This window comes from Hylobates moloch, unplaced genomic scaffold (genome assembly GCF_009828535.3).
Source record: "Hylobates moloch isolate HMO894 unplaced genomic scaffold, HMol_V3 SCAFFOLD_5, whole genome shotgun sequence".
In the NCBI taxonomy this organism is placed as follows: domain Eukaryota; kingdom Metazoa; phylum Chordata; class Mammalia; order Primates; family Hylobatidae; genus Hylobates; species Hylobates moloch.
Window position 1 is genome coordinate 147906656 of NW_026652280.1, and position 144179 is coordinate 148050834.

The window sequence follows — 144179 nt, forward strand, 5'->3', positions numbered from 1 at the left end:
TCTCCACCAGCTTTTGAAAACTCAGTGTCTGCCCAGAGAGTATCAAAAGCAGTAATAAATAAATGTATTGAATATTTAGTATGTTCCAGATACTGTGCTAAGAGCTTTAGGTATATTACCTAATGTAATCTTTACAACAACCTCATAACAAGCAGGTGGTATTAGTCCCATTTAAGAGTTGAGGAAATGGAATATTGGAGGAGTTAAGTAATTTATTCAACCCATTTCCTTAACTGTGATGCAATGTTGTCTCCCATTATGAGCCATTTCCCTCTCTGCCATTCTTCACTGTATTATCTAATTGGATATGTTTACAAATGTTTCTCTCACCTGTAACAGATGGTGAAAGAGTCTGAATTGAAAAAGAAGAAAAAGGAATCTATAAGATCTACAGGATCTTACAGATCCTACAGAAAGAGGAATCTATGATACAAAAACCAGGTCAGGCACGGTGGCTCACACCTGTAATCCCAGCATTTTGGGAGGCCGAGGCGGGTGGATCACCTGAGGTCACGAGTTCAAGACCAGCCTGGCCAACATGGTAAAACCCCATCTCTGCTAAAAATAGAAAAATTAGCCAGGCATGGTGACACACACCTGTAATCCCAGCTACTTGGGAGGCTGAGGCAGGAAAATTGCTTGAACCCACGAGGCTGAGGTTGCAGTGAGCCAATAGCAACACTGCACTCCAGCCTGGGTGACAGTGAGACTCCATCTCAAAAAAAAAAAAAAAAAAAAAGATACCAAAACCTTCACCACAATGTGTCAAGAGGCATAGGCTTAGGAAATCCCAGACTTTTCCTAAAACTGAAAATGTTGTACATTTTCAGTTTTAAAATGTTATACAACATTTTCTTGCCAAAATGAAATTCTAAGTGCAGGGCTTGTTCTGTAGTACATTAAATGATATAGCAATGATATTTTCACTTACACTGCTCCTTTTATATCTTACAGCCAAGAGATTTACAGCAGTATGAATTTCTCAGTGTATAGGACATTTAAAACATTACATTATCTACGGATTTTAAAACAAAAGTGAAAATATCCATTATAAGAACGGCTGAACTAGTGCCTTGACAATCAAATAATCAGGGATAGAATTTCACTAATTAACAGTGTCTAGAATAACTGAAGAAAAAAAAGCATTCAACTGGATCAGTTCTTACAGTAAATAATGGAAAATATCACTAATATTTACCATTGCCTGTGAAATCCAATTTGTAAAGTAAATATGTAATTTATTGGGATTGGGAAGATGCTTGAGCATGGACAAGCAGGAAGCAAAAAAAGGCTTTTGTTCATTTAAATCAGTTAAAAGCCTATTAGTTCTTTAATATGATTTTTCTATATCCTTTGCATTGAGATACTCTAATAATGAAGTCAGCCTAATAAAATTCTTTCAAGTAAAAGACTTTGTATCAGAACAAAGGATTTTTTTAAAGAAAAGAAAACTGGAACACTTCAATCACCCTATAAGGCAACTAAAATACAACTGAAACAAAACAAAAACACAGCGGATGGTTTCCCACTGAGTCCCAAACTAAAAGTAGCCCTGATATGTGCCATATCACCAAAGAGAAATGCAGAGAAAGGTGTCTACCAACAAGATGCCACATGACACACAACTCAACAATCTGTGTGTGTGTGTGTGTGTGTGTGTGTGTGTGTGTGTGTGTTTTCCACAGGTTATTGGGGTACAGGTGGTATCTGGTTACGTAAGTTCTTTAGTGTTGATTTACAAGATTTTGGTGCACCCATCACCCAAGCAGTATACACTGTATCCTATTTGTAGTCTTTTATCCCTATCCCCCTCCCACTCTTCCCCTCACAGTCCCCAAGGTCCACTGTAGCATTCTTATGGCTTTGCGTCCTCATACCTTAGCTCCCACATATCAATGAGAACATACGATGTTTCGTTTTCCATTCCTGAGTTACTTCATTTAGAATAATAGTCTCCAATCTCATCCAGGTCACTGCAAATGCCATTAATTAATTCCTTTTTATGGCTGAGTAGTATTCCATTGTATGTATATACCACAGTTTCTTTATCCACTCATTGATTGATGGGCATTTGGGTTGGTTCCATGATTTTGCAATTATGAACTGTGCTGCTATAAACATACGTGTGCAAGTATCTTTTTCGTATAATGACTTCTTTGCCTCTGGGTAGATACCCAGTAGTGGGATTGCTGGATTGAATGGTAGTTCTACTTTAAGTTCTTTAAGGAATCTCCACACTGTTTTCCATAGTGGCTGTACTAGTTTATATTCCCACCAGCAGTGTAGAAGTGTTCCCTTATCACCGCATCCACACCAATATCTACTGTTTTTTTTTTCTTTTTTTTTTATTATGGCCATTCTTGCAGGAGTAAGGTGGTATTACACTGTGGTTTTGATTTGCATTTCCCTGATCATTAGTGATGTTGAGCATTTTTTTCATATGTTTGTTGGCCATTTGCATATCTTCTTTTGAGAATTGTCTATTCATGTCCTCAGCCCACTTTTTGATGGGATTGTTTTTTTCTAACTGATTTGAGTTTGTTGTAGATTCTGGATATTAGTCCTTTGTCAGATATATAGATTGTGAAGATTTTCTCCCACTCTGTGGGTTGTCTGTTTACTCTGCTGACTGTTCTTTTTGCCATGCAAAAGCTCTTTCTTTTAATTAAGTCCCGACTATTTATCTTTGTTTTTATTGCATTTGTTCTTGGGTTCTTGGGCATGAAATCCTTGTCTAAGCCAACGTCTAGAAGGGTTTTTCCAATGTTATCTTCTATAATTTTTATAGTTTTAGGTCTCAGATTTAAGTCCTTAATCCATCTTGAATTGATTAAGGTGAGAGATAAGGATCCAGTTTCCTTCTCCTACATGTGGCTAGCCAATTATCCCAGCACCATTTGTTGAAAAGAGTGTCCTTTCCCCACTTTTATGCTTTTGTTTGCTTTGTCAAAGATCAGTTGGCTGTAAGTATTTGGGTTTATTTCTAGGTTCTCTCTTCTGTTCCATTGGTCTATGTGCCTATTTTTATACCAGTACCATGCTTCTACACAACACCAGCAACCAAGCAGAGAATCAAATCAAGAACTCATCCCCTTTTACAAGAGCTGCAAAAAAAAATAAAAATAAAATACTTAGGAATATACCTAACCAAGGAGGTGAAAGACCTCTACAAGGAAAACAACAAAACACTGCTGAAAGAAATCATAGATGACACAAACAAATGGAAACACATCCCATGCTCATGGATGGGTAGAATCAATATTGTGAAAAATGACCATACTGCCAAAAGCAATCTATAAATTCAACACAACCCCCATCAAAATACCACCATCATTCTTCACGGAATTAGAAAAAACAATTCTAAAATTCATATGGAACCAAAAGTGAGCCCACATAGCCAAAGATAGACTAAGCAAAAAGAACAAATCTGGAGGCATCACACTACCTGATTTCAAACTATACTTAAGGCTATAGTCACCAAAACAATTAATCTTTGAAGTTCACGTTTACTTCATGTCTTCAAGAATAAAATCCTCTAATATAGATGATGTTGTCTTAAGGCAATGGTGTCTGCTTGGGTGGTACTGTTTTATCCTGTGTCCAATAGTTACCTTCACCAACTTTCACATATGCCTCAACAAGACATGTTAGCTATTTCTTATTCACTAAAGTACTGATTTTATTTAAAAGGAGAAGCATAACAGCATTTAAAGAACGAATAGTTCACCAACCTATATAAATATGTTCTGGCTATCCGGTTACTATCCATCACGCCAAAAAAGAAAGTCTGGATGAATAGATTTTTACCAATTTGGAAAGTAAGTTTGAGTTGGTCTGACTTAAATACAGACTACTGGTAATGGCAAAAAAAAAAAAAAAAAAAAAAAAAAATGTGGATTGGCATGCTCACCATCTAATCCAGTCTCCTCCTGTTATCCTTATACGATCATGGCCAAAAACCTATTCCTTTCTTTCCCTTACCTTTCCCAGATTTCCTTGCAGCTATGGGTTCTGGATATGATTAAAGTTCTGTCAGTCACATGCACTCAAGACTTGACTTCAGAAGTGAGTTAATCATGAGAAAGGTCAGGTATGAGGCATTGCCTGTGCTCGTGCAGACAGGACAGAACTGGTGTGGTCCCAGAGTTGGTACCACTTCAGCAGAAGCTTCCTGACCAGAGCAGCAGCTCCTTCAGTAGCCCACCCGGGGAGAAAGGCTTTGGGAATTCATCCTAGTGTCTGTCTTCTCAGCTTAGCATCTTCTCTTGAGTCCTACTAATAATTACGGGATTTGTTTAATATAAACTATACTAAATCCCTTCCTGCTTAAAACAGGGCAGATTCTGTTCTCTGTCATTGAATCCTGACTAACAGGATGGTTTTTATACAATTTCATATATTGGGCCCAGAAACAATAAGAGGTCCCAAGATCATCAAAAGAAGTATACCCTCTCAAGGGCAATGAGACTGATGCCCAAAGTGGAGATTTTTTGTGGCTTCAAAGAGATGAGTCATAATTCTCCAGATCCATAGAAAATGAGGCACATAGATAGCCCCCTGTGACTGTCCATTAGGAGAAGATGATTTCTCACAGGCTACTAAAATCCATTTCTGATGTTTGGTTGGGATATTTGGTTCCAATTAGGAGGAACATGCCATACCTAATAAAACACTGTGGACAGAGAAAACAAACAGTGGTGTAAAAATGAGCCACAAATCTGCTATGTTAATAAATCTAACAAAAATTTAATGTCTGACATTCACCACCTAATTGTCTGTGCTACTCCTGGAACCAATTACTAAGCTCCAGAAATTATGAAATCCTTATTATCAAAGCCATATGAAGAATTCAGACATTTAAAATAAGATCAATGGTTACAACAGGTATTTTCAGTAGGTGTAGTGAAGGGAAACTCTCTAGAAGCCACTGATTCCTTTCAACTTCCCCTTTGCTTTTATGTCTCTGCTATTCCCTGTAATCCTCTAATATGCCACATCCCGTTATAAAGCTCAGAGAAATCATTCTAACTTGAGGGTACTGATTACTGATTCAGTTTCTTCTCTTACAGGCAACTCTACCTCATACAGCAGCACGAAGTCATTCATACAGTCCCTAGATCAAGAACTGGTAAATATGGTCAATTAGGAAGAAGTTTTATATTTTTATAATTTTTAGAAACCATTATGGTTCTAACTTTAAAAACTCTTGTTTCTAACAAATGTCATTTAACTATAGCTAATGAGTCTCCCAAGTAAGAGCAGATGATAACAGAGCTAATATACAATAAGTAAAGGGATACACAGTGTTATAGCTCAAAAGTGTTAGTAATTTACTTGAATCTGAAAAAATCAGAAAGAAGAAAAAGTTAGTTCAACTGAGAGCTGCCAAAACAGTCATCTTATGAGTCGATGTCTGGCCATAATTTTATCTCAATAAAATAAAGGCTTTTGTGATATGATTTATCATCTAATATTGATTACTAAATGCAAAGAAGTTCAACTTTATCCAAGCAAAGGACAATTTAATTCACAATCAACTGTTTGCTTGAATCTCATTTAAAAGTTTTAAAGTCATGAATAAGGTTTTAAAGTTATTAATGTACCTATTTAATTTTATGCTTGGTATGAAGTCATCTGTAACTTTCACAGAATATTAACCATAACCACCTCTGAAGCACTGCAGCACTCAGTCATTTCTTCACCTCTCAGGTCTAGAGGAACCTTGGTTGGTTAGGCAGAATTAGTCATTCACTCTGAATACCATCTGGGACTACGTGATTATAATCCCCAAGATTTAGAAAAGAAGCTATCTGGGTATCAAAGACACTTTAGTTGTCAAGGGGCGATCCTTAGCAGGATCACAAATGAATTCAAATATCAGACTGGACAAATCAGAATGGATACAAGAATATAACAAATGCTTGACTGGCTATTCAGGTTCCCAAGCGGACAGAAGACTTGAAGTGGCAGCCAGGGCAGGCAATGCCACCTACTGGTCAGCCAAGGTAGAAAAAAGAAATAGCCTAGTGAATTAACTTCTGCCATACTAGACTATTTGGTGTTGTGACACAGTGGGAAATCTCCTTCTAATTAGTGAAATAAACATTAGGTCATCTGCAATAACCTTTCTGGAATATAGCCACTTAATTTTAAAAGGATGAACCAAAGTGATTATGTTTATCAAAAAAGTCGAAAAGGAGAACCACAGACACACTCCATCGGATTTCAGAATAAGCCCTCTTTAAAATGCCACTGTCTCTATTTCAGTCTATCTTCCTATTTCAGAATTTTCCTGGACCTCATTCAAACTGGAATTCAATAAACATGTCCCCATTACAAATGAATATTTGATTTTCTGGAAAGGAACATGATTGATTTCATTTTTTAAATCAACACAGTTACAGTCTGAGTTCAATATTGAGGGAAGCCTCATGAGTATTCCTTATTCATTAACTCACAAGTTAATATGTTGAAATTGACTGACTTTATGTATAGGAAAGCATTGAGTAGGAAATATATTAAGGGAATCTAGAATCATCTCTACAAACTCACCCCTTTGGCATACAAATTAGAGTTTTAGTCCAGAAGTGGGCTTCTGAAGCAATATAACTTCCCAATTCATTTCTCAGAACTTAAATATCTCAGAATTTTATAAATAGTTAATAACCTTCCATGGTCCATGAAACCTCAAATGCTAATGCCATTTTCAAATGGTAAATGGCACACAAAGTATTTGATAACAAGCTGCTACTTCTTAAAATTTTCTTTCATACCATCATAAAAAAGCCTAAAGAACACAGAAATCATCCTTTTCTGAAACATAAACAATAATGACTCCAGAAAGGAAAATATCCACTGTCCAAGTCAAATCAATTAAACCATGAAATCACCTTAACCAGAAGAAGCTTGAAGGATTCTAAGGCCAGCCTTCGTCCTCCTTCTCCAAGAAATGTTCAGGACCTTTCTTGTCTTAATCTTTTTCCTTAAGTCATACTAGTAAGAATTTACTACGCCAGTGATCACAGTATTTTTAAAAGTTCCAGACAATAATTACTAATATTAATATTTTCAAACCTAAAGAATCACTAAAGTCCTTGAGCATATGATTTCTAACCTAAAATCCACCACATAAGCATTTAAATCTACTTCGTGTTGGCCTGACCGCTGTGAAGCTATTCCCTTACTCAGGCTGTAGACAGCAGTTAATTGAATCTACAGCTTTGGTCTCCAGGCTTTAATCCCCTACTCAACCTTCTTAGTCAAGTGACTGGTACAATTTACACGGTTCTGGTAAAATATTAACAGAACCAACTTTGGAGAGAATTCAGGACTTAAAACCAGGTTCAAATCCTGTCTTTGCCACTAACCAAATACGTGCCCTAGAGCAAATAATTTAATTTCTCTGGGCCTGTTTTTTCATTTTTAAAGTGGGGGTAATCATTACCTACTCCAAGGGTTGCTAAAAATGAGGTGAGGTGATCCATTTCCTGTGCTGGGCACTCAGTAAGCATTCAACAAATATTTGAAGATCCTCATCAACAACTTTTTTTAGTGTTCAATATACACCAGGCTCCATGCTAGTTGCTGCAGCTACGACAGTGAGAAAGACAGAAATGATCCCATCCTGAGAATGGTATTCAAGTAGAGAATAGCATAGAAAGCCTACTAATAAAATAATTACAAACAGCGATGTGTTATGATGGAAACAAACAAGGGCTGAAATCGAGAACACAGAGAACAAGGGAAGGGAGAAGATCAAGAAAGCCTTCTCCAAAGAAGTGGCATTTAAGCTAATAGCCAAAGGAAGACAAGGACCTGGCCATGCAAAAAGAGGAAGGGTGTTCAAGGCAGACAAAACAGCAAGCAAAAAAGCTCTGAGAAAGGTAAGATTTTGAAAGTGAAAGGAAATTCAATGTATCCAGGGCATAGAGCTAGGGGGAGCATGGCAACAGGGTGGACAGGGCTGTAGAGGCCACTAAAGAAGCTTGAAGAGGAGGGATGTGATCCCATTAACAGGTAGCAGAAAGGATCATTCTCTCATGTCCCAGATAGGGTTCTCATGCTAGTTTAGGTCAGCCTCCCAAGCGCAGGCACAAAGGCTTCCCCACCATTCCACCAGGTGTCCAGGGAACCACCTCTCTTTTTCTAAGTCTTACGTGTGTTAGGTCATGTCATTGCAAATAAAGAGGCTGGGAATGGGGCATCCACAGATATAAGCCAAAAAAGTCTAGGCTGATGGGGTGACACTCCTGCTGGGCACAGGCAAGGCTGCTGACAAACAAAATCCTCACCTTTGTTCTCAGGCTTTAGGACTCACATTGAATTACACCACCGGCCTTCCTGGTTCTCGGGGCTGTAGACAACAGACTTTTGGGGACTTAGCCTCTATAACCATGTGAACCAATTCCTATAATGTTCATATTTATATATTTGTCTTTGTGTGGGGATATATGTGGAGATGTGTGTGTATATCTATATGTATATCTATATATATACACGTGTGTGTGTGTGTGTGTGTGTGTGTGTGTGTGTGTGTGTGTGTATCTCCATCCTACTGTTTCTGTTTGGAGCTGTATGTATATCTCCATCCTATTGTTTCTGTTTCCGAGAACCCTAACAGTGCTCAAATACCACCCCTCACTGTGGTCACTATCGGTCTTACTGCTTCTGTTCTGTGCCATGCTGAGAGATCAGGAATATTTTGAAGACTTTTGTTCTGTCTGTCTAAACACTCTATGTGGCCACAATATGCCTATGAAAAAACGAGAAACAGTCTTCCTCTATTTGAATGTCTAAAGGCGTCACTCTCTCTCCCCATCCTAAACACACACACACACACACACACACACACACACACGCTTCTTTATAGCCTTTAGTCTACACCTGTGAAAGTTCTTCCTTTTGCCTCCTCCATCCTTCCAGCTTTGTCACAGTAGACTCTGTGGGCCCTTACAGTGGCAGAAGATGAATCATCCAAAAACAAGTGTCCCTTCCCTCAGAGACAGAGGGGCTTAATATCAAGCCCTTCCAGAGAAGAAAGAAATGAGACATTTACATTCTCACTTAGGGAAAAAAAATGCTGCACCCTCATGTCCTGCCATAGCATTTTCACAGTCCAAAATGGAGGGCAGGAGCTGAAGAAGGAGCAGCAGCCCAGAGATGTGAAGATGTGACAGTGAAACCGAGAAGAAGGGCCATATTGGGGAAGTAGTTTGGAGATACAGTGAAAAGAACTTGCTGATGCATTTGGTGCAGCAGGTGAAGGAGCAGTGAGGGAAATTGTGATGCCATTTCCTGTCACAGAAAACTGAAGGAAACAAAATTTTTAAGAAAAATCTAAAGTTTTATCCTGGACATGCTAAAGTTTCAAGACACTAAGTGGAGATGTCAAGGAAGAAGTGGAATTGAGTTCCGAGCTCAGAGGAGAGGTCTGGACTGTGGATATATACTTTGGAGTCATAAAGATGTTAAAAGCCATGGGAATAAATGAGTCACCTAAGAAAAGAGGGTGGGGTGGGGGAAAGGAACCCAGGTCAGAGACCTGAGGAGCCTCCATGGAGGGAGGTTGAATAAAGAAGAAGAGAGCCAGCAAAGAAAAGAGTAAGAAAGGAGGGATGTTGCCGGAAGATGGCTACGAGGTGCCCATGGACCTTCTCTCAAATATCACAGTGTTCTTCCACCATTCCCTGAATTTGCAGGATTTTATTTCTGCATTTTTCTCCAGTGCTACTGCAGAAGAGGTCATGTTTTGCTTTACGGGAAAGAAAGTATTTGGTTGATTTCATTTTTATATTTCCGTTTACTTTTCACTGAATAGTTGTTAAGAATTAAAACTAAACAAATTATGTACATAATAACCTATCTGAACCACAAGGGGGTAGAAATTCTAACCTTTAGGGAAACCACTTTCCAAGGCTAAATTAATTCATTGAATCTATAATTTTTAAAAATCAGAAACATTATTTTTCAGATGACATATAAGATAAAGCATAAATCGTGTTCAGTACCCTACCTCATACGTGAAGGAATGCAGGCTAAGAGAAAATCTAGACAAGGAGAATTAGAGTAGCATTTTTATAAGTTTAGCTTTTGCATAATCAAAACCACAGCACTTATTGTCTTTGAGGGAGGCCAGTCTTCTTATCGTGCATACCAATTCCATTCCACGAAAAGCAAAAATGTTCTTTGAAAACCATTGTTTCAGAAGATCCTCGTCTGCAAAACTAGAAGAGGATAAAATATCTAACAAGGGTAAGTAAGTAGCTAATATTTATTTGTATCATTGGTAAGCATCAAACACTGCATGTAAACCGAGCCAAAACCATCATATGGATTAATCCATAGTGTGTCAATCAAGAAGTCTATTTCACTAAGGTAACCAATTATTCCAGCATACCAAGTTATATTTAGAAAATTGGCTACTTTGTAAAATTAAGAGCTATCCTACTGTCACAGGCAGCTTTTTGCCATACTACCTTATAGTCCATGTTAGCACTTACCTGATTGTATCAGAAATCTCTTCATGTCTCTGCTTACCTTGATAGGTCATAAGTTCTTGAAGTCATGTCTATCTTCTCACTGTAGTGCTAGGTCAGGGCCTTCAGAGACCTCAAAGTAAAGGTCCAGGATTCACCTCCATTAGGATCACCTGGAGGACGTCTCAAAATGCAGATTGCTGTGCCCCCCTTAACATATGGAATTAGCACAGTATTTGCAAGGATTTCCAACAGCTCTAATAGGGCTTTCAAACTGTATCAATGAAGATAATAAATCCCAAAGGCATACTGCCTAACAACTATAGGCTGACATTTCTTCTACTTATTGACTTACACTATTGTTTGGAAACTACTTCCACAATACTTGTTGAACGAAGGAACAAAGGATAAAGTGTCACTCTGGGTAAACCTCCATCTTATAATAGAAACAGCTTATGACTATTTTATATTAAGAGTATTATGGCAGTGCTTATCTATGCATTTTTACTGAATCAGACAAATAATTTGGGGATTTTAAATAGAACTTAGAGGTTCTACCTTGTATAAAATATGTTAAGAAAAAATATACCAAAGATATGTTAAAATCGTAAAGGCCTGAATAATCACATGTGTTATCCTTATCATTTATTTAAACAATATTAAAGAGTCTAAAATTACTAAAACCCTAACTCTCTTTATGATGAAAATAGTCATCAGTTTTTTCATGAAAAAGTTCTTATTTTTAGGAGTCATATTTTAAATATAATTAATTATCCAGGCATGGTGGGAGGTGCCTGTAATCCCAGCTACTAGGGAGGCTGAGGCAGGAGAATTGCTTGAACCCTGGAGGCGGAGGTTGCAGTGAGCCAAGAATGCACCACTGCACTCCAGCCTGGGCAACAAGAGTGAAACTCCATCTCAAAAAAAAAAAAAAAAAAAATATATATATATATATAAAATAGCTTTACAAATAATTCACTTTTTGATCAACATGACTAAATCGGTACATCTATCAATATAAATATAGTAAACAATACACTTTAGAATGGTACCAAAATATAATTTACAATTTCACATATTAAGAGATTCTCAAATTTCAATCTCAAAAAAGTTTTTAAAGTTTAAGTAATGATTTTCATAAAAAAAGAAAAATCTCTTTTTCCCACAAAAACAGAATGTTTTATCTGCATATAGTCAATACTATTGCATGGCACAAACAGTTCAAAACATTAAATATTGACTCAAAACCACTTTTAAGAAGTTTTTTCAAATTTCTCCTTTATGTTACTGCTTGAAAAATATCTATGGTTATACTTAAGTCTTATGAAGACCGTATCCAATTGAATTAAAGATGTCACATTCAATTTTCACACTCCTAGCAGATAATAACCATGAGTCATTTCTTAGAACTAGCTTTTCAGGTAATAGGGTAGGGACAGGCTGTACCATTTTGTACACTTCACAATTTTAGAAATATTTTATCACCATGACATGTGTAAGAACTTGTAATTACTTTATCTCCTTCAATCTGTGTCAAGAAGATAATAAATGTGCATTTTATACAGGGCACTAATACTTGGAACTGTGAGTTGAATAGCATCTCCTGTGTCTCTATTCACTAATACCTTGGGTAAAACACTTGACTGTCCTTCTAACCTAGTATCTCCACCAGAGTAATGTTATTGGTATCCATATATATTTAGATGTATCACAGAGCAAAAGGGCCATTATATGATCAATCTTTTACATCTTTGGTTGATAACTGTACTCTTTTTAGAAGAACCATTACGTTGAAAACCCCATTTTGCTACTATGCTAGACAGGCAATGATAATTGAAGGAGACCAGGGAGTCTCTAGAAGTAATGAAGGTCTAGCAATAAATAACACGAAACTGACCAGGCGCAGTGGCTCATGCTTGTAATCCCTTTGGGAGGCCAAGATGGGAAGACTGCTTGAGCCCAGGAGTTTGAAACCAGCCTGGGCAACATGGCAAAACCCCATCTCTACAAAAGTACAAAAATTAGCTGGACATGGTGGTGCACGTCTATAGTCCCAGCTCTTGAGAGGCTGAGGTGGGAGGATCACATGAGTCTGGGGAGGTCAAGGCTGCAGTGAGCCATGATCAAACCCCTGCACTCCCACCTGGGCAACACAGTGAGACCCTGTCAGTAATAAAGAAATAAATAACATGGGACTAAATAAAGTTTTACTTGGAATATGTGTATTTGCTAAAGTTACAAGGGAAAATATTGCAAATTATACATCACTTGAAAAATTATCCCTCTTTAGTTAATTTTCAGTCACAATGTTGGATATAGCAGCTCAAATAGAGGTTATCTGATTATTGCTTTTATAACTGAATTCTTAAAGAGTTTATACCATAATTATATAATTATATTTTTGAAACATCACAGAAACCCAACATGTACTGATTTGTGACCATCAGAGTATATACATCTGATTAGGACTCAGCTATGTTCAAGGCCTCATCGAGCCCAACATACAATTATCATTTGCATTTTCTGCCACAATCAAAGAAAACATATTGTGTGCTATTAGTGGCCACTGCAAGAAGGAAGATGCTGTTTTCAATAAAAGGAAATCAAGAACAAACAAAATAATCATCTTCCATTTAAAAAAAAAAAAGCCTACAGAAAAGAGAAAAGGACAGGGTCCTAAAAACATCTAGTGATGCCAATAAAATGGAATGTTTTTTAAAAAGTGATTTGTCTCACTGAAGCGGCAGAAGGGTATCCCACACTTATATATTATGTGACTGCACTAAAAACAGACCCTTTTTGTGCACTAAGCGTTACAAAAAGGCAGAAAGCTCACAGATAGATGCAATTTCAGGTATGGGAATAAAATGACATAAAGAAACTGACCTTGTTATCAGTTTCACTATAGAGGTGAAAGATAAGGATATTTCAAGGAAAAACCTATTACAGGTAGTATATAGAGTACTTGGGCCCAGGTGAAGCCCAGGTAATGTGATGACAGTAATGATAATTGTCCACTGAATGCTAACAGGCAAGTATATATAGTTACAGCTGTACATGGATATCACAACCTTACACACAAATTCTAGAAAGATAATTGTGAAAATGACATTCCATAAATCACAGGGAATCAGCACCAAGTGTGTCTTTATGCATGCCCAAAAAGGAAGGAGAAACTGACATCTATCAATAATGAACAATGACTTATTTCAAATCTAATATCTAGTGCCGATAAATTTATTTTGTTGTTGTTGTTTAAACTAGAACGTTTCTATGAGCCTCCTAAGTCATCTTATGCCTAAAAATAGCAGCTCTTTTTTTGTGTCTTTCCAAGAGAGGTAATATTAAGAATTAATAGGTATTTCAGAACCTCCAAAACGAACTCACTAAACAAGTACCAATAAGTTACAACCTGAGCTGGATTTTATTTTCATATGATAAGCAAAAGCAATAAGACAATCCATATTCTATAAGCTACTTTTGTTACACATTGACTAAAACAGCTTCTGTGCAGATTTCAAATTAATCGGACAAAGAATATCAGCTTTATGGAATTAAACTCATTTGAAAAAGGAGTGGATGGCAGTAAAACGAAAGTTTTACCAGAAAACAAGAGTAATCTAAGCAATAATCCAGCAAGAAAAGAGAACTACTTCTGATTTCCTAGAATACATCCCTAACAGGTTATTATTTCTGATTACCATGGTAGCACACAGCATTTTTCATCTAACACTTCACAAAGATGCTTGGTCACACCATGCTCTGCTGTATTAAACGATCTTTGTTGAAACCATTCATTTCCATTTCTCTTACACCTATAAAATGTCAAGTAAGAGCGATAAGACAGTCATTTACCCTCAATTTTCTCTATAATGTAAGGTTTAGAGGAGTGTATTAGAACTCTAAAATAATAGACTAATATATTTTCTCAATTCTCCCTTCCTCCTTTCTTTCCACTGGAAGGAAATCTATTTCTGATAGCATCTCTTCTAAAGTTTAGGGAACTAAAAAGTGCTGCTGTTTAACCGAAAAAAAAAAAAAAAGTTCTAAAGCACAGTTATTTTGAGTAAATATCTTTCCAAAAACTCTACAAAAAAATATAAAATCTTCCCTGGAGTGCTTATAAAAGGTAACATAAAAGTAGCTATGAGTGAAAAAAAGAAATAATGTTTTAAGGACTGAAAAAAAAAAAATCAAACGCAAGTAGTTCTACCCTACCCATCTCTTTTTTACCCTTCTTTTACACATGCAGAGACACACACACCAACCACAAGTTTTAAGAGCATGTATAAAGAAGCATACAAGAAAATCAATCTTTGTTTTACAAAGAGAGAAAGGTGGCCATAGAAATCAACACGCCACAGGAATCTTCCTTCCCTTACTCAGAGGATCAAAAAAAAAAAAAAAACAATGCTTCTAGACCAAACCAACAAGGGGCATAATTCACCTTTCATTTTCTGAACATATCGTGTTCAAACTAGGATAACACAGTGAAGATGCTATGAGGTAAATCATACTCTAATCCCAGTTTACGTTAAGATTTTGGAAAAAAAAAACTACAAAGCTATCGAAATCAACGATTTATATGTGAAAAACAAAGCATGGGTATTAATGGAGAAGAAAATCATCTATCTAGAAATACTCCTTAAAACTTACTTTTAAAAACCTTTTGAATGAATATTACAATTGATCCTTATTTAGGTCATTTCTCTTAAGCATACTACATCAGCAACGTTAAAAAGTGCCCAGAAATCAAAATTACCAAAATTATATTTCAAAGAATATACTCCAAACACATGAAATTAAACCAGAGTTAGTAAAGGTGTCCAAAAACAGATCTTATAGGACTTTTAAAAAAAAGAGAAAAAAAAGAACGACGGGTCGTTTCTTCAGAGATGGAGTGTACACATCATAATCCTCTTCGTTTGGCATCACCAATGACTCCCCAAACATCAAAGACAAATTCGTCTGGGAACGCAAAGTCTCCAAGAGTTTCGTCAAGAGCCACAGCAAATTCATCTGGATTAACTTTGTCCTTTCCAGCTTCAAACATTGTGGTGGCTATCAAAAATAATATTAAAAAATTAACAATAAATGAAATAGCATCAAAGGACTGAGAAAAATGGCAACAGGAAAATTACTTGCTAAAAGTAACATGCATAAATATATTTCAAGTGAAATGCAAAATTAAATGCAAATTAAAACAGTAAGATACCCTCTCTCACACACACACATCAAGGTGGCAAAGATACTTTTCAACAATGTGTCCACTGCACCCAGGTTTGCAGCTGCCACCCTTGCCCTCTACCCAACCTTGGAGCCCATCAGTTGGGAACCTCTAGCATTCCCACGGGTAGAACAAGATCCCCTGAAAGAAACCCTGTGGCTGTGACTAACCCTAGCAGGAAACTAAAGAACACCCCTTCCCCAACCTCCTGACAGTCACTACTCTTCCTCCCTCCTCCACCAGTCCCCCACTGCCAACTGAGATGGAGTCCAGTCCTCCCTACCCAAAGACAAAAAGACAAAGGATGACAGCTTGCACTGGAGCGTCAAGCTGGGGAGAAGCAGAGGAAGACATCTGTCCACCTGTGGAATCAAGGTACCTTTTCTGAGCCCCTCTCCAGTTTGGGATAGAATGTGAAAGTGGCGGCCGTGTTCAGTTTTTCTACTAAGTTGCCTAGGTTCCATATTCTATGTCTTGGAACCAGCATCTTCAGAAGTACTTAGGACTTGCCCCAGCTGCCTGGGAGCCCAGGAGGCTCAGTGGATTTCCACTCAGCACCCTAGAAGTGAGAGGTGACAGCGTGCTGGCAGCCCTCACAGCCCTCACTCACTCTCAGTGCCCCCTTGGCCGCAGCGCCCATTCTGGCCATGCTTGAGGAGCCCTTCAGCCCGCCGCTGCACCCTGGGAGCCCTTCTCTGGGCTGGCCGAGGCCAGAGCTGGCTCCTTCAGCTTGCCAGGAAGTGTGGAGGGAGAGGCGCGGGCGGGAACCAGGGCTGCACGCGGGCTTGCGGGCCAGCTAGAGCTCCAGATGGGCGTGGGCTTGGCGGGCCCCGCACTTGGAGCAGCCAGCCAGCCCCAGGCAGTGAGGGGCTTAGCACCCGGGCCAGCAGCTGCGGAGGATGCGCCGGGTCCCCCAGCAGTGACGGCCCACTGACACTGCGCTCAATTTCTCGCCAGGCCTTAGCTGCCTTCCCGCAGGGCAGGGCTTGGGACCCGCAGCCCGCCATGCCTGAGCCTCCCCCACTGCTGCCATGGACTCCTGCGTGGTCCAAGCCTCCCCTACGAGCACTGCCCCCTGCTCCACGGCGCCCAGTCCCAGCGACCGCCCAATGGCTGAGGAGTGTGGGCGCACGGCATGGGACTGGCAGGCAGCTCCACCTGCAGCCCCGGTGCGGGATCCACTGGGTGAAGCCAGCTGGGCTCCTGAGTCTAGTGGGGACTTGGAGAACCTTTATGTCTAGCTAAGGGATTGTAAACACACCAGTTAGCACCCTGTGTCTAGCTCGGGGTTTGTGGATGCACCAATCGGCACTCTGTATCTAGCTAATCTGGTGGGGACTTGGAGAATCTTTATGTCTAGCTAAGGGATTGTGAATACACCAGTCGGCACTCTGTGTCTAGCTCAAGGTTTGTAAATGCACCAATCAGCACCCTGTCAAAACAGACCAATCGGCTCTCTGTAAAATGGACCAATCAGCAGGATGTGGGTGGGGCCAGATAAGAGAATAAAAGCAGGCTGCCCGAGCCAGCAGTGGCAACCCGCTCTGGTCCCCTTCCACCCTGTAGAAGCTTTGTTCTTTTGCTCTTTGCAATAAATCTTGCTGCTGCTCACTCTTTGGGTCCGCACTGCCTTTATGAGCTATAACACTCACCGCGAAGGTCTGCAGCTTCACTCCTGAGCCAGTGAGACCACGAACCTACCAGAAGGAAGAAACTCAGAACACATCCGAACATCAGAAGGAACAAACTCCGGACATGCCACCTTTATGAGCTGTAACACTCACCGCAAGGGTCCATGGCTTCATTGTTGAAGTCAGTGAGACCAAGAACCCACCAATTCTGGACAGAGAAGCACCAGCAACCAGAAAGAGACCGTGTATATGTGATGTGGGACATGGGTGAAAAACCTCCATGTGAAAGGGAAACGCCAAAGGCCCAGGGAAAAGCTCCAGCATCTCCTTTCCTTCCAGGATAAGGATGAACTAATCCAAGTTTGTATGCCTTCTCTGAATGAGTCACAAGGTCTAGAGAGATAAAAGCTATGCCTCTTCCCATCAGTTCAGTCCTAACACAAGGCAAGCTAGGAAGAAAGGGAGAGATGTGGCCTATAGAAGGGCACCAGGATCAGAGCAGAAGTAGGGTGGGGGTGCAGTGAACTAGTAGAGGGATCAAACCTCTAGTAAGGTAAGGAGGGCTTCTATATGGCCAGGCAGCCTGGCGTGGGGTGGGAGAGTACAGATGTGGTGAGGAGGGCATGGGAATGGGGAGGGAGTACAGCAGCCATGGTGATGAGAGATTGGTTACACATGTGGAGATGGATCACATACATACACACACACACACACACACACACACACACACACACACACACACACACACACAGAACAATAAGAATCAGGTTTGTCACTGCCGGAGAAGGATAAATAGGGAAAGGGAGAAAATAAGAATGAACCCTATGGAATTAGAATTGTAGATATCACTGGAAATATATATCTCCAATTGAGGTGTTACAAAAATATAGACATAAACACATACATGCACATGTATACACATTCCTCAGTCCTGGAAGCATGACACCCCAACAACAATGAGTACACAAAGCACCCAAATCTTGATTCTTAAATACCATTCTCCATTAGAAAGACTAAGACTTCCTCAGAAAAATGACAGATTCCAGGGCTGGAGCAGGCAAAGTGCAATATGAACCAAGAATATCTTGTACTAGAAAGTAAGAAAGTGTCACAAAATGATGGGAACATGTGAAAAGGATATAGATGTCAGAGTGCAAGAGTTCACATTGACCAAATCAGGGATAATTTAAACATCCAAATAAGTAATGATGGTAATATATTATAACTCCAGTGAATAAAACAGGAAGCCATGAATCCATAATACACAACTGACTGAAGAGACAGATTAAAGAAAAAATAAAGAAGCTGATTGATTCAAAACGAACAGTATATTTACATAGTTTCAAAATGTCTCCCCACCAATACCTATCAATGAAACAGAATAATTTTACAGTGCAGAAGCCTAACAAACACCACCTTAAGTGATCAAAGTGAACATCCCTAAGAAAAAAATCAAAAACCTGTGCTTCCCCATAAGATGTAATGAAAAGAATACACAATCACATTTGTGACATTCCTGCCAAAGAGGTGTAACCTGAGTGTACTTATGAAAAAAATATTAGACAAACCAATGTTGCGGAACATTCTACAAAATAGCTGGCTTGTACCCTCCAAAACATCAAGGTCATGAAAACTTAGTAAAGAACAAAGAACTATTCCAAATTGGCACAACATGATAAGTAAATGCAACATGTGATTTTGAACACATTCTTTTGCAATAACAGATATTAAGGAACTTGGTGAAACATACATAGAATATGAATATTAAATGGCAGTAATGTATCAATGTTAATTTCATGGTTTGGAGGGTTATGGTTCAATAGGAGAATATCTTTGTTTTTAGGAAATACACACCAAAGTATTTGGGGGCAATGGGACATCATTAAGGTAACTTACTCTCAAATAGTTCAAGAGGAAAAAGTCTTTGTACTGTATTTGTATCTTTTCTGTATATTTAAGATTGTTTCTATATATATAAAAGAATGGCAGTGAAGAAGAGAAATTGAATCTCTTCTCTTTATTATCATCACCTCTCTCTCCATCTTGCCCCAGATCTCAGCCATTACTCAAAGCCTTCTTCATTTACCATCAATCTGGAAGCAAACACTTCACAAAGGAGCTGGAACCTCTGCTCCAGCCCAAGGGTCCTGCCAAGTTACCCAGACTCTTCCAAAGCTCCCGAGTGTATTAAAACTTTTTTGTAATGATATGTCAAGGATGGCCAGGATATACTGAAGCAAACACTCAGACACACTGGTTTGACTTTGTAAGTTTGGCTTTTGAAAAAAGTTTGGCAACAAGTATCAAAAGCCGTAAAAGTGTTTGTATCCTTTGATCTACCTAGAATTTTTACTTCTGGAAATCTAGACGTCAAAAATAAAATTTTAAAAACAGAAAAGAATTTAGCATAAAGATGTACCTAACAGAATCCAAAAAAAAATTCTAAAATGTAGGGTCATTAAGTTACCTCTGCTATGATGAAATATATTAGGTGAAATATTTTTAAATCATTTTAAATAATGTTTATAAATAATTCATAATAACTTAGGGAAATATTTTTATTCTAATATTTACTGAAAAAGCAGTACATATCTTTTTTATTATAATCACAACTACATTTTTATAAAAATATTTATATAGAATGACTAAATCAGGAGACAGGTGATAAAGTAATTATAGTAAAATATTAACGGTAGAGTCTAGGTGACAGGTATATACAGAGGTATTCACTAAAAAGTCTTTCAACTGTCTATCTGTTTGAAAATTACCTTAGTAAAACATTGGGAGAAACCTCTATGAAGCCAATGGAAGAAAACTTAGCAAAACCTAGTACATAAATTCAAAGTAGAGAGAAAAAAATTTTTCAGTTAGCGCTGTGTTTGATGCAGTAAAACTATACCTGACTTGTAATATTTATTGTGTGCCCATAGATATTAGCTGTATTTGGGAAATTATTTCCTAAGCCACTAAGGGATGCCTTAATGTCTGTAAGGAATGTTTCACTTCTTTCAACAGACAGTCATGGTACTATAGTTAAGAAAGGAAGAAAGCTGCCCTTACAGTGCATTTTCACACCATCAGATAAGAAGCCAACTGCTCAGGGAAGCAGTGCCCTACAGTATTCTATCAGTCTTTCAAGTAAGTCTGGAGGTTCTGTCTGTGTCTCTCTTCTCAGACTGTCTTGCCTTGGAGATCTTATCCACAACCCCTAAGCATGACCATGGTGCAGAGAAGTCCCAAATTTTGCTTCCACCTCCAACTTCTTTCATGAGTTCCACACACCCATTTCTGAGTAACTGGTGGGCAATTCTTCCTAGGTGCTCCATTAGCATCTCAAACAACATGTCCCGAAACCAAATATCACTTTCCCTTCTAAAGAAACTGCTACTCTTTCTCTCGTTTCCACCACTATTTTTTTCTTCTCCCAGGTCTTCACCCTGTACACCAAACACTTGTCTCCCTTCATTCTACCTTTGCAAACTCTCTAATCCAATTCTTTCCATTTCATTCCCACTACTGCCATGTTATTTCCTAATCTCCAAGTCCAGTCAGCAAACCATCCCACATAGGCACATTGGACTCCCTTTCCTAAAGTACAGCTTTGATCCCACTGGGTATTGAGACAAAAGGACCATGAAGCTCCTGTCCACCTCTGAGATTATCTGTCATTCCCATATACAAAAATATTCCATCTGGGCATGGTGGCTCACGCCCACAATCCCAAGCTACTAGGGAGGCTGAGACAGGAAGATCACATGAGGCCAGAGGTTTGAGACCAGCCTGAGCAACACAGCAACATCTTGTCTCTTAACATATTTAATTAAAAAAATAAAAAAATGACAGTGCACATCTGTAGTTCCAGATACTCAGGAGGCTGAGGCAAGAGGATCACTTGAGCCCAAGAATCTGAGGCTACGCTGAGCTATGATCATGCCACTTCACTCTAGGCTGCACAATAGAATGAGGGTCTGTCTCTTAAATTTTTTTCAATAAATTTAAAACATATATTTGTGTGTATATATATTTTTAATGTCTGTATGTATGTGTGTGTGTACATACACACACACACACACATCTTTTTTCCTTGTGTAACCAATGTTTATCTTTAAAACTAAATCCTAGTGGCAGTCTAATCTAAAGAACCCTTGGTTCTCACTACACTACACTACATCAATGCTGTACCCTCATACTACTCAAACTACTACTCAAACTACTACTACTCAAACTACTACTACTCAAACTACTACTCAAACTACTACTACTCAAACTACTATTCAAACTACTACTACTCAAACTACTACTCAAACTACTACTACTCAAACTACTACTCAAACTACTACTACTCAAACTACTACTACTCAAACTACTACTCAAACTACTACTACTCAAACTACTACTACTCAAACTACTACTCAAACTACTACTACTCAAATTACTACTACCCTCTAACTACTCAAAATGCTGTCTTCGCTGCTTTCTGCCTTTGCCCAGGATAACCTCCTCCTAGCCACCAGCACCACCATCAAAATCCTTTCTCTCCTTCAAGGCTCTCTCCTCCATGAAATCCTTTGTCCACAGCTGGAAGATACATCTCCATTCTCTAAACCCTTCTGCTAGTGTTTTTCATGCTTAAATGCACAAACAAATCGCCTAGGATCTTGGCAAAATGCAGATTTGGGTTCAGTAGTTCTGCAGCCCCGAGATTCTGCATTTTCTACTCCCAGGCGATGCTGGTCCTCAGGCAACACTTTGAATAAAAAGGTCTTAGACTGCAAATCCAACATTGCTCTGCACTGACATTTATTTTTCTGTGTATTTTTTCTCTCCTACTAAGAGAATAAACTCCCAACAGATTTTGAGTAGCTTATTCAGTCTTTTATGCCCATAGTAACTAATTCAGTGTCTCATGCATAATAAATGCTAGTGAATGGGTGGTGCAAGAGGAGGGTTTGTAATTACACTTACATACTTTTTGCACAGGCACAGTTAGCATGCATTGGGGAAAGTGAAGTCCAGAACCCTGGTCTCATAGCCAGAATGTAAAAGAAGAGTAGCCAGAACGTAAAGGTGAAGTATTGCTGAAGTAGAACTCCAGTTCAGAATTTTGCTTACTCTACCATTTTAACTCTTTCGCATAGGCTTTACAGGTGGCATTTATTAAGACAACGACCTAAAGATTATAATGACATATGGGTAACACATGTTAAGGAAGAAAGCTAGCTGAGGAAGAAATAAAATGCATACAGATAAAAGACATAAGAAAATGTACAGACCATTCAGAAACAGAAACTAACAGTATAGATGACACTCTTAAATGCTGGGGCAGACAATGACAAACACACACACACACACACACACACACACACACACACACACCCCCTTGGCTATAAGAGGGAAAAAGAAACAACTTGGTACATGGTTTTTTATACCTGAGGAAGCTCAGCAGCATTGTCTAGTGCACTAAGCCTGGGAACTCCATGTTGTAGATCTGACCTGCACTGACTTGCAATGTTTGCTTTGGGTTTCTAGTCACAAAAATGAAAGAAAATGCTGCTTCAAGATGCCCACAGTCTAACTTCACAGTCCAAAATGCATAATCTCGCTCATGCACTCATTCTGGCACAGCAGAAAAGTGAAGAAAAACCCCCACACTGGCTACTCTGGAGGCTGAGGCAGGAGAATGGCGTGAACCCGGGAGGCGGAGCTTGCAGTGAGCCGAGATTGCGCCACTGCACTCCAGCCTGGGCGACAGAGCGAGACTCCGTCTCAAATTAAAAAAAAAAAAAAAAAAGAAAAACCCCCATACTTAGTACTGCCCAGAGCTGCTGATACAGTCTAGTTATACAGCTCCACACGTTCTCCCTCTATTACCACTGCCGTTACAACTACTAATAATCATTAGTGATCATCACTAAGAATGATAATACCTACGCCCATTATTATTTATGATGTGATAGGAACTTTATGCAGATTATTTAATTTGATTCCTTGGCAACCCTATAAGATTATTTTTATTATGCCCCTTTTATAGATGTGAAAATTAGGATTCTAAGTTTAATAATTTGCCCAAGGGCCAAAGCTCCAAACTAATAAAATTAGGACTCATGCTCCCTGTGAATTCACTACTTTTGTGACTCTCAAAAGACATTTACCAAGTACTTACTCTTGGAGAGGTACTGTGGTAAGAGCTGGGATTAAAACGGAGTAAGATATGGTATCTGCCTTCAAGAAATAACTGATCTTGTAGAAGCAACAAAAAATGCCAATTAGACAGCTACATAATTGTGCTGGAAATACTGCATGTAATGTAGTGCTCTATACATCTTTTTTTTTTTTTTTTTTTTTTGAGACAGGGTCTCGCTCTGTCGCCCAGGCTGGAGTGCAGTGGTGCAATCTCGGCTCACTGCAAGCTCCGCCTCCCGGGTTCATGCCATTCTCTCTCCTGCCTCAGCCTCTCCAAGGAGCTGGGACTACAGGCGCCCGCCACCACGCCCGGCTAATTTTTTGTATTTTTAGTAGAGACGGGGTTTCACCGTGGTCTCGATCTCCTGACCTCGTGATCCGCCCGCCTCGGCCTCCCAAAGTGCTGGGATTACAAGCGTGAACCACCGCACCCGGCTCTATACATCTTTTAAAAGCCAGTAATTTGCTATATGAATTCAAAAATGGAGCATGCAACTAAATATGTTATATATTTTTCCTAATGCATAAACATTGCTTTTTTATTTCTCATCCTCAACTGGGTTTGGTAAACATAGCTTTTAAGACATCTTTACAGGATAAGTAAATGGTAAAATTCACCCTTTTTGATAAAATATTATAGCTCTGATTTAAGACAAAAGCAAAAGAAACTTTAGCAAAATAAAACACTTTTTATAAAGGTACAGCATATTAACATAAGATAGCTACTAAGATTATTTTCATCTGTTGATTATAATAAAATTGCAATATACTGCATAAATAAACCTGAATGCAATCTGGCAAAAAATATTCCATTAAAAGAGTAGAATTTTCTTATAATATAATGTTTAGAAACACATGAGAAAAAAGAAAAAAAATCGATTTTAAAAAATAGTAAAGTTTTTAACCTGTAATCCCTGCTATTTGGGAGGGTGATGCAGGGAGATTGCTTGAGTCCAGGATTTTGAGATCAGCCTGGGCAACATAGTGAGACCCCATCTCAAAAAGAATTTTTTTAATTGTGAAGAGAATTTTTTTACTACATATAGCAGCTAAGTGCTGACCTCTGGTGGCCGTTTTTATTACTGCCACTGAACCATATTTACATTATTATTAATGACAAACCTGTTTTGGTGATATAGATCAACATATAATTTCCATTAACTTTTTAAACACTTAAACAGAACTTTTAAATATAAAATATCACTTTATGGTTAAAAATCTTAGTATCAGTTTCAGAATTAAATCTTAGTTTTTAACTTATTAGGTGACTTTGGGCAAGTTATCAAACTGAATTTCAGTTTTCAAATCTATAAAATGGCAAATAGCAAGATTTAAAGATTAGTTATTATTATTGTTAGTTTAATCATAAAATATGCAACTATATCTCATTCGGTGGAAGGTCTTCAAGGCTTACTTTTCCTAAGACTATTTATAAATATCAGTGCTTTTCAAACAACTCACAAGTCAAACATCAAAAATGCAGTCAATGTAGAATGTTTTCTAACAAAAATTTCTAAAACTTCATTGGATTTATCTGAAAAGGATGACTTTCTACACTGTTCACTGTTTTGAATTCACTATAAAAAGAAAGTGATCTGGCCGGGCATGGTGGCTCATGCCTGTAATCCTAGCACTTTGGGAGGCCGAGGCAGGCAGATCACAAGGTCAGTAGTTCGAGACCAGCCTGGTCAACATAGTGAAACTTTTTGTACTAAAAGTACAAAAAATCAGCTGGGCATGGTGGCAGGCACCTATAATCCCAGCTACTCAGCAGGCTGAGGCAGGAGAATCGCTTGAACCCAGGAGGCGGAGGTTGCAGTGAGCGAGATTGCGCCACTGCACTCCAGCCTGGGTGACAAAGCAAGACTCCATCTCAAAAAAAAAAAAAAAAAAAGAGAAAGAAAAAACAAAAGTGATCCTAGGAAGAAAGGAAGAAATGTAATTCTCACTACTAAAACACCATTATTGCATACTTTTTCAAGAGCTATAACAGACCTCGTATCTTCTCCAAAAGCAAAGTAGTAAAATTTTTAAAAAGAAAAGATGTTATAGAATAAATGACTTAGAAACAATCAATCTTCTTTTCACACATCTCAGGATCTCAATAAATTTGAAATCCTAAAATTCTGAAGTTGCTTGGATGATCTCCAAACTCCTAAATTGGTATCATCAGAAAACATTATAATTCTATATACAATTTACACAGTTTCCTTAAACATTCAAGAAGAAACTTGTATGATACAACTTTCTACTGAGTTAGGTCAAGACTATATGAGGCCTTATAGGACTCAACGTCTTTTAGAACGTTTTTTGTTTTCATGGATAACATCTCAAGGTGACCTGTGTTGACACTGGTTGGTAGAAAAGTCATAGTTCACAACTTAACTTTACAATCAAATGAAGCACTTTCATCTTCAGGATTACGCTCTACAAAAATTCATTTAAATTGCTGGGTGCGGCGGCTCACGCGTGTAATCCCAGCACTTTGGGAGGCCAAGGCGGGCATATCACGAGGTCAGGAGATCGAGATCATCCTGACTAACATGGTGAAACCCCGTCTCTACTAAAAATACAAAAAATTAGCAGGGCGTGGTGGCAGGCGCCTGTAGTCCCAGCTACTCAGGAGGCGAAGGCAGGAGAATGGCGTGAACCCAGGAGGAGGAGCTTGCAGTGAGCCGAGATCGCACCACTCCACTCCAGCCTGGGCAACAGAGCAAGACTCCATCTCAAAAAAAAAAAAAATTCATTTAAATTCTTTTCCATTTTCAAATAATAAAACCTCTTAATCCTTTTTTGAGGATAGCGTTCTAAGTCACATTATTGCCATATTACTTTTTAAATTTTTAAAATATATACTTACATTAACAAATGCAGGAAAATGTGATGTCAATGTAATTTGCATTAAGAATTAATATTTCTGAAAGCTAAGAAATACTGAGAATATTTATACAAGTAAATATATTTGTCTGTTAAATCAGTATCACACTTGTGATTTACGTTTCATGCTAATCAGATCTGAATAATGAAAGAAATTCCTAATGTAACAATGGTTTACATTCTGCAAATAATTACTTTCTTACACTTTACCTCCCTTGGTAACTTATCACACTGCTAATCATGTGTAATGATAATGGCTTTTCATGTCAATTAGAGGAATTTCTTGCAGATGACTAATTCACTTTACAAAGAAATTCCTAGTGAATTTACAAAGAATTTGTAAGGAATGTTTAGTGCCCTGAATTTCCTTTTTTTAAGCTGCATTTTCTTTTTTTTTTATTTACTTATTTGTTTTTGTTTTTTTAGAAACAGGGTCTCACTCTGTTGCCCAGTCTAAAGTGCAGTGGCACCATCCTAGCTCACTGCAGCTTCAAACTCTTGGACTCAAGCAATCCTCCTGCCTCAGACTCTCAAGTGGCTAGGACTTCAGGTGCACGCCACCATGCCTGGCTAATTTTTTTTTTTACTAGAGACAGGGTCTCCTCTCACTATGTTGCCCAGGCTGGTCGATTTTAGGGTTAGGTTTAGGGCCTCGAGCCAAATACATATGCCTGTAAGCAATACTACATCATATCTCTGTTACTGTGTGTGAGCATAAATACACCTATGCATATGTGTGTATGTATATGTAAAAATTCATGTATGCATACATATATTTGCTTCCCTCCTATATGGCAAAATACCATTAAAGAATGGCCCATAGCCCAAGACTGTTGTATGAATAAACATTTCTATTCTAAATCTGATTTATGTACATGTTGATGCCTCTATTTATATGTTACATATTTCCTTATATGTCTAAAAGTATTCATGTTTATATGTATGTTTGTCTTTATTCCTAGTTAAATCTTTTCCTAGGCCCTGTGTCTGTGATTCACTCCAGACCATAGCATGGATTCTATTGTTCCTTGAGAGCTGCAGTTTCAAAACAGGAGACTGAGGCTGGGCTCAGTGGCTCAACGCCTGAAATTCCAACACTTTGGGAGACCAAGGCAAGAGGATGGCTTGAGCCCAGGAGTTCAAGACCAGCCTAGGTAACACAGGTAGACCCCATCTCTACAAAAATTAAAATTAAAAAAATTAGCCAGGCAAAAGGATTGGAAAGAGAAGTTTTGAGACATTGGTTTTCAGCTTTAACTTCTTGTCTGCACAGAGGATAAAAGTATCCACATGAAAATTTTATATTTTTCTCCAAGGAGCAAGGAACAAACTACCAATGCGTTTAAGTTGCAGACAGCATCTGTACATCCAGCACAGAAATTTTATTTTAAGAGTTCACTCAGGGCTGGCAATGATGGCTCACACCTGTAATCTCTCCCTGCACTTTGACAGACAAGACAGGGGGATCACTTGAGCCTGAGCAACATAGCAAGACCCCATCTCTACCAAAAAAAAATTTTTAAAGTAAAATAAAATAAACAGGTATGGAGGCACACACCTGCGGTCCTAGCTACATGTGAGGCTGAGGTAGGGGAAGTGCTTGGGCCCAGGAGACCAAGGCTGCAGTGAGCTATGATTGTGCCACTGCACTCCAGCCTGGGTGACAGAGTGAGATCCTGTCTCAAAAATTAAAGATAAATAAAAGTTCACATAGGCAAGAAAGAAAATAAGAATAGATTGTTAAATAAAATTTATCAGAGGTGATTGGTTTGGACTGAGCTCCTGTACTAGGCCTAACAGATCAAACCAAAATGGAGTTACTCATGCTGAAGTTCCACTCACTAAGCCAAACTAAGTTGTGTATCTGACCTTCCACGAAATCAGGAGAAAGAGAGGTAATAGCCAAATCCCCAAATGGGCCAGTTTTAGCTGGTGTGATAAGGAAATTCCCTCTGCTTTCACCTTTACAAAGAAAGTAACCTTGCAACGGGAACCCACTTTTTGTTATGTTTCTGATTTCTTCAGCCATTTTCTGACTCTAAAGTCAACTTCCTCTGCGCAGCTCATCAGAGCACTCATTTCAAGGTGTTGCCTGATACTAGAGTTGCAAATAAAAGCCAATTAAGATTTTTAAGCTAAATTTGTTTCTGCTCAGCTCATCAGAGCACTCATTTTGAGGTGTTGCCTGATACTAGAGTTGCAAATAAAAGCCAATTGAGATTTTTAAGCTAAATTTGTTTTGTCTTTTGGTAATTCTATAAGGAAAATGGAAAATGAGTGGAAGTAGAAAAGGATAAACGAGCTTCAAATACTCTACCTGGTAGCAGATAAACAAAATAGTCAAGTTCTTACCTTTAAAAAAATGTAGAAAGTACTTGATTCAAATGCATACCTGTGGATGCATGCAGACATAAACCCCCACACTGGAGTGCACATTTACTCTCTTTTCCCTACCCAGCATGCAACTGCCCTACTTAGTGGAACATTTATCTTGCCTCTGCGTGGGAAGGGTCAGGCCTTTTTCACACTCTTGACCCTTGTATTTCAGGGTCACTGTCAGTTCCAGAGCATTCAACCCAGGCCTAACCATCATCTTGGCCTCAGTGACTGGCTCACTTGAGCCAATCAGACCAACCAGAGACAATATTGGGCATTTTGTTTGAATGATTTGGAAGAGGTCCTCCCTCTTTCTCATTGTGCTTGATGCCACGAGGATGCAGAGGGTGGAGCAACAGCAGTCATTTTGGCCCCATAAGGGAGAGACTGAAGCTGCCAGGGGATACCACAGGGACCTGAAATGAAGCCAAGACTGAGAGAAGAGAAGAGAAATCATACCCTGATGACAGCATGAGAACTTGGGATCCAGCCATTCTTGAAGCCAAGGTCTAGCTCTAGACTTTTCTTTTCTTTTTTTTTTTTTTTTTTTTGAGACGGAGTCTTGCTCTGTCGCCCAGGTTGGAGTGCAGTGGCGCAATCTCCGCTCACTGCAAGCTCCGTCTCCCGGGTTCACGCCATTCTCCTGCCTCAGCCTCCTGAGTAGCTGGGACTACAAGCACCCGCCACCACGCCCGGCTAATTTTTTTGTATTTTTAGTAGAGACGGGGTTTCACCATGTTAGCCAGGACGATCTCGATCTCCTGACCTCGTGATCCGCCCGCCTCAGCCTCCCAAAGTGCTGGGATTACAGGCTTGAGCCACCGCACCCAGCCTAGACTTTTCAATTATAAGAACCAATAAGTTTCTCCTTTTTTTTTTTTTTTTTTTTTCCATAAGCCAGCTGGAATTAGGGTTTTTTTGTTGGGTTTTTGTTTTAGTCATTTGCAACTGGTAGAGTCTTAACTGATAAACAAGACCCTGACAAGCTAATGATGACATAATAGCAGAAAAGCAACTGCTCAACTGCCCTTCTCAGTCATATGCCAAGTGTGTCCTCTTTCTTCATATTTCTAATTCCTTGTTCATAGAGCTTCAGTAACCCTGTTAAAGGGCGCAATACAACCAGTGTACATCTGATATATCAAATAATAATGCCTTTTATATGTATCATCTACAAAATTCATTTTATGTATATTTTTTAAATCCAAAAAAAAAAAAACACTAAAGGAGATAGTAGTCACAGTTTAATGACTAAGAACTAACTAAAATGTTTTAAAGTTTACTTGGCACTAAGACCTCATAGCTAGAAGGCAGTAAGGGCCAGGTCTTCGTTATTCTTATCTTTATGTACGTTATTCTTTTCATCACACCACAAATATTTTTATCTTCAAAAGTATAATTGGCTGTATGTACAAACAAGACATAAACATTAAGCAGATTAAGAGATATAAGACTTTTTTAAATAGTATAATCTTACCTAAATCAGTATCTCGAATTCCCATGTACAACTCAAGAACATCATCAATCTTTTCAATTGCCTTTGCTTTGGTTTCAGAAGGCTTTATCAAAAAAAAAAGAGAGAAATAAGATATCATATAACAAAATCTCTTGATTGTCAGGGCATACACAAGAGAAAGCCTGATGTGGAGCCAGTTCATGACTGTGTATTTCAGCTAATTTTAATGGAAATATATCTAGAATGTGCTCTGTAACTAAATACAAATCAATACTGTAAATACCTATTTTTAGTGTCAGCACTAAGTGTTATGGATTCAAAAAAGAAAAGCCAAGAACATGATCCCCAAGTAGTTAACAATCTAGAAGAGGAAACAGATGTGAAAATAAATAACATGTAACAGTTTTTAAAGGATATAAAAGGCACAGAAGCATCACAGGGGAGGAAGCAAATTTATATCTCTAACAGTCATAGAAGACTTTAGAAAGAAGGTGACTTGGCTGAGCACAGTGGCTCATGCCTGTAATCCCAGCACTTTGGAAGGCCAAGGTGGGAGAGTTGCTTCAGCCTAGGAGTTCAAGACCAGCCCAGGCAACATGGTGAGACTCCATCTGTACAAAAAAAAATTAATTAAAATAATTAGCTGGGTGTGGTGGCACATGCTTGTAATCCCAGCCACTTGGGAGGCTGAAATGGGAGGATCACTTGACCCTGAGAGGTCTAGACAAGCCTGGGCAACATGGCAAGATTCTATCTCTACTAATTAATTAATTTAATTAAAAAGTAACCAGGTGTGGTGGTATGCACCTTTAGTCCCAGCCACTCAGGAGTCTAAAGTGGGAAGATCACTTGAGCCCAGGATGACGAGGCTGTAGTGAGCCATAATTCTGCCACTGCCCTCCAGCCTGGCAACAGGACAAGACCCTGTCTCAGAAAAAAAGAAGGATGTCTTAAGAACTGTGGCGGGGTTTGTCTTGTTTTGTTTTGTTTTGTTTTGTTTGAGACACAGTCTCATTCTGTTGCCCAGGCTGAAGTGCAGTGGTGTGATCTCAGCTCACTGTAACCTCTGCCTCCCAAGTAGCTGGGATTACAGGTGCGCGCCACCACGCCCAGCTAATTTTTTGTATTTTTTTAGTAGAGACGGGGTTTCACCATGTTGGCCAGGCTGGTCTCGAATTCCTGGACTCAAGTGATCCGCCCACCTCGGCCTCCTAAAGTGCTGGAATTACAGGCATGAGCCACCACACTCAGCCAAGAACTGTGTTTTCAATGACAAAAAGGAGATAAGCAGGAGAGGACACTTCAAATAGGATGCAATAGATAGGCAAAGTCTAAGTAAGGTCACAGAGTCATGTTAGAGGGATGCCAGAAGTCCCATGTAGCTGGAGAACACAGTGACAAATATGGCTAGATCTTGAGGGGTTCTGTGTACCATGAAAAGGACTTTGGTCTTTATTGTGCAGGCCAGGGTCTCCAAACTTTTGATGGCTCATCCCAATAGTAAAACATTTCTGAACAAATACCCTTATTGTGTATTTTTAACTTTATTGTATGTATTGCTTATAAATTACACATTTATTACCATATTAACATATTGTATACATTATAAAAATATACCAAAAAAGGAAATTTTATAAGAATGAGATGATAAAATAATATTTTTAAATCATTTTTGTGTTATGTATTAATGGTACCAAAACATTTTTGTTCTTCCCAAAACAATTACTAAACATTTCAGTAAAAATATTATTTTAACTTTTTGGTTTAATATTTGGTAAATTCTGCTCAGTTTATTTCAATACTTGGCTTTAAATAGCATCATAGCTGAAAATGGAATTGCCCAAAGATGTTAACTACTCAACTATATGTGCAAATGCAGAATTCATTATTTAGATTATAAGAATTTCATGTTACTTTCAATACTGTTATAAATATGTGTTGTTTTGTAGTCTCAAATTTTATTAAAATCATGCATTTTATAGCAAATAAAAATCTATTTCCTTGAAGATATTAGTACAACTTTCCCATATTTTTCTTTACAAGAACTAAACCTTAAAAACAATAAGAGACAATATATTGCTCTTGCCTTCATTACAATGTATCTTGAATTGTCTGTATAAAGCAACAGGCTATGCAAACTAACAGGCATTAACCTTTATATCTATCCAGGCACATTTTAAGTTACGGTGACAAGTGTCAGTACGCCTCATACACAAATGGCCACCAATATTTTACCATTCTAATATTTCCTATTTGCTATGGAACAGATCTGGATCTATCACCTCTTCTCCATCCACATTCTGTTTGCCCGTGTTTAGTCCTCATCTTTTTTGATTTGCAGAGGTTTCCTATTTTGTCTCCCTGCCTTTGGTCTTCACCCTCTCAAATCCAAGCTGCTCAACAACCCATTCCCTGGAACCAAGGGATTTTTCTAAAACACAAAACTGATTGTGTTACTCCCCTCATAATTCTTAAATGGCTCCCTCATTATCCACAAGGCCCTTCACATCCTAACCCCAGCCTATGCCTCGAGCTTCATCACCCCTACCTAACCAGTATTTCCAGCACCCCACACTCCAATCTCATTAACAGCTTACAGGTCCCCAAAACCCATTATTGTTCCATGCCTAGAACACTCTTCTTCCCCATTTTGAACTCACTCACTCATTTCTTCCAGAGAGAAACTCTTTCTGACCTCCTTTTTTTTTTTTTTTGAGATGGAGTCTCACTCTGTCGCCCAGGCTGGAGTGCAATGGCATAATCTCGGCTCACTGCAATCTCCGCCTCCTGGGCTCAAGTGATTCTCCTGCCTCAGCCTCCCAAGTAGCTGGGATTACAGGTGCCCGCCACCATGCCCAGCTAATTTTTATGTTTTTAGTAGAGATGGGGTTTCATCATGTTGGCCAGGCTAGTCTCGAACTCCTGACCTCAGGTAACCCACCCACATCAGTCTCCCAAAGTTCTGGGATTACAGGCGTGAGCCACTGCACCCAGCCTTCTGACCTCCTTTCTTTCTCCAATCCCTGTCAATGGTCGATCAGCCCCTTCTTTGTGATACTGTGTATCCTGCACCTGCTTCCATTAAACCTATCCCACTGGGTTGTAATAGCTTCTTTTCATGCTTCTTCTTTTAGAAGAGAAACAGGGTCTTTATTCTTCTTTGTATCACCAGCACTTAGACTGTGCCTGTCTCAGCAAGCACATATTGAATAAAGTGTGAGGTTATGCAAGTGGAGAATTGATATGGTTTGGCTCTGTGTGCCCACCCAAATCCCATCTTGAATTGTAATCCCCACATGTCAAGGGAGGGACCTGGTGGGAGGTGAATGCATCATGAGGTGGTTTCCCCCATGCTGTTCTCGTGATGGTGAGGGAGTTCTCTCACAAGATCTGATGGTTTCACAAGTGACAGTTTCTCCTGCACACTCACTCTCTCCTGCCACCATGTAAGATGTGCCTTGCTTCCCTTCACCTTCTGCCATGATTGTAAGTTTCTTGAGGCCTCCCAGCCATGAGGAAATGTGAGTTAATTGAATCTCTTTACTTTATAAATTACTCAGTCTCAGGTATTCTTTATAGCAGTGTGAAAACGGACTAATACAGAGAATCTTACACCATTTTCAGAATTTGTGCTAGGTGATTAAAGGAGTGATTTGTTTCAAATCCCATAAATCCTTTAAATCCTTAAAGTGTTTGAAATTAGATTTTAGGTCATTTGTATCAAATTTAATATTAGCACCAAACAGCTTTTTCCTTTCATTATGAGCTATTTTTAATTGCCCTATTTTACTAAACAGGCTATGAAAATAGGAATGGATTTTTAGATGTTTATCTTTGAATGAATCTTTCCTACCTCCCCAGGTAGATCTTAAGCTGCTCTTTTTCCATTCCGGCACCTTTGCCACAGCAGGTGCTTAACAAAGAGTGATGAATGATTTAACCCTTAGAAGATGCTCCTCCTCCTGAAGGGACATGGCGTTTTTCCTGCTGACCTGCTTCCTTTGTGAGCTGTTTAAAGGTCTGCTCATTTTTCCTCATAGCCTCCAGCAAAAGGCAGAGCTGACATTCTCCCAGCTCCCCACAGCCAGCTCCTTCCCTCTGTTCTTCCCTTCTCTGATAAATCCCTTTCTTCCACTGAGATTTGCTTATTCATTCAATAAACATTTACCGGCCTTCAGCAATATACCAGGCAGTGTGCTGGGCCACAGAGGGAAAATAACGGCTCCAAACGCCCAGAAGTCACTGCCCTGGGTTTCCTTCACATACCTTATCATATCTCCTTTTCAAAACACTTTTTGCTCTATCAGGTCTCTTATTGCCGTTTGCCTCTGATCGGTCCTTTCATTCTCCCAGAACCCAGGCATTTGACTAAGGATCTTCCTCTAGATCCCCCCAAAACTGAAAACACCCTGGGTGACTCGACACTCCTAAGGACAGCCTTGGCCTCAGGTGTTCCTTAAGTGTCTGCTTCAACAAACCACCCCCATGACCAACCCTGGACATTGTCACCCAACAAGTTCTGGGATCCCACTCTGTGAAACAGCCTCAAAACTGTTTACCTGTCTCTTTTTTCCTTCAAACGCATAGGAACCCGGACAGCATTCACATACAGAGAGACCCTAGAAGGGCCCAGTGCCTTGCCCGTGCCCTCCGGAGCTCGCAGGCATCAGTCACCTACTCGACATCCCGTCTGCCCACAGGAGGGCTTTGACCCCCAGGCCTTTGCTGCTGTTGTGGGCCTGCTGCTTGCCACTTGGAATCCTTACCATCACCACCCCAACCTTGCAGTTTTCTTCCTCCACCCTTCTTGCCTCTAGTTGTCACTTGTCCTTCTGGTGTTTTTCACTCAAACACTGACCTATATATAGACAAAGTCATTCAAAGGGAAAAACCCTTGCTTTTCTCAAACTAAAAGGAATCGTTTATTAATTCATTAATGCATCAAAGATTTCCGTTCCTTTGGTATATCAGGTCCTATTCTAGGTGCTGGGGATGCAGCAGTGAACAAGACATGTGAGCAAAGGAGCTAGACAGTAGACAAAATTAATCAAAGATATAGAGTCCTAGGGTGTTTAGTGCTGATATGGTTTGGCTGTGTCCCCACCCAAATCTCATCTTGAATTGTAGCTCCCATAATCCCCACATGTTGTAGGAGGGACCTGGTGGGAGGTAACTGAATCATGGGGGCAGGTTTTTCCCATGCCATTGTTCTCGTGACAGTGAATAAGTCTCATGAGATCTGACGGTTTTATAAAGGGCAGTTCCCCTGCACACACTCTCTTGCCTGCTGCCATGTAAGTCGTGCCTTTGCTCCTCCTTCACCTTCCACCATGATTGTGAGGCCTCCCCAGCCATGTGGAACTGTGAGTCCATTAAACCTCTTTTTCTTTATAAATTACCCAGTCTCAAGTATGTCTGTATTAGAATGTGGAAACAGACTAATACAATTGCTTTGACAAAAATTAAGGGCATGGAAGACTGGGCAGTGGGAGGGATGGAGGGAATTGCTGTTTATACAGGATGCTCGGGAAAGGCCTTTGAGATAGATAATGTGTGGGCAGAAACCTAATGATGGCAAGGGAGCAGGCTATTCAGATAAATGGGCAAAACATTCAGGCAGAGACAACAGCAGTACCGAGAGCCTGAGATGGGGATACACCTGGAGTGTTTGGGAACAGCAAGGAGACCAGCATGACTGAAGCAGAGGAAGCCAGGGCAGAGGGATAGGAAATGAGAACAGAGAAGAAAAATACGGAGTTCGGTCATGTTGGTCATTCTGAGGACTTTAGCTTTTATTCTTAGTGTCATGGGAAGCCACTGGAGGGCTGTGAACAGAAAAGTGACATAATTTCTCCTGCATATTTTAAGGATCATTCTGAGGGTTGTGCTGAGCACAAGTGGAAAGAAGGCAAGGGTGAACACACGTGGACTAAACAGAAGGTGATTGCAAAATCCAGGATAAGATGATGGTGCCTTGGGGCACAGTGGTGGGCAGGGGTGGTGAGAAGTCACTGGACTCCAGTATCTTATAGAGGTAGATCCACTAGGATCTGCTGATGGAAGTGACTTGGGACATGAACGAAAAGAGTCAAAGATGACTACAGGTGTTTTACGTGAGGAGTTTATGAATATAATCTTTCATTATCAATATCTTCTTTTGTTTACTCCTACAGGTGGCTCTGAAACTTTTTCTTGGTTCTCAGAGAGCTTTGGTTGACTTAGGTTTTTGAGATAGTCCAGCTGTCTATAGAATCTAGAAAAGTCACCTACAGGTAGCTGAGAATTTCTATAGATCACAAGCTCTTCTCATGTCCTTAATTTCTATATTTCCTTTTTAAATACCTTCAGTAATTTCCAGATTGTTTAAATAGACAATGAATTAAAAGTCCAAGTTTTGATTAGAATGAATAGAATTTTATCTAACTCAACATTTCCAAGCAGAACAGGAAGTAAATGAACATAACATACCATTTCTTCCACGGTGGCAGGACCTTTTGATCTCAGGCGAAGTGTTGCCCTTCCACAACCAATTTTTTCTCCTGATGACTTTCCAGCCTTTGACCTCGGCTCTATTTCTACAATACAAAGAACAGGGAAACATACATATACACAGAAAGCATCCCAACAGATTACTGTGAAGGCTAATGTAGTTTCTATCACAAAACTATATACAATTGTTACAGAAATTTGATAAAAGGTAGGCCTTCTTATAGAATTTCCTGAAGCAAAATAAATGTACTTGTCATCCATTATTCTTATAAAAAGAGTCTTTATGAGAGAGTTCTAACTCCAAGAAAAGGGAATATGTGAAATGTACAGATGGGAAAGACAAAGTTACAAGGAAGAAAAAACAGTAGGCTTTATAAAAAGAGTAAAGAGGAGCAAGTGGTTTCATCAAAATCACAAAAAAAGGGAAAGAATCATGTCTTGAAAGAAGAGAGGTTTCTTCTCCCAATGGACCAATAGAAAAAGAAGAAACAAAAAAAATTTAAAGAAAAAAAAGAGAGAAGAGAGGGACAAGAGCACTATTATTTGAGGATCTACCCTCTGCGTGATGCTTTACATTAAAAAATCCCATTTAATACTCATACCAACCTACGAGACAGGTGATTGCCCTCATTTTACTGATAAGGCAACTGAAGGCGGTAAGAAATGGGGCTGGGATTCAAAACCAGGTCTTGCAGATACAGACCAGATTTCAAAGTTCATATGCTTTCCTGAACAACGCTCCAGCCCACACTTCTTGGAAGCACAAGGGATAAAATCAGAGTTGACGTACTAACAGAAATAGGGTCCAAAAGAAAAAGAGCCTGAAAGCAGGTTCCAAGGAAGGAATTCCCTGCAGACAGCAAGGACAAGAGCAGGGAGCAAGAGTCCACAGGGAGCCACTACTTTCCTTATGCTTGTTTTTTCTGTTGTGTCTTATCCTGTATTTGCAACAAACTAAGCATCACCACCAAATATGTTACCAAGCAGTAACATAAATGAGTGAAAGGGAAGGGCGAAGAAAGAGGATAATTGGAAGAAATGTGCCCTACCTAGGCCCCACTCCAATAACTTATTGTGCTGTGGGAATATAAGCCCTGCATAGCCAGATCATTCACTTGTTTTTTTTTGTTTGTTTTGTTTTTGTTTTTTTTTTGCAAAGAAACTGGAGACTCAGGCCAGGGCGATTACATTAATCTCATGCCTGAATCTCAGCACTTTAAGAGACCAAAGCAGGCAGATCGCTTGAGCCCAGGAGTTCAAGACCAGCCTGGGCAACAGGGTGAAATTTCATCTCTGCTAAAAATACAAAAATTAACCAGGCATGGTGGCACACACCTGTAGTCTCAGCTACTCAGGAGGCTGAGGTGGGAGGATTGCTTGAGCTCAGGTGGTCAACGCTGCAGTGAGCCATGACTGCAACACAATGAGACCCTGTGAAAGAAAGAAAAGAAAAGAGAGAGAGGGAAAGAAGGAAAGAAAGAAAGAGGATGCTCAGAGTTTCGTGTGCATCTCCTGATTTTTAAATTTTTTAAGTTTGGACAATTAAATCAAACTTTTAAAAACAACATATTGGCAAAAACAAAAGAGATCTATGGGTCAGATTCCAACCACAGGATACTAATTAATAACCTCTGCAAATACCGTGCGCTTCCTTTCCCGAGCACTCCACATGGCAGCAGCTCAGGGGAAGAGGCAGGTGGGGAGGGGATGCTGCACTGAAGTAGGGGTCTCCAACCTCCAGGGCCGCAGACTGGTACCAGCCCGTGGCCTGTTAGAAACGGGGCCACACAGCATTACCTTATACCCTGAGCTCTGCCTCCCTTCAGTTCAGCAGTGGCATGAGATTCTCACAGAAAATGAACCCTACTGTGAGCTGTGCATGTGAGGGATCTAGGTTGTGCATTCCTTATGAATCTACCTAATGCCTGATGATCTGAGGTGGAACAGTTTTATCCCAAAACCATTCTCTCCTGCCTGCCCCATCTGTGAAAAAACTGTCTTCTATGAAACCAGTCCCTGGTGCCAAAAAGGGACTGCACTAAAAAAGGGTTCCCTAAAAAGAGGACCGGACCCCTGCACTAAAGAACCGGAGACAACTGAGCACTCCAGTGAGGCATCACAGGACAGGCTCATGAGTACGAGTAGGCAGTGAGGTCTGTGCAAAGCTCTCATGACACAGACATGAAGTGGCCTGCATTCTTACTTAGAACCCAGGCGATATGTCTTCTTTTGAGAAGTGTCTGTTGATATCCTTTGCCCACTTTTTGATGGGGTTGTTTTTTTCTTGTAAATTTGTTTGAGTTATTTGTAGATTCTGGATATTAGCCCTTTGTCAGATGAGTAGATTGCAAAAATTTTCTCACAATGAGATACCATCTCACACCAGTTAGAATGGCGATCACTAAAAAGTCAGGAAACAACAGGTGTGGAGAGGATGTGGTGAAATAGGAACACTTTTACACTGTTGGCGGGACTGTAAACTAGTTCAACCATTGTGGAAGACAGTGTGGCTATTCCTCAAGGATCTAGAACTAGAAATACCTTTGACCCAGCCATCCCATTACTAGGTATATACCCAAAGGACTATAAATCATGCTCCTATAAAGACACATGCACACTTACGTTTATTGCGGCACTATTCACAATAGCAAAGACTTGGAACCAACCCAAATGTCCAACAACAATAGACTGGATGAAGAAAATGTGGCACATATACACCATGGAATACTATTTAGCCATACAAAATGATGAGTTCATGTCCTTTATAGGGACATGGATGAAGCTGGAAACCATCATTCTCAGCAAACTATCACAAGGACAGAAAATCAAATACCACATGTTCTCATTCATAGGTGGGAATTGAACAATGAGAACACTTGGACACAGGAAGGGGAACATCACACATGGGGACCTGTCATGGGGTGGGGGGGTGGGGGAGGGATAGCATTAGGAGATATACCTAATGTAAATGACGAGTTAATGGGTGCAGCACACCAACATGGCACATGTATACATATGTAACAAAACTGCACGTTGTGCACACGTACCCTAGAACTTAAAGTATAAAAAAAAAAAAAGAACCTAGGCAATATGGTTTGGCTCTGTGTCCCTACCCAAATCTCATCTTGAATGGTAATCTCCATAATCCCCACACGTATAGGGAGGGACCAGGTGGGAGGTGATCGGATCAGAGGAGTGGTTTCTCCCATGCTGTTCTCACAATAGTGAATCAGTTCTCATGAAATCTGATGGTTTTGTAAAGCAGTTTTCTCTGCTCTTGCATGCTGTCTTTCATTTGTTGCCATATAAGACATGCCTGCTTCCCCTTCCGCCATGATTTTAAGTTTCCTGAGGCCTCCCTAGCCATGTGGAACTGTGAATCAATTAAACCTCTTTTCTTTATAAATTACCCAGTCTCAGGTATGTCTTTATAGCAGTGTGAGAACAGACTAATAAACCAGGATAATCCCCATCTTCAGCCAAGTACTGTTTTGCTATTAGGAATCTATGCCAAAGTGATTAAGGATTTTGCATATTAATTTTGCATATTAACTTTGACCTGTATTCAGGAACAGAATCACCAAAACATAAAACATAAGTCTTCCTCTGAGAATAAAATTATTAAAAATTAGCATGTAATCAGTACACTAGCCCCACCTAACCAAAAACCTATAAATGGTGGCTGATGATTTGGGGAACATCCAAATGCTAATCCGGGTGACACAACATTCACAGGACCAGAGCTGTAGCAGCACGCCTACAGTATTGGCCTTGCCAGTTATAGTATGTCCTGTGTGAGGGAAGAAAGAATTCTCATGCACTCAGCATAGAGTTTCAAAAAGAATACCCAAAGATTAAGTTGACCTATCATCAGCACTGTCCAGGATTCTGTACTGCCTAGCAATGTAAGTATCCCCAGCCCAGAGTCATGTATATCCCTCAAGTGGTGAAGATAGCTTCGTCTTAATGGTAGTAACCTTAAGACATGCAACCTCCTTCCCCAACCCTACTGCAATTTCACCAAGCAACCTACTTGGTATAGTTTGTCTGTCCATATAAATTTCCTGAAGGGTGAAAAATGAACTTCTCATCTACCACATGTGCTTTGGTTTACCATTGATTACACATTTCTAATTGTAAAATAATATATTGCCAATCTGACTGTTCAAAAAGTGTCTCTTGTAAGTTTGGTGAGCATGATATAGCCCTGAAAAACTGAACAATTCTACATACATTGAAAAAAAAAATAAAAATAAAAAGGTTTCTGGGACTTACAAAGCTAAGGACCCAGCCTCTGGAGTGTGGGGCTTCATAAAGATTGTCTCATCCCTGCCCAAGAAGTCAGCTGGCCCCTCTACATGATGTTTCTATCTTATCTTGCTCTTACCTGCAACACTGGTAGCCAGAAGGGAAAATGTATGTAGCATAGAAGACTTTTCATTAATTCTTCATTGCTACAACTGATGAACCTACATTGACACATCATAATCACCCAATGTCCGTAGTTTAGAGTTCACTCTTGGTGTTACACATTCTATGAATTTGAATAAATGTATAATATATATCCACCATTGTAGTATTACACAAAATGGTGTTACTGCCCTAAAAATCCTCTGAGCTCCTCCTATACATCCCAGATTTTTTTTTTATCATTATGTATTTGCCAAGCCATCGTCTCAAAAGTGGCATCTCAAAGCTAACCACTTGGTGGCACCAAAGCAAAAGTTAAATTTTAAATTCTGGCTTGGACCAGCCTCCAGAAAGGCGGTTTTCACCTCTAAGGAAACAGAAGCCGTGTTTGTCTATGAGCCTATGATCCAGGTACATAAATCAATCTGTTTATACACAAAAACAAGCAGGATGGTCCTGTTCATCCACAGGGGAAAAAACAGGTTTTGTGTTTTTGAAATGTTTTGGAGACCACAAATATTTATAGCCTGGCCTACTTTTGGGGTGCTGGCCTGTCTAAGCACATCTGGCCAACCAGGCCAAGCCCTAAATCAGTCACTTCACATAAACGGATCTGCACGAGGCTTCTCTTGGGGCTGAGCTATGAGAGGGATGCAGTGGATACAGGAGGCACTGGTAACCAGCCTGCACCTGCAGCTAGCTGACTCACTATATGCACCAGGGCTCCCCAGTTGAGGGTACTGGCCATCCGCCTGCCATACGTCACTTAGGGCACAAGAATGCATGGCTTGTGGGTGCCTAACCGCTACCCCAGTGGAGTTGCACATAGCCTAGAAGCAGCCAGGTTTGTTCCCAGACCTTTTTGTGGCAATTGTATCTGTTACTCTAATTATGTGCTTTAATTTAAAAGTACATGAGCTGATGAAATGAGTGTAAAACAAGGAGTTATTAATGCTATGAAAACTAGGTTGATGGTTGACTGCCTTGGATAGACTCCATAAGGGTGAGTTGCAAAAAAAAAAAAAATTAGGTGTGGGCAAGATGACTCTAGGAGATTAGAAAAAATATTTCTGGCTGGGTTCAGTGGCTCACGCCTGTAATCTCAACACATTAGCAGGCCAAGGCGGGAGGATCACTTGACCTCAGGAGTTCAGGACCAGCCTGGGCAACAGAGCAAGACCTTGTCTCTATTAGAAATTTTAGGCTAGGTGCCGTGGCTCACGCCTCTAATCCCAGTGTTTTGGGAGGCCAAGGGTTGCGGATCACTTGAGCCCAGGAATTCGAGACCAGCCTAGGCAATATGGTGAAACCCCATCTCTACAAAAAAATACAAAAATTAGCCAGACACGGTAGCGTGCACCTGCAGTCCCAGCTACTCAGGAGGCTGAAGCAGGAGGATTGCTTGAGCCCAGGACATCGAGGCTGCAGTGAGCTGTGATCATGCCACTGTGCTTCAGCCTGGGTGACAGAGCAAGAGCTTGTCTCAAAAAAAAAAAAAAAAGAAAAAGAAAGGAAAAACAAAATGTTTCATCAGCCAGGTATGATGGGACATGCCTGTAGTCCAAGCTACTCAGAAGACTATGGTGTGAAGATCATTTAAGCCTGGGAGTTTGAGACTGCAGTGAACCATGATTGAAAAGAAAAAAGAAAAAATATTTTTAAACAGCCATCATTTCACATATCTGTTTTTTTTAAATGAAATAGAACCCACACATATGCATTAAGGTTGTGATTACATAAGACAGACATCTTAGAATTCCAATTTGTGTCCTCTACTCAAAGAAAAGGCCTTTTACATTAAGAGTGATAAGAGAATGTACACTTCTATGTTTTAAAACATAGAAGTGGGATCTTTCTGTACTTTCTGCTCAGTTTTGCTATGAACCTAAACATTGATTTTTAGTTTTTATGTTGGGAGCACAAATGCAGGTTTCTTACATGCATATGCTGCTAGTGGTGAAGTCTGGGCTTTTCACGTACCCATCACCCAAATAATGAATGCTGTTCACTATTCACATCTATGTTTTAAATTAAAATAAAATGTTTATATACACATGTATCATTCTTTACAAGAGCTATTTTAACTGACATTTTCAATAAACAGGCAAACCCCTAGTTTTTGCTATTTGATGAAGCTCAGGTAGAGAGATAGGGAAATGGAAAAGGCAGAAAGGTATCTGTCTTCCTCCCAAAAGCCTGTGCCTGGGCCCTAGGGAAAGAAGTGCTGACAGAAGACAAAAGCACTGTTTTCAGGAGTAGCACATGCAACACGGCTTAGATCCTCAACTGTCGAAGGACCAGGCAGTGGGGAGGCTGGATATTCTCCCACTTCCGCACAGAACGAGGCCTTGTTCTGGTCCCATGAGAGCCCTGGCTGGCCTGGAGTACGGAGCAGCACCTATGGGGCCTGGGCAGAGACCATAATTTCAACATGAAGTGGGCACAGATGGGCACTGCTGTATCCAAGTTGCTCAGTGAACAAGAAATAGCCCAAAGATGCCCAGAGGGAAGAATGGGATGCTACGGACACAGAGAAGGTCAACAAGGTTGTCTAACAGGATCATACTTCCTTGGAGCACACGTGAAACCCTTTAGAACATCTGGAAATAGTCGTAAAGGGGGAACACTGTAGTGGGCTGAGGGCCTGTGTGAAAATGAGGTAGGAGAATAAAATAATGAGTGGCATTTTGCTGACAAAAAGGAAACAAACCAATTACTTTCAGTTCCAAACTGTGAAATAAAAGTTGTTCTAATATTTCTGATTAGATCTCTGCTGAAAGTGAGACCTTGATAAAATTTTCCTGACTTCTCAAAAGCCTATTATCTGGCTCTCTTAAAACATCTTACGAGGACTTTGGTACTGAGGTCTGATTATCTCTACCATCACTCTGTTTTCAAATGTGGTATCACGATGCTTGTAAGTAATGTTCTCAGTTGCATTCTGATCACTGATATCTACTGGTTTACTTACGAGAAAATTAGTATTTTGGTTCAATCTGTACTGTTATTCACAGTGTTGTGGTTAAGAACATGGACTTTGGAATCAGAGCACCTTAGTTAAAACCCCAGCTCCTCACCTTGCAAGTTGTGTGAACTTGAGGAATAGGTTCTTATCTACAAAATATTTACATCTATTTACAGCATAGTTTTAAGCACTCAAATGACCACTGTATGAAAGATGCTTTGCCCACTGGCCTGGCTCATGTTAATAGAACGCTGCTGCTAGAGTTTATAATTTGCTTCTGCTGGTGTGTTTCAACCTGTAGAGAGGGAAATGTGCCCTTCCACTCTCTCCTAACAAAACAACTTATGTAGGTTTTCCCTTAAAAATGAAACATGCAAAGGTTCCTCTTAAAATGTTCAGAAAGCTGTCACTTGAAATGCCAGGGGCAAAGGTCTCTTCTTTATTCTATTTTATTTCTTCTTTAAAACAGTATGATTTCTCCCTAAAATTTAGAGGAGGGTGGAAACAACAGATGGCCCCTCCCATTGCTCCATCTGAGGTCCTCTGAAGTGGATGAGTGTAAGCACAGCCCCTCACAGGGCACTTAGTAATGGGCTCCTTCTAGTGAGGATGGGGAAGAAGAGCCCTCTGAGGGGCCCAGAGAAAAGAGTAAAACCCTTGGACTCTGTGGTCTCTGTCCAGTACCTCCCGCTGCCCCGATATCCCCTATTATAGTTTTATCACACCATGTGAGCAAGTGACCATCCATATCACCACTCCATCCCAGAAAAGTAAACATGCCGCTCCTTCCCCTAACCACCCATGTAGGGTGAACTCAGCTATCTCATCAAATTCGACCAACAGTTTCTGTACTTTCCATCTCTGAAGTTACAGAGCACCAAGAGAAACATCAAAGGGTGGGCCAGGCGGCAACTCAGCAGCACTCTGCAGGATGTGTACACCAACAATCCTCAGCATTGCAGACCCAGGAATGCTTATTTTTTTCAGTGTTCCCAGAGCTGAACTGAATCTTAGGGATTGATTCACACTAACCAAATTCACAAAGAACAGATCTCACCAAATCAGTTTATTAATCCATAGGGAGAAATGTTATCAAAGGCCCAAGTGGGCTCCCATGCTTCATTCTCACACGCCTGAGACTTCCTGGAGAAAGTGATTTATAAGCAGAGACTCAACCATCACAGGTAAAGATAGCAAGGCTAGATGGGTAAAGGGGAGGAGTAGAGAGGGGAAAGTGTTCCAGGCTATATAGTTCAGCAAGTTCAAAGATTCCAAAAGTGATGAATGGAGAGTTTACATTTCCAAGTCCCTCCCATTTAGGCAACTCTCAGTTCATTCGTTCTCTATCCCTTCCAGAAATGATTCCTTTGAAGTTTTCTACTCACAGGGTACCTGAGAGGTTTATTGTGCATGTCACCAGAGCAAGGACTTTGGCATTAAGGACAATTCTCTCAGGACAAGACTACAAACAGGGAGTTCACAGTTACATATAGTATACAGATATATTTCTTGGATGTGCAGTGTTTTCAGATTTTTTAATTAGTCGCAACCTTTTAAATATTGGGTGATTTCTTATAAAAATTCAAATTTTAGGTTTCTCTTGGAGAATGACGCATTTCTACAAAGCAATAATAATTAGAGGCAACAGCTCTACCTGGGCTTTGCGGCTTTCTGCCTTCATTTTCAGATATCTCTCAAGGTGTAGAGGTTCCCTCTACAGATGGCTACCTATCAAGCATCATAGGCCCTTTTTTTTTCTTTTTTATTATACTTTAAGTTCTAGGGTACATGTGCACAACGTGCAGGTTAGTTACATATGTATACATGTGCCATGCTGGTGTGCTGCACCCATTAACTCATCATTTAACATCAGGTATATCTCCTAATGCTGTCCCTCCCACCTCCCCCCACCCCATAACAGGCCCCCGTGTGTGAAGTTCCCCTTCCTGTGTCCATGTGTTTTCACTGTTCAATGCCCACCTGTGAGTGAGAACATGCAGCGTTTGGTTTTTTGTCCTTGCGATAGTTTTCTGAGAATGATGGTTTCCAGCTTCATCCATGTCCCTATAAAGGACATGAACTCATCATTTTTTATGGCTGCATAGTATTCCATGGTGTATATGTGCCACATTTTCTTAATCCAGTCTATCATTGTTGGACATTTGGGTTGGTTCTAAACTAGCATTATTCTTAAAGACCAATTTTATTTCAAAAGAAAAAAAAATACACTATATTCATCTAGGTAAGGTAAATTATTTGTGGTAAGTCAAAGGTAACGCCTTTTTATTAACCGAGCATTGACTATATCCCAGGTAACAGCATATAAAATTATTTACATGTTTTTAATACTCACAAAACTATTATGAGATAGGTATGATTATTATCCTAATTTCATGATTCAGGAAACCAAGGCTTGGAAAAGTGAAATGATTTCACCAGGATCACAGACAACCAGGTAAGTGGGCAGAGCTGGAATAAAAGGCCAGGCAGGTCCACTCTAGAAACACTACCTCATTTTGCATTCTATTAAAACTTATGAGTTGTCATTGGTAAATAACTTTCATTGGTTGTTTTAGTACCCATTGGTCATTTAAGGATCACTGTGGTTCAGGGGAAGCTGACCGCTCCTAGCTTCAGATATGGGACACAAGAATGGGCCAAGCCAAACTGATCCCCTTCATCACAGTGATTGTTTCAGAGGCGAGCATGTGACTAAAGGCCGCAAGGTCAGAATAAATCTCAGGACTTTTGCTAGAAATTCTGAGCCAAAGTCTCTCCTTTCCTGCTCTGCAGGAATAAGAAAGCAGATGGTCCCAGCAGTTGCTGACCACCATCTTGGGCCACAGTGTGTAGCTAACCTTAATATGATGATACCTAAATGATGAAGCAGGTACATCAGACAGAACATCAGCACAGAGAGAAAAGGCAAGGAACTGGGTCCAGTCACATTGTATGGGCCCCACAAGCCTAAAGAAAAACAGTCAGCCGGGCATGGTAGGTCATGCCTGTAATCCTAACAGTTTGGGAGGCCAAGGCTGGCATACTGCTTGAGCCCAGGAGTTCAAGACCAGCCTGGGCAAAAAAGTGAGATACCATCTCTACAAAACACTGAAAAATTAGCTAGGTTGGTGGCCTGCACCTGTGGTCCCAGCTACTTGGGAGGCTGAAGTGGGAGGATCTCTTGAGCCCTGCAGTGAACTGTGACTGCACTACTGCACTCCACCCTCAGAGAGTGAGAGTGAGACTCTGGAAGGAGGGAGGGAGGGAGTGAGGGGGAGAGCGAGGGAGAGAGGGAAGGAGGGAAAGAAAAGGAAAAAGGTAGGGAAAGAAAGGGAGGGAAAGAGGGAGGGAGAAAGAGAGGGAGGGAGAGTAAGGAAGGAAAGAAGCGAAGGAAAGGAGGAAGGGAGGGAGGGAGGGAGGGAGAAGAAAGAAAAAGGAAAGAGAAAGAAAAGCCATCCATAAACTCACCACCTAGGCCGGACACAGTGGCTCACGCCTGTAATCCCAGCACCTTGGGAGGCCGAGGCAGGTGGATCACCTGAAGTCACGAGTTCGAGACCAGCCTGACCAACATGGAGAAACCCCGTCTCTACTAAAAATACAAAATTAGTCATGGTGGCACATGCCTGTAATCCTAGCTACTTGAGAGGCTGAAGCAGGAGAATCACCTGAACCTGGGCAACAGAGGTTGCGGAGAGCCAAGATAGCGCCATCGCACTCCACCCTGGGCAACAAGAACTAAACTCTGTCTCAAATACATAAATAAATAAAATAAAAAATACACTGTAAGGTATTTTTTTCTACACTTAAACATAGTTTTTGCAAAACTGGGATATTACAGCACGTTGTGTTGTAATCTGTCTTTTTTTTTTTTTTTTTTTGAGACAGAGTCTTGCTCTGTTGCCCAGGCTGGAGTGCAGTGGCGCGATCTCCGCTCACTGCAAGCCCCGCCCCCTGGGTTCATGCCATTCTCCTGCCTCATCCTTCCAAGTAGCTGGGACTACAGGCGCCTGTCACCATGCCCAGCTAATTTTTTTGTATTTTTAGTAGAGATGGGGTTTCACAGTGTTCGCCAGGATGGTCTCAATCTCCTGACCTGGTGATCCGCCCGCCTCGGCCTCCCAAAGTGCTGGGATTACAGGCGTGAGCCACCACGCCCTGCCGTAATCTGCCTTTTCACATTTTTCTTTCTCTTTTTTTTTTTTTTTTGAGACAGTCTTACTCTGTCACCCAGGCTGGAATGTAGTGGCGCGATCTCAGCTCATTGCAACCTCCGCCTCCCAGGTTCAAGCGATTCTCCTGCCTCAGCCTCCCAAGTAGCTGGAATTACAGGAGACTGCCACTATGCCCTGCTAATTTTTTGCATTTTTAGTGGAGACGGGATTTCACCATAATAGCCAGGCTGTCTCAAACTCAGGATCACCTGACCTCAGGTGATCCGCCCGCCTCAGCCTCCAAAGTGCTGGGATTACAAGCATAAGCCACTGCGCCCGGCCTCACAAACATTTTTCCACACATAAATCAACTTGCTTATCTGCCTAACTTATCTGAAAACATACTCTGACTACGATTTTTAACATAATTTATTAGATCCATTTTCCTATAATTAAATGACAATTCCCATTGTAAAAATACTCTTGGGTAGAATATGTATTATTTATATAATTGCTGTTTTCTAATAAATAACATTATAGTCATACTATTCAGTTAGATTAGAAAAGCCACTTACATTTAAGCATCATTTTTTATCTCACATTGCTATTTTAATTAATAAGCTTAAAAATAGTTGAAAACTATTATGTACCTCCTATTCATGGTTGTTATTAGCTCTAAATGGTCCTTAAAAAACATTACAGTTCTGGTCGGGCAAGGTGGCTTATGCCTGTAATCCCAGCACTTTGGGAGGCCGAGGTGGGCGGATCACAAGGTCAAAAGATTGAGACCATCTTGACCAACATGGTGAAACGCCGTCTCTACTAAAAATACAAAAAATTAGCTGGACGTGGTGGTGCGTGCCTGTAGTCCCAGCTACTCAGGAGGCTGAGGCAGGAGAATGGCTTGAATCCAGGAGGCGGAGGTTGTAGTGAGCCAAGATGGCGCCACTCCACTCCAGCCTGGTGACACAGCGAGACTCCATCTCAAAAAAAAAAAAAAAAAAATTACAGTTACAAGACATCAATCACTGTTTAGGGTAAATGTCTTGAAAAATATAGCTTATAAAGTTTTTAGTATTATAGATTATAATAGTTTCATTTTTCTCAGATTAAAAACTGAGCATTCGATAAAAAAATGTTTAATGCAAGTTTACAACCAGAGTAGAAAGGATCTATATTTAGGTATCCAGCTGGGTCTCTACCTTGAAAACCAATTTATCAATTACACTCAGCACTTGTCCAACACATCTGTGACGCTCCACAAAAGGGAACTTGGATTTTTTTATTCATCTTCTCCCATAGTATCTTTGTGACAAATGCTAAGCCAGAGTGTAGCTAGATACAAAGAGGCCAGGAAAAACTCTACTACATAATAAGATGATCGACAGTATGCTCTGCCCCTCAAAATCTGTCACTGTGTACACTTACTTTGCCAAAAAATACATGAGAGTACCACTGTCAGATAGAATGCAATACACCTGAAACTGAACTTTTATCCCTGACTGTCCCCCAAACCATTTCTACATCCCAACTGCCTCATTTCCAATTATAGCATCATTGTTATCACAGGCTCCTAGGATAGAAATCTTGGGAGTGACATTTGCTTCTGAACCTTCTCCCCTCTCCCCTTTAGCTAAGTGTCATCAGCCCACCTCCTACCCCATTTTTACCCTTACAATATTACTCACACTTTTTTATTTCCTTTGAATTCCCACTGCTGCCCCTAATCCCAGCCCTGATCATTTCCTCCTGAACTGTTCCAACAGCCTCTTACATGGTTTCTCCTCTAGTCATATGTAGCCACATTGGTCTCCTGGGCTTAATTCCCAAATATCTGTTTCATCATGTCATTCTTCAGTTTTAATATCATCTAAATGATTCCCTATTACTCTGTAAAACAAGCCTGGGTTCCCCACCTAGTTTTCAGAGCTTTTATTAATAGGGTCCTGAGCTGCTTTTGCAGCCTGATTTGCTACAGATTTCTGTAGTGGCTTTTAAATTTTACTCCACAATTCTGAATGTAAGAAATACCTAATTGGCCAGGCGCGGTGGCTCACGCTTGTAATCCCAGCACTTTGGGAGGCTGAGGCAGGCAGATCACGAGGTCAGGAGATCGAGACCACGGTGAAACCCCATCTCTACTAAAAATACAAAAAATTAGCCGGGCGTGGTGGCAGGCGCCTGTAGTCCCAGCTACTCGGAAAGGCTGAGGCAGGAGAATGGCGTGAACCCGGGAGGTGGAGCTTGCAGTGAGCCAAGATTGCACCACTGCACTCCAGCCTGGGGGACAGAGCAAGACTCCGTCTCAAAAAAAAAAAAAAAAGAAAAGAAATGCCTAACTGAATCTGACTTTGAGCACCATCCCCCGCCCCCCCTCCCCTACTACACACCACCGGCATGGCACAGGTTTGGTGAGAAATTTACTCTTGGTTTTGCTTTGAAGGCTTCAAAAGGCTGATGCTGCACTCTGTCTGTCATAGACCAGACCATGAAGCTCTACATCCAAGTCAGTGTGTGCACTCACAGGCCACCCCCACACCCACACCCAGTGTGTACAAGGGTCATTCACCTGAGATCGCAAAGCCACAGCACTTAAAAGCTCTAATAGCCTTATGCCATTCTATCAGATGTCCCGTCGCCTTTCATGAGAATAGGACATTGATCCCTGATACTGGTGAGACCTGCCATAAATCACCTGTCTCATAGCTTTCTTTGTTGAGGGAGTTTCCTTCCAATCTTACCACCTCTCAATCCCTATCACTCTCTAAGCCTTAGAACCCCTCCCAATCATGGACAAGTCAGCTCTCAGATAAACTTCACTGTTTAAATCTGCACTATAGCGTGTATCATGGTCTGCATTATGTTCTGAAGAGGCAGTAACACATAATGTTCAGAGCACAAGCCTCGAGAGCAAACAGGACTGGAGTGCTATGCCCACACTCACGCCTGCCACTGGGCAGTCTTAGTGAATTAACTGCCCAAGTCTCAGCTTACTTAGCTGAAAAACCCTCACAGGAATGGCATGAGGATTAAGTCAGGCCATAATAGCAGTAGGCCTAGTCGCAATGGGTTGCAATTACATAACACTTTTCTAAGCACATACATACATTAACTCATTTCATCCTCAAAATACTTTATGGGTAAGTAAATAGGCTTATAGAGGGGTTAAATAACACCCCAAATCACACAGTTTAAAAGCAGCAAAGATAGGAATCAAATCCAGGTAACTGGGCTCACAGTCTATGCTCTTCACCGTTATACTATATTTCATTCAACAAATGGTAGCTATTATTGTTAGTAGAATTACTTGATTCTTCATGTATCTGCCTCTTTATGTAAACTGTAAGTTCCCTGAGGACAGAAAGCACGCTGACTCACTGTAACAGCTGTTAGAGAGCTGGCTCTGGAGGCTGACTGCTTGGCTTAGAAGCGTGCCTCCCTCACTCACTAGCTGTAACCTTAGGCAAACTGCTTCACCTTTTAGATTGGTTGTGAGGACTAAATGATTTCCTTAGAAAGCCCTAGGAAAAGCGAATGGCAGCTACTATTATGATGTACTGACATATTTCATTAGTTGATATGAGATGTGATATTGCCATCTGTCTTTGCATAATCCAAATAGTGCCAGAGTTCTCAACAAATACTTGTTGATCACCAATTCATCCACATTGCTTTTCCTGTTTCACATGGGTTTATCTTGTTTCTAAAATTATTCCTTAAAAAAAAGGATACACCTTTATAATAATAGTAACAGATAACTCTTTTTGAAGACTTACTATATACCAGGGACTGCTCTATGATTCTTTCATGTTTAATCATTTAATCCTCACAACAGCCCAATGTGGTAGACACATCTTCACATTTTATATGAGGAGACCAAGGCAGAGAAAGGTTAAATAACTTACCCAATGTCACATATCACAAGCCAGTCCCTGGCAGAGCCTACACACTTAACTACTGCAATTTATCGTCTCTTTTGTAACTTTTTTCATATTCCCAAATATATTTTGTAGAATTCAGTATATATGACAAGGTACCAAAAGTATTGATTGATTGAAATTTTTCTCCTAGATACAGCATGAATAATAAAAAGTAATTTTTAAATGTTTGAAATGTCTATCTAAGAAGTCATATAAAACTTAAAAGCCACAGTTTATCTCTTAATATCAAATAGGCTTAGCCTCTGAAGTGAGTACATCAGTTAAGCTGAATCACGAAGATGAGGTCTGAGTTTTCCAGCTGTGAATGACTCAAAAGACTAAGATGCACTTCACATACTTAACATCCTATTCTGATGGATACACCGCACAGAAATGAACCTTCTAAAAGAAGATATAACCCAATGATATGTTACAAAATCTAACCCTAAAATAAAGACCATAAATGCTTTAGGAAGTAAGTTTCTTCTTCCAATTTTCTTCCTGCTTTTGAAAACTCTTACAGAAATATTTCAGGCCTCCTTCCTCAAACCTCTTTCCATAAAGGGCACGCAAGAATCACAAATTGGAAATTTGCTGGATAAATGAAGTCGAGACTCATTTAAGTAAAACTAAATCAAAGCTTCATGGATTTGTTATTTTTCTACATTTAAAAGACCTTATAGGAAAACAAATGAGTTGGTCTTGTCTGGTCTTAGAGTCATTTAAATGGAAGAGGGATTTTCATGGCCTTGGGAAAACCTAGGTTTACAGGGCAAACTCTGCAAGGTTGAGCTCATTGTAAAGACATGTTCCTTTTCATTGGCAAAAGGAGAAAGGAAGTGAGCCATGCCCTAAAAAATACCACTACAGACATTCCAGCCGATACTTGATAAGGACTGGGAATGCTGCCATCAACTCATGGCTAGAAGAAGGAAAATTTGGATCAGTAACCAGCTGACCAGGAGAAACCATGTTAAGTATGGGAAAGATTTCCCATTCAACTACAAACTTTCAACAAGGGAGTCATTTAAGCCAGTGGCTTTCAAATGTTTTTTTCTGTGACCCACAGTAAGAAATACATACGTTATATCATGACCCATAAACATACACAAAGATAATAAAACTGAAATACACATATTTGTAACTGAAACAATATTTGCAATGTACAAAGCACAATATTTTCAACTCTGTTCTACTCTGTGTTCTAAACGCACTGGTTGAAACCTACTGGTTGAAAAACAGTAATTTAAATTCTGACCAGCACAGAAGATTCTGAGGGTACATTTTCTAACGGCCTTTATGCCTCCCTCAGAGCCCCACAGCCAACTTGGGAAAGTGCAATGGAGCATCTGCTCGTGGGACAAGTGACTTTATCTTGAGAACTTGGATAAAGGCCACCCAGAAGGCCAGGTCCTCCATGTCTGGCCATTCCTCAGTGCTGGCTCCTCCTTCTCTTTCTGCCCCTTAAATGCTGGTGTTCCCCTCACTGTTCTGTTTTTGGTCCTTTTATCACTCTCAGTGATTGGATCTATTTCCATAGCTTCTGCTACCAATCAAAGAAAATTACTCATAAATCTCATTCTCTAGGCCCCAATTATCAATGCTCATCTACCTCGTGTGTGTGTGTGTGTGTGTGTGTGTGTGTGTGTGTGTGTGTGTGTGTGTTGTGTGTGTGTGTGTGTGTGTGTGTGTGTGTGTGTGTGTGTGTGTGTATTTTTTTGACAGGGTCTCACTCTGTTGCCCAGGCTAGAGTGCAGTGGCATGATCTCAGCTCACTGCAACCCCCACCTCCCAGATTCAAGTGATTCTCCTGCCTTAGCCTCCCGAGCAACTGGGACTAGAGGTGCTTGCCACCATTTCCAGCTAATTTTTGTATTTTTAGTAGAGACAGGGTTTCACCACATTGGCCAGGCTGGTCTCAAACTCCTGCCCTCAATGACCTCCCTCCTCAACCTCCCAAAGTGCTGGGATTATAGGTGTGAACCACCGCACCCAGCCCTTTTGTACAAGTCTAACTGAATCATCCCACAGATTTCAAACTTATTTAGTCCCAAATTGTATTTATAATTTCTTTCCTATCCTATCTACTCGCCCATATCTATTTCTTTGCCAGCTTTCCTCATCTCAAAGAATGGCAGCATACTCCCTCCCTGAAGCCACAAATTGGAGATCATCATTTGCAGTCTCTCCTTCCTTTACTTCTGTGTCCAACAGGTTACCAATTCAATCTTATTATTCAGTGGTGTGCAGATAAACATTTAACAATCAGCTCTCCACACTAAAAAAGTTAAAATAAAGAGCCCTGACTTACAGGACTTACCTATTTCTCTTTTATAAATATCCCATTATAGCTCATTTGAAACAATCAACCTGATGCCAATGAAGGAGGAGCTGGGAAGAGATGTGTACAAATGGCTCCAGCACACCACCATCTATTCCTCCAAACCATTTCTCTTCTCTTCATGCCTACAGGCACTGCCTTAATTCATGTCTCTCACACTGAACAAATTATAGTTATTATTGTTAATAGAACCTTTATGATCTCCTAAACTCTATCTTATATCCCTTTATCTAACAGTCTCCAAAATACCTTTGTAAAATTAAAGACTCACCATGTTACCCCTCTGCCTCTTCATTGCCCAGTCTTTGTCTTCATATATAAGGCCCTTGATATATTTGTTCTCTACTGACTCTTGAGCTTCATTTCCTGTGACACCACCACCTATAACCTCTAACCAAAAACACTGGCAAACAAGGTGTTCCCAAATACATAATGCTATTCTGTACCTCTGTAACTTTGCTCATTCTGTTCCCACTTCCTAGGACAACCTTCCCCAATTCATCCACTAAGTAAGCACTATTCATCCCTTCAGACTCAACTCAAATCTCTTTCCTTAGAAAGCTTTTCCTGGCTGGGCGCAGTGACTCACACCTGTAATCCTAGCACTTTGGGAGGCCGAGGTGGGCGGATCACGAGGTCAGGAGACTGAGACCATCCTGGCTAACATGATGAAACCTGACTCTACTAAAAATACAAAAAATTAGCTGCGCATGGTGGCACGCGCCTGTAGTCCCAGCTACTCAGAAGGCTGAGGCAGGAGAATCGCTTGAACCTGGGAGGCGGAAGTGGCAGTGAGCTGAGATCGTGCCACTGCACTCCATCCTGGGTGACAGAGCAAAACTTCGTCTCAAAAAAAAAAAAAAAAAATAGAAAGAAAGAGAAAAGAAATGAAAGCTTTTCCTGAACTTCTTAAGTACACTTGATGTCTCCCACCTTTATACATCCAGTATATTTTAGCACCTCTAATCACCTTTATTAAATTTATTTATTTTTTCATATCCATCTCTTCTCACTAGACATGAGTTCCTAGATCTGGATCTTATTCATGCATGTACCAAGCAGGTGGTATGGTGATGGTATACAGTAGGCTTTCAATAAATGGTGACTACTATTGTCTAGGGCAACTAATACCCTAAGACAAGCATATACTAATTGCTCAACAAATGTCTGAATGGAAACATATCAGTGTGCTCCTGCTATCTTCCCAAGGCCAGATGAATGCTAAAATACCTGTACCTTCTAGATTATTAGGAAGCCCAAGGTCTACTTCCATAGTCAAAGAACTGGTACTATAATTTTTTTCCTATTATCCTCTATAACTTCCTAGTGCTGCCATAACAAAGTACCATAGGCTAGGTGGCTTAAACAATAGAAATTTATTTTCTCAGAGTTCTAGAGGCCAGAAGTTCAGGATCAAGGTTTCTCTAGGGTTGGTTTCTTTTGAGGCCTCTCCTTGACTTCCAGATAGATAGTTATCTTCATGTTCAAATGGCATCCTTCCTGTGTCTGTGTCTAAATTTCCTCTTCTAATAAGTACACCAGTCATACTGGATTAGGGCCCACCCTAATGATGTCATTTTAACCTAGTTACATCTTTAAAGGCCCTATCTACAAATCCAGTTGCATTCTAAGGTACTGAAGATTAGGACTTCAACATGTGAATTTTGAAGGACACAATTCAGCCCATAACAGCCTCCTGCTAGATTATGAGCTCCTCAAAAGGCAGGAGCCATAACTTAGTCTTCCTCCTTAGTATTTTCTATGCCACACAGAGTACCTGAAACACAGAAGAGTCTCAATAATTTGTGAGATACATAAATTTAAAATCTTCCTAGAAGTATAGTCAAAATTGGTAATTATGGTCCCCTCCAAATCTGATGGCCAGCACCAAGGAAAATGTGACTTTACTCTTTCTCTGAAAGAAAGCTGGATGCTGTCATCATCTCTAGATAGTCCACTGCTAAACAGCTATGTATGGGCACTCCGCTCATAGCAGAAAAATAAAATCCTTAAGGCCAAACACCCACATCCATTGACAATACCCTTCTCCCTCCAAATCTATTCGAATACTCCCAGACTGACAGATATCATACATGGCTACAGTCAGATTCAAAATCAAGAGAAAATCAATACTGCTGTGCCTGCAGATCAAGATATAACAGCTTAGAAGAAATAGCAAAACGGGCATCTGCTACTTTTTTCCTACCTATAAGGAAACTTATCCCTTCCTGGTAGGTGTGATTTTGGTAGGTCTATCATATAGCCTGCCTTCCCCATTATCAAGATGGGCACAAGACCTACTTAGTTGCTCCACCTCTCCCAGGAATTTGAATCCTGAGTGAAGTGATATGAAAATAGAAAATAATTGCCAAGAGTCAATTCAGCCAGTGCCATGAAGGGTTCCTGGTACACACGTCCCTGAAACAGGCTTGGTTCCTGACCTTGTCAAGGCTCAATTGCCTGTTTCTGGGACCTACATGGTAGTCTTCAATAAATGCCTTTTCCTGAAATTAGATAGTGTTTATTACGTAGCTCTCCATCAAAGAATATTAACAGATGTAATGGCCCCTGGAAGTGGAGTGTAGCTAGCAGTGGACCTAAAATATGGAAATGAAGGCAGGCAGTAAGGATTTCCCTACCCACTACAAAGAAGTGGTGCTTGCAGTCCTAGTTACGCCATTGCAAAGCAGCCAACTATGCTCCTTCCTCTTGTGCTTTGGGATATAGTCCACATGCCTCTCCAGGCTAATTCTTTAGGGAAGTTGGTAGGAAAATGTCAAAATACTGGTGCATATAGCCATTTCTGACAGCTTTTGTTAAGATCCTATAAGTGACTTAGCTACAGCCAAGGTGGCCTATCTGAATGCAGAGAAAACTCTGCCTCACTAAGACTGGCCCTTCTCCTGGTAGAAATCCAAGAGGACAGAGAATTAGGCAATCATGAAGGACTATGAAATTTGAATTCTTGGCCCTGAGTCAATAATAATGCCAGAAAATACAGGAAAAAAAGGAAGGAAACATAGCAAAAGATAAGATTAGGACCAAGAGAATTGGGGGAAGCCTGATTCCCCAAGTACCCTCTGATGTATGTTCCCCTCTCTGGCAAAGAGCTAAGCACTGGGATGAAGCCAAACGATGAGGAACAAAGTAGCTTTGTCTTTATCCCAGAGGCAAAACAATAAGCAGAAAAATTCAGGGCTGGAGGACAGGCAGAGCAGCCAGGCTTACTTTTAAGAAAGAAACCCCTCACGCTAGGGCCCAGAGTCAAGAATCAATCCACAGCACAGAAAATGCATAAAGACCAGCAGCTTGAGTTAAACTTCCATAGAAACCTTGGAAAATAAAAACTTATTCCTCCAAAGTCAATCTCTGGATGTCCTAACCAACAGCACTACCAGAATTCAGGATGCTCAAATAATATACCTCTATCAGGAAAATCCTACTCAGGGTACTTCGCAAATGTGTCCATTGATTTCATGAGGCAACAGAAAGCCAGTTCAATAGTAGTTAGGTACACAAGGCAGTGAAGTATACTGACTCTACTCATGTCTACGACACTGAAGGGAAAATATAATCATGGAACAATAATAGCTAAATACAATGACCTTTGTAACATTTAAGACTATCACCAAACTAGCATCCAAGTTAAGGTATACCAACAACTTTCTTCAAAGACATAGGGTCCAAAAGATTTAGATGCAGACAATGGGGAAAAAAAAAAAACAGAGAGAAATTTACTCTGGAAACAGATTGTGTAGTGGAGATCAATACAGAAAAAAATAGATTTCTTGAGTTGTGCTAATAGAATGGCTTTGATTTACAAAGAGTCTAAATCAAATAAGAGTATTCATCTCAAACCATCTACACCCTGTCAATTTATTTCACCATGGTATCTGGGGAGTTAGGTTACCAAATGAAGCCATCTTGAAAGGAGTTACTGGATAGAAACCTGAGTGCTGCTTTCCTTCCTCTGTGAGAAGTGAGCTCAGATGCTGCAAGGCACCAGGCAGAATCACAGCATCTACAGAGGTAGTTCCTAGAGTGCTCCCTCCAGGAGGTACTGGTATAAGGCATCTTTTTCTTACACGTTCTGGAAAACTGTCTCCCACAGGTAATATAACCTACACTTGTATTTCTATTAAATGGTGCAGAAGCATGTAGAAGCAGAGAAAAAATTCTAATTCCATATGCCTAGGACCTGTCACTTACTTGCTAAGAGAGAGAAAACATAATTCCCCAGATCCACTGCGTTCTTCCATTATTTCCAATAACTGCCCTGAGAAAATGGCATTAGAGACAAACTAAATGGAATATTTATGTTCTGCGAACAAAGGAAAGAACATAGGGTGCGTGGGGTCATGATGAGTAAGAGCAAGCCTGAGATGATTCTGCTAAAGATATTTTAACACTGATGAATGCTAGGCCTTGGTTTGGCTTATTAAAATAGTTCTGGGTGGTAAGAGAGAAGCTGGCACATTTTTCTGTAGATGAGATAGCCCTGGGTGATTGAACAACAGTTGGAATACAGCTGCCATGGCTAAAACCAAGCAAGTACAGATGTCACCCCAAAGTGGAAATAATTTCATACCATCCCATGCTGCCAAATTTAAAATGCCAATGGAGGAAAGGTATTGGGGAAGGGGGTCTTTAAAATGAACTATTTTAAACACCATTCTGTATATAACTATAATTTTTGCTGCTGAGATCTGTAAGCAACAGTTATTATGGTTTAAAGAGCTCAGTCAAAAATCTTACTGCTCAGCAAAATGAAAACAATACAATGTGCTGTTCTCAGAGATAGGAACAGCCACATCAAATTCAGTCACTAGACATTAGACTTTGTAATTTCAAATGTTTGGAAAATGTCCTTTTACAAAGCAATAATTTTCTCTTTGTTCTTCCTTCAATAGTTGTCTTTCTTATAAGTAGTGCTAGGATTTTCTATGTTTTTAACTGATACGTTAGATAAGAAGGCACTAAAAGCACATAGTACCATATCACAGTACTCATTTCCCTTAGAAAGATAAACCAGGGAAAGGGAACATTTCACACACCCGCCCACCAACCCCTGACTTACCAAATGCCTTCTTAGGTTCTATTAACTTCATGGTGAAGAGTTCCTCCTTTTTTAATTCCTTTAACTTCTTAGCAACATCATAGTGACGCCATCCAACAATATTTTCTCCATTTATGGATTCAATATGATCCCCAACACAGATTGTTTTAACTGAGTCAATAACACCACCATCTTTAATTCTCTGAAAGAAAATTGATGATAACATAATATAAAATAGAACTGTGTAATGAATGCACCAATCTCATCTGATCTTGGAAGCTAAGCAGGTTTGGGCCTGGTTAGTACTTGGATGGGAGACTCCCTCGGAATAACAGGTGCCACAGGTTCAAAAAAAAAACTGTGTAACAGTACTTTTTATGCTTTTGAGACATTAAATGCAATGTATTGACATAACAATGCAGTCGGATGTTCAGTTAGAGACGGAAGACTGAGCAACCAAGAACCACTATCTTACCTCCAACCATTCTTCGTCTTCCTTATCATTCAGAATTCAGCTCACTCATACACCACCTCCTCTGGGAAGCTTTTCCTGACATTCCCAACCCACTCCCCCAAGAATGGGTAAGGTGCCACTCTCATGCTTCTACAGTACATTTTGCTGTATATGCTGAATTCTAAACTAAGCACTTTACATTTGTTATTTCATTTAATTCTAACAACCTTTATGAGATTCTCATGTCACAGGTCAGGAAGATTAAAGCTTCAGAAGATCAAGTAATTTGCCAGATTCAACATACCACAGTGCGATTGTTCATTTACTTCTCAGTCTCCATTACTAAACTAATATCCTTGAGAACAGAGATGGTCTTATTCACTACTGCATGCCTGTGCCTAGCACAATATCTGCAAAGTCCCTTCATTAGTGATTACTGAATCATTTCAATTGAGGCCCATCACATAAGAATAGAGCTTGAGATTTTTCAATTGGCTGCATTTAGTTACAAATGCAAAGACACAAGGAATAATACCATCTTAGCTAAGATGCCTGATACCCAATAAAAGATAAGTATGGTTATCATTTTGGGAGCCAGTAAGGGTGATTTGATGCTATTGTTTTTCATTTATGTATTTTAGATGAAGAGAATGTAAGACCCCAAGGACAAACTTCAAGTTGGTCTTTCTTAAATCTATCTTACTTCTCTACAATACAACTGTAGGGTAGAGTCTCAAAATGATATCTAGTATTCCCAAGATGTCACCAAGAATTTCTGAAAGGATTTTAGGGGCAGGAGCTCCAGAAAACTCTTCCAGAATTGCAGAAAACAGCCCTGCAGAGGATGTACAAGTTCTTCCACGGTGATGAGGAATGGGGCAAAATGAAGGCCATAATCTGTCTCGGAAGTCCCAAATCCTTCATAGGAATGACAGCAATATCAGGAGCGGCTGCTATTGTATAACAAAGGTTGTGTATTCTTTACCCTTGCTAGGTGGAAGTATAACATCTTCTGAATCAGCAGGGTGATTGATCATTGTGTCCAAGAGCTAGGAGAAAACTGATCTCAACTACCTCCAGCATCTCTGTCATATTGTCATCAGGAACAAGAATAACTTAGGAAGGTTAAGCATTTTTAATGTTTAAATTGCATTATTATAAATCAAAACTCAAAATAGATTTCTCTTTTATCCCAAATTTTAAGAATATTGCTACGTTCATTCATTCTAATAGTGACTGTTAACATGCCATATGCAAATGTCACAATAATGCCAATTTACACAGAGCTCACTGTCATTAGAAATAGTTAAGCAAAGAAACCAGAAGTTTCATAATCTACTGACATTGTTTTATTAGACATATTAAACTTATATCTCTAACAGAAACAATGGGAACCACTTAGTACAACTAGAGTTTCTAAACTGTCATAGAAAAATAAACAAGATTAAAGAAAAGACTAGAGTCTAAAGAAGAAAAAACTATTAAATATTTTACACAATTCATAATTCATCAAAGAATTCAACAATCTATATTTAACTTTGATTTTTTTTCTTAGTTCTTATTCTAATTTATCCCTTGATACATCTTGAATTTATTTTTTTCTTTGGTCAACTACACCATACAAATTTCAGAGTCTCATCACACAGTATTTTTAGCTTAAGATTTAGAGTTACAATTTTATTTAAAATAAGCATTATATAAAAGTTAAAGACTTTGAAGACACATCTGAATCTCACCAGTGAATTAAAGGTCAGAGTAACAGAAATCTAGGGTTGCAGAGGCCCATGAGTCGCCTCAGCAATCCTAGGGATGCCTCAGCAACCAGAAGAGTGCCCAGACAGAGGGAGGAAAGGCAGTTACCGGAAGTCAGAGCAGACAGCAGGGTGAGAATCCAGGTAGCAAGAGAAAAGTCACAGCACATTTCACTATCAGAGGCAGCAGATAAGAATCTGGAATGAAGACACAGGAAAATCAATATAGGAAACTTGGAGAAGACGAACCAGATAAAGAAGCAAAGTTGGAGACATGGATTATATATTTTATGGGTTACCTGAGCCTTAGCCTCCAAAGTGGGTAGAATAAACAATATGGGAGCAATGGAGACAAGTTTCTGAAACTTAATGTGCTTTGATAATCATACAATAACTTGACAGAGATTAATAATATTGCCAAAGGTACTAATCAGTTGCAAAGGAATAAGAAGGAAAAAAGAGAGGCATTAATGCTATACTTTATTTACTGAGTTACTTATACTATTCTCTATAACACTTAGGAAATTTCACCTGTCTTTGAAGCTTGATGGTGCAAAAGGTAGAGAAGATTTATTTATTTATTGGAAGATAGGATTTACATTATTAAACACAGAAGTTTCTAACCATTTCAGATCATTATTATAATATCTCCCATTATGTTCATACCATATATTTAGAGAATTCTGCCTTCTCATCACAGATGTCAGCAGAAGTCTAGGGCAGCATACACTGTAATGCCCACATTAAAAAAGTTAGAAAGATCTCAAATTAACTACCTAACATCACAACTAAGAGAACTAGAGAAGCAAAAACAAATTAAGCCCAAAGTTAGCAGAACACAAGAAATAACCAAAACCAGAGCTGAACTGAACAAGACAAAAAAGAAAGCATTCAAAAGATCAATGGATCCAGGAGTTGGCTTTATGAAAAAAATTAGTTACATAGGCCACCAGCTAGACTAATAAAGAAGAAAAGAGAGAAGATCTAAATAAACACAATTAGAAATAATGAAGAAAATGTAACCACTGACCCCACAGAAATAAAAATAACCATCAGAAATTACTATAAACACCTCTATGCACACAAACTAGAAAACTAGAAGAGATGAATAAATTCCTGGACACATACACTCTCCCAAGATTGAACCAGGAAGAAACTGATTTCCTGAACAGACCAATAATGAAATTGAATCAGTAATAAATAACCTACCAACCAAAAAAAAAAAGCCTAGAATCTGATGGATTCACAACTGAATTCTACCAAATATACAAAGAAAAGCTGGTGCCATTCCTATAGAAACTATTGAGGAGGAGGGACTCCTCCCCAACTCATTCTATGAGGCCACCATCATCCTGATACCAAAACCTGGCAGAGACACAACAAAAAAAGGAAACTTCAGGCCAATATCCTTGGTGAACATTGATGCAAAAATCCTCAACGAAATACTTGCAAATCAAATCCAGCAGCACATCAAAAACCTAATCCAGCATGATCAAGTAGGCTTCATCCCCAGGATGCAAGATTGGTTTGACATAAGCATATCAATAAATGTGCTTCATCACATAAACAGAACTAAAGACAAAAACAACATAAGTATCTCAATAGATGCAGAAAAGGCTTTTGATAAAATTCAACACCCCTTCATGTTAAAAACTCTCATCAAACTAGGTATTGAAGTAACATACATCAAAATAATAAGACCAATCTATGACAAACCCACAGCCAACATTATACTGAATGGAAAAAAGCCAGAAGCATTCCCCTTGAAAACCAGCACAAGACAAGGATGCTCTCTCTCACCACTCCTACTTAACATAGTACTGGAAGTCCTAGCCAGAGCAATCAGGCAGAAAAAGGCAATAAAGGGCATCCAAATAGGGAAAGAGGAAGTCAAACTATCTCTGTTTGCAGATGACGTGATTCTATATCTGGAAAACCCAATAGTCTTGACCCAAAAGCTCCTTCAGCTGATAAACAACTTCAGCAAAGTCTCAAGATACAAAATCAATGTACTAAAATGCTTAACTAGCATTCCTACACACCAACAGCCAAGCCAAGCACCAAATTAGAAAGACAATCTCATTCACAATTGTCACAAAAAGAATAAAATACCTAGGAATACAGCTAACCAGGAAGGTGAAAGATCTCTACAATGAATAAATATTTTAATGACTTTGAAAGTAAAAATTTTGATGGGAAAGCCAAGAAATAACCCTGTGGGGCAGGATGACAATTAGAGACATCGTTACGCATTCATAATTTTTTTTTTTTTTTTTTGAGACAGTCTCCCTCTGTCACCCAGGCTGGAGTGCAGTGACATGATCTCGGCTCACTGCAACCTCCACCTCCCAGGCTCAAGTGATTCTCCTGTCTCGGCCTCCCAAGTAGCTGGAATTACAGGTGTGCACCACACCCAGCTAATTTTTGCATTTTTAGTAGAGATGGAGTTTCACCATGTTGGCCAGGTTGGTCTCGAACTCCTGGCCTCAAGCTATCCACCTACCTCAGCCTCCCAAAGTGCTGGGATAACAGGCGTGAGCCACCATGCCTGGCCCAATTCATAACTTCTAATAAACACATTCTCTAATTCTACCACTGAAAGGATCTAGAAATAATGCACTCCAGTAGCAATGTATGAGCACAGCTAACACCAGAACTTGACTTCAATGTATGAGCACAGCTAACACCAGAACTTGACTATCAATCTCTAGTAAAAATCAGAGCTTCTAAGAGAAATAGTTGATTCTAGGCCAGGGGAAAAGGAGATACAAGATGGGTCTAGAACATCTTGTTATGTTCTAGAAAGTAAGAACCAACTCAATAAAATAACAGGAGCCATGTCAAAAGGACACGGGGGCCCACTTACAGGGGTTCCTGCAGGCCAAGTCTCAGGAAATTTGAGCATCAACATAATTGATAGTAATAGACTACAAACCACTGAGTAAAATACAAAGTCATGTACCCATGTTGACAACAAAGAAGGGCAGCTTTTTCCCTACCATAAAATGCTTTCAGATAAACATATAAGGAGTGATGGAATTAGAAAAATCATCATTTTTTCCAACCATTATAGGAAAAATTAATTCAGGCAACACTCATCAACAGATGCTAAATTTGTGCCATGCAAGTAAGAAAACAGGATATTTTCATGATATCAAAGCATCTCTCCACAATTACGTATCACAAAGGAAAATAATTTTGTAGTGAAAAAGACTGATGGACACTACCTCAGACAAGTGACAAAAATTAACGTCACAAACAATGAGACAAACCAGTTTCATGTACCTTCTGATGTGGTGCACTGAGAAGGACACAGCATCACTTATGTAATTTTCCTGCCAAAAATGTACAATCTATTTATCAACATGAGGAAACCTCAGAAAAACCCAAATTCAGGGACATCCTATAAAAGGCTGAGGAACTATTCTAGATTAAGGAAGACTAAAAAGACATGACAACTATTCTAGATCATAAAGAAGACTAAAAAGACATAAATGAAATACAGGATCCCAAACTGGACCTGTATGAGGGGAAAATAGTGAACACAATTAGGACAACTGATAAGACTACAGTGTGAACTATAGATTAGTTTGAAAGTATTATATCAATATTAGACCGTATGATTTCATAATTGTACCATAGTTATATATAAGAGAATATCCTTGTTCTTAGTAATTACACTCTGAAGTACTAAGGGGTAAAGAGTATATATGTGTGTGTGTATGAGATAGAACAAAGAACTCAAACATGGCAAATGGTAAAAATTGGAGATTTGGATAAATGATTTATGGTAGTTCTTTGTATTATTATTGCAATCTTTATGTAAGTTTGAAATTATCCTCTCCCAATTTTTAAATAATTTCATCAACCATGTGTACAGTATAATATGCATCTCTCTTCTAAGTTGAACTATATGTTGGCAGTTTAGATTATGCCTTGCTTTCTCCTTTGCTAACATGCCCTATATCTCCGCAAGGCTAGTGACTAGTACTCTGAGGCAGGCACATGTTTGACAAAGCATTTTTTAAAAAATAGAAAGACAAACTCTGAATGTCAGAGGCTAAGATTTTAAAAATCCACACGTTTGTGAAACTTCCAAGCCCTTCTCTGCTGCCTGTGCCTCATGTCCTGAGCTTCCCTTGGATAATCCCATATGACTTTCCCAGTCACAGATTTTCCATTTGGTCACTCACTCAACCTTCAGCACAGTCATATCTTTTGCAGAGCTAAAAATAGCCATTCTACCAAGTGGGAAGTGAAAGTCCCGTTTACAGTTAAGAAGATAACTTCCCTAAGATTATTTAATGGTGACAATGCATCAGCAAATCAAGATTTGGACAAAATAAAGGCACAAAATATTCTCTGTTGCATGAAGTCTATCAGTAATTCTTAATCGTGTAAATAGAAGTGCCAGCTCTGAAGTCAGACCTCATAGATCCAAATCCTGAATTTGTCCAGCTGTATAACTTTGGGCAAGCTACTTAACCTTCCTGATCCTGTTTCCACATCTGTAAAATAGTTGGAAATAGTACCTATCCATGGATCTCATAGGCATCTTTTTGAGCAAAAGAAGCCAAAAATAGTGGAGTATATAATATATGATTATATGAAGTTCATGGCAATAGATGCCAGAATAATGGCTACTTTGCACGGAAAGATTATTGACTGGGAAGGGGCACAAATGAGCCTTCTGGGTGGCAGAAATGCAATTTATCCTGATCTGGGTGATGGTTAAACAGGGATAAGTATGTAAACATTCATTAAGCTGTACATTAAAAATGTCTTACACTGCAACAAAAAAAAAATACAAAGAAAAAACATAATACCAACCAAATAGAATTGTGAGAATTAAGTGAGAAATTGTATGTAAAGTACCTAGTACATGCATTCAATATAAGTCCGTCATTATTATAACTATTACAATAACAGAATTGTTATTTTTAAGAGATGAGTCTACCTTTCTCCTCAGTTCTTATTTTCACACCATTTCAAACTTTTATCTTGCCTTTGAAGCTCTGTATCGATCTCTTTGTATTTGAATAAAGGAATTACAGTTGGCCCTGGCTATCCATGGGGGATTGGTTCCAGGACACGCCATCAATACTAAAATTCCACTGGTGTTCAAGTCCCTGGTATAAAATGGTGTAGTATTTGCATATAACCTATCCACATCCTGCTATATACTTTAAATCATCTCTAGATTATAATACCTAACACAATGGCAATGCTACGTAAACAGTTGTACTGTATTGTTTAGGAAATAATGACAAGTAAAAAGGCCGTACATGCTCGGTACAGATGCCATTTTTTCAACTATCGTCAGTCTGTGGTTGGTTGAATCCACTAATACAGAACCTACAGATATGGAGATCCAACTTTATATACTTCCTAAAATTTTGAAGAGCATTTTTAAAGAAGTAAATAAGGCAGTCAAAACTATGAACAGTTGGAAATAACACTAATTCAATGGAAATAAACCTGAAATTCATCAGATGTTAAAACCTACAGACATGGAAAAGCTTACGTGGATAATGAGTAGGCACCAGGGTTAGACTTTCCTTTCAGTTAGTTCCAAATTCTAGGGGAAGTTTAAACTAAAGGGAAGAAATTAATAAAATAGTAAACATAAACTGATGTCCGAACATTTTTCAAATGAAAGTGAAACGTTACCAATTCATGCATCCTTGCTGAGCTGGCTCTCACTCTGAAGATCATTTCTAACTTTCTTTGGCCTGGTAGATTCTCTTAAATGTTATCCTCAATTAGGTTACACTGTTATTTTTTAAAACTTACCTTTATAAAAGCATAGCCAACGCCGTTATCTGTAATGGTGAGACCAAGTGAATCTTCAGATTTATATACATTCACTTCTTTTTTGATTCCTTTCACATGGGCAAATATGAAATCTTCTAGTCCTACTTGTCCTCCTAAGAGTCTTTCCATGTCAATTTTAGGTGTGTTTAAAGTACAATATAAGATCTGCAAAGAAAAACAAAATGTCAGGTCCATTTCCACTTGGAATACATCTGACTGCTAATTTATTTATAAATATTTATTGACTGAAATACTCCTCAATTTATGATGTAAAGAGCTACATCATAAAATGTGTTTTTATGTTGGCTAGAGAGATTCTGGGACGTATTTTCAGACAGTAGCATTAGGTAACATGTATTGAGGGTTTCCTGTAGGCCAGGCTTCACACTAGACAATTTACATCCTATTATCTCACTTCATCTTTACAGTAACTTTATAAAGTACATTGGTATCACCATATTACAAATGAGGAAACTGAAGCTTGGTAAAAATAAGTAATTTGCCTAAGGTCACACAGCCAGTACTTGTCAGAGCCAAGGATTTGAGTTCAGGTCTCACCAATTTCAAAGTGGTTTATGCCAAGGGACCTGACATTTTATAATGCTGAAATCAAAGGTTATAGTCCCAAAGGTCTGCATCACACATACATTACAATTAAAATATAGGCAAGCCTATATTTGAAAGTTGGTAAATACATTTTTTAAATATAAACAATTTTATTTATCTTGCATTATAGTGCCTGAAAAAAAGCAATTTATTTAGTGAATGAGGTGTTAAAATCAATATGTTTTAGAACTAAAATGGACTTTAAAGACTATTAACCCAATTTAAAAAAAGGGTGAGGGGGGGCCATGGAATTGGGGTCTGGGGATTTTAAGACAACTTGTACCAATTCATGTGACAGTAAAAAAAGAGCAAAAAAGAAACCAAATGGTGAAAAGTGTGGAGATTTCAAAGGGGCTCTTTATGTTTACCAAGTCTTTATTTGACCTCATTTTCCTTCAAAAATATGGCTCATTTGACTAAAATGTGCAGTGCTACTCAAGTTTGTCAACCACAATCTGGGTAACTTGTGGGGCCCAAATTATAGAAGAAGAGAAGCACGGTTGAAAAGGTATCATCGGTTAAGAAGCTAAGTTCAACAAACATGTATTAAGTAGCTTCTATTTAATAAGCCAAAAAGGGCATTTTAATATGGCTGTTTCATGCCAAAATAACTAAATGAAATTTATCAGGTAATGCCCACCACAGACATTGCAAGCCTCTTCCTCCATCCCGGATTCTTACCTCAGGCCTCACTCTCAACCCTCTCCCAGTATCCTGGAGTTTCACACCAGTCCTAATTCCTACCAGAACCTTGATTGAGCCTTAACACATCCATAACCTGCATCCCGCTCAGAAATAGGGTGCACTTACTACTTACTGAATGGCTTTTTAGGCCATGTCAAAATGTGTCTGAATCAGAAGAGCTTCATAAAATAAAGCTGTCCCTGCTATACAATCAAAGGTCAAGAGTGTTCCGCCAAGCTCAGAGCAAATCCCAGAGGTGTGTTAAAGGAGCTAGTGATGAGGACAAAACAAAGGCCACTGGCTACAAAATAGTGAATGCCTACAGGGAACAACTATGGCCCCCACCTTGTCCTCTTTTCATCCCAGTCTTTGTTGAGCCTTCAATTTAACCCTTTATGTTCCTGGCAAGGGCAAAATACATTCAGCTTTGTAGATAATAAGTTTTTGCACATATTCTCTAGTGTAAAAATGATATTGTTCTCAGGCGGAAAAAATCGGTTAAGTCAAGAATGGTGCATATTTCTGATCCTAACTGTAAAATCAATGGCATATTAGTTTGCTAACAAAAATCACTGTGAATGGGTAGAGGGGGAAGGGAGTATGTGTAGAAAACAGCTTTTCTGACTCTCCTTCACAAAATGATCGGAAGTAAGTAGAAGAAACAACATTTTTCTCCTCCTTATTTTGTTTTGTTTTGTTTTGTTTCCAGTGAATCTGTCCATGGTATTCATAGTGGGTCCCAAACACCAATATAAAAGCAATTTACCCATTAGCTAGGAAAAAAAAAATTAAAATACCATGATGGTATAACAGGATAGAGAAAAACAAAAGAAAAAAAAGGAAATCTCACACAAACTGAACTTCTAATGACCAAGCCTCTTCCTTTGCTTCCTTTCTTTCAACTTTTCACATGCTTCAGTACAGAGCAAACATTAGATTTCCTGCAGGTAGAAGAACCCTTTTCCATCGTGCTTCCTCCCGTGCAGAGTAACATTCCATTCTAGACAGCCAAAAGTTGGCAAGCAGGGCATTAGTTTCTTTTTTCTGGAAGGAATGGAGCCAGCTATATCTTTCAGTGAATGGAACTCCATGGGAAGCTGTGTTGGAAACCTGTAGGAATGTGATAGCCACTGCAAGGTGGAATAAGAGCAGCAGGTAACTAAAGCTCCATGACTTCAGATCAGTTCTTCATGGGAGAATAAGAAGCTATCACAGTATCAATGCACAACTATCAGGAAATATACCTCTAAGTATGTGATAAAGGTCTAGAAATTCAAGCAACCTCAAAGATTTTATATTTTGAACTGCAAAATAAGAAAGTGATAGTTTCTAAAGAATGCAAAGTTCCTGCTCATTCACTCATCAAAACATAATGAACATTTAAGTCAAAAGGAACCTTAAGAAGCTACTGTGAGCTTTCATACCCTCACTCATACTCATATGAGAACAATAAAATTAACAGTGAAGTGGTCATATTATCAATGCTCCTCTAAGAAATATTTGCTTCCAGAATCTAAGTATGCTACACAACAGGCACTGAAAGGCAGCATTTAATTTTTTTTAATATACAACACCCTCTGATGGACAAACTAAACTAAATCAAAAAAGATTTGGAAAGTAAACTCATAACGAGGTATCACACAACATAAGGAAAATGACTGATTCAGTAGACATAATCTTAATGATGTTTTTCATTGTAAAATGAAACCCTTAACACCTTCTGGGGTAATCTGTATTTGTTGCTTTACTGTCATCATTGCCTATTTCCATAACTGATGGAGTACCCATGACTATTTCATTTTCTAGAGCATCACTGCCCAATAGAAATACGATGTAAGCTAAATAATTTTAAATTTTCTAATAGTCATAGTAACAAAAGTAAGAAGAAATAGCTGAATTAATCTAATTTAAAATTATATAACCCAGTATATCCAAAATATTGTCATTTCAGCCTATAATCAATGTAAAAATTATTAAGATGGTTTTCATTTTTTAAATTAAGTTTTTAAGATCCAGCATGTATTTACCCTTACATCTTGTCTCAATTTGGAAGAACCAGCTACATTTAAAGTGCTCAGTATCCAAACTCGGCTAGTGGTTACAACATTGGGCAGTTCAGCTTTAGAATTTCATGTCTTTAGGCTGGGCGCAGTGACTCATGCCTGTAATCCCAGGCTTTGGGATTACTTTGGGAGGCTGAGGTGGGCAGATCACCTAAGGTCAGGAGTTCGAGACTAGCCTGGCCAACACAGTGAAAACCTATCTCTAAAAATTTAAAAAAAAAAAAAAATTAGCCAGGCATGGTGGCAGGTGCCTGTAATCCCAGCTACTCAGGAGGCTGAGGCAGGAGAATCGCTTGAACCCAGGAGACAGAGGTTGCAGTGAGCCGAGATTGCACCACTGCACCTCAGCCTGGGTGACAGAGCGAGACTCTATCTCAAAAAAAATAAAAATAAAAATAAAAATAAAACGTTTTAGTAAGTAGGGATTTTATCTTATTAGCCTTATTTGTCTTATTGCAGGGGTCCCCAACCCCTAGGCTGCAGACTGGTACCAGCCCTTGGCCTGTTAGGAACCAGGCCACACAGCAGGAGGTGAGTGGCAGGCAGGCAGGCATTAGTGATTGAGTTCAGCCTTCTGTCAGATCAGCAGCGGCATTACACTCTCATAGGAGCATGAACCCTAATGTGAGCTGCACATGCGAGGGATCTAGATTGCCTGCCCCTTATGATAATCTAACGCCTGATGATCTGAGGTGGAATAGTTTCATCCCCAGACCATCCCACCTGTCCCAATACATGGAAAAATTGTCTTTCATGAAACCAGTCCCTGGTGCCATAAAGATTGGGGATTGCATGCTTATGACTCTGCCTTATCTATATGGAAGACAGACTAATTGAAGGAGAAAGCTATTGCCCTTTGGGGCCAGAAGATGGAGGGCCTTGAATTGTTATTATTGTGCTAGACATCAACATCTTCGATATCTATTCCCTTTCCCCCTAATTTTCCTTTGGAAATTTCTCTTCCCCATTTTAAGCCATATGGTAGCTTGGGTGGGAGTGACCACATCCTCAGGTTTAAATTGCTTAATGACTACCAATTTAGGCTAAGAAAATCCAAGAATGAACTTATTGGGGGTTTGGGGAAAGAATCGTCTTCTCTTTTCCATAGAAGCTACCAAATGGTGGTTCTCTCTCCCTCACTTCTTCTAAATTATATGAAGTCTAAAATGACTGCAGTTATCACTGCAAACATTAGAAGAGGGCTGGCAACAATGCTGACATGAGGAAAGCAGAGCCTCTGGCTCCAGTCTTACTTCAAGACAGTCAGGAGTGGGCACTGGAGATTGTCCACTCTTTTCCCTCCTAACACAATTCCCAGATGTGTACAGATTGCAAGCACTTTGGAGGAAAATGACTCACATCCCCTGTTCCAGGCATAAAAGTGAACTAGCCTAAGTGGTGGTTTAGGTGTAAGCATGTGGCCCAATGCCAGCTTATAAGACATAGGAGGAAGATGTCCAGGAAGCTCTGAAAAAGATTTTTTCACGCCTAACAAAGAAACACGGAAAGAGACAGTCCCTTTCTTCCTCTGTATTTTGCCCTATCTGTGGGTGGTCTAGGAATTTCTACCACCATCTTCCTGCCAGCTGAGAAAGACACCAATGCCAAGAATGGCAAAGCAAAAAGAAGAAATAAACCTAAGTCCTTGGTGACATCGGTGAGTTGCTCAGTTAACCAATTTGGAGCCCACTCTACCTCTTTTATTTATTTTGAGACAGGGTCTCACTCTATCATCAAGGTTGGAACACAGTCGTGTGATCATGGCTTACTGCAGCCTCAACCCCCCCAGACTCAAGTGATCCTCCTGCCTCAGCCTCCCTAGTAGCTGGGACCACAGGCACATACTACCAAACACAGCTAATTTTTTTATTTTTCATAGAGACATGGTCTCACCATGTTGCCTAGGCTGGTCTCAAACTCGTGGGCCTAAGCAATCCTCCTGCTTGGCCTCCAAAAGCGCTGGGATTACAGGCACAAGCCACCACACACAGCTCTCTTTTATGTAAAACAATAAGTTATCTTGCTTTAGCCAGTTTGAGTAAGTAGTTTTCTGTTACTTGCAGCTGAAAACATGCTGTCTGATACACAGTCCTATCCCAGAACGTTTAGTTACATGAGTCAATAAATTTCACCAAGCCATCCTGGGTTGGATTTTCTGTTACTTTCAACTAAAAGGTTCCTAACTGATAGAATCATTATGCCTTGTATCTTTATAATTCTTCATAGTTTAAAAGTTCTTTCTGCCTACCATCTCATTTTACCCTTTAAAAAATATCTAGCCGGGTGCGGTGGCTCATGCTTGTAATCCCAGCACTTTGGGAGGCCGAGGCGGGCGGATCACGAGGTCAGGAGATCGAGACCACAGTGAAACCCCGTCTCTACTAAAAATACAAAAAAAAAAAAAAAATTAGCCGGGCGTGGTGGCGGGCGCCTGTAGTCCCAGCTACTCGGAGAGGCTGAGGCAGGAGAACGGCGTGAACCCGGGAGGCAGAGCTTGCAGTGAGCCGAGATCGCGCCACTGCACTCCAGCCTGGGTGACAGAGCGAAACTCCGTCTCAAAAAATAAATAAATAAATAAATAAATAAATAAATAATATCTAAAGTACATGGTGAATTGTGTTTCTTTTAATACACTGAGGTATTATGGCATCCTAATTTCATATTCTATCACCCCTAGCAAAAATTTCAGACAATCTCACCTCCTTACTTCCAATATCAGTAAAATAAATAAATCGATAGACTGGAACAGTCTCATTCTTGTAATGTGTTAAATAGAAAGAAGAGAAAAAGAAACGTAAGAGATGAAAATAATGGATTAAGAGTTAAGAGTTCTGGATCTAGTTCCAATTATGTACCCTTCAATCTCAGGGGGTTTAGTTGAGTCATTTGGCCTCCTTGATCCTCACGTAAATTGTGGCATTATTAAAGTTTGGTCTACATCAAATGGTCATTACAAAAATTCAGTAAGTGTATAAATATACTTTTTAAACTAAAAAGCTCTCGGGAGGCTGAAGTGGGAGGATCGCTTAAGGTCAGGAGTTCAAGACCAGCCTAGTCGCCTCAGCGAGCCTACATCTCTTAAAATAAAATAAAAAAATAATTATCTGACACATGCCTGTAGTCTCAACTACTTAGGACTGCGGCAGGAATATTGCTTGAACCCAAGAGTTCAAGACTGCAGTGAGCTATGTGCTGTGTGCTATTACACTCTAGCCTGGGTGACAAAGCAAGAGCCTATCTCTAAAAAATAAGTAAATAAATAAAAAGACTCAATTTAAAGGTTTTTATTATTATTCTTGGAATATAGGGCTTCTTGAATAATATTATTTATACTTATGCTTGAAAGCTTCTTAAAGTGCATGAATTTTCCTGAAGTATCAGATTTTGCTCCTTTTTAATATCATAACCAGGATAAATTGCATTTTTCCTCATAAAAAATTATCCTTCAACTTTTGTTGTTGAAGGATAACTTGCAGACAGTTTTCTTGCTGTGCATTTATATTAAATTGCTACTTTCCTCAGTATTTTCAAATTCTTAACACATGGTTATGATTATTCATCACTGAAACTCAATATGGCTAGGAAGATAAAAGTTTGAACTATCGCACAGAGCCATTAATATCAATTAATATTGCTTTTTCTCTGGTGGCACCATTATATACTCCACAATGTGCTTTGTGAATAGCATTAAATAAATCATTTGTCATTAGTGTTTCAAAAGATATTCTGGTCCAGAAACAGGTTAACAAATCTCTCCCAAAACACATCAAATTCATGTTTAAAACTCCAGGAAGTCCACTTCCAACTTTCTTTTGTTGAATGCCTTCCTTAAACAAGAACTGAGCTGGCCAAAGATTCTACATGTTCCAAAGATCTCTGGAACAAATTATGGGCTTATGCAGCTAGAGTTACATTATTTGTATATGTGATTTTAAACATAAGCAGTATTATTATTTTTATATGACTACCCTCCTACATCTCAATCTACCCCCAAAATTTTGCTTACTTTTTTATACTGTATCCAAATAAACATTACAGAAATATCAGCCAATGTCATTATAGAAAATAAAGAGAAAGTCTGGGTGTGATGGCTCACACCTGAAATCCCAGCACTTTGGGAGGCCGAGACCGGTGGATCATTTGAGGTCAGGAGCTCGAGACCAGCCTGGCCAACATGGTGAAACCCCATCTCTACTAAAAATTAAAAAATTAGCCAGGTGTGGTGGCGTGCACCTGTAGTCCCAGCTACTCAGGAGGCTGAAGCAGGAGAACTGCTTGAACCCAGGAGGTGGAGGTTGTAGTGAGCTGAGATTGGGCCACTTTACTCCAGCCTGGGCAACAGAGTGATACTCTGTCTCAAAAAAAAAAAAAAAAAAAAAAACTCAAAAAAAAAAAAAAAAAAAAAAAGGCCGGGTATGGTGGCTCACGCCTGTAATCCTAACACTTTGGGAGGCCGAGGCAGGCGGATCACGAGGTCAGGAGATCGAGACCATCCTGGCTAATACGGTGAATCCCCGTCTCTACCAAAAATGCAAAAAAAAATTAGCTGGGCGTGGTGGCGGGCGCCTGTAGTCCCAGCTACGCAGGAGGCTGAGACAGGAGAATGGCGTGAACCTGGGAGGTGGAGCTTACAGTGAGCCAAGATCATGCCACTGCATTCCAGCCTGGGCGACAGAGCAAGGCTCCGTCTCAAAAAAAAAAAAAAAGAAAGAGAAAAGAAACCATACTTTCCTCAGGAGTTAGTACCACATATTTATACATAAGAAAACCACCTGGATTATGGTTCCTTTGTTAGTGACTAAGGTTTTATCTGGGTTGTTCTTATTATCTAAGTCTCAAAGACTTTTCCTCAAAGAGAAAAAATAATAATTATTTGACCTCCATCTAAATTACTGTCCTTAAAGTTACAGGAATTAAAAACAACCTGAAACTAAGAATAAAATAATTATGGGGGAGAAAAAAATAGTCATGTACCCTAAGTGCTTGAAAAGAAAGGATCAGCTCTACCTAAGCCACAGGGACAGAATCACATTGCTCAAAACTCTTCCAAAAAGCTCTGAGTGTCTTATGCTACATAATCGCCCCAAAATATTTGGTAAATGTGTCATATCAAGGAACTTCTAGAACTCAAACTAGTCTTCAATTATACGCATAGACTGGGCAACTGCTCGTCTCTCTTATTTGTACACAGTTTGGATACTGGCTCCCACTTCCAGTGAAGTGCTGTATCGTGAAAGTAAATGAGCTGGGGAGAGGAAGGTCAGCAAGGACTTTTTTCAAAATCAACATTAAGGTCCAAGAAACACTGATTAATGTACCAGCTACTTTCATATGTTACCTCATTTAATTCTCAACAACAATTTTATGTGAGATGTATCATAATACCATTTTTTTATAGATTAGAAAACAAAGGTTTAGAGGAGAAAATGGCTTGTGTAGGGTCACATATGTAGTAATTGGTGCAACTGGGATTCCAACCCTGGTTGTCCAACTCCAAGGTGTTTTCCCAGCAATGCCTCTCTGACAATGATTATCTGTGTGGGGACATCTAAGTTACTGGTCACTTCCTAATGCATTAGCTGAACTAAATCCTTGTGAGTCAGGTCATGAAGACAAGTATCAATATGCCCTGTGCAGAGAAGAAAACCAGCTCAGACATGTCAAGTGATTTGTGTAGGGTCACACAGCTAGCGAATGACAAAGTCAGAACTAGAATTCAGGCTTTTTCTAACCCAGGATACTGTAGCTGTGATGTAAATATAAACACAGCTTTGAATTTAAAACTTTTAGAAGACAGGCATGACGGCACACACCTATAGTTCCAGCCAAGGTAGGAGGATCACTTGCACTGAGGAGTTCGAGACAGCCTGGGCAACTCAGTGGGACCTCTTCTTTTCTTAAAAAAAAAAAAAAGAAGAAGAAGAAGAAAGAAGAAGAAGAAAAAAGAAGAAGAAGGAGAAAGGAGGAGGAGGAGGAGAAAGAAGGAGAGGAAGAGCAGAAGAGGAGGAGGAGCAAAAAAAAAAACCTTCTAGAAGAGACTATACAGTTTTATACTCTACATGGAGCCAAATATACTGTGTTCATTTAATAAACCCCTCACTTTCTAAAAGGAGTAAGACCATTTGCATAATATAACTATTTATAATTAGACTTTAAAAGCCAAACATAAATATCAAAATAGCAATAACATTAATTAAAATTATTATAAATGATTTTAAAATTTATTCCCACTAGTTTTAAAAATGACTAGTTACATTTGTTTCTTTGTATTGTAAACACAGTAATGTAAAATCTCAGCCTATTATTTTCCCAGTATAATGCGTGTACTAAACTTCTAGGATTAGTTCTAAAATACGCATTATTTTATATATACAGTGCCTATGACTTCATCTTGTCAATAGCTACAGTCATCTAGAAACAAGTTTCACAGGCTGGAAAAGATATAAAATTGGCGACAAGACAGATATTTAGAAACATGATACCGTATGCTCTATTTAGACCTTCATGAGTATATTGTATAAAGCCCTGTCCTGAACTGTGTAGAACTTTCTATAAATGATTCACTTCTAAATTAGCTGCCCTGGGTCAGCAGTGGCAAGCCTTAAATAAAAGGTGAATCATCACTCTTTGTGCTCTTCTCCAGTAGAACTGCTTTTTTCAGTATTACTAATGAGTAAAATAATATGACAAATAAGAATTCTATCCAAAAAAAGAAAAACAGTCAAATTCATATTTTGAATCTACCAAATGACTTCCCAGCACAACCAAAAGAACTTTTTTTTACTAATGAAATATAACAAAGGGAACTGTGTATCTAAGAAAATCAAAATCCCAAAGGAATCCTTGAGACACAAGAAAAGAATAACCAAAAAAGAGAATTTCAGACCAATATCCTTGATGAACATTGATGCAAAAATCCTCAATAAAATACTGGCAAACTGAATCCAGCAGCACATCAAAAAGCTTATACACCATGATCAAGTGGGCTTCATCCCTGGGATGCAAGGCTGGTTCAACATACGCAAATCAATAAATGTAATCCAGCATATAAACAGAACCAAAGACAAAAACCACATGATTATCTCAATAGATGCAGAAAAGGCCTCTGACAAAATTCAACAACGCTTCATGCTAAAAACGCTCAATAAATTAGGTATTGATGGGACGTATCTCAAAATAATAAGAGCTATCTATGACAAACCCACAGCCAATATCATACTGAATGGGCAAAAACTGGAAGCATTCCCTTTGAAAACTGGCACAAGACAGGGATGCCCTCTCTCACCACTCCTATTTAACATAGTGCTGGAAGTTCTGGCCAGGGCAATCAGGCAGGAGAAGGAAATAAAGGGTATTCAATTAGGAAAAGAGGAAGTCAAATTGTCCCTGTTTGCAGATGACATGATTGTATATCTAGAAAACCCCATTGTCTCAACCCAAAATCTCCTTAAGCTGATTAGCAACTTCAGCAAAGTCTCAGGATACAAAATTAATGTACAAAAATCACAAGCATTCTTGTACACCAATCACAAACAGAGAGCCAAATCATGAGTGAACTCCCATTCACAATTGCTTCAAAGAGAATAAAATACCTAGGAATCCAACTTACAAGGGATGTGAAGGACCTCTTCAAGGAGAACTACAAACCACTGCTCAATGAAATCAAAGAGGATACAAACAAATGGAAGAACATTCCATGCTCATGGGTTGGAAGAATCAATATCGTGAAAATGGCCATACTGCCCAAGGTCATTTATAGATTCAATGCCATCCCCATCAAGCTACCAATGACTTTCTTCACAGAATTGGAAAAAACTACTTTAAAGTTCATATGGAACCAAAAAAGAGCTCACATCACCAAGTCAATCCTAAGCCAAAAGAACAAAGCCGGAGGCATCACGCTACCTGACTTCAAACTATACTACAAGGCTACAGTAACCAAAACAGCATGGTACTGGTACCACAACAGAGACATAGATCAATGGAACAGAACAGAGCCCTCAGAAATGATGCCGCATAGCTACAACTATCTGATCTTTGACAAACCTGACAAAAACAAGAAATGGGGAAAGGATTCCCTATTTAATAAATGGTGCTGGGAAAACTGGCTAGCCATATGTAGAAAGCTGAAACTGGATCCCTTCCTTACACTTTATACAAAAATTAATTCAAGATGGATTAAAGACTTAAATGTTAGACCTAAAACCATTAAAATCCTACAAGAAAACCTAGGCAATACCATTCAGGACATAGGCGTGGGCAAGGACTGCATGTCTAAAACACCAAAAGCAATGGCAACAGAAGCCAAAATTGACAAATGGGATCTAATTAAACTAAAGAGCTTCTGCACAGCAAAAGAAACTACCATCACAGTGAACAGGCAACCTACAGAATGGGAGAAAATTTTTGCAACCTACTCATCTGACAAAGGGCTAATATCCAGAATCTACAATGAACTCAAACAAATTTACAAGAAAAAAACAAACAACCCCATCAAAAGGTGGGCGAAGGACATGAACAGACACTTCTCAAAAGAAAACATCTATGCAGCCAAAAAACACATGAAAAAATGCTCATCATCACTGGCCATCAGAGAAATGCAAATCAAAACCACAGTGAGATACCATCTCACACCAGTTAGAATGGCCATCATTAAAAAGTCAGGAAACAACAGGTGCTGGAGAGGATGTGGAGAAATAGGAACACTTTTACACTGTTGGTGGGACTGTAAACTAGTTCAACCATTGTGGAAGTCAGTGTGGCGATTCCTCAGGGATCTAGAACTAGAAATACCATTTGACCCAGCCATCCCATTACTGGGTATATACCCAAAGGACTATAAATCATGCTGCTATAAAGACACATGCACACGTATGTTTATTGCGGCACTATTCACAATAGCAAAGACTTGGAACCAACCCAAATGTCAAACAATGATAGACTGGATTAAGAAAATGTGGCACATATACAGCATGGAATACTATGCAGCCATAAAAAATGATGAGTTCATGTCCTTTGCAGGGACATGGATGAAACTGGAAATCATCATTCTCAGTAAACTATAGCAAGGACAAAAAACCAAACACCGCATGTTCTCACTCATAGGTGGGAATTGAACAATGAGAACTCATGGACACAGGAAGGGGAACATCACACTCCGGGGACTGTTGTGGGGTGGGGGGAGGGGGGAGGGACAGCATTAGGAGATATACCTAATGCTAAATGACAAGTTAATGGGTGCAGCACACCAACATGGCACATGGATACATATGTAACAAACCTGCACATTGTGCACATGTACCCTAAAACCTAAAGTACAATAATAATAAAAAAAAAAAAAAGAAAAGGATAAAGAATTGGAATAGGTGTAAGTCTTGCCTTTGTGGACGTTACACAAATACTAAACCAATGAATAAAATAAATCAAATGCATATAGCCATATATACATCATCCTCTCCCACAATCTTTCTACACTCAGAGGAGATACCTGAGCTTATCCTAGTCTAATAATGCTGCAACACTGCATGCCAATTTGAAAGACATAATAAATCACTGCTATTTCCCCGTCAGGTGCTATTAAATTTTGCATGCTTTCTGAACCACTTATCTTCTTAAAAGCCTCCTCTTGTTTAACATTAAAGATGGAAGAGATTCTAAACAGGCAAGGAGAGACTGTAACAGGGGATTTTATATGCTGGAATAGGATGGTTTATAAAACTTCATAATTATACATTATAATTATTAGTAAAGAGATTTGTAGATTAAATGTTCCAAATTATCAAACAAATATACAAATATAACTTGTAAAAGATTGCCATTAGACCTCAAAAGGATCCTTAAACAAAACTTTAAAATTTGTTTGGCAGAAGTTCGTAGAGCACTGCGTTCATTTTGGCCCACGAGGCTGAATTCTAACCCCTACAATGAAATGTCTGAAGAGAGTGTGATATTTAAAAACCAGCCAAATGAATCACGGAAAATTGGAAAGTAAGCACGGTGAGCCATTCAGGTGTGAAGAGGAAGTGATGGGGGAAGACAGTCTATTCCTTACTACATCCTACAACAGGAATTCTGACAGAAAGAGACGAGCACTCTATGGGGAAAATATGGGCCACCTGAGAAAATATCAAACATCTTGAGAGAAAAAGATGTTTCTTCTAAACTAAAACACCTAAAAGGCATAATAAAAATGTACTACAGGGGCCGGGTGCGGGGGCCCATGCCTGTAATCCCAGCGCTTTGGGAGGCTGAGGCATGCAGATGACCTGAGGTCAGGAGTTCAAGACCAGCCTGGCCAACGTGGTGAAAGCCCGTCTCTACTAAAAATACAAAAATTAGCCAGGTGTGGTGGCAGGTGCCTGTAATCCCAGCTACTCAGGAGGCTGAGGTATGAGAATCACTTGAAACTGGGAGGCAGAGGTTGCAGTGAGCCAAGATTGTACCACTGCACTCCAGCCTGGGAGATAGTGAGAGACTCTGTCGCAAAAAAAAAAAAAAAAAAATATGAGGAAGCCAAATGATCTGGGAGAAAACGGTGAAGGCAAATTCACTGACCACCTTATACACTTAAATTTTTCATTAGGAAGTTCGAGAGCATAAGAAAATTCACCTATGGGTAGGCCTGATAGGACTGAATCCACAAGTGAGGTTAGCCCTCAATCTGGAGTGTGTGTGAGGATTCTTCTAGGTTCAGACTTTTCAAGTTTGAACCACCTCCTGCCCCAGGGATAGAGTAAGCCCAGGAAACTGAGAATGGGAAAGGGTGAAGAGCAGCCAAGAACAGAATTCTGTCACAGACTTGGAGGTACCCAGGCACTGCCCTGGCTGACTGACCTTTGCTCGGAGTTGTTGATTATCAGCAACCTGTTCCCTACTCTCACCAAGCAGTTTCTTCCAGCTCTCTGCTTGCCAACATTATCGCCATTCTTGCCTGCAAGACTCCCGGTGCTAGGGGAGGCAGAGCACTTAGAAAAGAGAGGTAGAAGACCAAGCAGGGGCAGGAGCTGAAGAAGCTGACAGGCTACCATGGGACTCCATCCTCAACTCCCAGGAATGTGTCACCAAGCCAGAGCCAGGACGAGGAGTACCAGTCTCCTGGCTCCAGTCTGGGTGCTGACACTGAGCCCTTGCTACCTGCTTCCATTTTTAGGAGCACACATACTCCCTCTCCCTAGCCTCCCAAAAATGCCTATAATGCAAAACCTTCCTTATTCCCCAGGAAAATGGCTTATATATTGTTGGCAATTAATAATTATATGATAAACTTTCTCACATCATATTTTTCTTCTTTCTCCTTTTCTAGCAAGCAGTTTGGTTATAACTGGGATAACTCTAGGTCCCAGTTTATCCCTGTTGTTCCAGAGTAATTATAAATACTATCCTTTCACTCTCCGAAGCATCTGGGTTGGTTTGAAATATCAATTTTACACTAAGCTGTTTGTATTAAGCTGATCAAATAAGAACGCTCCCACTTCAAGATGCTGAGACTGAGACAGCACGGGATAAAAGGAAAATCATGTGATTCGGATGTTAAGGAAAGGCAGTGGTAGAGTTCTTCTATCCCTTGGTATTGAAGTAATCTTCCCCACATGCCCCAATCCTGGGCTTCTCGGGAGAAAATACAAGTCCCCATAACTTGAGCATAATGACCAAGATTCTAGGAGACTTAATGAGTATGGAGAGAGTTGGATATTAACTCTACATGTTCAGTGGGCGAAAGAAGTGGAATAACAGAATTATATGCTGAAACAAATTCTGTCACAGGTACTCTCTATGCCTAGAAATACGACATGAAGAACTATGTGTATTACTAAAAGGTTTTTTTTGGCTTAGAAGAATAAGCATTGACAAATGCAATACAAAACAATTCTGAATAAATTGTATTATTGCCCAAGTTTAACTGAAATGTTCAACTTAGTTGACTGAAATTGCTTATTAGGTTTATACTAAATTTGACTGAAAGAGCCCTCATCAGAAGAGTCCAGGCTAGTTACTATAAAAGAATCCATGCAGGTAGTTTAGACTAAGGACCATCCACAGAGAGTCCGGGTTAGTTACTATAACAGAATCCACACAGGTAGTTAAGACTGAGGACCATCTACAGAGATAGACATTAAATTTGTTCTTATTTTCTGGATGTAGGCAAAGGGTGGGAGAATGAAAACTGTACCTGGTCTAGAATAGAAAAATTATAAGAAAAATTTGAGGCGAGGTGCGGTGGCTCACGCCTATAATCCCAGCACTTTGGGAGGCCGAGGCAGATGGATCACAAGGTCAGGAGATCGAGACCATCCTGGCCAACATGGTGAAACCCTGTCTCTACTCATAATACAAAAATTGGCTGGGCATGGTGGTGGGCACCTGTAATCCCAGCTACTTGGGGGGCTGAGGTGGGAGAATCGCTTGAACTAGGGAGGCGGAGGTTGCATTGAGCTGAGACCACACCACTACACTTCAGCCTGGGCAACAGAGCAAGATTCTGTCTCAAAAAAAAAAAAAAGAAAAGAAAAAAGAAAGAAAGAAAAGAAAAATGTGCAAAAATAAGTGTCATCCAGTATCTTTTTTGAGGAAAAGAGGAGTAACATTTATTGAACCATTGTACCATTGTTCTGGACACCTAACATGCTATTTCATTTAATTCTCACAACAGTCCTATAAGGTAATTCATTGTACATTCTATTAGTGAGAAAATGGCTAGAAGCTGTCATCTCCAGGAATCAAACCCAGGACAGGCCACCGTACCCTGAAACCCCCCTCCCCATCTGATCTCAAACCCTACGCTTCCCTGTCATTCCACCCTAACTTTTGCACCTGCTATAGGACTCTATAACCTGTCAAATAGCCACAGCAACAGGTGACACGTCAAGATATTACAAAAGATTGAGACATCATAAATTTTTCTAAAGTCGCTACGCAATTTTACATATTTTTTTAAATTTAAAGTTCGGGGTACATGTGCAGGTTGTACAGATAAACTTGTGTCATGGGAGTTCGTTGCACAGATTGTTTCATCACCCAGGTATTAAGCCTAGTACCCATTAGTTATTCTCCCTGATCTTCTCCCTCCTCCCATCCTCCACCTTCCACTAGGCCCCAGGGTCTGTTGTTTCTCTCTATGTGTCCATGCATTCTCATCATTTCACTTCTACTTATAAGTGAGAATAGGCAGTATGTGGTTTTCTGTTTCTGCATTAGTTTACTAAGGATAATAACCTCCAGCTCCGTCCACATTCCTGCAAAGGGCATGATCTTGTTCATGATCTTGGGCAACAGAGTGAGACTCCATCTCAAAGAAAAAAAAAAAAAAAGTTGCAGTGAGTTTTGATTGTACCACTGCACTCCAACCTGGGTGACAGAACAAGACCCTCTCTCTAAAAAACATTTTTAAAAAGATGGATCCTAAAACTAAAAGTACAAAACCAACAGGAGGTCTTTCTCCTTGTTCGCCCTCTTATTGTTTCCCATCCCCACTCACTCCCACACCTCCCTTTTTATCATCTTCTAACTTCACAGTGTAGGACAATTACTTAACCTCTAGCAACCAGGTATAAAGCAGTATTGCTGGAGGTGACAGCCAATACTGGCCTCTAAGGAAACAGGTGGAAATATCAAGGGGTCTCTTTGGTTGTTAAAATGATTGTATGGCACCACTGGCATTTGAGGGAAGCAGGGCATGGGTCAAAGGTTCTGTATGAATTGCAATGCTTGAGAAGCCCAGCTTGATGAAGAACTGCTTTGTATTCCACATGATGCTCAAATGTCCTATTAGACATTCATGCTGGAAGGGTGGGGGAAAACTATTACTATTTAAGCCTAGCCCCGAATTCTGTGTTACACACAGAGTATTTTTTATTCTGAATTTCTATGGGCTGCAATTACCATGTAAATCAAGGGAAGACTGTACTTTTTTATGCAGTGTCTTACCAAGAGTTGTTTATCATTTCAGAAAATCAAGTCATTGACAGCAATGCTGCCCATGTTATTTGGGTTTGTAACATAAAATATTTATATCAGTCTGCTCCTGTTGTTGCACTATGGCAATTCTATGAGCATTTACAAATATTAATATCTCTTATTTTAAAATGTAGAATATGAGGAAAAAGAGACAAAAACAATCAATTGAATCCCATCTTTTTTTTTTTTTTTTTTTTTTTTTTGAGACAGAGTCTTGCTCTGTCACCCAGGCTGAAGTGCAGTGGCACAATCTCAGCTCACTGCAGCCTCCACCTCCCAGGTTCAAGCGATTCTCCTGTCTCAGCCTTCTGAGTAGCTGAGTAGCTGGAATTACAGGCATGCACCACCATACCTGGCAAATTTTTGTATTTTTAGTAGAGATGGGTTTCACTGTGTTGACCAGGCTGGTTTCGAACCGCTGACCTCAAGTGATCTGCCCGCCTCAGCCTCCCAAAGTGCTGGGATTACAGGCATGAGCCACTGCACCCAACCTGAATCTCATCTTATTCTTACTCTTTTCAAATCCAAATGTATTCACTACAAGTAGATACAAGCATCTGCTTCATGTTTTTTGTTTTGGTTTTTTTTATTTGTTTGTTTGTTTGAGATGGAGTTTAGCTCTTGTGGCCCAGGCTGGAGTGCGATGGCGCAATCTAGGCTCACTGCAACTTCCATCTCCCAGGTTCAAGCAATTCTCCTGCCTCAGCCTCCTGAGTAGCTAGGATTACAGGTGCATGCCACTATACCCAGCTAATTTTTGTATTTTTAGTAGAGACGGGGTTTTACCATGTTGACCAGGCTGGTCTGGAAGTCCTGACCTCAGGTGATCTGCCTGTCTCGGCCTCCCAAAGTGCTGGGATTACAGACATGAGCCACGGCACCCAGCCGCTTGATGCCTTTTAAGATAACTTTTCCAAATACTTGGATATTAAAATCCATATTTGTTTCTAATATTAGAGTTAAGAAATCAATTATGTGTATAGGTAGAAAACATTGTTTAAAATCCTATTTCAGGACAGTAAAGATGGTATCACAAAATATTTGTTATTAGAGGAAGCCTTTGGGTCTGCTAAGGTTAAGAATCACTTATGTAAAGGAAAGAATACAGACTTTGACGTCAGATAGACCTCAAGTCAAAGATATCCCTCTGGGCTGTGCAACTTGAGTAATTTACTTTTACTCTAAGCTCTAGTTGCCTCTTCTATAGATTGTAATAATTTCTGGGGATTCTGGCAAGAATTACCATTTCCGTTAAGATAGCATAGGTTAAGTGGTAATAGGTGTTCAACAATAATTCCTGGGCCAGGCACGATGGCTCATGCATGTAATCCCAGCACTTTGGGTGGGTGGATCACCTGAGCTCAGGAGTTCAAGACCAGCCTGGGCAACATGGTAAAACCCCATCTCTACCAAAAACACACACAAAAAAAATTAGCCGGGCACTGTGGCATGTGCCTGTGGTCCCGGCTACTTAGGAGGCTGAGGTGACAGGATCACTTAAGCCTAGGAGGTGGAGGTTACAGTGGGCCGAGATCGTGCCACTGCACTCCAGTCTGGGTTACAGACTGAGACCCCCTCTCAAATAAAAAAAAGAAAAGAAAAGAAAAAAAACACAGTAATTCCCTTCTCCTCAATTCTTAAGATATGCTTCCCTTCCTCCACCCACTTTTACATACAGGCAGGAAAATGGAGAAAGGAAGGGGAAAGCACAGAGGACACAGAAGAAGGAAGGAAATAACAGGAATCATGACCAGCACCTAATACCCGAACACACTACTAGTGTCAAATGTGAGAAGCTTCAGGTGGTTAAATTAAGGTTCTGGCCCTGGATCATGAGGGACATAGTGTTAACGCCAATTATACAACCACTACTACATTAGTGAAATATATGGACATGTAAACCGTTTTAAGAATAGATACACAATTATCATTTCCTCAACTTTGTTACTGTGTATCCCTTTAAGGCTACTTTAACACTGTAACTTAAGAACCTGTGACTTTTATAGACTGAGATGTAGAGCCTGGATTTTAGTCATCCCTCTCCATGTGCTTTGATTTATCTCCAGGGAGATTTTTATACACAGAGCAAATACACATTCTGAATGCTTGAGTTCTTAAGCCTCTTAGCCACACCACTTACAGAGGGTCAAATATGTTTCTAAAAAGCAAACATTCAGGCTGGGTGCAGCAGCTCATGCCTGTAATCTCAGCCCTTTGGGTGGCCAAGGCAGGCGGATAACCTGAGGTCAGGAGTTGAAGACCAGCCTGGCCAACATGGCGAAACCCTATCTCTACTAAAAATACAAAAACTAGCCGGGCATGGTGGTGTGCACCTATGATCCCAGCTCCTCAGGAGGCTGAGGCAGGAAAATCGCTTGAAACTGTGGCCTAACTCAGTGTTTAAAATTAGTGTAAAGAACACTTTTTTATAAATTAGCTGGGCTTGGTGGCTCACACTGTAGTCCCAGCTACTCGGAAGGCTGAAACAGGAGAATCACTTGAACCCTGGAAGCAGAGGTTGCAGTGAGCTCAGATTGCACCACTGCACCCCAGACTGGGCGACAGAGGGAAACTCCGTCTCAAAAAAAAAAAAAAAAAAACACCATTCTACCACTGACAAAGCTCTAAGTTCCTTCAACTTCCCACTCCACATTTTAATCACCCAAACCTCAGAATACTCCGCACACCCCAAACAGCAGGGCTAGAGTTTCTGAGATGAGTAATGAAGGCCAGTTTCTTGGATCCCAGTTCAGACAAACAGTGACAGAGCCATCCACCTTCAGTTGGCTTCTTCTTTTCTTTGTCTGAGTGAGCAACTAGCCCAAAGGTGTTTGTTAGTTACTTCTCTCTGAATAAGCAGTGTCAAGGAGCATGTTTGGTTACGTCAAGTGAAGGGGGTTTACACTAAGGAGACACAGGGAAACAAAGGCAGCACAGGAAACCCTTTCAGGAAACAGGCGGACTTCTTAGAAATTATTAAAATTTGGCTAATTACCATTAAAGACACAGTGGCAGCACTCCTTGCACAAGGACTCCCTGGTGGCCCTATGAGACACTGCAAGGATACAGTGACTGCCATTCCCAGGCCTCAGCATTTCTTTCTTAGGGCTACTCCTCTTCTTCTCCCACTACCAACCATACAGAACAGAACACAACATGCTCCTAATTGAGTTAAAAAAAAAAAAAAGAAGATAAAGTGGGGGGATATACCCACACAAATATGAATGTTTTATACACACACACACACACACACACACACACAAATTCATAGAGTATTTTTCTGGAAGGACAGTAAAGAAAGTGGTTACAATAGATGGTTCTGTGTGGCCCACATGTTTTGGATGTTTACCATGTAAAAATTAAATTTATATACCTTACTTTTTCAATTAAAATAATCATTTACTGTGTAGCTCCACCGTGGACTTCAGCTTTATAGAGAGTAATTTCTGCTAGTAACTTCAGTAAATGAATGCAACACAAAAGCAAGAGATCACTTTCCTTTGGCTGCCTCTGGTCAAACATTATGGATGCCCTCATTAACTGAGAGCCAACAGGTTAATGGGAAGAGGAGGACTTGAGAGGTAGGTTGCAGTTAACACTGAGATAAAATCAAGAGATGAAAGAGGGTTGGTCGGCTGCAGTGGTACACACCTATAATTCCAGTACTTTGGGAGGCTGAGGCGGGAGAATTGCTTGAGCTCAGGAGTTTGAGACCAGCCTGGGCAACATGGCAAAACCCCATCTCTACTAAAAATACAAAAACTAGCCACACATGGTGGTGCGCACCTATAATCCTAGTTACTTGGGAGGCTGAGGTGGGAGGATCGCTTGAGCCTAGGAGGTTGAGGCTTCAGTAAGTGATGATCACTGTGGGTCCCAAAAAAAAAAAAGGAGATGAGACAGGTTAGATTAGGAATAGATCTTATGAATTGATTACAGCCCACCTATATCCTTTACCTATAAAGCTTTGAAGCAACTATAAAAGAATTTGTGTGATATCACCATCCCAAATTTCCAAACATTACATTTGATGTCAGAAAAGCAGAAAATATGCTTCAGCTCCTAAAAAAATTCTTATTTCAAGTTTATACTACTATGCCTTACTGAATTATATTCATAAAATTCTATTTTCCAAAAGTCCCCATTAAGTTCAAAAATACTACATCTTCATTTTTTAATCTCTAATTCACAGAGTGCTATTGGCATTTCAGTTTTAAACTCTCTGTCTAGCACATCTCTAACAAGAAGTGATCTCTAAATGACTTTATTTATTTATTTTTTTTTTTATTTTTGTTATTGTTTTTTGTTTTTTCTCACTCTTGTTACCCAGGCTGGAGGGCAGTGGCACAATCATGGCTCACTGCAGCCTCAACCTCCATGGGCTCAAGCAATCCTCTTGCCTCAGCCTCCCGAGTCCTATCCAAGCTTCAACTTGGGACTACAGCTGGAACTACAGGCACACATCACCATGCCTTACTAATTTTTGTATTTTTTGTAGAGAGGGGGTTTCACCATGTTGCCCAGGCTGGTCTTGAATCCCTGAACTCAAGTGATCCACTGACCTTGGCCTCCCAAAGTACTTGGATTACAGGCATGTATGTGCCACTGCACCCAGCCTAAATGACTTTAGATACACCAGGGTCTCTACCATTTCAAGGATTTCTATAGTCAATCCACTTGCAAAACACTGTCATAGTCATCATTGTATGTCCCTCAATATTTTGTACATAAAGAAGACACTGGAATATTTTTAATTGAATGCACAAGCTCTGGAGGAACATTCAAGCTAGAAAAGACCTTGGATCTCTTCATTTAATTCAGTGGCTCCCAAACACACAATCTACCAACGGATGACAGGCCAGCCGCCTAAGTATATCAGGGAAGCTTTTTTAAAATGACAACATTCTCAGGCCCTAGTCAAAATCTGTAGGGGTGAGGCCCAGAAGCCTGTGTTCTTTAAAAAGGTCACCAAGGTGATTCTAAGAGGCAACTGGCTTTGGGAACCACTGGTCTAGTTCACCCACCCCAACAAGAGGGAAGATTTGCCCAAAGTTGGATAGTGAGGAGGACAGGGCAGCAAAAGGATCAGTAAAGGACAAGGACAAAATGGAAGCTATTTGGCAGAGTTCTTTGGTGCTAAATGGGCATTCACTATAATAGTTAGAATGTTATGAGTTATCATAGAGTCCTTTTTTATCACAGAATAACTGATGAATCATTTTTGAAAAAAACGTATCAGCATGTTTTTGAAGTATATATCTTGGAATATTGGTCCACAGAGTGTTTGTTACGCAGGAAAAAAGGGAGCGCACCATACTCAAATAAGTGAGGGGAATAATAAACACCAAGATTCTTGGATTTTTAAATTTTTAGTGGACTTCTCAAAGCCATTAATATGGATTATGAATTTACAAAATACAGTTCCCAAAGTTATTTGACAACTGGAGGCATTTTTTCTATAATACGTCAAGGGATTCATGTCGCTTGGAACACATTTTAGGAAACCTGCGCTAGCTTGTCAAATTGTTTGTCATTGAACCGCACTCGACTGGAGGATGGGGCTATGTCATCTTCACCTTTAAGTTCCCAGCATCAAGCACAATGCTGAACTCCTAATAAGTGCTCTGAGTGACTCCTTCAATTAAAAAAAAATCAGTTAAAAGTAACTAAAGATGAGTTGTCTATTTGGTAAACAAGTTCAAAAGTTAGAATATAATAAAGACTCTTCCAACTCTAGAATTATAACTACCATTTAAAAAATACCTACTATGTGCCAGGCACACACCTTACATATATGATTTTTCATGTACCCCTCACAACAACCTTTTGTGATGACAAGTATCATTAACCCCACTTTACAGATGAGGAACAGAAACAAAGAGCAGCCAATAACTTGCCCAAGGTCTCAGAGATAGTAAGCGGCACTCCTAACCACTAAGCTATACTATAATTCAATGCTTCCAAACAGAAGGGAGGTTTAAGAGTATATGGCACAGAGGGGGTATTAAGAGTGGCCATATAAATGATGGAATATTTTCCAGCAAAAAGTATAAACATACTTATGTTTTCCTCTTGCTTAGCAAAAGCTTCTAGGTCCTTTTTTCTAGGTCCTTAAGGAAAGAAATGTGGGTATAAAAAGAAAACCTATATTTATAAGAGTTCAGAGAATAACCCAACAATGTCTGTTGCATTCAGTCTCATTGACTCAAGAAGTACCCATCTCATAGGACGGAGGACTAGAATGTAAGCTCCATGTAGCCAAGGATTATTGTCTGTTTTATTCATTGATGTAGACCAACATTTGGGGCAGTGAGTGGCACAAAGCCAATAACCAATAAGTTTTCTAATGAAGAATAAGACTGAACATGCCTAAATTATCTACCTTCCGTTTTAAAACTGTATTATAATCACTCTTTCCAGTTATAAATTCATAACATGTACAAATGATCAAAGTAAACTTTTTTGACATGATACACACCTTTTATTAGAGGGTTTTTAGTTCTTTCTTCCCTGTATTTGGTTCTTTATACACATAACAGGAAGAAATATCTCCACAGTGATTTATTTTGAAAAATTAAAATTCCCCATCCTGGCTAACACGGAGAAACCCCGTTTCTACTAAAAATACAAAAAATTAGCCGGGCGTGGTGGTGGGCGCCTGTAGTCCCAGCTACTCGGAGAGGCTGAGGCAGGAGAATGGCATGAACCCAGGAGTCGGAGCTTGCAGTGAGCTGAGATCACGCCACTGTACTCCAGCCTGGGATACAGAGTGAGACTCCATCTCAAAAAAAAAAAAAAGAAAAGAAAAAGAAAGAAAGAAAAATTAATTAAAATTCCACCAGTAATTCTAAATTCCCTGACTTGATCATTACATATTGCATGCCTGTATCAAAATCTCACACATATCCCATAAATATGTACAATTATAATGCATCAAAAAAATTCTGCCAGCATTCAGATGTAGGAAAAGCACATCTGGCTCTGCTGAGGGTATAGCTGAGAGGGTTTCTTAGGGATGAAGGGCTCACAGATAGTCCCAGCCATACATTCAGAGGGTTATAGAAAAACACAGTTGCTTCACTGTACAGACAACTGAAACAACAAACATAGGAGAGACTTTTCAAAATCAGATGGAGTCTATTCCAGTAGAAAAGAACTGATGACATTTTAAAAGGTAAGACCCCTATTTTATCTGTTGATTTTATTCATCCAATATAAAATTTTAACTACACTTTTGATATTGTCTCATCAGGGAAAAAAATCAAACCCCATCTGATTAAACCTAGACTACAACTGTTAATTTATAGGAAATACAGTGACAGGGCATGCCAAACTAGACTACAGGAATGCAATCAGCAAAAAACAAACTGTGAAACACACAGGGTAAAAGATCTGGCTTCTTCAAACAAATACACTGGAAAGAGAACAAGACAAAGGGGAATCTGTAGATTAAGAAAGACTCAAAAACATATTTAAAAGAAGTCCAAATTATGGTGTTTAGGAAAGCACACAAATGAAAAAACTATATAATGGAATTCATTACCATGAAAGTCAGGATAGTGGTTACTCTTGGGTGCAAGTGGGAAGGGGCACATGGAAGGTTCTCAGGTGGCTGATAAAGTCTATCTCCTGACATAGGTGTGGTTACAAGGGTGTTCAATTTATCCATTAATTTACACATTTGTTTTATGTGCTTTTCTCTACTTGTGTTACATTTAATAAAAATTTTGTTAATGAGGGAAGAAAAGAAATGTTGGCAAATGTTGACAATTGCCAAAGCTGGGCACATGGAGTTAATTACACTATTTCCTTGATTTTGCATGTATTTAAAATTTCTGTTTGTTTGTTTTTTTTTTTTTTTTTTTTGAGACAGGGCTTTTGTCACCCAGGCTAGAGTACACTGGTGCAATCTCAGCTCACTGCAACCTCCACCTCCCAGACTCAAGCCATACTCACACCTCAGCCTCCCGAGTGGCTGGGACTACAGGCTCACACCACCATTCCCAGCTAATTTGTTTGTATTTTTTGTGGAGATGGGGTTTCACCATGTTGCCCAGGTGGTCAAGAACTCCTGAGCTCAAGTGATCCTCCTGCCTCAGCCTCCCAAACTTCTGGGATTACAGGCGTGAGCCACTATGCCCAGCCATAAGTTTTACTGCATACTAACTGCCAGTCTTTGCCCAGAGTGGCTGTCAATCTTATGGAAGAGACAGACATTAAAGCAACAATGACCATTAAGTCTGATAAGAGTTATGGAACTTTAGAGGATAGGCACAGAACCCAGTCCTGAGGTAGTGGGGAGGCTTTAGGTAATGACCTACAAGTCCTGCAGCACAAGTAGGAGTTAACAGGGAAGGAGTAGGGGAGAGATTTCCAGATAAAGAGAACACATAAAGGTCACAGAGAACGGAAAATGGTTTCATTTTCTAAACAGGCCATGGACGGTGTCTGCCATTTACATTCCCCTAAATCAAGATGTCTCAGAATATCTGCCATGTGCACAGCTCTCTCCTGCAGGACTCCTTATCCACTGCTCACCTACCTCTGTACCACATGACCCTGTAGGCTGGACCAGAGATGAACCCGACCCACAGGCCCAAGGGTCCTGTCCCACCTGTGCTGTACCCTGACACAACAAAGACTCTTTCTTAGGAAGTTTAATTAAGACACACAGGCAGGGCACAGAAATTAGAGAGGTAAAGACACAGTGGGGTGAGGTAATAATGGGACGAGCAAAGTCAAGAGGATGAGAAGAAAGAATCAGTCAAAAGTAGAATAAGCAGGGAGAGAGAGAGGCTGAGATAGCAGGTTAAGGACAACTAGACTTGCTCTCAGTTCTCCACAGTATAGAGCTACTGCTTTAACCTGAACAGAATGAGCAACGTTCCAACTGTCCATGGAACCTGACCGTGCAGCTGCAGAAGCTGTCCTAAGCTTCCTTACCTCCCTATACATTTTAATAATATAAATACTTATATGGACTGAACGTGTGTGTCCCCAAGCCTAATCCCCCACCTCCTACCAGGTGATGGTATTTGGAGGCGGGGTCTTTGGGAGGTGACTGGGTCATGAGGGTCAAGCCTTCAGGAATAGGATTAGTGCCTGTATAGAAGAGGTCCTAGAGAGAGCTCCCTTTCCCCTTCTGTTACATGAGGATGCAACAAGATGGCTGTCTATGAACCAGGAAGTGGGCTCCCACAAGATACCACATTGCCGGCACATCAATCTAGGACTTCCCAGTCAATAAATTTTTGTTGTTTATAGGCAACTCAGTTTATGATAGTTTGTTACAGCAGCCAGACAGACATACACATACATACGAATTGCTCAAGATAACCTGCAAGAGCCTTCCACTCCACTCACGGTAGCTGGGTTGGTGATTGCAGGCGAGAGAATGTGAAGGGGCTGGCTATTAACCTACAGGTAGCCAGGGTTTGAAGAGAAGTCTACCCCTGCCCAAGGGTGTAAACTTTATTTTAGGGTTGTTGAGATATCTTCTTCGGGGTACTTCTAGCACAACAGCAGTCTTATCCATTTCATACCCTCCTGACAGCAATGAGGTCTATAAGGCAGCTGGTTGGATCCTCCTCCCACTTCTCAAAATGAGTCATGTTTTTCTTGCCTGAATTTTTCATATAAAAGTGAGGCTGGTGCTCAGGAGGGGATATCAAGCCTACATGATGATTGTGATATATTTATAACTTCTCAGATGGTATGATGTAAATCCAGAAAATGCCACTATATTCCATTTAAACTGAATATTATTTAGAAAGAAAATAGAAAGAATAAATGGTCGAGTGTGCTTCTACTTTGTAAAACATGTGTCAGGGATCCTTGCTTCTTCTGAAAAAGATCTGAATTATTCTCATTGCCTACAGAATAAAATCCATACAACTTCAAGGACATTTGTAGTCTTACTACTATCTATATCCTCAGCTTCCTCTCCTACTGTATCCATTATCTACTTTTATTTAGTAAACTTTTAAGGAGCAGCTAAACCATCTAGCTAACCATCTAAGAATAAGATTTAAAAAGGAAAAAAGTCCCAGCCCTCAGGAAGAAATAGAGGAGTAACTAAATTCAATCTTATGTGCAAATGCTATGTTAAAAATCATGCAATAGCAGGTATCCAGATTTGTGGATTCACAGGGTAGGCTTCTTGGAGGAAATTACAGGACTAGAAAAGTGAGTAGGACTTACTGGAACAAAGAACAGCATGAGAAAAAGCACAATGGAATGAAACAGTTAAATATTGTTGAATGTAAAGGGGATTATTAAGAAGTAAGATTGGAACAGTGGGCATAGGAGAGGACTCAAGAGGCAGACAGGAATATGAGACATTGTTTGGCTGGTAGTAATTGGTTTGTAAGTAATGGGGAACTCTTGCAGGTTTTTGTTTGTTTAGACAGTCTTGCTCTGCTGCCCAGGCTGGAGTGTAGCAGCACAATCATAGCTCACTGCAGCCTCAAACTCCGGCTTGAGTGATCTTCCCACCTCAGCCTCCTGAATAGCTGGGACTACAGGTGCGTACCACCACCTCTAGCTAATTTTTATTTTTTTTTTGGCTTTTTTTTTTTTTTTTTAGAGGCAGGGTATCGCTACGTTGCCCAGGCTGTTCTCAATCAAACTCCTGGCTTCAAGGATTCTCCCTTCTCAGCCTTCCAAAGTGCTAAGATTAGATTGGTATGATCACAGCATTAAAATACTAAAAGAGGATGAGTGGAGTCAGGGAAACCAAATTTAGGCTGCCTCTTTCGAATCTGCATTGTAATAACCCAACAGTGACAAGTGACAACTGTCAATACCTTCCAGGCAAAGACCACCAGGAATTCTCACCTGCAGTTCATTGCTCCTTGTGAGGAGGGTGACAGCACTCTATGGGAAATCCGGGGGGTTTCAGAAAGAGACATCAGAAAGGATTTGGGCTGTGTTAGGTGATTTGGGAGAGGGTCCAAAGCATGGGTTTGTTCCGGATAGGGTGCTGTAAGGAAGTGGGTGCAATTCTATGACCAGGAATCTTAGTAAACCTATCTGTAAGGTAGGAGAAATTACCACAGTCAGAGCGGTCTTATCTGCTGTTGACATTCTGTGCAATTGTTTATGTGCAACAGAATGCCAAGGCCTTCCTGCAAGTGCCAAGGCCCCTACCAGATGTCAGGGACTGCTTCTCACACTTTTTCTACTCAATTTTGATGGGCTTACTTCATATTCCTCAGACCTCAGTAGTAATATTCACGCCCAATTCCCAATTCTTTCATTTTTTGTAGATTTTCGTAAGTTGTTTTTCCAGGGCAGGGGGTGCTATATGCAAATCAGTAAAACCCTATTTTGCTCTATTCGTCCCAGTTTCCCATATGTGAACCAGAAAGATAACAGTTCCACTTGCCAGTTGTTTGCACTGCTGGGAAACGATAAAGTCTGCAGAACATTTCATGTCTTCTAGAAGTACCACATAAATACAGAATATTGACTTTCAAAAGAGATCAGTGCTAGTGTCAGCAAGTTGAGAAAAGGAAGCAGCTTCTGGGAAGCCTCAGGAAGCAGCTCCTCATATGCTGTAACTCATTTAGGAAGTGACTTTGCTTGCAAACAGAGCCTCAAATTTCAGTTTCTTAGATGGATATATTTATCAGCTTGACTGTAATACTTATGTCACTATTTATATCAAAACATCATGTTGTATACCTTAAATATATACATTTATTTTCAAAAAAATTTAAAGATATGAGTGATGGTCCTCAATACCCCCACCTAAAGGCTAGTCTCTTTCCTCATAGCAGAACATAAAAAAAAATTAACACCTACATAAGATATTAGTATTGTAACCAGTACTTTATGCTAAAGACACTAGGTTTTAACTACTGAATTGGTGAGGATCCTTTTATTCAACAAATATTTTTTAAACTCCAACTATAATATGTTTCAGGCACAGTCTAGGCCCTTGAGGGCCACATCAGTAAACAAAGACAAAAATCCTTGCCTTTGTGGAGCTTCTATTGGGGCAAGGGGGCAGACCATAAACAAAATAAGTTAAATATACGTAGGATAGTATGCTATGGAGAAAAGTTAAGCAAAGAAGGGAACAGGGAGTGTTGTACCTTGAGATGATCAGTGCTAGCCTCACCAAGAAGATGACATTTGAACAGACTTAAGGAAAGGCATTCTGTAGGAAGAGGTTCTGGTGGAGGCAAAAACCAATGCAAAAGTCTTAAGGCTGCAGCATTCAAGGAGACCAGTCTGGCTGGAGCAGAAGGAGCAACGATTCTGAAGAGGTAACAGAGCCCGTGGCCCATTGTAGTATTTTGGTTTGTTCCAAGTGAGAGGGGAAGCCATGAAAGGTTTAGAGCAGAAAATGAGACAGAAATTGTATCTCAGAGACAGCAACTTTTGAAGAGTTTTGCTATAAAGGAGAAATGAGGTAGTAATATAGGGGATGGGAACAGGTGTCAAAAGAAGGTTGGTCTGTTTAAGAGAAATAACAGCATGCTTATGAAGATAAAATCTCACCTTAAAAATCATAATTCTAGGCCAGGTGTGGTGGCTCATGCCTGTAATCCTAGCACTTTGGGAGGCCGAGGCAGGCAGATCACCTGAGGTCAGGAGTTTGAGACAGGCCTGGCCAACATGGCAAAACCCCGTCTCCACTAAAAATACAAAAATTAGCTGGGCATGGTGGCATGCACCTGTAGTCCCAGCTACTCAGGAGGCTGAGGCAGGAGAATCACTTGAACCCGGGAGGCAGAGGTTGCAGTGAGCCAAGATCACACCACTGCACTCCAGCCTGGTGACAGATTGAGACTCCATTTCAAAAAAAAAAAAAAAAAGATCACAATTCTTGCCTTTTCTGCTTCTCAAGTACTCTGCTTTCTTTGACTGCTTTATGTATGGGGAGAGAATAAGTCACTGAATTACTCATTTATTATTCAGTGAACTATTTGGTATCTAATATCACACACAAACTAATCTAAACAAGTAAAAGGAAACAATTTCTGAATTCTGCAGAGAAACTGCATCTGAATTTCCAGTTTCTGGACATGTAAAATTTCTAACTACAAAACTTATCTGTTTTTTGTTAATAATATTTCTTTGTTATTCTTTTAATGTCCAAGGATCAATAATGATGACATCATTTCTTTTTTTTTTTTACATTTTACAAAATGAATTTATTGAGCAAAGTGGGGTTAACTTATTTTTTTTATTATACATCTTTTCTTAAGAAGTTTTCACATTCATTATTTTTTCCTACAATCTTTCCACATAATCGAGAATTAGGAAAATATATCATGGTAAAAACTACTTGCCAAACAATTACAGTAGTCAAATATTCAAAATGCCCCTTCAACAAAATTTATGACCATAGCTCAAGAGTTTCATGTAGGGCCGGGCGCGGTGGCTCACGCTTGTAATCCCAGCACTTTGGGAGGCCGAGGTGGGTGGATCACGAGGTCAGGAGATCGAGACCATCCTGGCTAACACAGTGAAACCCCGTCTCTACTAAAAATACAAAAAATTAGCCGGGCGAGGTGGCGGGATTTTAAAAGATGGTATGCATTGGCCGGGCGCGGTGGCTCACACCTGTAATCCCAGCACTTTGGGAGGCCAAGGCAGGCGGATCACGAGGTCAGGAGATTGAGACAATCCTGGCTAACACGGTGAAACTGCCTCTACTAAAAATACAAAAACATTAACTGGGCATGGTGGCAGGCACCTGTAGTCCCAGCTACTCGGGAGGTTGAGGCAGGAGAATGGTGTGAACCCAGGAGGTGGAGCTTGTAGTGAGCTGAGATAGTACCACTGCACTCCAGCCTGGGTGACAGAGAGAGACTCTGTCTCAAAAAAAAAAAAAAAAAAGATGGTATGTATTAAACTTTCTCAAGAAGAGTCTTTGCATTTATGTAGTAGTTCACTGTTCTTTAGATGAGATTAATTTACAGGGTTTTTTTCTTTTTACTGAATTGTTCATTTAATTGTTTTGAAAAAAGGCATCAGATATGAGGGATTTTTGCATAACTGGCCATCTGTCTCAACTTAATAACAAATCTTAACTGATTCATAGGCTTCATTAGCTTATTCCTTCAGGGACCACAAAACACTAGCTGAAGTCCACAACTGTCAGTCTCACATCAGCATCTTTTTGAGGCATTAAATATTTTTGTGGTTAAGTCTGAGGCTTTTATTGAAAAAAAAAAAAATTGTTTACAAAAGAGGTTTTTCCAGATTTGTGTTTAGAATTTGAATGCAGCTACCAAGAATCTCACAGCTGCTATGTAATAGAGAATTTGAATGCAGCTACCAAGAATCTCACAGCTGCTATGTAATAGAACCAGGAAACCAGAATTCAAATCCTGGCTTAGCCACATACCAGCCTATTTAACTTCTCAGAGTCTCACTTCGCTCAACTGTAAAATGAGAAGATTCTGGTGAGGATGGAGTGAACACACTGTAGGCTTACAGGCCTAGCACAGCTGTGGGCACATTATGGGCCCTGATTATCTGCTCCACTTGACATCAAGTCTTTTCCCTTTCTCCTCAATAAAGAGTGGCTAGCTCTTCATATGCTGCTATTTATATCCTTACAGCCACCACTCTAGAAAAAAGGCAGGACTTCTGAGTTAACTATCTACTCAATCCTATTAAGGGGGGCAAATGTTTTTGTCCCCATTGACAGACATCTCAAAAGTTATTTACATCACAGGGCTGGGCGTGGTGGTTCACGCACTTTGGGAGGCTGAGGCAGGCAGATCACCTGAGGTCAGGAATTCAATTCAAGACCAGCCTGGCCAACATGGTGAAACCCCGTCTCTACTAAAAATACAAAAATTAGCCAGGCATGGTGGTGTGTAATCCCAGCTATTAGGCAGGCTGAGGCAGGAGAATCACTTGAACCCAGGAGGTGGAGGTTGCAGTCAGCCAAGATCGTGCCACTGCACTCCAGCCTGGGCGACAGAACAAGACTCCATCTCAAAAAACAAAAACCAACAACAAAAAAAAAGCTGGGCCAGGCGCGGTGGCTCATGCTTGTAATCCCAGCACTTTGGGAGGCCAAGGCGGGCGGATGACAAGATCAGGAGATCGAGACCACGGTGAAACCCTGTCTCTACTAAAAATACAAAAAAAAATTAGCCGGGCGTGGTGGCGGGCGCCTGTAGTCCCAGCTACTCGGAGAGGCTGAGGCAGGAGAATGGCGTGAACCCAGGAGGCGGAGCTTGCAGTGAGCCGAGATCGCGCCACTGCACTCCAGCCTGGGCGATAGAGTGAGACTCCGTCTCAAAAAAAAAAAAAAAAAAAAGCTGTTTACATCATTATTGCTGAGGTAATTGCTTGCTGGGGAAATGGGCTATGAAAATGTAATCTCCTTAGTGTGCATTTCATTTTAATAAGTTACTTCTAGGCTGGGCGTGGTGGCTCACGCTCGTAATCCCAGCACTTTGGGAAGCCGAGGCGGGCGGATCAAGAGGTCAGGAGATCGAGACCACAGTGAAACCCCGTCTCTACTAAAAAAATACAAAAAATTAGCCGGGCGTGGTGGCGGGCACCTGTAGTCCCAGCTACTCGGAGAGGCTGAGGCAGGAGAATGGAGTGAACCCGGGAGGCGGAGCTTGCAGTGAGCCGAGATTGCGCCACTGCACTGCAGCCTGGGCGACAGAGCAAGACTCCGTCTCGAAAAAAAAAAAAATCAGTTACTTCTGTTTCAGAGTGAACCACTGAAACATTATGCTATGATGACCGATACTTTATTCTGCATATAATTAACTTTTTCTAATCCAGATGGAAAACTTGCATTAATGTTGGTTATATGCATAACCATGGTAAAACTGGGGTTTTACCCATATACCCCATATCCTGGGGTTATAAAATGTTATAAACTTTGATATAACACATGAAAACAACTCGTGTATATTATCTTGGAAACTGACCTTGCAAGTCAGTGCACTGAAAATGTTGAACGTGGCTACCAAGCTATTGCTGAGACTCTGGAAAACTTGGGAAACAATATAGCTTCATGGGAGGAAATAAAAAAGATGGGCACAATGGCTCCATGTCTGTGCTATTCAAGAGACTGAGGTATGAGGATCACTTGAGAGTAGGAGTTTTCAAACCACCCGAGCAACACAGAAAAACCACATCTCTAAAAAAAAAGTTTTTTTAATTAGCCAGATGTGGTGGCACATGCCTGTAGTCCCAGCTACTTGGGAGGTTGAAGCAGGAGGATTGCTTGAGCCTAGGAGTTTGAAGCTGTAGTGAGCTATAATCGCACCACTGCACTCCAGCCTGGGCAACAGAGTGAGACCCCATCTCATTAAAAAAAAGAAAAACAGAAAACAAAAAAAAAGAATACACTGAATTCAAATCCAGGCTCTGCCACTTGCTATGTGTAATTCTGAAAAAATTCTGAACCTCAAAGTCTGTTTCCTCTCTGTGAAGAGGGGATATTAATAATAATACTTACTTCTTAGGGATTAAGTAGATTGAATAAAACCATGTACCTTGAGCTCAGAATAATGTCATATATAATGATGAGGAGAAGTGTTAATGCAAAATACATATGCTCCTCTACTTACCAAGGTGTTATGTCTCAATAAATCCATTGTAAGTCAAAAATATCATAAGTCAAAAATGCATTCCATATCCCAATAAACCCATAAAGTGGAAAAATCTTAAGTCCAGGAAGTTACATCCTAATAAATCCATGCCAAAGTCAAAAATCTTAAGTCTAACTATCATAAACCCAGGACCATCTATAACTAAAACTGAAGTCCCTGGTTACAGCAAAGACATTTCAAGTTGTCCGTTAAGTATGCTAACAAGCTCACTAGCTTAGGAATCAGAAGATCCAAGTTTAAATTACAGCCAAGATTTTTTCTTGCTAGGTATGTGACCTTGGCTAAGGGCCAATCACTTTGTACTTCAGTCCTTCAGTTAACTGTTAGGTATTAATAATATTAGTTACCACGTATTAAGCCCTGACCATAAACTATGCAATCTGATACGTTTATATATGGACTCCACTCTTCACAATACTCTTCAAGACAAATATTCTAATCTCTATTTTATAGATGGCTAAAACTGAGAGAAGTTAAACTCATTCAAGTCCACACAGCTAGTAAAGGGTAGAACCTGGCTCCGTGTCCAAGTTATCGTATTTAACCTGCCACCTGCCTCCCCTAGAGATCAAAGGAAAGTGTCCTGTGAAAGTGTTTTTTGAAAAAAAAAAAAAATCCTATATAAATGTAAAGTATTATTATTAGTATCCTATATCAATACAAATAATTCACAGATGGGTTTGCGATTTGCCCCTTAGTGCCTGGGAACTTCGAAAGAACAAAGGGTTACACTTTAAGCTCTCTTTCGTCTCCTCTTGGAATTTTGCCTTGACCTCAATTTCCCTTGAACAGACCTGATAAACAACTAATTAAAGAACTCCAGGTGCCGCTGTATGCCTCAAAGACAGCTCTCTGCACTCCTCGGAGTCCAGGGCAACAAAATTATATGCTTTTCCTAGAAATGTGGACAAAACATTTTGTTGAGCTAAATTCTCACACCTACCTTTGCAGTTCACCTGGGTTAGCACAAATAAATTGGTCACATAAACGTTCACATAAACTAGTGCTTTAGGTCATGCCTGTGTCAAACTTAGTTCCAGGCCCCCATGCAATCTAATTAAAGCAAATTTCAGTCCCTTTTTAAGGATATGATGTAAAAGAGCTGATCTTCCTCATGAAAATTTTGTTAACTAGTCCCATGTGATTAAGTATGAATCTCTAGGTTATCCACTCTTGGAATAACAGCCCAGCTTTTTAAACTTCTTGGAAATATCACCAAAGGGTTTCTGGTGTTGATGTTAGAAATGACAGACTGGGGGAAAGTGGGCCTCCGTTTAGTATTACCTGGAAGGCTCTTCAATTTTTTCCCCCCACTTAATCTAGGTATCACCTGGAAGGCACTTCAATTTTTTTTTTTTTTTCCCGTTAATCTAGGGAGATGACCTGAGTGACTCTCATGCCTGCGGAGGAAACAGGAGAGTCAAGTCTAGATGAAGTGGAGGGTGTTAATCTGCCCCGCCAGATCTCGGGTCTGGGAAGGTGCTCACGCCTTGAACGGCCGGCGGAATCCGGGACACCTGGAGCAAACACATTTGCAAGCGGAAGAAAGGTTGCCTCCCCCAACCCGCTTCCCAAAGGCCAGATCTCGGAGCAAGGGGGAATGTGACTTTCTCCGGTCCTGCCAAGTTAAATTTTCCCTTCCAGGGAAGGCACACTCACTTCCCCCAGGGCGCCCCCGGCGAACTCGACACGGCCTCGGATTTCGCGCTCTGGGAAACGCCGCTCAACCCTCCAGGGCCCACCGAAGTGCGTGCGGCGCGGCGGAGAGCCGGGAGAGCCGGGAGAGCCGGGAGAGCCTGAGCACCTGGCGCCTTACCTCCGACGGCGAGATTTCAAACGCGCGCGCGATCTGGGCGTAGAGCTCCTGGATGCTGGAGAAGCCCTCCACTCGACCTGTGGCGCTACCGTGCGCCAGCTGCGCGTGGAAGACCAGCCTGCGTGCGGGAGCCCGGGACGCTGAGAGGCTCCCGCCGCCCGCGCCCGTCGGCTCGCCCTCCACCAGCCCGGCGGTCTCCTTGGACTTGGCCTTCTTCTTCCCCCGCAGCCTCAGGGGCATCTTGCAGGGCCGAGGGCGCGGGCCCACCTGCGCTACCGTCCGCCGCCTCCTCCCCCCGGCGCCTCGGACTTTGCGCCTCGGGCCCAGCGCAGGTAAAAGCAGCCTCCAATGGCAGCCGCGCTTCCGCCTGACTGCGTCGGGTCAGGGCTCCGACCTCCACCCCTGGAACGGAGCAGCCGCCCTCCCGCCCAGCCTCCCGCGGGATGGATCTGGAAAGAAAGTTACGTAGTCCCTCATCCTATCACCAGGTTTATCCCTACTCCTTGTAAAAAATGGCTTTATTTGCGTGAAGGCCTGAGGATGGCGACGCTACAGAACAGTACGCCTTAGAAGGCAAACACGCTGGCCCTTCTGTGCTTTTCATAAATCTGTAGTAGGCACCCACGCACGATTTGGCCACAGGCCTTCGAGTCCGTACGTCTGGGCTTTGGGGGATAGGGATTTAAGTACAAGTCAACCTTCGTCTGCATTTTCTGCGTCTTACACTCTGCAGGGCAGAATCGGAAGAGGAAGTCACATAACCTTGAGCTTGGTGCTACGTTGAATTCATAAACACCCTCAGCCGGGTCCTCGGCACCTCTGAGTTTCCCTTTTGCCTATTTCCTGGGCCGCTTCCTTTCCCAACATCCAGCACGCCTCCAAAGTCATTTGCCCCAGCTCTGCCCTTCTTAGTCTCTACAGAGGACCTTGCCTCATATGTACAAAGAAAATTGAGGCCATTCGCTGTGAAGTGTGAGTTCCCCCAATTCCCCACCTCGCGTTTATTGCATTGTTTTCAAGTCCAGTCCCTTCCAACTACGTTTTTTACAACAAAGCAAAACAGTCTTGAATTATTAGCTACGAAATTTCCTCACTTCTTCTCTGCTCTTAGAAACACTGTGATCAGACTTTGCCCCCGCACTCTACTGAAATTTCACTTACTGTGCAATTTCAGTGGAGTGAAATCACTATCATATCTTAATTACCAAATACAAGTAATTCTTTTAGGTCTTCATCTTACTTGATCTGCGTTGTCCATTTCATTCTTAAATTCTGTCCTCTTTTGGCTTCCTTACCTCTCCTCTCCCCGTCCCCCACCCTGCTCCTTGCTAACTGCTACTCTCCAGGAGTTGCATTCACCGACAGTTTTTCCTCGACAAACTTCCCCTCTTACTTAGCTTTGCATGTTCTTCCTGTGTGGTCACATCAACATTCTCGGTTTCACAGACGTTGTTGTCTACCAAATGTCTCCAACTCCAGCTTATTCTACCAGAAAGGAAATGTACTGTAGGAAACTCAAATTGAGACTGAACAAAACTGACCTCATCATTTCTCCTGCATCTCTTTTCTTTTCTTTACTCCTGATTTCAGTTAATAGGATCACCAAGCACTCCCAGACCAGACATTGTGGAGTCCTCGTGTCAGGATTTTTCCTCTTCCCTCACCTTTCACATCAATTCAGTCCTGAAAATCCATGTTTCTCAACTTAAGGTTAGCAGATGTACTGGGGGAGGAGAGTCTTAAGAATTCTTTAGGAGGCCGGCGCGGTGGCTCACGCCTGTAATCCCAGCACTTTGGGAGGTGGAGGCAGGTGGATCACCTGAGGTCAGGAGTTCGAGATTAGCCTGGCCAACATGGTGAAACCCCATCTCTACTGAAAATACAAAAATTACCCGGGCTTGGTGGCGCATGCCGGTAGTCCCAGCTACTCGGGAGGCTGAGGCAGGAGAATTGCTTGAACCCGGGAGGCGGAGGTTGCAGTGAGCCGAGATTGTACCACTGCACTCCAACCTGGGCAACAGAGCGAGACTCAAAAAAAAACTTTAGGATAACTTTAACATTTTTGTTTTATGTTTCTGTGACTTAGAAAAGTAATACAGGGACACCTGCACTCAGCCAGTGCTGCTGCTGTTGCTTCCCAGGAGAGCCAGGGCAACTTTCCACTTGGCCCTCATCCAGCTTCAAGTTTCTTCATCAAATCAGATAACAACACTTGAGCTTGTAGCCTTGTCCGGGAGACAGCAACACAAGGAGCAAAATAGTTTGTTTGTTGGAATGCTTTAATTCTCCCTATGGCACAAAATATTTTCCTGAATATGCAGCGAAAATTCCTGGTAAATCCACACAGAAGCTTTCTGAAGTAGCAAAGGAATACAGCCTCACTAGAGGTTCCATCCCTGAAAAGGATGCTGGGAAATTAGATAACACCTGTGCTGTGTTTGCACCTCATGGAACTTTACTAGTAAAGCACAGAAAGGTCCATCTGCTTGACACTGGTGTTCCTAGAAAAATGACGTTTCAAGAATCCACAATGTTGAATCCGGGCAATAGTTTCTCCACATTTGATACTCCGTACTGCAGAATGAGTCGGGGCATCTGCTATGACATTGGTTTGCAGAGCTTGCACAAATCTACACACGGAGAGGCTGCCAGCTGTTGGTTTATCCAGGGGATTTCAGTTTGACCACTGGACCAGCCCACTGGGAATTGCTTCAGGCTCTTGATAATCAGGTGTATGTGGCCACACTCTCCTGCCCAAGATGACAAAGCCTCCTATGTTGCCTGGGAACACGGCACTGTAGTGAACCTTTGCTGCTAGGGCTCTCAAGGAAGAAACAATCATGTATTCAGACATAGACCTGAAGAAGCTGGCTGAAATCCGTCAGCAGATCCCCATTTTTAAACAGAAGCAATCAGACCTCTGTGCAGTGGAGACGAAAAAGCTCTGAAGTTTATGTTTCCAATGTGTCACAAAACAAGAAGATATGATTCTGCAACATAATCAACTCCCTATTCTTTAATGAAGATCCTTTTTTTAAATTTCAGCCTTTGCCTTCCCAAGGAGCTCTCTATTAAGATGATAAATCCTCAGCAAGCTGATGTTTTCCACACCACATTAAGTAGTTAAAAAGGAGCCTAGAGTCGAAGAGCTGGCTCTGAATTTCCTTCCATATTTAAGTTGCCTCAGAGCAGTTTGTGAAAATAACAGATCTTGGTATCCTGGTGATTGATTCACCTAATACAAATATATTTGTGTCATGAACCTCTTATCCCACTTGCTGGAGTTGGAATCCATTATCTGGAAAACTTGATCTGGTGCCATTCTTTTCCTAGCAGTACCTTAAAGTTCCATTTTTGGTCCACAAGTAGCTATAGGACGTAAGGTGATAGACCTTTGGTATTTACTAGAGGAGGTTGCAGCCCCTTCCTTCCTAGCAGCCTTTGGGCTCTTCAAATTTAAGAAGAAGCTCATCATTCAACCCCAGACCCTGCTGGTCTTTGGGGGAAAGACTGGGTCAACACTGACCCCCATGGGAGAATGGCAGTGGTGGCATTTGGTGAAGGCAACAGTATGAATCTCTGCAAAAGATTTGATAGGGTGGAATGTCTGGAAGTCCAAAGTCCCTTTTTTTTTTTTTTTCACCTAGTAAGACTTTCTCTCTCCATAGATAAGCAATCACTGTACCAAGTGATTCTTAGACTTTTTAGTCTCAGAATTCTTTTACACAGTTAAAAATTAAGGACTGAAGCCTGGCGTGGTGGCTTACACCTGTAATCCCAGCACTTTGAGAGGCAGAAGCAGGCCAGGACGTGGCCAACATAGTGAAACCCTGTCTCTACTAAAAATACAAAAATTAGCCTTGCATGGTGGCACACGCCTGTAGTCCCAGCTACTCTGGAGGATGAGGCATGAGAATCGCTTGAACACGGGAGGTGGAGGTTGCAGTGAGCCGAGATCTCACCACTGTATTCCAGCCTAGGCAACGGAGCAAGACTGCCTCAAAAAAATAAAAAATAAAATAAAAATTTTAAAAATGAATTAAGGACTGAGGCCCAGCACAGTGGCTCACGCCTGTAATCCCAGCACTTTGGGAGACCGAGGCGGGAGGATAGCTTGAGTCTAGGAGTTCGAGACCAGCCTGGGCAAGGTGGTGAAACCCTGTCTCTACAAAAGAATACAAAAAAAAAATCAGCTAGGTGTGGTGGTGCATGCCTACGATCCCAGCTATTCAGGAGGCTGAGATGGGAGGATTGCCTGAGCTTGGGAGGCAGAGGTTGCAGTGAGCTGAGATCGTGCCACTGCACTCCAGCCTGGGTGACAGAGTGAGACACACACACACACACACATACACAAAATTAAGGATTGTCAGGCACAGTAGCAGGCATCTGTAGTCCTAGCTACCTGAGAGGCTGAGGCCAGAGGAACCTTTGAGTCCAGAACCTTGAGTTCAACCTGAGACCCCATGTCAAAAATATATATGTATTATAGGACTGCAATGAGTCTTTGTTTGTTTATGTTAACAGCTAGTGATGGGCTGGTAATTGTTTAACCAGCTATTCATGAAAAAGCCCCAATTTTGCTAATTTTCATTGTATAAATACTTCACCATGGCTGAGTTCAAGCTATCTACATGACACCTCTAAACAGAGTTGGGAATATATGTACACAATCAGCTCTCAGGAGCTGGCGTAATAAAGACATTGTGTCATTTAACCATTGGAAAACAGCACTGGGTACTCCAAACAAGAATGAAAAAGACAAATGACTTTTAAATATTTTTAAAATTGTAATCGATGCATAATTGTATGGACTTTTCTTTTTCTTTTGATTTTTTGTAGAGATGGGATTTCCCTATGTTGCCCAGGCTGGTCTCAAACTCCTGGGCTCAAGCAATTCTCCCACTTCAGCCTCCCAAAGTACTGGGATTACAGGTGTGAGCCACTGCTCCTGGCCTGTACTGACTTTTTTTTTTTTAAATTAGGTGTACAATTTGGTAAAATCTGACATATATATATATATAGAGAGAGAGAGAGAGTGATAAACCACTTCAATGAAGATAATGTACATATTTTACCACCTCCTCCCCAAAAAGTAATGTAATATATTCTGGTTCATCTGAATAACTCTTTGAAAACAGGACACTACCACAGAGTTTCAGGGCTCAAATTTGCCTTCATGGTTATGATTGCTATAGCACTAAATAGTATTACTTTGTCTTGGACTAATGAGAAAAGAGTAGAGAAAACCTGTAATAATAAGCAAAGGATGCATTCCCATCAAGTGAAAGCACAATGACTTCACAGTACGTTGTATGAATAAAGAGCTCACAGAAATTTGACTAAAGTAGGAAGAGAAGTGAATCATCATAAGGTACATAGCAGGTTCATTATCAATATCTGCGAGCATATGACAGAACACCAGAAGGTGTGAAACTAAGAAAAACTTCAAAGAGAAGAATATCTGTCAGCCATGTCAAAATATCAAAGGAAGAGGCCAATGTATTGACAGAGGGTGGAAAGGTTGGATTCTATAATCTTTTGTGTCCTTTCTAAATTCTATTTTTTCTTACTTAGAAAGTGAAAGTTCCCCTCAAGCCTACGTTGAATTCACCTTTGCTGTAAAATCTCAATTAAGGAACCAGCTGTATTGGGCATGCTCACACAGGAAACAAATGGTACATTCAAGTTAAGGTATTTGGTGATGGTTTAATAAAGAGACTGGGCAGGTCGTGGTCAGAGAGTAAGCATAATATTAGTACCCCAGGGCTGTTTCTTTTTTTTTTTTTTTTTCTTATTTTGAGACAGAGTTTTACTCTTGCTGCCCAGGCTGGAGTGCAGTGGCGTGATAGCTCACTGCAACCTCCGCCTCCCAGGTTCAAGTAATTCTCCTGCCTCGACCTCCCAAGTAGCTGGGATTACAGACATGTGCCACCACGCCCAGCTAATTTTTGTATTTTTAGTAGAGACAGGGCTTCACCATGTTGGTCAGGCTGGTCTCGAGCTCCTGACCTCGTGATCAACCCTCCTTGCACTCCCAAAGTGCTGGGATTACAGGCATGAGCCACCACGCCCGGCCGCCAGGGCTGTTTTTATCCCCAAATCCAAAGAGATGAGGAATTAAAAAGTTCTGTAGAGAAGAGTTCATTTCAAGAGGAGCTATGACATTTGCTTGAAGGAAACATGTAGGCCAAGGCAATCTAGAAGGAAAGCACTTGGGGAAATTAATACCTTGACCCAATATTACCCTTAGAGCTGGGCAGAAGTTCTGCTCTGGCATGCCTTTAGCTGCATACCACCCAAGATAGGGAGCCCACAAGGGCAAGGGGGAATGGCCACCCGGAATTCATGCCCTCCTTTCTAGACCACGTTCTACACACCCAGGATCCCTGATTTCCCTGCCCAAGTGGCCCCCAGCCTGCCTCCAAAATGTGCATTGGCTTCACCAGGGTCCAGGCAGCCAGCATCCCTATGTCTGAGAGATGGCTAAGGAGCAGCTTTGGGCCAGGGTAAAGTGGGGATTAGGGAAGGACAGAACAGAGCTGGATAGAAAAAGAATGGGGTAGGCTTCAGGCAGAGACCTGTTTCTCCCACATCCCTATATTCCAGTGTGGAACTATTGAATTGGAGAACTCTAAATTTGGACTTATCCATTCAGATCACTATGAAGATATATTGGCCAAAATAGAAGTATAAAACATATTTTATTTGACAGTTGATTATCAAGCAGTTTTAAATAGTTAGCTTATGGTATCTGGGTCTCTATTTGTACTCTGGTCCCAGGTTCCACAAATGTGCCTACCGACCTCATTCCAGTCCCACCCTCAGATTACCTACCTAGACTCAACATTGAATTAAGCCCAAGGCTAGAGGGAATGGAGTCTCTGCTGATATGGCCCAGGCTGCACATGCCTCCAGGAGAGAGGAGAGGGTCGGAGGCTGATCTAGAGATGTAAATAGAAACGGTGGCATACCAGCCCACCTAGTCTCTCATTTTTCTGAGTTCCTAATACACATCTATTGTAAAAAAACTTTATTTACAACAAAGTTTTGTTTGTATATATGCTGACTTTTTCCCATATGGTAAATTATGAAATCCAGCAAGATAAGTCCTTGATGATAGAAACCGTGTTTCATATTCCTCTTTGGTTTTCTGTCCAGATTCTCCCATAGTATTATATATATATAACAGATATCAGTAAATATAACTGGATAACATTGATTAACCCTTGTTACTACTTAAGATAAATTAAAAACAATTAATTAAAAGTATTAGGTCTTCAATTTATATCTAGGCTTAGAGTTCAACCCACATTCTCAATCTACAATATTTCCACTCGGCATCCGGTGTTCCTAACAACCTTAAAGTCAACTATAAAGCATGAGTCATTAAAAATTATATGATTAATGTCTGCCAAAAGCAATATTATTTATAAGACATTGTCTTATTTATAAGAAATTGTCTTGTTTATAAGAAGCTATAAATGAATCATAAGATAAATTTACTAACTTGTTTTTCCCAGCAAATATAGCCTCTAATTACAACATGTAACATTAGGAGTTCTGAAGAAACACACACTGATCACCTCCCTCTATGCCCCACTCTCCATTATGTATGTATCCAGTAAGCAAATACTTGGGAGAAAATAAACACAGGATTTGTTAAACCATATGCAGTTTTCCCACGGACTAAAGACAGCATGTTTTATAGTTGCATGGCAACAATGAACAACTGAAGGTGGCAAATGGGGGAGGAAATAATTCTTAGCTGAAATTCCAATAAATTTTATTATGAGTAATTGGAAATACAGAAATGGAAAATGGAAAGAGGAAAAGGAGGTGGGGTGATAGAGGGGGAAGAATAAATTTAATAATAAAAATACGTAGGTGCCCCTTGAGCACCTACCGTGTGTCTGGCTTAGTCCTCAATATTTTACATGCATTATCTCATCTGTGTATAATTAGAGGAAACCCTCTGGCATGGACTCCAGATTACTCCACATCTCCAAGGTTATGGTGAATAAACATTGAAGAGACAAGAACAAGTGTGAACAGTAAGCTAATTTAACACTAGTTCTACAATAACATAAATATGGAAAAACTGCATGAGGTTTAAAGCACAGCCACATTCAAAGGTCACACATTTTAATCATTTAAGCACTGTATGCAAAACTGAAAAATAGTAATAGTAATTGGTTGACATACAAGCCTTTGATGACTCAGAGTTGAACAAATAATTTCTTTTATACAGACCCAAAATACTGGATAGAATTAAACAATTTTTTTTTTTATGAGATGGAGTCTCACTCTATCACCCAGGCTGGAGTGCAGTGGCACGATCTTGGCTTACTGCAACCTCTGCCACCCAGGTTCAACAGATACTCCTGCCTCAGCCTCTCAAGTAGCTGAGATAACAAGCGCCTGCCACCACGCCCGGCTAATTTTTGTATTTTTAGTAGAGACGGGATTTCACCATCTTGGCCAGGCTGGTCTTGAACTCCTGACCTCGTGATCCACCTGCCTTGGCCTCCCAAAGTGCTGGGATTACAGGCATGAGCCACTGCACCCAGCCAAATATTTTCAATGAAAAGAATAACTTAAAGCTATTGAAGATAATCATTACAGTCATTTTAAAGCCAAGATATAGCAATGACAAAAATAAATATAATGTCTTTAAGAAAAAAACGTTTCATATAAGAGTAGAAATTTTTGAGTAATTCAATTATAGACCAAAAACATGAAACCTGGAGTCAATCTTCCTTCCATTTGCTGGGGTGGTAAAAGATTGTCAACCCCTGAAAGTCATTAGCTGGTAATGAGATAATTTTCTCCATTTTAAACTTGAAATAAATGCAAATTGTAAGTTCCCAAACACCGCCAAATATTTTTCATTTTGTTCCTCAGTTATACTGGAAAAAGTATGCTAGTAAATGTTATCCAAAAATATTTTGTCACGTTTGGTAATTAATTTTAGAACACTGAACTTTAAATTAAGAATTTGACCTGAAAACCAGCATTAAAATATAACCCTAATAGTTCAATATAACATAATTAAGGTTTTGTTGTAATTTTAGCAGAAGCAGGGCTGAAGTTTATATCTGGCAACCAAAAATGCAGAGAATGTTGATTTATATGGATTAGAGATAATGTGAAAATCCAAGTAAAATTCTTTGGTGGGCCTTCTGCGTTCTACTTTTCCTTCCAAATTCAAGTTAACAAATTGAAATGATGAGATGTGTCACTTTTCAATGGTTTCCACAGCTATTACAATTGAAGGAAGCTGTTCCGTATGCCAATTAAGAGCACGAGTTTTAGATTGAACCAACAGACCTGGTTCAAGTCATTGTGCTGTTTGTACAATGGTAATTGATTACAATCTTGGGCAAATCTTTTCATCTCTCTTGGTTAATTTTTCATACTTAAAGATATTTAGTTGTTATAGCTAAAATAAATATTGCATAAAACATACTGTAAATATACTTGTATTGTGTATCAGGTGGCATAGCACCTACCACATAATGATTTAAAATATTAGTTATTATTGCACAATAGACGTTCATAATGAAAATGAATGACATACTCTAAGATCCTGTAGTATCTTCTTTTTTTTTTTTGAGGCAGAGTCTCACTTTATGTCATCCAGGCTGGAATGCAGTAGCACAAACATGGCTCACTGCAGCCAGGAACTCCTGGGCTCAAGTGATCCTCCCACCCCAGCCTCCTGAGTACATGGGACGACAGGTATGTGCCACCATGCCTGGCCAATTTTTTATATTTAATTTTTTGTAGAGATGGGGGGGTCTCACTCTGTTGCCCAGGCTGGATGTAGTATCTTCTGAATCAACTACATGCTCTGTTTTTTATCATAATTTTCATATGGCATATTTCACTGTACTCTTAAGCACTGAAAGTAGGCTAACAGAACATGGCATATATTTAAGTTGTTCAAAAATAATGAATGACAATATTCTAATTCAAGCATTTTGGACTAAGAAAAGTTTATTTAAATAGTGAATATAAGTTATAAGAGAAATGTTAAAAACACTTGCAATCATTTTGAAGTTTAGTCAGAAATTTCAACAATTGGCATGCTAATCACATTTTTAATCTGTTTATTAAATCAAGTCCTGAAGTACATTTACTTGACAAATGAATATTTCAAGTTATCAACTAAACTATCACTCTGTGATAAACTATATTTAATATTTAATTCAGAATAGTCTAGTTTTCTAAAATTATTCCAATTCATTGTGTTTCAAAAACATTTTATATAATCTGCCTCCTTGGACGTCTTTCTTAAATAAAAATGTCAACGAATTAATTTCACAAAATGTCTACTATTTCAATTATTCAGCATAAATTAGACAAACATTTGTTGAGAAATTGTTTTCTATAAGGACTGACCTAAATGTGGGGGAAGAAAAGTCCATTTTCAAGGAGGCTCAATCTAATGAGGAAGATTAACATAATTATTATTATGCAAAGCAGATTATAATAAGCTCTACAAGGAGATGAGCAGAATAAGAAAATGACTGGTTCTCAAAAACATCAGGAATGTCTCACATATGAGCTGGACCTTGATTTTAACAAATAGAAGATGGGAGTAGAATGGGAACCACATGAAGAGAAAAATTGTTGGGCATTCTTTCTTGCAGAGGCTAAACATAACTAGATGGTTTATGTATGGCTTATCTTACAAACAAGCCTAGAGTTGGAGTTTCAATATGTAAAACGGAAAAGGTAAGTTGATATCAGATTACAAACAGTCATAAATACTAGGAAGAAGTTGAATTTTATTTTTAGCCATTGACAATAACCAATTATGTGGTTACTGCAAAACACCAGACCAGCATCAAGTAAACCCAGTTCAAGCTCTACTACCCATTAGCTTGTGGCAAGTCATTTACCAGCATTAGGCAACATTTTCCTCACTTGTTTAAAAAAATATATTACCAAAAGCTAAGTGTTTGACTGAATGATGTGATTCTTTTATATACAAGAGTAATATAATTCTATGATTCAATATAAAACTATAGAACCATAACTTTTTATCATTCAGCATCATTTAGAAGGTGAAAATGGATTCTTTCTTCGCAAATAGAAAATCTAAAATTTTTCTATCCTGTGGTTGTTAAAATATAATTTAGTTTTGCTGATACCTGGTTCTAAGTTTGTTACAAACATTTTCTTTCTAGCTGGGATTAAATCACATTTATGTTCCCCCAAAGAAAGTTTATCCTATTCTCTGCCGTTATAGCACTTCCTTCTCTGCCAAGATTTCAGATCCTTTGAAAAAATCCAGAGAGACATCAAAATTCAAAGCAGAGTACCTGGCATTTAATAAGCACTAAATACTCATTGAAATGAGGTTTTTTCCCTATTTCTCAATTCTATTGCTAACTTTAATGCAAGCCCTTTACTTTCTTAACACAATCATTTTGATTGTCTTCCAACTAGCCTTATTCCTCCTGTGCTGTGTCTTTCCTATCTATCTGCCATACATCTACCTGTGAGTGATCTTGGTTAACTTAAATCTGATTGTGTTAGTCTCCTGTTTAAAACTGCTTGTTTTCTGTAGTGCTCAAAGTGTAGTTCCCAAATCAGCACTATCGGCATCACCTAGGAACTTTTGTAAATACAAAATCTCCGATCCCACCCCAAACCCACAATCCATGTTTTACCAAGTCTCCCAGCACTCTGATGCACCCTACAGTTTGGAAACTACTGGCTTACAGGATAAAATATAAATACCTAGGATAGCATACATTCAGCACTGGTTCCTCACCTATTTCTCTACCTCTCTCCCAAATCAAATGATATACTTTAGCTCTGTTACAGTGTTAGAAGTTCCTAAACACCACTGTGCCCGTTGCTCATAGAACTCCTAGAAAGCACTTTCCCAACATGGCAGCCTGAGAGTTCCCTGCTCATCTTTCAAAATTCACTCAAGAGTATCTGAAGTGTTGTGGCAGATATAGCTATATGGAGCTTCTGACAAATCCCAATAGGAGAATCCGGGTGCAGAGTCCTAGGATTTTGGAGTAAGCCATGTCCTCTGCTGCCAACAGGCTTTTTCCCATTGAAAAGCAACTCCTGACTTGCTGGTGAGTTCTGGGAGAGACTGACAACTTTATGATAGACTACCATGTAACTGGAGCTACTCCTCAACCAAATCTTCAAGTCGAAACACGCATCCCATTATTTAATATGAATGATATATGCAAGACTGGACGTATCTAATGACTAGTTAATAAAAGAGAAAAAGTACAGGCCTGCTCTGCACATTATGCTGGCACAGCCAGAAGTAGACAGCTACTACACTCATGGGTGGCCCTGAAAGACATGGTAACAGGAAATTCCCCTTGGGCTATAGAACTTATGGCCATTCACTTGTCCACTTTGAATGAAAAAAAAAAAAATGGTCTGATATCTATTTACATTGGCCACATTCCCCTTGATCCTCTAGCTGATAAGGTGAATTGAGGAAGGGGCTGCAACAAGAACCCTAGCTGAATCAGTGAGTTGAAGGGTGTGGGAGTTGACCCCAAAGGCACAGAACCCCAGGCACCACGTAAATACTACTGATCATTCTGGTTTGCTGCTTATGCATTCATTAGGCAACTCCTGATTCAGAGTTTTTACTTTAAATCCTTAGTGAGAAGCCTCCTTGGGAGAGGAATACGCCAGCCCAAGGGTTTTGGAAAGAGGAGGAGGAATGAATATCCAAGGACTACAAGTCAGTCTACATTTGTTTCCATCAATACTTCTTGCTACCAAGGCTTTTGCACTGCTTAATAATACTGTGCAGTATCAGCACGCACACCCTGAGCTTTTGTCTCCAATTTTGGCAGTGAAGCTGCAGGCAATATCTGTTAGTTACAAGGTAATTCTGGAAAAAGTCAAGAGCACACTTAAAAAGCTTTCCTCTGACTAACCCTCTCACCAGCCTACCCTAACACTCAAAATGGTTCAAAACAGCCTTAAATCTCTACAAGGACTCCTAGCTTCCATCTAGCTCTATAGTTTCTACAGGGCTGATTATGCGACAGGGAGCTTGCCACTCCCGCTGCTTTCCTATCTTGGCCAGAAACCAGAAACCCTCAAATTCTCGTGAAACATACTTAGCATATGGTTTGTTCTTAAATTTTTAATTAACATCGAGTGAATAAATTCTGGCAACTGAATTCTGAAACCAGAAATCTAAGTCCACTTTCAAATGAAGAGATGCTATGACTAATAATAACTAATATTTATTATTGAGCCAAACACTATTATAGGTGCTTATTTCTTTAAAAGAGGTAATACATGTAATAAATAAAACAACTATGACTTCCTTCTGTGTTCTGTAAGAAATAAGAAAAAGAAACATACTTCTTTATAATAACCACATACAATTGAAGTGCTTAATATGTATAATGATTTACCTAATAGGTCTAATATCTTCCAAATATATTCAGTCAACTAATATTCTGATATTTTTCTTTTAAAAAGAAGCTTAGTTTTTCTGAAAATACATTTTCATGGCCGGGTGTGGTGGCTCATGCCTGTAATCTGAGAACTTTGGTAGGTCCAAGGCAGGAGGATTGCTTGAGGCCAGGAGTTTGAGAGCAGCCTGGGCAATATAGGGAGACCCTGTCTCTGTCTCTCTCTCTCTCTCTCTCTCTATATATATATATACACACATATATATACACATATATATACACATATATATACACATATATACACACATATATACACATATATACACATATATACATACACACATATATATACACATATATACACACATATATACACATATATACACACATATATACACATATATACATACACACATATATACACATATATACACACATATATATACACACATATATATATACACATATATATACACATATATATACACATATATATATATATTTTTTTTTTTAAGACAGAGTTTTGCTCTAATTGCCCAGGCTGGTGTGCAATGGCGCGATCTCAGCTCACCACAACCTCCACCTCCCGGCTTCAAGCGATTCTCCTGCCTCAGCCTCCCAAGTAGCTGGGATTACAGGCATGTACCTCCACACCCGGCTAATTTTCTATTTTTAGTAGAGACAGAGTTTATCCATGTTGATCAGGCTGATCTCGAACTCCCAACCTCAGGTGATGTGCCTGCCTTGGCCTCCCAAAGTGCTGGAATTACAGGCGTGAGCCACTGTGCCCAGCCCCTAAAAATATATTTTAAAAAAAAAGAAAAGAAAATATATTTTGATGGCTTTGAAAAATATACATGTATGCACATATACCACTTAATGCAAATTAATTTTCTAATTTCTAACTTATAAAAACAATTATTAGACAATTCTTGGCTGTTGCCTCAGAGATGTATTTAAATGGCCCATTTATTTCTATCCCAGAAGCACACTTTGGACTGAAATAGCAATAATAAAGAGGATACTTACCTAAAGGTCTATGGATTCTAACAGGCTACACATAGATACTATGTACAGTCTCCTAAAACATTAATATTACACTGAATGCTTACAAATGAAAACCATTGAATAACTGTCCTCTACATTATATTTGTGGTCACTGATGATAACCATAAAATTAAGAAACAATATGAAAATAAAATTTAGATAGTTTTTTTGAGAGACAGAGTCTTGCTCTGTCGCTTAGGCTGGAGTGCAGAGGCATGATCTCAGCTCACTACAACCTCTGCCTCCCGGGTTCAAGCAATTCTCTTGCCTCAGCTTCCCAAGTAGCTAGGACTATAGGCATGCACCACCACGCCCAGCTAATTTTTGTATTTTTTTAGTAGAGATGGGGTTTCACTATATGTTGGCCAGGCTGGTCTCGAACTCCTGACCTCAGGTGATCTGCCTGCCTCAGTCTTCCAAAGTGCTAGGATTACAGGTGTGAGCCACCACACCCAGCCTAGTCAGATACTCATAATGGTATTTTGTTTTCTCATATATAATCCTTAGAGGAATGGTTGTGATGCTGGCAAACTGAGTAGAAATTTTTTAAGGTAAATTTTAAGTTTATTTTAAAATTTAAAGTAAATTTTTTTCTTTTTTTTTTTTATTTTGAGACAGAGTCTCACTCTGTCACCGAGGCTGGAGGGTAGTGGTGTGGTTATGGCTGGCTGCAACCTCAACCTCCAGGGCTCAAGTAATCCTCCCACCTCAGCCTCCCAGTAGCTGGGACCACAGGTGTGCACCACCACGCCCAACCAATTTTTGTGTTTTGAAGAGATGGGATTTCATCAAATTGCCCAGGCTGGTCTTGAAATCCTGGGCTCAAGCAATCCTCCCACCTCACCCTCCCAAAGTGCTGGGATTACAGGCATGAACCACCACACCCAGCCCCAGTAAATTTTTAAAATTTTTAAAATGTGATTTATTTAGAAGTTATCTTTTCTGTAATCAAGGTAAAGCAACCCATCAGAAATAAACTCACTCAAATCTATTTTGAGCTAAAATCTAAAGAAATCTAATGAGAAGCTTAAGAAATTTCTGTTTCTTACTAAAACACCCATCTCTTTATGTATGACCTTCAGAAAGTCTTTGGTTTGTAAATTTATTCTTTCTACTGTTACTAGCATAGGTTTGCTAAAATACTGTATAGACAGAATTTGAAGGAAATCTGAATGTTACTGTCATCACTGACATGAGAATTTAATAGAGCAAATTCAATACAAATTTACTTTTCCTATCTATAATTATCAAGTTGAAGGGGGAAATAAACTCATCTATAAATTAATCAAAATAATGGTCGTTTATTAGAATTTGTCTTATGACCAAAAAATAGCTATATCTACTGCTGTTCCAACAATCAAATAATGAGTAAAAATTTTCCAGTCAGTAGTTTTTAAATGAATTTAAACAAATTGACATTTAAGTTTTAAAATTTAACAATTACTACATTTATATCCTTATGAGAATTCTAGGAGTGTTTTTCAGACTATGGAGCTGTTTCACAAATGTAGATCATGAAATAAATGCTGTGGGATGCAATTAGAAAAAAATTAATAAAGTAGAGTAAAATTTTAAAATGTCAGAGTCATTCTATCTAGGAATGGTAAGTAATGGTTTATTAAACTTCTATTTTATATACATATAGGTAGATGAAATCATTATTTTCATAGGTAAAAAATAGGTAATTTCATATTGCCATTTTTATAGATCAAAAAAGTTGAGTATCTGTGATTTCAAATGGCTTCAGCTAATATACACTTACATTCACATATAATGTAAACTAGTAGATAATACTGTAAAATATATTCTTTTTTTTTTTTTTTTTTTTTTAAGATAGTGCGGCCCCAAAGAGTGAGCAGTAGCAAGATTTATTGTGAAGAGCAAAAGAACAAATCTTCCACAGCGTGGAAGGGGACCCGAGCGGGTTGCCCGTAAAATGTATTCTTACTGGCAAAGAGTAACAACAAAAACAACTCCCCCACACACCCAAGAATGCTCTCTGTATTACATAGTTCTAGAAAATAGCCTAAAGAGTTTTTATTTCTGTTGAATTTCAGAGTCGTTTTACTTATTTATTAAATGTTTGTGGTTTATTAAATATTATACTATGTTATAAAGTGGATGGATGTTTAAAAATTTATTGTAAACAAGCTTTGTAACAAGCTTTTTTAAACAAAGCATTGTAAAATAGTCACACTATATAACTTTAATACCATGCATCATTTACTATGATTTCTTAACATTAAAAAGAACATGAAGGTTTTTTTTCTACCCTAACATTATTAGTTTTTTATTTTTGTTAGAATACTTGCCGACACTTCCAAAGTTCTTAACAACACAAACTTCTGGTCCATGATTTTTAAAAAAATACACACTAGCAAATTAAATTTTACTCTAGTCTATTTTCCCAGGGTGAACTCTGGTATGACCTCTAAAGGCAGTTTCGTCTACAGAAGGATAGACCTCATCTAATGTTATCTCCTTCTAATAGCCGTCGCCAAAATTATAATCAAAGCCAAGGCTAGTAGCTCCTAATCTGTTATCTCCACATCCCAAGGAGACTACAAAGGAGGTAGGTAATGTGGATAAGTGATGTTATTTTCAGTATTGGAAATCACCTAATGGGAATCACATACCTAACAGATTATAGAGTGAATTTATTTATTTATTTATTTATTTTTTTTTTTTTTTTGAGAAGGAGTCTCGCTCTTTCACCCAGGCTGGAGTGCAGTGGCGCGATCTCGGCTCACTGCAGGCTCCTCCCCCCGGGGGTCACACCATTCTCCTGCCTCAGCCTCCCGCGAAGCTGGGACTACAGGCGCCCGCCACCTCGCCCGACTAATTTTTTGTATTTTTAGTAGAGATGGGGTTTCACTGTGTTAGCCAGGATGGTCTCGATCTCCTGACCTTGTGATCCACCCGCCTTGGCCTCCCAAAGTGCTGGGATTACAGGCGTGAGCCACCGCGCCCGGCCTAGAGTGAATTTTTTTAAATCGCATTCTTAGCCAGGTGCTATAACTTATGACTGTAATGCTAGCGCTTTGAGAAGCTGAGGCAGGAGGATTGCTTGAGGCCAGGAATTCAAGATCAGCCTGGGCAACTTAGCAAGGGCCCTGTCTGTACCAAAAAAAAAAAAATCACATTTTTTGTTTCTAGCTGTTTACTTCCTGTTTATCAGTAGTTGACTAGCTGTTGTATTATATTGGATATATTAAAATAATAGTTCTGTTTTTCTCAGAGTCAGGGCCTCACTCTGTCACCCAGGTTGGAGTATAGTGGCATGATCATAGCTCACTGCATCCTCGAATCCTAGGGCTCAAGTGATCCTCCTGTCTCAGCCTCTGAAGTCGCTGGGACCACAGCCATGTGCCACCATGCCCGGATAATTTTTTTTATTTTTTGTAGAGATAGGGTCTCACTATGTTGCCCAGGCTGATCTTGAACTCCTGACAACAAGCAATCCTCCTGCCTCTGCCTCCCAAAGCACTGGGATTACAGGCAGGAGCCACTGTGCCTGGCCTAAATATAATAATTCTAACAGCCAAATATAAATATGATTATTAATAAATACAGCCTGTTCAGCACAAAAAAATGTTTAATTTAATATGGGTGGGGGTAAGAACGTAATAAAAGGCCTATTTGGGGTAAAAAAGTTAGAACCAATGCTATGAAATAAATGTTTAATGTAGTATACCCATGATCTTTAAAATTTTTATTGTGAATCTTATCTGTAATTTTTTATTTTCATTTTCAAGAGGTAAAGCATTTCAAAATTTAAGAGTATGAGGGAAACTATCAATATATGAATCAGCAGCCTGAGAAATATAGAACCATATGTCTTTTAAAATTTTCATTTAAAAAAATTTGAACAAAGATAACATTTTAATTTAACATGATTTAAAATGTCTGAGTAAACTTCTCTTTCAACATTATCTCGTCCATACCTAGTATTGTTTATAGAGAACTGTATTCTGTTAGGAGGTACATATGATAAGTATTCTCCATTTACAAATAGGAAACACAAGCCTGAAAAGAAATGGCCTCTATAGACAGCAAGAGCCAGGATCAGGGGCCAACACTTGACATTTTCTAGTCATATCTTTGGCTAGGTGCAATGGCTCACACCTGTAATCCCAGCACTTTGGGAGGCCAAGTATCATGGAATACTATACAGCCATAAAAAGAATGAAATCATGTCCTTTACAGCCACATGGATGGAGCTGAAAGCCATTATTCGAAGTGAAATAATTCAGAAACACAAAATAAAATACTTGAGAGCTAAATAATGGGTACATGTGGACCTACAGATAATAGACACAGGGGACTCCAAATGGAGGAAAGGTGGGAATGGGGTAAGAGTTGAAAAATTACCTATTGGGTACAATGTTCACTCTTTGGGTGATGGGTACACTAGAAGCCCAAACTTCACCATTATGCAAAATATCGGTGTAACAAACCCACACATGTATCCCCTGAATTTCAAAAGAAAAATAATTTAAAACATATTGTATTCAAAGGAGTCAGATGTTGCAGTGAGCCGAGATCACGCCATTGTACTCCAGCATGGGGGCAGAGCGAAACTCCATCTCAAAAATATAAAAAATAATAATAAGTTCTGCTGGGCGCGGTGGCTCACGCTTGTAATCCCAGCACTTTGGGAGGCCGAGGCGGGCGGATCACGAGGTCAGCAGATCGAGACCACGGTGAAACCCCGTCTCTACTAAAAATACAAAAAAATTAGCCGGGCGTGGTGGCGGGCGCCTGTAGTCCCAGCTACTCGGAGAGGCTGAGGCAGGAGAATGGCGGGAACCCGGGAGGCGGAGCTTGCAGTGAGCCGAGATCGCGCCACTGCACTCCAGCCTGGGAGACAGCGCGAGACTCCGTCTCAAAAAAAAAAAATAATAATAATAATAATAATAAGTTCTATGAGGGTAAGGAACAGGTTGGTTAAATTCACCATTACATCTAACACAGACCTTGGCACAGAGGAGAAATGAATTTTTATTTTATGTCTATCAAAATTAATACAAAATAATAAATTTCCCCTGTCTTTCCTGAATTTGTGCAAAGCAGGAGAAAAGAGGTGTATTTGGTTATCATAAAACTAATACAGTTTAGACACAAGAAAAAAATAACCTCGTATTCTTGTTTCTGCCCCTAAATGGTACCTAGGCAGAAACAACTATCAGTGGTAGAAAACACATTTCTCATAGGAGGAGGGCATATGGTGCATTTCCACTGTCGTGCATTTTATGTATTATGTCCTCAATTCTCAAGTTTATGAAGGCCTTTATAAAGATGATTCTTATCTGTGACCCCAGCATAGCCTAGTGCCCTATACAAAAAAAATTCTGACACTGACAACAGCAAGGCATCATAATGAATTTGTCACTATTCATTGAAAGAAATTGGTGGTTTCTGTCAATCTCCTAAAATTATTATCTTAAATAATTCAGTGGATATGGAAGGATTGGTTCAGGTTTTTCAGGTAGAACAAATGAAGACAACTACCATCTTTACAACCATGTAGCCATGAACAGTAGAAATAGCAGGTCGAAAATCACAATCTGGGCTTGAAATCTCAGTTGCATCTCTAGCTGTGTGATCTGGGATAAAGGACTTAAGAATGCCTGAATCTCTGTTTCCTCATCTGCCAGATGAAGTAGTAATAACAAATAACTACTTCACAAAATTATCAATTACTATACAAAAATATTGGGTCACATATTTGAAAATGTTGATTATGAACTATGTGTTTGCACTCTATGCTCTCATAAAGTTCGTATTTCATAAACTAAAATCAAAAGCAGGCAGGGTTTTTATTTTTATTATTATTATTATTTTTTTTTTTTGAGACAGAGTTTCACTCTTGTTGCCCAGGCTAGAATGCAATGGCACAACCTCGGCTCACCACAACCTCCGCCTCCTGAGTTCAAGTGATTCTCCTGCCTTAGCCTCCCAAGTAGCTGGGATTACAGGCATTAGCCACCACGCCTGGCTATTTTTTTTTTTTTTCAGTAGGCACGAGGTTTCTCTATGTTGGTCAGGCTGGTCTTGAACTCCTGCCCTCAGGTGATCCGTCTGCCTCGGCCTCTCAAAGTGCTGGGATTACAGGTGTGAGCCACCATGCCTGGCCTTTATTTTGAATTTTAAAAATACTTACAAATCCCACAATGTGTAAATACTTCAAAACATCATGTTTTACAGAGTAAATACATACAATTTTATTTGTCAATATAAAGAAAAAAGTTCTTACAGCAATATACAAGTAGGCATAAGATACTTGGTTCAGGCTTTTCAGAATAGTCACACATTCATAATAATTTTAAAATATTTTCTTTCATGTGCCTCTAGATATGATAAAATGTTTTAACATTAGATATACTTAATATTAAAGTGTTTAAGCCTAACTACATTTACTAGTTAGAATTATATGTTGCTCTTTGATTTAGTGCCTTTACTTTTCTGAAAAAAAAAAAAAAAAAAAAAACAAATTTTTTTCTTTTTTTTTTTTTTTTTTTTTTTTTTTTTTTGAAACAGGGTCTTGCTTTGTCACCCAGGCTGGAGTGCAGTGGCACAATCATAACTCACTGAAGCCTCAACTTCCCAGGCTTAAGCAATGATCTGGTGCCAGCCTCCTGTGTTGCTGGGACCAAAGATGTGGACCACCATGCCTGGTTAATTTTCATATTTTTTGTAGAGGCGGAGTCTTGCCATGTGGCCAAGCTGATCTTGAACTCCAGGGCTCAAGCAATCCACCTGCCTTGGCCTCCCAAAGTACTGGGATTACAGGCGTGGGCTCATGCTGGGATATGCCCATGGGCACAGGCAGATTACTTGAGCCCTGGAGTTCAAGACCAGCCTGGCCAACATGGCAAGACCTCATCTATACAAAAAATACAAAAATTATTGGGGCATGGTCTATACATAAAATACAAAAAGTATAGGGGAATGGTGGTGTTTGCCTGTCGTCCCAACTGCATGGGAGGCTGAGGCCAGAGGATCACTTGAGCCCAGAAGTTCGAGGCTGCAGTGAGTCATAATCATGCCACTGCACTCCAGCCTAGGTGACAGAGTGAGACCCTGACTCAAGAAAAAAAAATTAATAAAATGTTATTTCATAAGAACAGGAAACACATTTTTAAATCAAATACCTATGTAAAGAAATTATTGACGTTTACGTAGTACATATGGTCTATATTCGTTTTCTTAAAGCTACATATAGGTCTTGAAATAATTCAAATCCATTACAATTATCAAAAATACAAGTAAAAAATAAAATATTTTTATATTAATTAAAAGATTGGTAAAGTTTTAAAATCTCTTAGCAACATAAAATTAGAATTCCTGGCTAATGGTTCATCTTAATATTCAAGCCCATCACATTTATTAAGACAGAGTATTAAATGAGATGACTGGTATCTATTCATAATATTAAGTAAGTCATTGTTTAAAATTTGAAAACTGAAAGAAAATAAATAAGTTTCTCAGCCAGACGTGGTGACTCCCACCTGTAATCCCAGCTACTTGGGAGGTTGAGGCAGGAGGATTGTTAGAGGCCAGGAATTCTAGGTTGCAAGGAGCTAAGATGGTGCCACAGCACTCCAGCCTGGTTGACTGAGCAAGACCTCATTTCTATAAATAAATAAATTCATTTCTCATATGCAACACCTCAAGATTCTAACTGTAAATCAAAATAAGATATCTGAATTTCATTTTAAAATGTTTGACTTATTTTAAGTTACATTATTTTGGTTAAATAATACAGTTTATATTGTATAAATTTTGTGATATATAAGTCTACCTTTTTTTTGGTGCCAAAACAGAAATGATATAACTTTATATGCCATCTTCAAACTTAATGAGAATAAACCTATATAACCTAGCAATTAATTTTAAATAATACTAAGCCCCATTTTAAGCCTGGTTTCCAATTTTAACGTCTGATTAATTTCTTCCAAACTTTATACATAAAATATTCTGGGAAAAAAGCATAAAATGTCTAACTATTCCTATTGTGTAATTACTACTCTGAAGTTAGCTGTGCCAATTTTCAAGGTTTCCTTCATAAGTAAGGGAGTGTAATGTATAAAAGCCATAGTAAAATATAATTTCCCAGTCTGAAGCAGGTATGTTTCTGAAAGCACTGAGATAAGAAAATGATTAGGATTTAAGTTGTCATGGGAAAAAAAATAGTTTTAGCAGAACCCTAAGAAGACAGTTTTTAGATTCACTAAAATGAAGATTGTATTAAATAAAGAGGATAATAGTGTATTTAGTTAGTAATAATAAATACTATATGATTTACAATTCCTTGACCACTAGAAATTTTTCAGGATCTCCCATTCTCATAGCTTCAATAAAATGCTTGCAAATTCATTTTTGGTTTGTTAAACATAATAGGCACATCAAGAAGGCGATTTTTAAAAAGTCTAACCTCATTCCTAATGTTTAAGCTTTTCAGATCCTATGATTTTCAGTTAACCTCATCTCTTTTTTTTTTTTTTTTTTTGAGATAGAGTCTCACTCTGTCACCCAGGCTGGAGTGCAGTGGCTCCATCTCAGCTCACTGCTACCTCCACTTCCCAGGTTCATGTGATTCTCCTGCCTCAGCCTCCCAAGTAGCAGGGATTACAGGCACCTGCCACCATGCCTGGCTAATTTTTGTATTTTTAGTAGAGACGGAGTTTTGCAATGTTAGCCAGGCTGGTCTCGAACTCCTGACCTCAAGTGATCTGCCCACCTCGGGCTCCCAAAGTGCTGAGATTACAGGCGTGAGCCATTCATCCAGCCAATCTCATCTCTTGAACCTCTTCATCCCCAGTCATAGAGATGCAAAATGTATACTTAAGATAAAAAACAATTACGCAACTTTTATTTAACTGACTCAGATAAACATAACTAAGCCGGGCGCGGTGCCTCACGCCTGTAATCCCAGCACTTTCGGAGGCTGAGGCGGGCAGATCACGAGGTCAGGAGATAGAGACCATCTTGGCTAACACGGTGAAACCCCGTCTCTACTAAAAATACAAAAATTTAGCCTGGCACTGTGGCGGGCGCCTGTAATCCCAGCTACTCAGGAGGCTGAGGCAGGAAATGGCGTGAACCTGGGAGGTGGAGCTTGCAGTGAGCCGAGATAGCGCCACGGCAGTCTGGCCTGGGCAAAAGAGTGAGACTTCGTCTCAAAAAAAATAAATAAATAAATATTTCTTGAGCTCGAGAAATAGTTATATAATAATATAATTTATATTATATTATTATATATAAATTATATTATATTATTATTATATACATTTTAAATTCATCTTACAAAACTACTTCCCATCCAGGCTTTTTGTATCCATTTCAATGGTATCCCTTTAGCAAAAACAGCAGCAGCGGTTTTTACCTCTGGCTTTATTGATTGATTGATTGAGACACAGTCTGGCTATGTCGCCAGGCTGGAGAGCAATAGCGTGATCTTACTATAATCTCTGCCTCCTGGCTCAAATCAACCTCCCACCTAAGCCTCCCAAGTAGCTGGGACTACAGGAGTGCCCCACCACACTGGGCTAATTTTTATATTTTTTATATTTTTCGTAGAGATGGAGTTGTGCTATTTTGCCCTGACTGTTCTCGAACTCCTGGGTTCAAGAGATCCATCTGCATCAGCCTCCCAAAGTGCTGGCATGAGCCACCACAGCTGGCCTTGGCTTTATTTCTTATGTGTAAGTCTGCATCAAAAATTTCTCATCTTCCTCAACCATTCGATTTACTCTCATTTCCTTTTTTCGAACCTCTGGTTTCCTCTTCTTAAAATTATCTCAATTAAGAATGGCTCAGCCTGGGCAACATGGTGAAACTCCATCTCTACAAAAAATACAAAAATTAGCTGGACATGGAGGGGCACGCCTGTAATCCCAGTCACTCAGGGGGCGCTGAAGTGAGAGGATCGGCTTGAGCCTGGGAGGTCGAGGCTGCAGTGAGCCCGGATTGCACTACTGCGCTCCAGCCACAACAAGACCATGCCTTAAAAAAAAAGAAAAAAAAAAAAAAACTCACTGGATTAAGAAAATGTGGCACTTACATACCATGGAATGCTATGCAGCCATAAAAAAGGATGAGTTCATGTCCTTTGTAGGGACATGGATGAAGCTGGAAACCATCATTCTCAGCAAACTAGGACAAAAAACCAAACACTGCATGTTCTCACTCATAGGTGGGAATTGAACAATGAGAACACTTGGACACAGGAAGGGGAACATCACACACTGGGGCCTGTTGTGGGTTGCGGGGAGTGGGGAGGGATAGCATTGGGAGATACACCTAATGTAAATGACGAGTTAATGGGTGCAGCACACCAACATGGCACATGTATACATATGTAACAAACCTGCACATTGTGCACATGTACCCTAGAACTTAAAGTATAAAAAAAAAAAAAACCTCAAGAACTAAGTTTACACAAACCAAAATTCTAACAGCTGGAGAGAAGATGTACTAACCAATTTTTAGTTTGGGAGGGGTTACAATATTTGCAAATGATTGTAGAGATTCCATATGTTATTTGTCATTACAAACTTTTCTTCTCAATAAAATCTGCAGGGTGTTTTTCTTCCTTTCTTCCCCCCTTCTTTTTCTCTCGCCTTTTTTCTTTCCTCTCTCTCTCTCCTTTTCTTTTTACAATGATATAATTTAATATTTGAATAGTATTTTACTTGTAAAAATCTTCATTTGTTATTTGTGTAAATTAAAATAATATGCTTGTTTTTTGCTCAGATGTGGCCTTACACTATTTTGAGAATAACATTGGCATATATATTTTTAAACTAATGAAGGACACAGCCCAATTAGGGACTATTACTGCTATTAATATCCTTAAAAAGAAAAAGCCTGTTTTTGTAATTAATGTTTCAAAAGCTTTCTAGTGAGCACCAAATTATAACTTTATATGTTCCTAAATGACCGAAAATATTTCAAATGTATGTGCTAAATTACACAGACTACACAAATAAATAGGCAAATGAACTTTTCTTTTTAATATTTAAATGGAGTCTTGCTATGTTGCCCAGGCTGGTCTTGAATACATAGGCTCAAGCAATCCTTCTGCCTTAGCCTCCCAAAGTGCTAGTATTACAGGTGTGAGCCACCACACTTGGCCAGCAAATGAGCTATAAAAGAATTTAATCTAGGGCCGGGCGCGGTGGCTCACGCTTGTAATCCCAGCACTTTGGGAGGCCGAGGTGGGCGGATTACGAGGTCAGGAAATCAAGACCACGGTGAAACCCCGTCTCTACTAAAAACACAAAAAATGAGCCGGATGTGGTGGCGGGCGCCTGTAGTCCCAGCTACTCGGAGAGGCTGAGGCAGGAGAATGGCATGAACCCGGGAGGCAGAGCTTGCAGTGAGCCGAGATCGTGCCACTGCACTCCAGCCTGGGTGACAGAGCGAGACTCCGTCTCAAAAAAAAAAAAAGAATTTAATCTAGTCATGGAAATTGAGAAACTGGGGATATCAATGGCATACTGGAGAAAAATGGCACTGAGAATAAGAATTCCCTTTCCAGCTTCCTTTTTTTGAGACAGTCTCCCTCTGTCATGTTGCCCAGGCTGGAGTGCAGTGGCATGACGTCAGCTCATTGCAACCTCCACCTCCCGAGTTCAAGCGATTCTTCTGCCTTAGCCTCCCAAGTAGCTGCAATTACCGGTGCACGCCCGGCTAATTTTTGTATTTTTAGTAGAGACGGGGTTTCACTATGTAGACCAGGCTGGTCTCGAACTCCTGGCCTCAAGTGATCCACCTGCCTCGGCCTCTCAAAGTACTGGGATTACAGGCATGAACCACCGCACCCGGCCTGCTCTCCTTTTTTTTTTTTCTTTCTTTCTTTCTTTTATTTTTTCATGACCAGAAGAGTCTTGAATACATCAAACCTGCTCTTTAACCACAGACAAGCCGCTTAGCCTCTCTGTGTTTACTTCTTTATCTAGAAAATGGGATTTTAAAAATTATTTCCAGCTCCAAATGTTTTATGAATTTTATGAACTAGAAGTATCACAAAAAAAAGTTTAAAAGGTTGAAATATTTACTTTATGAAACTTCATCTATTTGCTCACATTTTGATTAAGCTATTATTTAAAAGTAACAAACCACATTTTTTTCTATACTTCTCCACAAAGGGTAAAAAATAAACCATGTATTCATGAAGTCAGACATATAGGCAGTATACTACATTACATGTTAGTAGATAAAAATTATTTTTAGATTAAGAATGATATTTAGTCTTAACTCTTTGAGGTTATGTAAATAGTCCTTGGAATATGAAGATAGTCCCTTCTGAGCCATTTACTGAGTCTAATCACATATATTAATTTCCTTTATCCATCATAACTATTTGAATGACAGTTTCCCAAAAATAAACAAACGAGTATTTTCAACTCCTTGTCTCCAAGGAAGGCTAACAATAGGCAGGAGTGATGAGCTACAGTAGTCATGACTAACTCAGATGCTTTCAGAGGCCCAGGCAATATAACTAAACATGTGAAGCAGCTTTATGTAATGCAATAGATAATGGTAGGTCAGTGGCAACAGAAGAGTCCATGTCTTGCCTAAAAGCATTCTAATTAAAAAATAGTTTTTAAACCACTGAGCTGGCCAAACAAAATACCTCTATTAGCAGGCCATTACTCACCTTGGCTTATACTTGTTGTTTTTGAGAGAGGGTCTCACTCTGTCACCCAGGCTGAGTGCAGTGGTGCAATCAGGGCTCACTACAGCCTCTACCTCCTGGGCTCAAGTAATCCTCCCACCTCAGCCTCCCAAGTAGTTGGGACTACAGCACACGCTACCAGGCTCAGCTAATTTTAAAATTTTTTGTAGTGATGGAGTCTTACTATGTTGCCCAGGCTGGTTTCAAACTCTTGGACTCAAGTTTTGATTTTCCCCTGCCTCAGCCTCCCCAAGTGCTGGGATTACAGGCATTAAGCCACAGTGCCTGGCCTTCTTTTTTTTTTTTTTTTTTTAACATAAGCAATTTGTGGTTTTTCTTTTAGGAAAGATAAACATCTTTCTTTTTGGGATCTATAGTACTTCAAAACTATTCCAGCTATCCAAGAACCTGGTTGAATTTAAAGAAAACATTTTAAAATAAAAAGTACTCTCATAATTTGAAAAATAAATTTAAAAACTTTAAAACTCTACTCATTACTACTTTTAATTCAACATTCAACACATAAAAACTGGGCACTTAACTACATGCTAAAGCATTGTCAATATCCTTTAAGATAAGAGAGATACTAGTACCTGGTTTTGTGTAGTTATGTAAATTTATTTACTACTAGAATAATAATTCTCTGCTTAAAAAAACTTTTTAATCTAAAGATTATTATATATCTATGTATAAATCATTTATTTTACCTGGGAGAAAATGCTTAATCAAGAAAATTGCAATAAATAATGATGGGTTTAAAACAGAAACCACTATCAGTCACCACGTTGACTGATGCTTTTCAGATCTAGATCTTTAGACTTGTGAGAAAATTTCTGTAATGTTCACACTTCTGTAGGGAGTTTTAACTGTCATTCAGAGAGACAGTTATAGAGGAATCATTTATGAGTTAGAGTAATAAATACGATTAGCTGAATTCTGTGGCATTTTTTTTCAAGCATTTTCCATTTGCAACTCAAATATATATGGTTACTCCCAGAAATTCCACTTTTAGGTATATATCCATGAGAATTGAAACACAAAAACTTGCACGCAAATGTTCATAGCAGCCGCCGGGCGCGGTGGCTCACGCTTGTAATCCCAGCACTTTGGGAGGCCGAGGCGGGTGGATCCCCAGGTCAGGAGATCGAGATCACGGTGAAACCCCGTCTCTACTAAAAATACAAAAAAATTAGCCGGGCGTGGTGGTGGGCGCCTGTAGTCCCAGCTACTCGGAGAGGCTGAGGCAGGAGAATGGCGTGAACCCGAGAGGCGGAGCTTGCAGTGAGCCGAGATTGCGCCACTGCACTCCAGCCTGGGGGACAGAGCGAGTCTCCGTCTCAAAAAAAAAAAAAAAAAAAAAGTTCATAGCAGCATTATTTATAATAGCCAAAAAAGTAGAAATAAGCCAAATGCCCATAATTAATGAAAAGATAAACAAATTGTGGTATATCCATATGATGTGCCACAAAAAAAAAAAGTACTGATACATGATACAACATAGATGAACCTTGAAAACATTAAGCTAAATCAAAGAGGCCAGACCAAAAAAAAAAAAAAAAGCCATATATTGTTTGAGTCTATTTATGTGAAATGTCCAGAACAGACAAATCCATACAGACAAAAAGTAGATGGTAGTGTTTTCAGGGGCTGGAGGAAGGGAAGAATGGGAAGAAACTGCTAATAGATTTAGGATTTCTTTTTGGGGTGATGAAAATATTCTGGAATTAGAAAGTGATGACGATTGTACCACTTTGTGAATATTACTAAAAACCACTGAATTGTATATTTTAAGGGTAAACTTTATGGCATGTAAATTATATCTCAATAAAGTAATAAAGAATATGGCTATTATAACCTATTTATATTGGATTTCTAAAAGAATATTTCATATTCTACTAAAAGGTGATAGGACCCAGTATATATATATATATATATAATCCTGAAAACTATTTTATAACCAAAAACTTTGTTTCAAAACATCATTCTCACTATAGTTATAAAACAGAAAACAAAACTAAATTTTTTAAACGTAAATATATTTAAAAAATTAAAACACCTAAGAAATGCAATCTATACATATGAAAAAGTAAAATATTTATATGCATAACAAGTAGTTGCAACATTATCCATAAGCAGCAGTTAGTGTTTATTTTCCCTATATTTTGGTTTAACACCATAGTGTAGTGGTAGTTCATTCTTTTTAGGGAAATTACATAAAGTACATATAGCATATTATTAGTAAGTTATAGAAGACTGTATAACTGGAAAATTAATTCCGAGTAACAGCATTTCCTCCAAAAACACACCTATTATTAAACAAATTACTTTAAACTAGCAGAGAACAAAATGAGCCTATAATTTATTAAGTACAAGATATACAGTCAACTTGCATAAAATTACATATGGCATTTTAAAAAGTCTATTTCTAAAATATCAGTAATTCAAGCAATTGGGATTTCCACAGGAGAGAAATTGCCATTACTTTCCTTTTTATGAAGAAAGATCTGCCTTAAGAACATCACAACGATGTTATTAAGAAATGCTACAGCATACTTTAAAAATCAAAATGGTGAAACATATGCATCAGGATATTCTTTTACTGATACCAGCCCTATAGCAGCATTTCAGAAGATGATTTAAATCTAATAACTGACTTGGGTTTTTATTCTCTTCTAGAAATACATATTACATGTATAGTTTAGTTAAGAATTTTCATTTCCATTATAAATGGGAACTTTTCATACTGATTATCTAAAGGTATAAGAAATTAAGTAATTGGATAGTCTAGCACTTTATTAGAAATATATCTACTGACTCCACAAAAACAACCTTTACATATAAGCAAATAACTAAAAATATCTGAATCAGGAGAAATGAAATAAAATATAGTGAATGGTTTTCTCTTTTATCTCTAATTGTAAAAATCCCTTTTGCCTATTTGACCCGTCTCTATTCATGCAATTTAATGAACCCTCAAAAGAATTTACACATCTTTATACAGAATTCACATCTACATCAGTAAACTGCCAGTCCTTTTATATTTTCAGTGCCTTATCAAAATATGGGTAACAAAGTTCTTCATTCTATGAGGCAGGAAGATGTTTCCTAAGTACTTCTTTGGATGAAGACGATATAGTATCTGGGAAGGACACCTCAAATTCTATTAGAAGGTCACCACGTTGGTCAGGATTTTTTGGAAATGGCAGCCCATATCCAATAATTCTTCTTCTCATTCCGGGTTTCACAATATCATTTACTGACATAGGTATGTTTCTTCCATCCAGTGTTGGTACATTAATTGAGCAGCCACACAATGCCTAAAATGGACCAAATAAAATAAAATGAAAACACTTCAAAACTCAAAAATCTAAGCACAAATGGTAAAGGATAATACCACTAAGGTAAAACTTTAACCTCCAAAAGAGTAACAATAGTTATAAATTTTTTTTCCTCATTAGAAAATTCCTTCAGAGGTCAGGCACGGTGACTCACACCTGTAATCCCAACATTTTGGGAGGCCGAGGCGGGCAGATCACCTGAGGTCAGGAGTTCGAGACCAGCCTCACCAACATGGAGAAACCTCATCTCTACTAAAAATACAAAACTAGGCAAGCGTGGTGGCACATGCCTGTAATCCCAGCTACTCGGGAGGCTGAGGTAGGAGAATCACTTGAACCCGGCAGGTGGAGGTTGCAGTGAGCCGAGATCGTGCCATTGAACTCCAGCCTGGGCAACAAGAGCAAAACTGTCTCAAAAAAAAAAAAAAAGAAAGAAAAGAAAAGAAAAAAAGGAAAATTCTTTCAGGACATGCATTATTAGATATGTTACCAAAGGAAAAAAAAAGAAAAGGTAAAAGAGAAGTAAAGGATATATTCCACATTGCCCTGGAATGACATGGTTATTTTGAAGCTGCTATTAATACATTCAAGATGCAGGGATTGGAATGGGAGAAGAGGGAGAAATTCAGGACTAGAAAGAACAGGATAGGAGCAACTATTTCTCTGGAAAGTATTAGGACAAGAAATATATTTGTTTTAGATAAATGTTTACTGAGCATTTACTATATGCCACACATTCTGGCTAGATGGTGAGCCTTATAGGGACCATGAACACAGACCCCAGCTCAAGGAATGCACAAGGAACTCACAGAAACATAGAAGGAAACTAGCCATTATAATACTGTATAGTGCAGGAACAGAGGTAAGCATGGAGGTCTTTTGTGAGAGAAAGAGCACCCAACTTAACCCCTTAGATTCCGGGAGTAGAGGATGCTTGAACTAAGCACTGGACCAGTAGCAGGTAGGTATTAGAGCAGGGTAAGAAACAATAGTGTTCCATAGAGTACAGCTCAAGTATAAAAGATAATAATAGAGCAAACTGGGCCAGGTGCGGTGGCTCACGCCTATAGTCCCAGCACTTTGGGAGGCCGAGGTGGGCGGATTACTTGAGGTCAAGAGTTCAAGATAAGCCTGGCCAACATGATGAAAACCTGTCTCTACTAAAATTATGAAAATCAGCTGGGCGTGGTGGCAGGCGCCTGTAATCCCAGCTACTCAGGAGCCTGAAGCAGGCGAATTACTTGAACCTGGGAGGTGGAGGCTGCAGTACTAGCTGAGATTGTGCCACTGCACTCCAGCATGGGTGACAGAGCGAGACTCCATCTCAAAAAAATAATAATAATAATAGAGCAAACTTAGGGAAGTGCATATACATTTTATGGGTAGACCTCAGATTTAAAATGACTTATTTTAAGCTAAAGAGTTTGGACTTTATGGTAGAGGTTATATAGAGCAATTTAAGAATTTGAAGCAGGGAACTGCTATGACCATATTTGCAAAGTTACAATCCAATTTGAGAAATAGTACAAATAGGCCGGGCGCGGTGGCTCACGCCTGTAATCCCAGCACTTTAGGAGGCCGAGGCGGGTGGATCACCTGAGGTCAGGAATTCAAGACCAGCCTGGCCAACATGGTAAAACCCCATGTCTACTAAAAATACAAAAATTAGCCGGGTGTGGTGGTGGGTGCCTGTAATCCCAGCTACTTAGGAGGCTGAGGCAAGAGAATCACTTGAACCCGGAGGCAGAGGTTGCGGTGAGCCGAGATCATGCCAACATGGGTGACAGAGCAAGACTCTGTCTCAAAAAAAAAAAAAATAGTGCAAATAAGAACTCAAATAATAATCGTATTAACACAATACCATTATAATTTATAAATGTATATATTTATATGCACTTATAAATGTATATTTTATTAATATAAATGTGTACATTTATTTATAGTGAATTTAAATTATTTTCTTCTAATCTTTTTTGTTATGCAATTATTACTCCATATTAACAACTTTAGAACAAACCCTGTATACAAAGACGAATGTGTTGAGATTACCAATGCAGATCTCATAAACCACATTTGTAAAAGCAGCCTCATAGTACATAATCCAGTTAACACTTGACACTTTAATTGTAAGTAACTAAAGTTAGAAAATATAATCACATCCATAAAAGAGGTATAATACTAGTACTATCTTAGAGGATTGTTATAATAATTATTTTTAATGTGTAACAGGCGTTAAATAAATGTTAGCTATTATCTAGATACACTCCCTATGATCAACTACATAATTATTTCGTCTTAGGATTTTAGGTCCTACCAACTTACCTCTCGTAAACTAATTTTAGCAGTATAAATTATATTTGATCCATCCCTTTTAAATTTTGGATGATCTTTGTCTTTAATGATAAAAACAATGTCTGCTGGAATACTATTTGGTGTTTCATCTCCTTCTCTTGGAAAAGTAATTTTGGTGCCTTCTTTCCACCCTTTTTTAATCTCAATGGTAAGAATTTTGTCCTCAGATCTGTAACTCCTTCCATCAGCGTTTAGCCTTTTTCGAGAAATCTTCATCCGTTTGGTACAACCACTATATATCTCTTCAAGTGATACTCTAAGTTCATGAATAACTGGAGGATCTTGTTTGAGGCGGGATGGCCCCACAGAATTCCTGTCTCTTGGATATCCATTCATGCTGAAACCAAAGGCACTAAAAGGATCACCATCTATTTCCATTTCTTCAGAATCTCTACCACCACCCATTCGTCTTCCAAAGAAAATTTCAAAGGGGTTGGACCCTCCGAAAAATGCAGCAAATGTAGCATGAGGATCACCATGAAAGGTGTACCGGAAGGTACCTCCTTGTCCATCAGTACCTCCTGCTCCTCCTTTCAACCCTAATTGAAGAGATAAGCATGATCAGAAAAAAGCTTGCAACTCTTAAAAGTTAAACTTTCAAAAACTGTATTGCTAATAAATTTTGGCTAACTTACATTAAAATGTATTAATATTGGCCAGAAATGCCACTTTAACTAAATACAGAACAGCTATAAAACTCTTGATGATTACATCCTAAGTTAAATTGTTAGTTTTCAAATTCTTCCTCCAAATCAGCATTTTTGTTTGTTTGTTTGTGTTTTTGAGACAGAGTTTTGCTCGTTTGCCCAGGCTAGAGTGCAATGGCGCAATCTCGGCTCACCGCAACCTCTACCTCCTGCCTCAGCCTCCCAAGTAGCTGGGATTACAGGCATGCGCCACCACACCCAGCTAATTTTGTATTTTTAGTAGAGACGAGGTTTCTTCATGTTGGTCAGGCTGGTCTCGAACTCTCAACCTCAGGTGATCTGCCTGCCTTGGCCTCCCAAAGTGCTGAAATTACAAGTGTGAGCCACTGCTTCCGGCCAAATCAGCATCTTTAATATTTATTCCTGATTCTTTGTTCCACAGGTAAGTAAGAAAAATAAAATAAGGCCGGGCGCAGAGGTTCATGCCTGTAATCCCAACACTTTGGGAGGCTGAGGCAGGCGGATCATGAGGTCAGGAGTTCGAAACCAGCCTGGCCAACATAGGGAAACCCCGCCTCTACTAAAAATACAAAAAATTAGCCAGGTGTGGTGGTGGGCGCCTGTAATACTAGCTACTCAGGAGGCTGAGGCAGGAGAATTACTTGAACCCGGGAGGCAGAAGTTGCAGCGAGCTGAGATCGCACCACTGCACACCAGCCAGGGCAACAGTGTGAGACTCCGTCTCAAAAAAAAAAAAAAAAAAAAAAAAGAAAAAGAAAAAGAAAAAGAAAATAAAACTGGGAACTCTTTATCTTATAAACTACCAATCTGGCATGCTGAAGTATATAAATTATATAAGTATCTACTTATAAATATGTAAGTTTTTAAAAGATGTCAATTGGAAGGTCTTCAGTAATCAACACAAAGTGCAGAACGTAAATCTTTAATTTTTAATACAATCAAACCATATAACATTTAAAAATATATTAATAAAATATATAGTAAAATATAAAAAACCATATTCATACTGTTTATATATAAATTAGAAATATGTAAAAATATAATGTAATAAAAATACCATATTCATTCTAACTAGTTTTATTTCAGAACATCTTTTACTGTTTAAGAATTAAAATAGGGCCAGGTGCAGTGGCTCACACCTGTAATCCCAGCACTTTGGGAGGCCGAGTCGGGTGAATCACTTGAGGTCAGGAGTTCGAGACCAGCCTGGTCTACACGGTGAAACCCCGTCTCTACTATAAATACAAAATTAGCTGGGCATGGTGGCACATGCCTATAATCCCAGCTACTTGGGAGGCTGAGGCAGGAGAATTGCTTGAACCTGGGAGGCAGAGGTTACAGTGAGCCAAGACTGCACCATTGCACTCTGGCCTGGGCAACAGGAGCAAAACTCCATCTCAAAAAAAAAAAAAAAAAAAAAAAATTAAAATAGAACTCTGTGGCAGAGAGTGAAAAAAATTCTAATAATGAGGACACTCTATGAAAAATGGTTTTTTAGACACTAAAATTGTCATTCCTACTCTAGATACCAAATTTGTTTAGGCATACCACATCTTAGCATTAATTTCAATGCTTGTAAGAAGAAGACTGAAATCAAGAGCTGTAAACTTTGACACGTAAGGCCTCTATATGGGTTATTTCTGTCTCTTGTTAACAGTCCACCTCAGGCAACAATATGGTGACTTTTTGACCCTTTGCTTAAGGGTTCCACTAAGTAATATTTAACCCACAAAATATTATATTTGAAACAACATTCTCCACTGTGTGTGAAAGAAATGTTCTACTAAAACCCAAAAAACAACAGTATGGTGATCTTTTAAGGGGTCAATACTGATCAAGAAACAAGCAGGAAAAGAATCTAAAAATCATAAAACTATGAAAAATCCAACAGATTAAGCTAGGAGATTCTAATATCTCCAAACAGTGAGTGATTTGAAGGCAGGAAATATATTTATTTTGCATTGCTCATGCATACAGAGCTGAAAATGGTAGGTATTCATGCTTAGTGAATGAGGGGAATGAACTAATTCCTAAAGTCCTTCTAAATCAAAACTAAAAAAGCTGTCTTGAGTATCGGTACAGAGAAAAAGGCAGACGCAAAAACAATGTAAAATATAATCACACATATACATATATGAGAGATTTAACAATTTAAAATGCCACTAACACACAACATACTTTAAAGAAACTTAGTTTTGCTTACGTCTTATTCTACATTTGGCTTCTTCCATTAAAAGGTATATATCTATTCTATTTCATCTAACAGGGTCTCAAGTGATATCTAAATTTTTACCTTCATCCATGAATAGAAATCTGGAGAGATCAAGAGAGACCTAATAATCTGAAAATTGCCAAAATATATATTGAACAACATATCCAAATAGCAGTTAGGGAAATTCCTTGTAGAAACTGAATGACAAGTATAAGCAGGACAAGATCTTTTCGTAAGCAGCTCATCCAAATTTCCCTTTTATAAATTTTAGTAGTATAATTATAGCTCCAAATGTTAAAAAGCTAATGGCAGATTTTTTTTAATGATAGAATAGTATGTAGCTGAAGGTCATGACCAAAGTGACTCAACCAATGCTTAAATTATTTAAATCATTTTATCCTTCATCCCATACACTTAAGGGAGTATAATTATTTAACTGAGTTAAGTAAACTGGGTAAATCAGCCTGCCCAATCTAGCCTCTTATAAGACAAAATTTAAATACTTGCACCCATAATGAATTCATGAAAAGAAAGAATAACGTTTTAATTTATTACATCATGGGTTTGGCTTTCTGGAAAATCTCTTCCTCCTCTGCCAAAAAGGGTAATTCGGTCAGAATTACAAAGTCCCTGAGAAGATTCATACGAAGTCCAAAGTAACTTATCAAAGCTGATAAAAAGACTCCAATGCAGCTTTGAGGTTTTCCTAGACACTATTAAACAGTCAACTATGCAGCTCAGACAAAGAATGAAGCTACTCGAATGAATGAAAAAAATCCTAGGCTGGGCACGGTGGCTCACGCCTGTAATCCCAGAACTTTGGGAGGCCAAGGTGGGTGGAGCATGAGGTCAGGAGTTCGAGATCAGCCTGACCAACATGGTGAAATCTCATCTCTACTAAAAATACAAAAATTAGCCAGGCGTGGTGGCTCCCGCCTGTAATCCCAGCTACTCAGGAGACTGATTCTGTCTCAAAAACAACAACAACAACAAAAAAATCCTACCAAAATTCATGCCACTATAGTATACATTATTATGCAAGTATCACTTGCATTGTCTAGCACATAAAATTATAAGTAATGTCACATTAACTATATGGTCAGTTCTTAATCATGTACATTTTGAACGCTAATGGAAATGTTTAATAACCAATTGGATTCCCTCTGCTACTCAAAATGTTTTCTAGACACCATCATCACTTTGTGTGATCAAAAAATGCACTAGAGAAGCAACATTTGCCTATGATTTAGCAAGACTGCTATTATTTTACAACTAACCAGTCAATCAGTTTGCAATCCCAAACCAAATACGTGTTTGGAATACTATCTATGACAATGATTCCCACTAATTAGTTAAGGTTGACTAAAAGTTTCCAAAAGAAGAAACACCGGAGAAAAATTCAGATTGCAAAGAAAAAAACATGATAATACTTTAATAACTCTTACTCCATCCAAGGAGATCTAATATGTAAAAATCTAGATTTATAGCAAGACTCCAGTTATCAAATAATGAGATTCTGAGATCTTTTAAACAGTTTTAATTCACGAAAATCAAATTTACTTACACGTTTTTAGAACACATAGTGAATTAAAAAAAAATCCAGCTAGCTAAATATGTAAGTTAAAGAACAGAAGAGAACTAGTATAAAGATTAATAAATACAAGTTTTATCATTTAAACACTACCTTTTAATATTTGAAGTTACTGAATAAATCAGAAGCAATAACAAAATAAGGAAAGCATAAAAAAATTAGAGAACTGGAATAAATGAGGATGTGTTATTGAAAATCTTTTCTTTTAAATCTCTTAACACAAATTTTTGTTGACATCCACTAAACTATTCAAGACTAAACCTAAAACTTTAGAGAGTGGTTCAGAATCCAATTTTAAATTTCTGTAGTTCTGTGGTTTTTGTTTTCAAATGATTCAACTATAGATAAATTTTATTTTTAAAAAGATTTATTACATACATAAAATTAACCTACTGTACAAATACAATTCAATTGATTATAGTAAATTGATAGAGCTGTATAACCATCATCACAATCCAGTTATAGAACATTTCCATCATTCCAAAGAATTCTCTAGTTCTTATTTGTAGCTAATCCCTGCTCCCACCTCAAGTCCTAGGCAAGAAAGATCTGCTTTCTTTTTCTATATACTGACCTTTTCCAGACATTTCACATAAATACAATTATACAATACATAGTCTTTTACATCTGGCTTCTTTCATTTAGCATAGTTTCTGAGGTTCATCCATGGTGTAGCATGTTTCACAAATTGGTCCTTTTATTGCTAAATAGTTCCTCATTGAATGTATATAGCACATTTTGTTTAATTCACCAATTTATGGTGCTTTCAGATTGTTTCCAGTTTGGGGCTATTATAAATAATGCTGCTATAAGCATTCAGGCACATGTCTTTGTGTGGACATGTTTTTGTTTCCCTTTTATAGATTCCTAAAAGTAAATTTGAGTTATCTGTATTTTTTTTTCTTTCCTTTGTTTTTTCTAGAGGTAGGGTCTTGCTATGTTGGAAAGGCTAGACTCAAACTCTTGGGCTCAAGCAATCCTTCAGCCTCAGCCTCCTTATTAGCTGAGACTACAGGCATATGCCACCTCACCCAGCTAGCCAACTGTTTTTAAAACAAAGCATTTTAAATTGTGAATATTCAGAACACAAATATACTGTGTTCTGGATTACTAGTTCTTTCACTCCTGAATACATAAATTTAGCATATGCAACTTTTATACTTTTCAGTTTATGGTTCCTTATTCCCACCATCCCAGCTCTAAGTCCCAAGACTGTAATAACTCAGGGGGAGCGGGAAGAAGGATACCAGGTAAATTAATAGTGTTTCCATAGTCCTAAAGTTCAGTGTTTTGTTACTGCTGGAGAAACCTATGGAACCATGTCTGGAGATAAATAAAAGGCAAAGAGAAAAAATGTTTTCCCCTACTTTCACAGTGTATCTAAATGGGATTTTTTAATAGAATGAGATATTCTGAATAAATGGCAAATAAATATAATACTTTCCTGTGAAGGAAGAATAATTCTAAAAAATAATTCAAATAACTTTCATTCAATTGTATTTTCTTTTTTTCCTTTTTTTTTTTTTTTTTTTGAGATGAGGTCTCGCTCTGTTGCCCAGGCTGAAGTGCAATGGCTCGATCTCGGCTCACTGCAACCTCCACCTCTTGGGTTCAAGTGATTCTGCTGCCTCACCCTCCCAAGTAGCTGGGATTACAGGTGTCTGCCACCGCACCTAGCTAATTTTTGTATTTTTAGTAGAGACAGGGTTTCACCATGTTGGCCAGGCTAGTCTCGAACTCCTGACCTCAGGTGATTGCCTGTCTCGGCCTCCCAAAATGTTGGAATTACAGGCGTGAGCCACGGCGCTTGGCCTATTCAATTGTATTTTCAAGTAACCTATAACTAGAGAATGATACTTCTGCATAATATATTTCTATGTTTTAAAAAAGGTATTCTCTCCTCACTCTTTCCTCCTATCACTTATATCAATTATGTAAGTAAAAAAAAATCCAGGATATACAGATTCAGGGTGATTTAGTTTTTAAAAAATTCACTCACTGTGTAATGACCAATAAAAATTAAATGAGAAAAATCCCTCTAGAAAAGCACTATTAAGAGGTAATGTTAAATCAAGAAAAATGTATCATTTGGTGACTTGAAAATTCTGAAGACAAATATCCTTACTAAACCCTGAATCCAATGGCTTAGCCACAGACTTGAGCTATCACTGAACTGTTGCAAAATATTTTAAATACAAAGCAGTGGATATCTGCTTTTTCACAGGAATTCACAGTGTCATTCCATGTTTGTGAATTTCTTTACAAAATTACAAAATAACTCCTTTAGAAATAGTAATACATTATTGGTAGTATCTCAGAATCCTGCTTAGCTTTTGAGATAAACCAAGTCATGATATTTTGGGTAATATGGCCATAGGTATCATGCAGGATTGAACTGCCCAGTATTTGCCTTTTTCAATATTTACTTTGTAAGAACCTGACACTGTAGGTCCTCACCACACCAAAACCAGCAACATAAACTTCAATTTTGGGCAACTCATAGACCAAAAAAGCTAAACAAAACAAGAAGGAAAAAACCCTCTATATACAATCACCCTGCTTGTCTACATTTAATTTGTTTCATTCAAAATAAGCAGTCACTGCTTGTCTATATTTTAAGGATATATTTCTAATTAGGAAAATTTGATGTTAGATGTAATAAAGGAATCAAAGGGATAACAAAAAAGTTTTCACAGCTACAGTGATCTGAAAGCCAATATTTTGGGAGAAAAACTAATAATCAAATAACTTAGTCCTGATGTTAAAAGTTGAAAATCCCCAAACCAGCACAAGTTAAAGTTTTTTGTGTTATCAATTAGCAATTTAAAATAGTCTTACTTCATAGCCCCATTTATATGGAAGTAATGGACAAACCTGATTTAAAATGCTGTGCTCACTAGTTTTTGATCTCACAATGCAAAAAACAAAAGTATGGCAGGGAGAGGAAAGGGAAGTTGTCATGTTTTTCTCTATACCTAGATAGTAAAATTTCTAAAGAAATAGTGTTACCTAAAAGTAAATCAGTAATTATTCTAACTAGGTGGCCATTTTAGGTCAAAAATTGTATTTCTGAGATTTCATTTTCTTGGCACACAATTATTGTTTACAATTAAGCTAAAAACTTGTTCTGGTATTTTATGACATCAGGAAAATTCTTTCCTCTCCAGGCAGAATGCCAAAAACAACTAGAAGCTAGATGCCTGCGCCTTCTGCTTCTGAGAGTCACAACTCTGTCTTGTTCAGTCTAAACTAGCCTTGCTATAAGAAAGGCAAAAAACTACTTTTTGTTTTTGTGAATAAGGTATAAACTACTCAGAACCTGAAATGCCAATCTTAAGGTTTTAAATGACTAAAGACTCTTTATTGGTTCTGGCAGAAAATTCATTAGAAAACAAAACAGGTTGCATAAGACTTTTGACACAATTTACTAATAGGTATGGGAATTCAAGGTTTATTTTAAAATATACATTGTTAACATTGTAAGTCTAATGATAAAATATGTATAATACAAAATGCTAAAATAAAAAAGGCAAACAAGGACATTTCATTCATAGCTCTGC

General features: G+C 39.4%; 2 protein-coding genes and 1 pseudogene across 10 annotated transcripts in view; 1 reads left to right on the top strand and 2 right to left on the bottom strand.

The window, feature by feature from the left end:
- Positions 1-12680: 12680 nt before the first annotated feature.
- Positions 12681-104668, bottom strand: GIPC2 (GIPC PDZ domain containing family member 2). Of its 2 annotated transcripts, none has more exons than XM_032155510.2 (6): positions 104546-104668; positions 67559-67744; positions 59582-59762; positions 36694-36800; positions 30247-30328; positions 12681-15536 (listed from the first exon to the last, which is right to left on the bottom strand). In XM_032155510.2, exons 1-6 carry the CDS (start codon positions 104561-104563, stop codon positions 15385-15387), a joined length of 726 nt encoding a protein of 241 aa, XP_032011401.1. In that variant the 5' UTR covers positions 104564-104668; the 3' UTR covers positions 12681-15384. The 2 variants fall into 2 exon arrangements, with proteins under 2 accessions (XP_032011401.1, XP_032011400.1); XM_032155509.2 differs by lacking the exon at positions 104546-104668 and adding an exon at positions 103306-103674.
- A 100-nt stretch (positions 104669-104768) lies between these two features.
- Positions 104769-106253, top strand: LOC116467987 (omega-amidase NIT2-like; annotated as a pseudogene).
- Positions 106254-133477: 27224 nt separating this feature from the next.
- DNAJB4 (DnaJ heat shock protein family (Hsp40) member B4) overlaps positions 133478-144179 on the bottom strand; it is a 36380-nt gene continuing 25678 nt past the window's right edge. For all 8 annotated transcript variants that reach the window (XM_058439643.1, XM_032155518.2, XM_058439641.1 and 5 more), the window contains 2 exons: positions 136119-136687; positions 133478-133775 (listed from right to left, as the gene is read on the bottom strand). In XM_058439643.1, the coding sequence (XP_058295626.1) occupies positions 133542-133775; positions 136119-136687 (803 nt within the window). In that variant the 3' untranslated portion in view covers positions 133478-133541. The remainder of the gene's footprint in view (positions 133776-136118; positions 136688-144179) is intronic.

What these genes read in the sequence shown, in the direction of transcription:
- GIPC2 (XM_032155509.2), bottom strand. Translation starts at nt 103,545, where the DNA reads ATGCCCCTGAGGCTGCGGGGGAAGAAGAAGGCCAAGTCCAAGGAGACC. An exon ending in AGAACCTAAGAAGGCATTTG is followed by an intron (nt 36,801 to 59,581) that starts GTAAGTCAGGGG and finishes TTTGTATTGTAG; the next exon opens with AAATAGAGCCGAGGTCAAAG. An exon ending in CTGCCACCGTGGAAGAAATG is followed by an intron (nt 30,329 to 36,693) that starts GTATGTTATGTT and finishes TTTTTGATAAAG; the next exon opens with CCTTCTGAAACCAAAGCAAA.